Source organism: Schistocerca nitens, chromosome 6 (genome assembly GCF_023898315.1).
Source record: "Schistocerca nitens isolate TAMUIC-IGC-003100 chromosome 6, iqSchNite1.1, whole genome shotgun sequence".
Lineage (NCBI taxonomy): Eukaryota > Metazoa > Arthropoda > Insecta > Orthoptera > Acrididae > Schistocerca > Schistocerca nitens.
This window is the reverse complement of record NC_064619.1, coordinates 57,893,078-58,037,256: the sequence shown is the minus strand read 5'-3', so window position 1 is coordinate 58,037,256 and position 144,179 is coordinate 57,893,078.

Below are 144,179 nucleotides of genomic sequence, written 5' to 3'. Positions count from 1 at the left end.
TTCGCCTCTCGTGACGTATAAATGTCCGTACTAGAGACTCCACCCTCTCTTTCTCTCTATCTTTCTCATGCTCCCCTCTCTGTCTTAACCTGGGGATTCCCATCTGATTGTTATTGTCGTTACATAGGTGGAATGCAACTGCAAACATGCCTATCGCCGACACAATCGACTGCCCTATAGCCACTCTGTGTACATAGCCTAAAGTGTTATCGCGTTGTGAATTTAGCCGGCGGCTGGCTTCCTGCCTTAAATTTCTCTACTATGTATAGCATTTTTGATTTTCTTAAAATACTTTTCTTATTCTTTGAGGATACTACACAACGGTAGTTCACGTTTCACCACAACGACACTGTGTCCTCCATATCAACGTATATAAATATTGGAGTAGATTTTAACTTGATCATGGAACTACATTTTTAATCGATTTGGGCCACCTTAAACCACTTTTGACTGAACTTACGATTTTACAATAATTTTTCCTTCTATCATAATGCTGTTGTTTTTGAACTTCTTGTATTTTTCCATCAGCTTTCAGTTTGGCTTTCTCTCAAGATGCGAATCTAAAACCTTCTTTGTAAACCCTCATACACTTCAGTCTTCATGTCTCTCAAATAACTTTACATTTATTGGAGCCACTAGTTCCAGAGACTTTTATTTTCCTTTTCACAAGTTCAAAAATTCTCCTTTATAAACGGTGGTCAGACGCAGTCTGAAATGGTTCTAAGGATGATGTAGGGTAGGTTGTGCTGAGAAATATTTATAGAATAATAGTCCATTTTAGTTGCTAGTAATTTTATAAATTTATTCCACGACCGGTTTAGATGCTTGAAGCTTCATCTTCAAGTGCCACCACGCCCAACCCAACAAGAGGACGGGCTATTAAGGTACAAGTACTATGAGACTGACATAATATAATTAAAGTTACAGTTGTGGAAACTGCTGTAATCACATAATTATGAAGTCATAAATATGTGGCGGTCAGGCCAGTCAGTCATTGGTGTGTCACATCCACGTCAAACAAACAAATGAGACTGAACATAAACGCTAACTTTGGGGAGGGTTCCGGACAGAAGTCAACTGAACAATACCGTAAATTAATAAGTAACTGAGCTCAGCAGTAGGACCACCAATCACAACGCCCGCTTGGACAGCAAGACACAATATAGTGCAAAAGGCCCGGAAGCCAACAGACCGCGGCATCTGCTTTATCTTATTAGTAGGTCGGAACATAGATCTGATACCATGCCTTCCCAGTGCACTGCCTATGTAGCTAGATGTAGCGCCGCAGAAAGGAAGGAACGCAATCACTGGCTCAATATGTGAATGTCCAACATTTTCATGTTTCCTTCTCTTGGAGAACACTGGCTTTATATCACGCGACAGTCGTTATTTCGGAACACTAACTTAAGATGTAACAACGTTTTAATGGCAGTCTTGGCCTCAGGGTTCCTTGGTTTTACAACATTCCATATGAGTGCGGAAACAATTACAACGGTCACTCCATCCACATTGTTTCCGACAGCTATGCAGTACATCAATGGTATATTAAAAACTGAGAACTGGAGAAATGTGCAGTTGCTGGGCACAGCCTCACAAACAAACATAAAATACTGTTTGACGAAACAAAAGTTTTGTCCTAGGCTCCCATATACTTGGACTTTATAAATAAAGAGGCAGTAGAAATAAGAATGTGCGAGAAAACCTTCAACCGTGACGGCAGATATAATCTTAGTTGTGCCTGGATACTAGCTCTCGATGCATAGAAGAGCCAGAGATATTCGTCGCAATGTTTGCCCTACGGCGGAAGCGGTGGCGCCACGAGCGCAAACGTTGACACCTTCTGCGGCAACGTGATGTAACTACCGACCAATCAGAAGCTGTTTTTGGGCTATGTAAGGCCACCACAGCAGCAATTTTGTCAGTCAGTTCTTTCTGACGAAGACGATGGTGGAAATCGTCGAAAGATGGAGGTTTCATCCTGCACTAACGTGACAAGAAGTCCGAGAATATTCTGTACTACAAGTACTGTCCTTAGTGATATATGTAATGCACCAATCACACAGGGGATCTTACCGGACAGGTTAAAATAAGCAGTTGTTGAACCATTTCTTAAGGAAGGTGACGAGACAGACTTAAATAATTTCCGTCCAATTTACTTTAGTGACATCTTTCTGGAAAATATTGGAGAATGTAAGGTACTCATCAGTAGTTACATACTTAACTAGCAACAAATTACTAAGCATATCACAGTTTCGATTCCAGAAGGGTTACTCAACTGAGAGTGCTATTTATACATTGCCTCATCAAATAGTACAAACCTTAGATAATAACATACCGCCTGTTGGTATTTTTTGTGACTTTTCCAAGGTGTTTGAGTAGATCGTGCTACTCTCTTGCAAAAGCTCAAGTTTTATGGGATGGATGTCTTTTTCCCACCTGCTTCGAATCATACTTAACAAACGGAATGAAAGGATTGTGCTGAATGACTCAGACATCGTTGGAAAGGAAGAAAATTTTAGCGGCTGGGGGATAACTCACAAAGGGAGTCTCACAGGTCCCATTTTCGGTCCATACCTATTCCATATAAACGTGAATGACCTTCCACTTGACATTAAACAAGCAAAACTCGTACTGTTTTCAGGTGATACCAGCATTATAATAAATCCCTTTACGGGGAAGGCAACAGAAGGTCTGGTCAATGATATTTTTCGAAGAATTATTAAGTGGTTCACTGAAAATGGTCCCTCCCTAACTTTTGAAAAAACACACTACATTCGGTTCTGTACAACAAAGAGGGTCATATTGATAACTGACGTAGCGCATCAGCTTGAGTCAGAATGCTCCAAATTTTTTAGTGTACATATTGATGAAAACTTGAACTGGAAGAAGCATATTACTGAGCTTATCAAAGAACTGAGTTCAGCCAGATTTTCTCTTCGTATAATTGCTACTCTGGGAAACATACTGTATGTCCACCTCCGAACATATTTTGCTTGTTTCCATTGCATAATGTCTTACGGAATTACATTCTAGGGTAAGTCATTATTTAAAAACGAAATATTGACCGTAGGAAAGATAGGAGTAAGAATAATATGTAGTGTTGAGTCACGGACGTCATGTAGGTAGCTCTTCAAGTAACTAGGCATCTTGAATGCGCCGTCGCAACACATATTGGCTGATGAAATTCGTCATGTATTATCCATCACAATTTGAGAAGAACAGTGAAGTCGATACTTGAGCGACAAGGGAAAAACGACATTTATTACCTATTGTTACAGCAGTCATTGATTCAGAAAGGAGTTCAGTAAGAGGAAACAAAAATTTTTGATCATTTGCCAAATAACATAATACATTTGACAGTAACTCACACAGGAGAAATCAGATGTGCAAAGTTGGCATACATGCGAAGGCAGAACTAATGTTTGACATGAAAAGCAGTTTCTCGGACATTTTGAACACTCTGTTGCAAGTAAAAGCAAGTGATTGCGGAATCCTCGCCAAAGAAAAATGCTGATCTCATATAGAGGTCGTCAAACAAGCCAAAGCAAAGCAGAGAAAAAGAGACTTTTGGCTGTCGTTGGTTAATAAAATATGAAGTTATTGTACTTGATGGGAAAGAAGACTTATTCTTCCAGTAACAAGATACAACAGCTTTATTTTGTACTACATACGTAAAGAAGAATTGTTCGATATACTGCCTGATACTCTCTTGGAAATTCGACGTATAGGTCGCACACGGATGGAAAAATAACTACAAACTGATTGCAAAAATCTCACCAAGCATGTCATAGTAATCTCCTCTTACGTAAGCCTTGTCCGAGTAAGTTGTCTAATCTCAGAAAGGCTTAGTTTCCTATCGTCTGTTATTTAGAACATAAGTCAAGTCAAGATGGCAGGTACATGTGATTGACCTGCAAAGTATACGCGACAGTGAGTACAAGTTTGCACTCAATTACCAGTATCATTTGACCAAGCTATATTATCGGCACCCCTGCATAGTAAAAGAGGAGAAGTTGCTTATCAGATACTTGGTATCTTCATGACTGTACGAGGTGTGGCTAGAAAAAAACCGGACTAGTACTGGTGATACAATAAAACGAATGCAATAAGGCTGAAAGTCGCGTGGCCTGTCACGTGACTCTCGCTCCGCCTACTGCTCGAGTTTCATCTGCCTCCTGCACTCAGTCTGCCCGTGGCGTCTGTTTTAAGTAGTTGACGTTTTGTCTGTGCGTCGGAAAATGTTGAGTGTACAGAAAGAACAGCGTGTTAACATCAAATTTTGTTTCAAACTAGGAAAATCTGCAAGTGAAACGTTTGTAATGTTACAACAAGTGTACGGCGATGATAGTTTATCGCGAACACAAGTGTTTGAGTGGTTTAAACGATTTAAAGATGGCCGCGAAGACACCAGTGATGACACTCGCACTGGCAGACCATCGTCAGCAAAAACTGATGCAAACATTGAAAAAATCGGTAACCTTGTTCGACAAGATCGCCGTTTAACAATCAGAGCAGTGTCTGAGTTAACAGAAGTTGACAAGGGAAGTGTTACACGGATTCTTCATGAAAGTTTCAACATGAACAAAGTGTGTTCAAAAATGGTTCCAAAGTGTCTCACAATTGAACAGAAGGAACGCCGCAGAATGATTTGTTCTGACATCCTGGAAAACATTGAAAGTGATCCCACCTTCTTACAAAATGTTATTACTTGCGATGAATCGTGGTTTTTTACTTACGATCCCGAAACTAAACGCCAATCGATGCAATGGAAAACTCCTGGTTCTCCACGACAAAAAAAAGCACGAATGTCAAAATCGAAATTCAAGGCAATGATGATTGTTTTTTTTTACATCAAAGGGATTGTGCACATTGATTGGGTACCAGAGGGACAAACAGTGAATCAGCATTACTACATTAGCGTCCTGGCTACCCTACGTGAGCGAGTACGGAGAAAACGGAACGATTTGTGGAGAAAAAAGTCATGGATCCTTCACCAAGACAATGCCCCAGCTCACAGTGCGTTGTGAGTGAAGACGTTTTTGGCAAAACACAACATTCCCATCTTAGATCATCCACCCTACTCACCTGATTTGGCCCCCTGTGACTTTTTTTCTTTTCCCTAAAGTCAAGTCAGCTTTGAAAGGAACTAGATTTGAGACTGTTGAAGCAGTAAAAGAAAAAGCGACGGAAGTAATGTATGGACTTACCGAAAATGATCTGCAGCATTGCTATGAACATTGGAAAATTCGTATGGAGCGGTGTAGAGACCGAGGAGGAGAGTACATTGAAGGAGATAACATGAAATTGTAAATAATTGTAAATAAATGTTTTTTCCAGCATCAGTCCGGTTTTTTTCTAGCCGCACCTCGTAGGTCCTCCACGCGTCAGTTGGTCGGATAACTGGGAGAGAATCTTCGAACCAAATTATAAATGAACTAAAGAAAATGTGTCCAGAAGTGAAACTGGTACACAGAAAAACTAGACATAGCCAAAGCCAATGTTTCCTAGAAAGTGTCTACCCGAATGTTCAGGATATGACAAGACACGGATGCAAACGATGAAATCAACACATTGGGTTGACAGTCTCCGATTTATTGAGTTAATGAAAAACAGTTCTTTTCATCAAGGCATTCAGTAGTCGCCATATGAGGCAATGTTTGGCAGCAATGCAAAAGGTGGTACGAGTACCTCAAATCTGCTCAGAGCGGTTACGGGTAACATATCCAAAGGGGAAGAACTTGAGAATGTTTAACAAGAATTGGTGGAAGTTACGAACGGATGAACTCCACCCGATACTTAAATTCGTTCAGTGGTGGTCAAGCCATCAGAATCTACAGACCAGCTGTCTGAAAATAAAAATGCGAACATGTTGTATAGGCTGTATCAAACAGAGTGTAGCGTAGCCCACTGTTTTCTGTCCTGCGGCACATATATCCATGCTGGTTGTGGAATAAGTAACTAAGAGGACGAAGGGTATGAAGAAAAAGTTACTTGCCGACTCTGACAAAGTAAACAAGCGCTGTTGCACTTTTCATGAACGTCGAGGGTGGTTGCCGCAAGCTAGGAACTGAGACTGGTGTTCTAAGGCAGCTGTATTCCAGGAGTTAATTTTCCATTTCGCACAAGAAACTACTCACGGTGGAATCCGTGCTAACAGGATGAAAATCATTGCGACCTGGCCCTTGTTCACAATCATTGGCCGGCGGCATTATGCAATTGTTCTAAAAAATGTTCAAATGTGTCTGAGATCTTATGGCACTTAACTGCTAAAGTCATCAGTCCCTTAGTTTCGCCACGGTCGCAGGTTCTAATCCTGCCTCGGGCATGGATGTGTGTGATGTCCTTAGGTTAGTTAGGTTTAATTAGTTCTAAGTTCTAGGCGACTGATGACCTCAGAAGTTAAGTCGCATTGTGCTGAGAGCCATTTGAACCAACCCTAAGCTTACACTCTACTTAACCCAAATTATCCTAAGGACAAACACACTCACACCCATGCCCGAGGGAGCACTCGAACCTCCGCCGGGACCATCCGCACAGTCCATGACTGCAGCGCCTCAGACCGCTCGGGTAATCCCACGCGGCTGCAATTGTTCTACTAAATGCGCAACAGATCACTGCAAATGTAGGAATAAAAAACTGTGATATAATTCCAAATGCCATAAAAGCTTATACGAGGGCCGTTCAGAAAGTAACCTCCGGTTGATTTTAAAAAATACACCAAGTTAAATGAAAATATTTTAATATATACATCTTACAACTACATCTTTGACCTATTTTTCTACATAGTCTCCATAGCGATTGAGGCACTTATTGTATCTCTTCATGAGCTTTGAAATTCCTTCTGCATAAAAATCACCCGCTTGTGCATGGAGCCAGCCTGTGACCGCATCTTTGAGCTCTTCGTCGTCATCAAACCGCTGTGACCCGAGCCATTTCTTCAAATGCATGAAGAGGTGATAATCACTTGGCGCCAGGTCTGGGCTGTAAGGTGGATGGTTGATAACGTCCCACTTGAAGGACTCAAGAAGGGCCGTTGTTCTGCGAGCAGAGTGAGGACGGGCGTTATCGTGCAAAAAAACGATACCGGAAGTCAGCATACCACGGCGTTTGTTCTGTATAGCCCGTCGTAACTTTTTTATTGTTTCACAGTACACGTATTGATTAATGGTCGTACCACGTTCCATGAATTCAACCAACAACACCCCTTTGGCATCCCAAAACACCGTTGCCATCAGTTTTCTGGCAGAAAAATCTTGCGAGGCTTTTCTTGGTTTGGTAGGCGAATTTGAATGTGCCCACATCTTTGATTGTTCTTTTGTCTCAGGGTTCACGTACTTAATCCAGGTTTCGTCACCGGTCACGATTCTGTTTAACAATGGTTCTCCTTCGTCCTCATAACGTGACAGAAAGTCTAATGCAGAGGCCATTCTTTGAGTTTTGTGGTGGTCGGTAATAATTTTGGGCACCCATCGTGCACAGAACTTACGGTAACCCAATCTTGCTGTCACTATCTCGTACAAGAGAGTCTTAGAAATCTGTGGAAAACCAGTAGACAACTCCGACATTGAGAAACGTCGATTTTCACGAACTTTTGCATCAACTGTCTGAACGAGTTCGTCAGTCACCAATGATGGTCTACCACTCCTCTCTTCATCATGAACGTTTTCTCGTCCACTTTTAAATAAACGTACCCATTCACGGACAACTCCTTCACTCATAACTCTTGGTCCGTACACGGCACAAAGCTCACGATGAATAGCTGCTGCAGAATATCCTTTGGCTGTAAAAAACCTTATGACAGCACGCACTTCCCATTTGGCGGGGTTTTCTATTGCAGCACACATTTCAAACTGCCACAAAAACTAAACTAGCGCAGGTACGACGTTCACTCGAGCATGGCTTGATGCCGACTGACCTGTTGAGTGCGTGAACGCACAGATGGCGTCGCTACTCCCCCCACAACCCGCACTGTGACCAATCGGAGGTTATTTTCTGAACAGCCCTCGTATTATTGTTATAAGTGGTGGCTAATTGTAATAAATGAGATAAAAAAATTTCTATAAAAAACCTATAAGAAAATCTATTTAAAAAGTTTCTTTAAGAAAAAACTGAGTTAATGTGGCTGAATAGGAAAATCTAACCCCTTGATGCTGGAATACCTCCGTTAGTTCTATCCTGCTTGACACAGCCACGTCTTTTGGATGTCTGGGCGTAACGTTGCAAAGCGATATGAAATGGAACGAGCGTGTGGGGACTGTGTAGGGAAGGCGAGTGGCCGACTCCGGTTTTTCTTGGAGAGTTTTGGGAAAGTGTGGTTCATCCGTAAAGGAGACTACAAATGGGACGCTAGTGCGAACCTGTTCTTGGGTACTGCTTGAGTCTTTGGGTCCAAGAGGTCGGCTTAAAGGGAGATATCGAAGCAGCTCAGAAGCAGGCCGCAACATTTGTTACTGGTAGGTTCGAACAGCACGCAAGTACTACGAAGATGCTTCTGGAACTCGAATGGGTATCCTGCGAGTGTAGTAGGAATACTACGGAGAAAAGATAGACAACCGGTATTTGGAGCTGACTGCTGCAGTATTCTATTGCCGCCAATAGATATTTGGCCTACAGACCGCGAAGATAAGGTTAGGCAGTCGTTTTCCCCTAGCTCTACCTGAGAGAGGAACAGGAATGTAGCGGTTCGAGATAGCCTATGCCACCATCATATGGTGGCTTGAGGAGGATCTGTGGAGATATAGATGCAGAAATAGACTGATGAAGCGAATGGACTGTATATAGTTCGAAATCATATACGCATATCAAATATCGAAACAGTTGTACGATTTCAAATGTCATATACGTTCAGACTGCGGATTAAGCGATGCCATACTGTATTAATTGAGGCTGATAAAATGAAGAACCTGTATACGTTTGAAATTATACAGACTCTACAAATCAGCCAAATTGTTTCCTTCGCACTTTGGCCGGTGTGTCCACTCCATTTCGCGAATCGGCCCACCAAATTCCAAACTAAACTAAAGATCGGGCATTCGCCGATCAATTTATAGTGACACTGCCCATTTCCTGATTTGGCCGGCCTTTTCCCTCTTTGGCCGTAAAATATATGTTGTTTAATATGGGGTAGAAAGCTTTATTTGAGGCATAAACTGGTTACGATAGCCTGAGTTTTTCAGACGGACGGCCCTGAGCACTATGGGACTTAACATCTGTGGTCATCCGTCCCCTAGAACTTAGAACTATTTAAACCTAACTAACCTAAGGACATCACACACATCCATGCCCGAGGCAGGATTCGAACCTGCGACCGTAGCGGTTCCAGACTGAAGCGCCCTTAACCGCACGGCCACACCGGACGGCCCTGAGTTTTTCAGTACATTCTTACTTTAAATGTAATTTTTCTGATACTGGACTATCTGCACTATGTAAGCAACGTTTTTTTCGTATACAGAGAGGAGAGAAATTCACGCAGACGGACTTCGCAGCACGGTTCGTTACATACTAGCAGTAGAAGATTAACTACAACAAAACTTCTTCTTGTGAATCTTTTCGTTACGCCACTGATGTCAAGGACAAGTGTAAGGTGGCAACGGCCTTGCACCTTACATGAGTCCATTTAACGTGACACTTTAGGTTATGTTGGAGTAATAGTCTAAATTACGGTGTAGGAAATCTATGTGGAAACGCATCGGCAAACGAGAATTCCGCGGTTTGTAATTATAAGATTTTGCGGAAAGGCAGTACGCGAGACAGAGCTCGGCTACGTCCCCGCCTAGCCGCCGAAGGCCACAGCCTGACGGTATGAATGGTGAACTGGGGGATTTCTGCAATCCGTTTAGAGAGGCCTCAGCGGCTGACAACCTCTGAGGGACGCGCGGCTGCAGGTGACAAGTGTTTACCAAAACAGAGCAGTGGATAGCTGGACGGGCTTTCCTGTGCATGCTGTCGCTTATGTCCCACTAATTTTACGCCTTCGAATAACTCAAGTAGGGCAGGCCAGGAGTTGCGAATAACAAACTTTCAATGCAAGAATCAGTGTTCGCTACGACGGGGAATCTTGCCGGGAAAATCTCGAGTGGTCTCATGGGGGAAAACTTCCAGTAAACGTGTTATTGACCACAGCTGTGGATCTTCCCAGCCGGTGCGGGCGCAGTTTACTTGTGAAATTTTGTAGAAGTAAAATAAATGTGGAAAAGAGTTCTATTCATAGGCTGCACATTGGGGGGCACTGGCAAACTGGGTATTTTGAGAGCTTCTAGTGATGTGATTCAATCGGTGAAAGTTGAGGTGAGAGAACAAAGTTGAAGAGCGATCTTGCTGGACTCTCGGCAGAGGTCTTTCGTTCTGGGCTGTCGTACTGAGAGGACGTTAGCCAAGTCGTCTCCCATCTTGGTCTTTCGTTCTGAGAGGACGTTAGCCGTGCCAGCTCATTGCTGACTGAAACATTGTCGCAATTAGAGAAGTTTACGGACAGCAGTCTGGTGTTTGAATACTGTAGAATTGTACTTTCTGAGACGCCACACGCCGACCGATCGGCCGCGCCGTCGCCGTCGGAGACCGCAGCTATAACAGGAATATTACGGTGAGATCGCTCCCGCTTCGGCCTGTGTTAGGAGTAACGTTAAATAGTTCGATCAATTGCAATTTCTGTTTCCACAGAGCCGGCCGGAGTGGCCGAGCGGTTCTAGGCGCTGCAGTCTGGAACCGTGCGACCGCTACGGTCGCAGGTTCGAATTCTGCCTTGGGCATGGATGTGTGTGATGTCCTTAGGTTAGTTAGGTTTAAGTAGTTCTAAGTTCTAGAGGACTGATGACCTCAGAAGTTAAGTCCCATAGTGCTCAGACACATTTGAACCATTTGTTTCCACAGAGGTTTCACGGTACTTTGGAGTGTAGTGGTTCTTCGTATATATGTTATAAGAGATGGCGTTTTGGACCGATTTTAAGACCGTTACTGTCAATGCCAGTTAGGAGGATAATTTGTAAATTGCTCATTGTGTTTTATTCGGCATTGATCTGAAGGTTATAATAAAATTATCGTGATTCAGTAGAGCCTTTACTTGCAGTAGTTGATCCTGAATTCACCCTTTTGCTTTATTTTATTTTTGTGTATGTGTTTGATGTCATTGAACACCCTAAGTGTTCGTGATCGTTCATGTTTGGAAGTAAAAATAGGTGTGATTTATCGTCAACACTACCACCGCAGATTAATTAGGGTTGATAGGGCCACATTTACGAGCGCAGTTCAATAAGTAATGCAACACTTTTTTTTTCTCGGCCAATTTTGGTTGAAAAAACCGGAAATTTCTTGTGGACTATTTTCAAGCATTCCCGCTTCGTCTCGTATAGTTTCATTGACTTCCGACTGGTGGCAGCGCTGTACGGAGCTGTTAAAATGGCGTCTGTAACGGATGTGCGTTGCAAACAACGGGCAGTGATCGAGTTTCTTTTGGCGGAAAACCAGGGCATCTCAGATATTCATAGGCGCTTGCAGAATGTCTACGGTGATCTGGCAGTGGACAAAAGCACGGTGAGTCGTTGGGCAAAGCGTGTGTCATCATCATAGCCGCAAGGTCAAGCAAGACTGTCTGATCTCCCGCGTGCGGGCCGGCCGTGCACAGCTGTGACTCCTGCAATGGCGGAGCGTGCGAACACACTCGTTCGAGATGATCGACGGATCACCATCAAACAACTCAGTGCTCAACTTCACATCTCTGTTGGTAGTGCTGTCATAATTGTTCACCAGTTGGGATATTCAAAGGTTTGTTCCCGCTGGGTCCCTCGTTGTCTAACCGAACACCATAAAGAGCAAAGGAGAACCATCTGTGCGGAATTGCTTGCTCGTCATGTGGCTGAGGGTGACAATTTCTTGTCAAAGATTGTTAGAGGCGATGAAACATGTGTTCATCACTTCGAACCTGAAACAAAACGGCAATCAATGGAGTGGCCCCACACCCACTCCCCTACCAAGAAAAAGTTTAAAGCCATACACTCAGCCGGTAAAGTCAAGGTTACAGTCTTCTGGGACGCTGAAGGGGTTATTCTGTTCGATGTCCTTCGCCATGGTCAAACGATCAACTCTGAAGTGTATTGTGCTACTCTTCAGAAATTGAAGAAACGACTTCAGCGTGTTTGTAGGCACAAAAATCAGAACGAACTTCTCCTTCTTCATGACAACGCAAGACCTCACACAAGTCTTCGCACCTGAGAGGAGCTCACAAAACTTCAGTGGACTGTTCTTCCTCATGCACCCTACAGCCCCGATCTCGCACCGTCGGATTTCCATATGTTTGGCCCAATGAAGGACGCAATCCGTGGGACGCACTACGCGGATGATGAAGAAGTTATTCATGCAGTACGACGTTGGCTCCGACATCGACCAGTGGAATGGTACCGTGCAGGCATACAGGCCCTCATTTCAAGGTAGCGTAAGGCGGTAGCATTGAATGGAGATTTAGTTGAGAAATAGTGTTGTGTAGCTAAAAGATTGGGGAATAACCTGGTGTACTTCAATGCTGAATAAAACAACCACTGTTTCAGAAAAAAAATGTGTTGCATTACTTATTGAACTGCCCTCGTAAATCTAGCGTTATCCATTTTTGTGTACAGTTCCACTCTCAATTTCTCTGTAAGTTGTTTGTCAGGGGTGAACACACGCAAAAATCGGGCAAGCAACGGTTGGGGTGTTACACAAGATATGACAACACATTTGTTTCATGTACAAGTATCTACGACAAATGTGGTGGAGCAGCACTGACCATTTTGTGCGTCGATTAGAACGTTGGAATGCAGTGCTCAAGGCTGATGTTTCGATAGTACAAGTCGCCTTATTTGAATTTACTTCTATGTTACAGACTGAGTGCTATGGGACCTAGATTCTTCTTCATCATAATCATCATCAGCCAATTCAATCATTAGATTATGTGGCCTCTTCGAGTCGTGGATTCAGGTAGGCTTTCAACAGTCTTCTCCAAGTGGGACGGTCTTGGGCAGTTCTCTGCCAGGTGTTACCAGCGATCTTGTTGATGTCTTTGTCCCATCTGTCTGGTGGTCTTCCTCTAGGCCTGCGGTGCTCTCTCGGACTCCACTCCAGTACTAGCTTTGTCCATATGTTGTCTTTTCTTCTTGCGACATGGCCGTCCCACTGCCATTTCAAGGAAACTACTCTCTCTAAGATGTCATTAACCTTCGTCACAGACCGGATGTCATCTGGCCTTTTCCTGTCCTTGCTTGTATAGCCCAGCAATGATCTCTCCATGGCTCTCTGTGCTGTCCTAAGTTTCCCTTTTGTAAATGAGTTCAGTGTCCATGTCTCGCAGCCGTACGTCATCCCAGGAAGAATGCATTGGTCAAATACTGCTTTCTTCAGATTTACTGGCATTTTTGATCTGAATACTTTTGAATTCTTCCCAAATGCTTGCCAGCCAAGCTTGATGCGTCGATAGATTTCTGGCCTTATGTCTCCCTTCATATTTATACTCTGACCAAGATAGACATATTCACTGACCTCTTCTAGTAGACTGTCCTTGACTTTCACATCTCCAGCTGGGACCCATTTGTTGAATATTACTTTTGTTTTGGAAAGGTTCATGTTAAAGCTAACCAGCTGACATTCCGATGCAAGATCTGTAACTAAGTTTTGGAGCTCTGCGAAGTCTTTGGCCAGTAAGGCAATATCATCAGCAAATCTCAAGTTGGTAAGCCTTCTTCCATTAATTCTAATTTCCTTACCTTCCCAGCTCAGCTTTGACATAGCCATTTCCAATACAGCAGAGAACAGTTTTGGGGAGATGGAATCGCCTTACTTGACACCCCTCATGATGCGGAATTCTTCATCATTATACAGAAATTACAGCAGGTCCTGTACACAACAGAAGCAATTTGCCTAATACGCTTTGAGAATTCCGAGGACATTGTTTCCTACTATCACAGCTTTTAACCCACATTTTGTCTTGCTCGCTCAGCCTCTTCCCTTAACATGCATTCAATCCTCCATGGTCTCCCCGTCATAATCGGTATCGCCCCCCCCCTACTACACCCTTTCTTGATAAACCCATTCGAAAAAAAAACTGCGTATATACGGTGGGGCAAAGAAAAGTGACCCGGAGAACAGAGTTCCAGGGTACAAAGAAATACAGCAGAGAAAAAGGAAAGACAGTTTTTATATGACTAAAGCAGCTGTTGAAAGTGACCATCACTAATCTCTTGGCACTTCTGAATCCTTGTTAGCACTGCTGGAACTGCTGCAGTTTCATCCGCAATGTTCTGCAGCAGTTCTTGAAAACAAAGAGGGTCGTTGCGATACTGCCAGACCGGATGAGCTGGGTGGCTAGCTAGGGCCGCCATCAGACTTAACTCTTTCTGACAACTCTGTCAGATGTGGAGATGGTGTAAATGTGCTCGAAGATTCGGTCAGCTGTATCGGCAGTTGCCCCATCCTGTTGGAAGTAACTGGAGGTCTTTCCCTCCTCCGTTAATGTTGCTAAATATTCACGTCCAGTCGTACCCAGACATCTAGGCTGTTGTTATTTGCCTCACCCTCTACATCCCTTTTAATATACTACTTCATCTTTAGTCTCCAATGTTTATATTGGTAGGTACTCTTCATCCATACACCTCACACAAAAACAACACTTAGCATTATTATCTCGTACTTCTTGATTTGCCACACACTAATCCAGATGAGAGTACACTGCATGAACATATTTTCTGTAAATGTCACTGCAGTCTTGGAAAATTTCTGTTGTTTTACGTACATTTTCGGCAAAAATATGTAGAGAAAAAGTGTTCTTCCAGACGTTTTTGTGTTGCTAGTATGCAAGGAATTAGACATTTAGCTCCGAATGCACAAATTTACTTCAATTACACTTTTAATTTTCAAGTGCTAAACACATCGAATGATTATTCCCATTTCAACATCAATAATTATGACTCACTCCCAATTAAAGTAAATGACTAATAGCAAATTGGAGCACCATCGTTTCGAGGATTTTAATTGGTATGTAAGTGCTCATTTTTAGACCGATTATTTACCTACGTCCTCAATGTGGGATGACTAGAAAATTGAAACCCGCTCGTCCGTTACCCCTTTGCAGTATATAAAAATCATAGCCCTATAAATAATCTCGCAAAGTAGCTCAATAACCAACCTGATTAATTTCATACAGCTAACTTTCCAGTCATAATTTGCAAACAGACAAGTCATTAACGGGAGCAGCAGAGTCTAAAGTTAACACGAGGCAAGCAAATTGCGAATATTTGTTGATGTGGTGTGCGCTCATTACTGGATTAAAGCCGGCGCTAATAATTATCAGTCGCTTTCCAGATTGCAGTTAATGTGTGAGTAAATGTAATGGGCATTCCGCTGTTACAGTAGCCTGTAAAGTGCAAACAAAGCGCTGATAACGGAAGACTGGATGACTGTTTTCGAACTGAAATAGCCGTCAATATTGGAAAAATGCCGACAGTTATATCCCGAAAGGGGTCTCTGTTATTGAAATCACGCAACGTGTCTCCGTTGGCATTATCTCACTATGTTAAATGAGAACTTGAAATTTCTGTATTTGTGATGACGGAGACATTCTCGCTGGTAAAAAAGGGGGCAGTGGTAAGCTGTAACACCGGCAGGTGTTGCCAGAAGCTGCGGTGATAGTGACAATGGATAGATTAAGTTCCCTTCCAACAATTGTACCTCGCGCAAGAATATGAATGTTCACTGACCCGTGGCACAAACTTCGCCTTCATAATATCGTATATAAGAAGGGTTTTTAGAAAGTAAGGTTCGATCAATCGCGAAATGGAAACCACAGTGAAACTCAAAAATTTTTTATTCGCAACAGTTGGTCACACCTTCCCGCTCATCTCTAAATAGTCGTCGCTCCGACTTCGTCATTTGTCGTGGCGTTGTACAAGCTTTCCAGTACGCTCGTGACAGAAATCAGCCGCCTGTGCTTTCCACCAATTGTCTACGCTGGTCTGTCTTTCGCTGTTTATGCCAAAATGTTGTCTTCGTAGCCAACAGGTCATGTGAGCAGAGATGAACAACAGAGGGAACCAATTAGGGGCTGTATTGTGATTATCAGGAGCATCTTCATTGTCCCTGTAGAATGCGCCTGAAAATTGTCTTGAAGAAAGAATAGCATGATATTTATGTTACGTGAGCTGCATAGCTTCAGGCAAAATCTCTAACCAGATCCTCATACGGTACTTGCCGGGAGACACTGTTGTTTTAGGCATTTCTGCGTGATCACATTGCGCTTGAACCGTAAAATTACTACTGGTTCACCAAAGGTTATTAATCTCAATCAATACACAAAATGTAAAGTGGCAGTAGGTGCCAAGGAATAACTGGTGAAATTACACACAATTTTGAGTAACACTTTTTATTCAAATTTGGTGCAAGACCTTACGATATTTAAGAAAACCAACAGTCATTTAACAAATAAGTCACAATTTTCGATAGGAAAGGACTTTTAAATTATTTAATTATTATAAAAAAATTCACGCCAGTAAAAGGCAAGCAGCCGCTCGTCGTAAACTTCATTGCACGATATTTCGGCTGGACATCTGCCAGCCACCTTCAGGTCGGGACTGAGCCCTCGTTTGGCTCACCTGAAGATGGCTGGCAGATGTCCAGCCGAAATATCGTGCAATGAAGTTTACGAAGACCGGCTGCAAACTCGAAATCTTTTTGAACAGTTGATTCGCCGGGAAAAATTCAAATCTTACATACAGGCAAGCAATTTAACATATACGAGTACAACGCAACGCTGTATAATATTTCAAGCTCAGCCAAATTACAGGTGGATTTCACTCCATTCATTAAATGGAGCAGAATCTAACTTGTCTGCACCATATAAAGACAATCTTGTTTACAAAAGTTCTCAGAAAAACCCAAACGCATGAGTCATGCACATGGGGGGGGGGGGGACACACTCACTGTTAATAACGTTAACATTTCCAAAATATATAAAACAATAAATTTTACAAATTTCTGCCAGTTAGGTTACGGCAAACACACACGCTCGCCAGGTAGGACTTGAGCACTTTTGCAACATTCTCCTTTCAAGGCAACAATTTCTACCCGTAAGGAAATGGCGAACTTTTGCATGGCAAGTAAACACACTGGTGCACCGCTTTCATAGCAAATTAATGTAACGTTACACCATTCAAACACTTCTAAGTCCGCAATGAACTGACACCACTGATCCAAGATTTCTTTGCTTGTTTCAGCCACCGCAGTTTCTATACCATGAATAATTGCGTCAGTTTCTTGTAACTTTGTTATTAGATTACGGACGGTTTGAGGAAGAGAAAGTGAATTCCCTTTAGATGCCAAGTTATCTCGGAGACACTTAATTTCCTTTACAGACTCTATAACAAAAATGGTCCAAATGGCTCCAAGCACTACGAGACATAACATCTGAGGTCATCACACACATCCATGCCAGGGGCAGTGTAATACCCACGAGATAAATTTTAATTACAGTGTGACGAGAGGAAATTATGACTTTAACAGTTACAAACATTATCTGTCAGACATATGAAAAAAACAATAAAACAAAACGATGATAAATATTAATTATCTATATAATATTTTATGATGTAATTGGACATATCGATGTGTATCATGCAAAGACAATGATAATTGTAAATTCCTTTAATGATCTTCCTTCGTTTTTACCTTTTGTCGGTTGGCTTTTGTAGGTTGAGGACGCAAGACGCATATCAAACTCAGGTCTGTTAAGAAATTGTAATTATTAGTTAATTATTACTTGAGAATAGAGTTCATTATTATGACAAATATGAATGAATAATTATTTGTAACTTTACTTCCTCTCTCAGTAAGCATTATCTCTGTTAGTTATTTCTTTCCCCAGTAAAGAGCGCAGCCATTGATGATAGCGATTTTTATCGCGTTTTTATCTGTTTTCTTACAAAAATGTTAAAGGTTTGCTTGATGGAAGTTAGTCTAAATAGTGCACAATATGAAAGTAAAGTTTAATAATTATTTCAAATACCTGTCCTGTTAAATTTGTTCTAACAACAAAAAGTCTCTATCAATCGTCCTCCGCCATCTTAACAATTATCTCAGTGGCAAATTCAAATTACGCAACTCTGCAACATAAATGCCGAAGGTAATAAAAATGTGTAAAAATAAATGTGCACCGGTGGTCCCGAACTCATGTTAATGAAAATAATTCGAATCAGATAGGTTCCTTAAAAACAGTGCTCATAGCATGATCCATATAAAAACTTTTCTAAATGATGTATGGAGCCGAAATTAATTACGCACGTGTTGCGAAGAATATTGCTTCAGGTAACATACATCAGTGGTGTGTGCGGCTGATAATCGATGGTTTTAATGATCATTTTGTTGAAGATAACTGTTTCCATCACAATCAGTAGTTGTATAGAATCTGTTGTATGAATGAACTGTGACTTAGTGACACTGAAACAACTTACAGACAACACTTTAACACAACGTTAACTTGCAGTTCTTTAGCAACTTGACCAAATCTTTAGCCGGGAGAAATATTAAGTTTCTCACAGTAATAAAATAACATTATCATTTTCATTTACAAATTAGCTAAATACCAGACCACTGAATAATACAGCGAACGCCACAGCAGGATTCGAACTTGCGACTGTAGCTGAAGCACGGTTCCTGACTGAAGCGTCTGGAACCGCTCGGCCACAACAGGCGGGGATTCTATAACAGACACGCATTGTGCTTCAATTATTATTAACAACTTTCATCGAAAATCGCTGCCAGTGGATTCAAAAAGTATGACCATAATTGAGAGGTGGGATTTTAGAAAAATAATTTTAAAATATTTCAGGGTTTCTCGATGCTCAGAATATATCTTTTTAGGGACTGAAATATTTTTAAAGTTCTTTAAAGCGCCGGCAATAATACGAACCTGTTGGTTCTGCCGTAGCCCAGCAATTTCTGATACTTCATGCCACTGGAACAATAGAACTCTTTGAGGGCTTCTACAACCATACATTCGATGTCCACAAGGAAACAATCTGAAACTGTTCTGATGATGTTGTGCCACGCAGGATTAGCTGAGCAGCCTTAGTCGCTGCAGTCATGGCCTGTGCAGCTGGTTCCGGGCGTGGGCGTGTGTGTTTGTCCTTAAGATAATTTAGGTTAAGTAGTGCGTCAGCTTGGGGACTGATGCCCTTGCAGTTAAGGGGCTCCGGAAAGGCTCAAAATCATAAAAGTTCAATTTTTACTTTTTTGCGTTTTCTGAATCTGCAAACTATTACCTTTTAATAGATATATAATTTATTCAATTCCGAAGACTACAACTATTTTTAAATTTTTTTTGAAATGTGTTCTACATGGGCGTGACCCACTGTGGCGCTGTTAAACTGCTGTCAAATGGTGTTATTATTAACGTCCGTGTTCATCAGGTACATTTTAGTGATGTGAGATAAAGTATGTGTTGTGGCTAACCTGTGATGGTTCAATATATATCGCTGGTGTGATTGTCGATTGTTTCATGTTTATTTACTCTGTCGTTATCTCGAAAATATTCGTAATTAATTCTGTTTCTTGAGTCTCTGTTTTGTTGAAGTATAATAATGAGTAAAAGTAAAGTTATTAGAAATCCTCTGAAGGCTTTTAAGAAAAGGAGAAATGTTAGAAAGCCAAAGGTATGTGTTATTACTGTAAACAATAAAGACGATGAAAATCCCCAACATAGCTTGTGTCCCAAAGAAGAAGACAGTTGGTGTAAATATAAGAAAGGATTGCTAACTGGTGAAGTGTACACTCATAAGCATAGTCTGCCTCATGCAATAATGGAGGTGATAAAACCTATTTTCAGAGACTTAGCAGCACCTGAACTGTTGAAAAAGTGTATTCACGGAAAAACTCAAAACCCCAATGAAAGTGTAAATAGTGTTATATGGTCGAGAATCCCCAAGACTGTATTTGTTGGAATAGAAACACTTCTCTTTGGTGTGTATGATGCTGTTGCTACTTTCAATGATGGCAACATTGTAAGGTGCAAGGTATTTAGAAATATGGGAATAAAGATAGGTTCTAACATGGTACGAGCGATGCTTGCTTTAGACAAGGAACGCCTTCGGGCTGCAGACAGGGCTGTAAAGAGTCTAGAAATACAAGCAAGAGTAAACAGTAGGAGGAACAAGAGGAAGCTGGAGGAGGAGTTTGCAGAGGATGAAGATAATCCATCCTATGGACCTGGAATGCACTAAAAAGTTAATCCAATCTTTGTCGCTCGATTCCCAAAACTTTTATTTTTTCATACTAATTACATGTTTTCTAAGGATCTTCCAAGCATATTTGTTTCAAACTTTCAGTAAATGTTACACAGTACCTTCTGCATAATTTAACACAGCCTCTTTCCAAAAAAACTGTATATTTTTTAATATATAAATAAAAAATTGCAAAAAACTGTTGTGAATTTTCAATACAATTGAAAAAAATCATCTTTAATAACTGAACTAAAATTTTGTAAAATCCCTGTGTTAAGTTGTAGCCCATATTCCAATAAATAATCTGTAAAAAGTTCAACTTCCTACCTCAAATACTTTGTGAGGAAAGATGCAATTTATAAGCGTTATTTTAACATTGCAAGTATAGGGCGTTCCGGAGCCCCTTAAGTCCCATAAGATTTCACACACATTTGAAAATTTTTTTGATGACATTTGTAATGCCACAACGAAGCATAGCCAAGGCACAGCAGTTGAATAAGTGAACGCTCATGCCATCTGTTGGATAGTTGCACAAACAAAAGCACATGTGCTTCCGTCTGGCGACAGTCAAATGAAATAACGCTACAAGTAAGACAGTATCTGAATAGTGCTGCGTTCGGATAACGAAATAAAGAAGCATTAAACTAGGATAATATTATTACATATAGTAAGAGTATTAACTTAATAGTAGTTTTTACATATATATATATATATATATATATATATATATATATATATATATATATATATATAATAACTGTAATTGAATATGGTAATGTTATGGTATGTCCATTTGTAAATAAAGAACTTGGCATAATGTAAATTATTGTTTAAATGTGAGGGAAATCCCTGAGAATGCGGACAATGCAGGCTGGTGCGTAAATTTGGCAGTAGAGAGAGATGTGTTCTGGAACTCTTCAGATGCAGAACAGAGATTATGTTTTGGTTGGCAGGAGAGCCAACACCGTGTTACTAGAGGAGGCCGAAAGGCACGCGTTTTAGCTCACGCAGACTGGCGTGAGGTCTGGAACAGGACAAGGAAATTACAATTTAGAAAAAAGGACGTAGCTGGTGGAATACATAACTTCATCCATTAATGGTGAACGTCAGTCTGGACGGTACATGATTCACAATATCAATAGTAACTGATGATGGCGCCTTGCTAGGTCATAGCAAATGACGTAGCTGAAAGCTATGCTAAACTACCGTATCGGCAAATGAGAGCGTATTTTGTCAGTGAACCATCGCTAGCAAAGTCGGTTGTACAACTGGGGCGAGTGCTAGGAAGTCTCTCTAGACCTGCCGTGTGGCGGCGCTCGGTCTGCAATCACTGATAGTGGCGACACGCGGGTCCGACGTATACTAACGGACCGCGGCCGATTTAAAGGCTACCACCTAGCAAGTGTGGTGTCTGGCGGTGACACCACAGATTACACGACGCGAAAGTGACGGTTTAAGTACGGTACGGTAACGTTGCTTATACACAGTTAAAAGTGAGTTTACAACAAAAACGAACTGGATTTATGGTGTGTCAGCAAGTCAAATGGACAATAAGGCTTGCAGGATGCAACATTTCGACGGAGACAGCTTGTGAGCGATATAGTTTCTGTTCCCGCTTAAAAAACACATGGTACGCCTAGTGGAAGTTTGAGTAATTTACGACGGATTGCAGCGACCAGCAGCAAGGTATGAAGTGACCAGTGTCTGCAGCTAATGTTGCAATGTGATCTTACTACAATATGAGATCCATTGATGAGCTCACGCCAGCACAAGCAACGAACTAGTAGGTTTCGTACGACAGTGTTTTTATGAACAGTGCATTTTGTACCGCCGCCATCACAAGTACATTTATCCGTAGTGAACCAGTTTATGTATTTATGAAGTCAGGTTCTCTACAGTGTATTGTCTGAGTGAAATAATAAGTTTGGGATTCAAAGTGCATTCCACGAGTTTCATCAATTATTTACAGAAAATAGTTCATTAATATCCTAAATCCATCACTGTGTGTGCAGCAATACCAGTAAAAAGACTATATTACGTGAGTATTGGCGTATTAATGCAACAATAGGATATAATCGAAGTTAACGCCGAAAATTTCCAACACACGCCGGATTATACAGCTGACAGAAGACTCCAGGTACTGTGCCACATTAATTATAGTTCAGCTCGATGTGGTGGGTTTTCAGTACATTATCAACGTAAAAACTCATTCAGTTTCATTAGAACAAAATGGTTCTAAAGTAACGTTTTTAACATCTCTAGTAGCCATCAGTTGTACAGTGTTCATTGATTATTCAATTAAAGAATTTATTGCCACCATAATATTCAATGTACCTTCAATACAATGCAAATTCAGTAACATTAAAATCATTACTGACAGTTGGTGCAGATCAATCTAACTTACAGCAAGTTCAAGTGTCTATCACATGTGTGTGTATATTGTGTTACGTAAATTTTGTTCGCCTGCTAGGCGTGATTAACGTACACCAGTTAGTGCATTCTGTTCAGTCACTTCAAAGAGGTTATTTTTGTTAGTGTAATCAGAATTCATTTAACATTCGATTTCTTGTACGCAATCGCCAATATTTATTCAGTAATTCCGTGTAGTAGTCTGAACTACATAGCAAAGCTATTCACGCTTATTACACGCGATAACCGCTTTCCAGACGTCCGATGCCGCATGGTCTAAAAATACACTCCTGGAAATTGAAATAAGAACACCGTGAATTCATTGTCCCAGGAAGGGGAAACTTTATTGACACATTCCTGGGGTCAGATACATCACATGATCACACTGACAGAACCACAGGCACATAGACACAGGCAACAGAGCATGCACAATGTCGGCACTAGTGCAGTGTATATCCACCTTTCGCAGCAATGCAAGCTGCTATTCTCCCATGGAGACGATCGTAGAGATGCTGGATGTCGTCCTGTGGAACGGCTTGCCATGCCATTTCCACCTGGCGCCTCAGTTGGACCAGCGTTCGTGCTGGACGTGCAGACCGCGTGAGACGACGCTTCATCCAGTCCCAAACATGCTCAATGGGGGACAGATCCGGAGATCTTGCTGGCCAGGGTAGTTGACTTACACCTTCTAGAGCACGTTGGGTGGCACGGGATACATGCGGACGTGCATTGTCCTGTTGGAACAGCAAGTTCCCTTGCCGGTCTAGGAATGGTAGAACGATGGGTTCGATGACGGTTTGGATGTACCGTGCACTATTCAGTGTCCCCTCGACGATCACCAGTGGTGTACGGCCAGTGTAGGAGATCGCTCCCCACACCATGATGCCGGGTGTTGGCCCTGTGTGCCTCGGTCGTATGCAGTCCTGATTGTGGCGCTCACCTGCACGGCGCCAAACACGCATACGACCATCATTGGCACCAAGGCAGAAGCGACTCTCATCGCTGAAGACGACACGTCTCCATTCGTCCCTACATTCACGCCTGTCGCGACACCACTGGAGGCGGGCTGCACGATGTTGGGGCGTGAGCGGAAGACGGCCTAACGGTGTGCGGGACCGTAGCCCAGCTTCATGGAGACGGTTGCGAATGGTCCTCGCCGATACCCCAGGAGCAACAGTGTCCCTAATTTGCTGGGATGTGGCGGTGCGGTCCCCTACGGCACTGCGTAGGATCCTACGGTCTTGGCGTGCATCCGTGCGTCGCTGCGGTCCGGTCCCAGGTCGACGGGCACGTGCACCTTCCGCCGACCACTGGCGACGACATCGATGTACTGTGGAGACCTCACGCCCCACGTGTTGAGCAATTCGGCGGTACGTCCACCCGGCCTCCCGCATGCCCACTATACGCCCTCGCTCAAAGTCCGTCAACTGCACATACGGTTCACGTCCACGCTGTCGCGGCATGCTACCAGTGTTAAAGACTGCGATGGAGCTCCGTATGCCACGGCAAACTGGCTGACACTGACGGCGGCGGTGCACAAATGCTGCGCAGCTAGCGCCATTCGACGGCCAACACCGCGGTTCCTGGTGTGTCCGCTGTGCCGTGCGTGTGATCATTGCTTGTACAGCCCTCTCGCAGTGTCCGGAGCAAGTATGGTGGGTCTGACACACCGGTGTCAATGTGTTCTTTTTTCCATTTCCAGGAGTGTATTACCGTACATTCGGCTAGTGGCATCGCACGTTGTGAATTGTATAGACTCCACATCCCAACCCAGTGACTTATCTTCCGATTGATAGGTTCAATATTGCGTAAACATTACTACTCCTTTTTTTTATTCTTTCCTCCAAATTTGCAGTTAATACTTTCTCCGCAAACTTACACAGTTTTCTTGTTTAAATCATTGCAGGAGTAATACGTCCTTCAAATAATCGACAACATTATCCGATGTTTCACAATGATTCTCTCGAAATTCTAAAATCTTAATCTGCACACCTTCATAACATAAAAAATAAAATATCTAATGAAACGGAGTAACTTTACTAAGCCGTGAGTCGAAGCATCTGTTAATAAAGATAGGAAGTGGGCATCACAAAGATGCTCCTTTAATTCGTCCAATCACCATAAATGGCTGCACATTTACAACAGTACCCTGGAATTTTGTCCAAGCACATCTCAAATTTTTTCTCAAAACCTATTTGATTTATGTTAGATGCACATTCATTTGAACGAAAAATAAGGTTTTCTTTAGCCATATGATATGCTCATGTACGCTCAGCTTCAGCTCGATCCGAGTACTTCGAAGTCGGCAAACCGGTTGTTTTGAAAGAAGCAATCGCTGACGAGCTGTAAACAGCAGCTTGTTGGGAAACCGGTCTTTTCCCGCTTTCAAACGTTTCTCAGTATCGCTGGCACCACCATGACCATCAGTAAAATCAGTGCGACACTTTTCACACGTAACAAATGATGTACCACCCCTTTGTTTTACAAACGGATACTGATTTTGCAAAATAACATTATAGGTACACTTGCGTTTAGGCATTTGTATAAAGTTTCAAACATACAAACACGAAAACATGGAATGAGCTGTGCAACGTGCGCCCAAACATTCCAGTACAAACTTGTAGCAAACAAAGTCGCCACAGGTCAAGTTCGCACTGTCGCGGTGTCATTGTTGGCTGAGATGGGTTGGGCGGCAGCATCGCCGGCCGCGGTGGTCGTGCGGTTCTGGCGCTGCAGTCCGGAACCGCGAGGCTGCTACGGTCGCAGGTTCGAATCCTGCCTCGGGCATGGGTGTATGTGATGTCCTTAGGTTAGTTCGGTTTAAGTAGTTCTAAGTTCTAGGGGACTTATGAACTAAGATGTTGAGTCCCATAGTGCTCAGAGCCATTTGAACCATTTTTTTGCGGCAGCATCTGTGACACTGTCGCCCGTCGCTCGCTCTCCCTTCTCCACGCTGCCCGCACTGCCGCCTTCACTCAGGCGTTTCAAAGGTAATGAATACCGGCTGGCAGGGGGTACGTCTAATCAATTACCGTTTGATGTGTTTGCAGAAGCGGGACATTTTAGCTTAGGCTGGGGACAAGTGAGCAGATAGCATGAAAGCGGGACTGTCCAGCCCAAAGCGGGACGTATGGTCACGTTGGTCAAAGCAATCCAGTCGTGCCGTGGGTAAATAACAAAGTTAATAGTGAGGTATTCGTGTCTATATGGTAGCATCAGTCATGGCTTCTCAAGTTTCTCATACTAGGCGACCTCAAGAAGTGGGTCATACACGATAAAGAGAGGCCACATAACATTTTCTTGCCAAAGATCTTCCAGCAGTAGTAACACGGGCAGACCGAAGTTAAGCGCGATATTGCAGTGGCTGTGTTGTTCTGATGATGCACTGCGGCGTCCACAGCCGTTATGAAACACATCAGATCAATTCGCAATTCCGAATAATGACTACCATAATCTGTAGAATGGAATGACGACAATGCAAATTTGTGCAGGACCGGGACTCGAACCCGAAGTTTCCGCTTATCGCGAGCGCCTGACTTACCATTCGGCTGTCGGTGCACGACTCACAGCCAGACTGAAATTTCTATATGTCGTCAACCAAACGTTCACTATCTATACTCGCACATCCATTATGTGTTTTACCGTACAGATCTTTGTCGTCATTCCACTCTACAGCTGATGGTAGTCATTATTCGCAAATGCGAATTCATCTGATGTGTTTCATAACGGCTGTAGGCACCGCAGTGGATCGTCATCAGAATAACGCAGGCACAGCAGTATCGTATTTATCTGTCGATACCGCGCAGGCGACTTTCGAACACAACGTCTGATCTCTACGGGAATACACATAATGAACGTGCGAGTATAGATCGTAGAAGTTTTGTTGATGACATATGGACATCTGGGTCTGGGAGTGAGTCGTGCACGTATAGCGGTAAGCGACCGCTCGCGATAGGCTGGAAATCCGGGTTCGAGTACCGGTCTGGCACAAATTTTCATTGTCGTCATTCCATTCTGCCGCTGATGGTAGTCTCTGTTCGCAACTGCGAGGTCATCTGATGTGAAGTTACACGCTGTCGGGCTTGGCTAGGGCTTGGATGGGTCACAGTCCGGGGCTGCTCAATGCTGTTGAAAAGTCGGGTGCACCCAGCACTTGTGAGGCCAATTGCATAGTTACTTGATTAAGAGGTATCGGCAACAATCACGAAAACTGACATGGTCCAGGAGAGAGGTGTGCTGACCACATACCCTTCCATACCCGCACCCAGTGACGCCTAAGGGTGGAGGATGCAGCGGCTGCCAGTCGGTACCGCTGTGTCAAGGCCTCTTCAGAGGATGCTTTTTTGTGTAACATCTATTGAATTCTACACTAAATTTCGAAGCGACACGGATACGTGACAATACTTTTCAACTTAGTCACCAAGTTGCTGCAAAAAAATGGTCGGAACTTCTAAAAATCGTCCTATTCTTTGACGATTGGATTCCGCGTCTTGGGCACGAAGCTATTGGAGAATTGCTGTGTGAACGTCTTCATCTTTAGAACACCTCTTTCGTTTCAGATGTTCTTTCAGCTCGCCCAAAAGATTTTTGAACACTGTAACCTGTGGTCGATGTCGATGGCTTTTCTTCCAGATCGGTCTCACCCACCTCTGTGATGTGGTGATCAAATTATTGGCACCCTTTCGCCGCGGCTGCTGTACATACGACGCTAGAATTTCACTGTGAATATGTGTGCAAGTTAGACGTTTCCTCTCAAGAATTATACTACCACGCATACTCAGTTTTAGAATGCATTTCCTGTTGCCTTGTTACATAGCGAGAGGTTGGTGATCTAAATCGCGAAAATTATTATTCAGTGAAAATTACTTCTCCTGTATCACAGAGGAGAAAATAGCTCAGCTTCTGAAAGAGGTATCATTTAGGAAAGAATCACAACAACTGAACCACCTTAGTTCTTGACAATAGTACTTTAAACCATCTGCCAAACACTTAAATGAAAATTGCAGGGTAATAACGTAAATTTAGAATGTTCACCTACAGAAAAGTTCTGTATCGCCCTCTACGAGAATGTTAATAACTTACTTTTCGAAAGTGGAATGTTTAATGAAACGTGCCGGTATCAATAGCCCACTGAAAGGTAAAAGAAAATGAGACAGCTGACGACAATCATACTAACGAACCATTAAACTAGAACTAACTGATTTATTTATTAAGATGTGTCGGTGTTGCTGTAGTCTTCAGTCCTGAGACTGGTTTGATGCAGCCCTCCATGCTACCCTATCCTGTGCAAGCTTCTTCATCTCCCAGTACCTACTGCAACATATACCCTTCTGAATCTACTTAGTGTATTAATCTCTTGGTCTCCCTCCACGATTTTTACCCTCCACGATGCCCTCCAATGCTAAATTTGTGATCCCTTGATGCCTCAGAATATGTCCTACCAACCGGTCCCTTCTTCTTGTCAAGCTGTGCCACAAACTCCTCTTCTCCCCAATTCTATTCAGTACCTCCACATTAGTTATGTGATCTACCCATCGAATCTTCAGCATTCTTCTGTAGCACTACATTTCGAAAGCTTCTATTCTCTTCTTGTCTAAACTATTTATCGTCCATGTTTCACTTCCATACATGGCTACACTCCATACTAATACTTTCAGAAACGACTTCCTGACACTTAAATCTATACTCGATGTTAACAAATTTCACTTCTTCAGAAACGCTTTCCTTGCCATTGCCAGTCTACATTTTATATCCTCTCTACTTCAACCATCATCAGTTATTTTGCTCCCCAAATAGTAAAATTCCTTCACTACTTTCAGTGTCTCATTTCCTAATCTAAATCCCTCAGCATCACCCTACTTAATTTGACTACATTCCATAATTCTCGTTTTGCTTTTGTTGATGTTCATCTTATATCCTCCTTTCAAGACACTGTCCATTCCGTTCAACTGCTCTTCCAAAAGTCCTTTGCTGTCTCTGACAGAATTACAATGTCATCGGCGAACCTTAAGGTTTTTATTTCTTCTCCATGGATTTTAATACCTACTCCGAATTTTTCTTTTGTTTCCTTCACCTCTTGCTCAACATACAGATTGAATAACATCGGGGAGAGGCTACAGCCCTGTCTCACTCCCTTCCCAACCACTGCTTCTCTTTCATGTCCCTCGACTCTTATAATTGCCATCTGATTTCTGTACAAATTGTAAGTAGCCTCTCGGTTCCTGTATTTTACTCCTGCCACTTTTAGAATTTGAAAGAGAGTATTCCAGTCAACATTGTCAAAAGCTTTCTCTAAGTCTACAAATGCTAGAAACGTAGGTTTGCCTTTCTTCTAAGATAAGCCGTAAGGTGAGTATTGCCTCACGTGATCCAACATTTCTACGGAATCCAAACATATCTTCCCCGATGTCGGGTTCTACCAGTTTTTCCATTCGTCTGTAAAGAATTCGCGTTAGTATTTTGCAGCTGTGACTTATTAAACCGATAGTTCGGTAATATTAACATCGGTCAACACCCGCTTTCTTAGGGATTGGAATGTGTCTATTCTTCTTGAAGCCTGAGGGTATTTCCCCTGTCTCATACATCTTGCTCACCATATGGTAGAGTTTAGTCATGACTTGCTCTCCCAAGGCCGTCAGTAGTTCTAATGGAATGTTGTCTACTCCCGGGGCCTTGTTTCGACTCAGGTCTTTCAGTGCTCTGTCAAACTCTTCACGCAGTATCATATCTCCCATTTCATCTTCATCTATATCCTCTTCCAATTAGGATGTATATCATCACATTTTTCATATCAAAGAATTCACAATCAGACATGATGGACAATAATTTTGATCTGTCACCACTCAACAATCGCACACGAAGAGTGTGGGGCGGAAGAGTGACTGTGACCCAGTCATCTCTTTTGCTACCTAGTGTCTAGTAGAATTATGGTCAAGCAATCTCTCCAGCCGCAAGTTGTCAGTGGAGAATTCACCAAACGAGTGGCAATTCGTCAGCTTCCAGATAGTTGCTGAAGGTTGAAATGTAAATCTCACAATGTCATCGCTGTCAACATTCAAATAGCAACAGCAAACGGCTGATACTTAATCGACTGCTCTTGTCTAAATGCTTCTCCTTTCTATAAGCTCCAGTTCCATACTTTCGAATTTGGTTTTGATGTAATATATGCTCCACGTTCTGAAGACACATCTGAGTCACACAGTGAGGTGCACTACAGAGGGGTATTTTCCATTATGTCACTTACTGAGCTGTCTTTCCGTTCATTTCGCGGGATGAGTAGGAGCTTAAATGCTTGTGTGCGTGCTGTAATTAACCTTATTTTCACGGTGAGTTGCGGAGAGATTCATAGAGCTACTGTGATATATTACTAGGTTCGTCGTTTAATAGACCTACTTTGAAAGCAAGCTTTCGTGGACACGTTAGTATCCAGTTTTATGTGTCTGCCAATTAAGGTGTTACAGCATCTTCACTGCGTGCTTCCATGGATTCTGCCAAACCTGTGACCATCTGTGCAGTCCTTCTGTGCATACGGTTCAATATCCGTGTTAGATCTATTTTCAATGGGACCTACACATAGGTGCAATATGTTAGGTTGGCTAATACGAGTGTTATTTAAACAATCTCCTTAACGGACATACTTCACTTTCCCAATAACGTACTTGCTAATGAACTACTGCCTGTAACAGCAGTCATTAACTACGGCTGATCCAATGTAATCATTCCACTTCATAGCCCGAAAAATTGTTTCACTCCAAGATTTCCATGAGCGGACCGATTTCAATTGTGAGTATAGGATACTAAGTTCATTTTCGTATGATGTGCACAGTTCCACATTGAGACGACCTGCTAAACCCGCAGGACAGGACAGGTAGTTTAAGTTGTGGCAAGGGGCCAAAATAAGGGGCTGTCAGTTACAGTCGAACATAGAACATTTTATTTGATCAACCATAACAAGAGCCAAGAAATTTTTTTAAAAAAGAAACACAGCTTTAGTTTTGGAACTTCATTAGCGGCTGAAGGCGCCGTACGATTTCATGACTTAAGGACAAGTCCACTTTATTTTTAAAACTGCTGAAAGCCAATAACTTAAGGCTCAACCAAAATCATAAATTTAAAAGGCAAAGCCTTATCTTAAAACAGTTCCTGAATTAGGCTGAAGGCCCAAAGAATCTGACACTTCAGGACCAAACAACTTACATTCAAAATCGGCTGAAGGCCCAACACGGATGACTCAATAACATTAATTTTAAAAATGCCAAAGGCTTTAGTTAAAACAGTTCTTAAATTAGGCTGAAGGCCCAAACCACCTTACCTCTTAAGGGCAAAGCAACCTTAATCTAAACATCGGCTAGAAGCCATACAATTGCAAACAACAAGAACCAGCAAGAAAAGGCTGTACACCCAAGGGCGCTCAGAAGTTCTGAGGGTCGGCCAGGAATTGAAACACTAACGCTCGCTTAGGTGAGACAGGGAGTCGGCCCCAACCATTGTCGATCCGACGACAACCCAACCGACAGACAGTCAATGGACCCACCGACAAGATAACATCCGCTTCACCCGACCAGCACACAACAGGGAGTTCAATGGAACAACGTAGAAGGTATTGGCGCCCACAACCAATTATCCATTGAGCTGCCAAACTACACACCGTGCTGGACAGTGACAACACGATGAGGAAAATACACTGCTTGAATTCACGTCAGTGACCAGGGCAGATAACTGGAACATTAACGGCCACAAGGCAGAAGGTTCCGCTGGTGCACTTCAGTTCAAATAACCAAGTACACTGTAACTCCACCAGAGGGTGGCTAAAATTTGCCAACTTGAAAACACACGCTGTTGCTCGTGGGAATATCCCAACAGCCGACAACGGACTCCGAACGACACAATGTGAACAGTCGTGACCTTCTGGTAGATTAAATAAAAACTCAACTTTCATATCCAGGATCGGTGAGCCACGAACCTCGTAACAATCGGAACAGCACCACACACTCCGACACTGCATAGAGGCCGCCAGGGGGCCAGGCCAAACTTCGCGCTGTGGAGATTTCCTCGCTGCTCCATGCCAACCGACCAACTGCCTGTACACAGCATAGCCGGAAACTATAAGCGCCAAACGGACGAGAAGTGACTCATGCGACATGTCATCCACCAATTGTTACAGAAATACGTGAACAGGTCAAGGAGGCGTGGCACAACGAAACCCAGGACAGTATTCGTCGTCTGTACGATCGGCTAGATGCCAGAGTCAGCACCTGCATTGCCGCCATCGGAGACTACACCACGTACAAATATGGGTGTTTCAACATGGGCCGAAACAAGGTACCTCAGAACGACTTGTGCTATCGACCTGTAAATGTAATCATTTTATCCACTCCATATGCACTATTCCAACAATAAATCTTGAGTGAGCTGGGAACCTCTATAGAGCGCACTAATTTATTTCTGGCAGTGTCGTGCGTTTGTTGTTTTTTATGCGTCTTACAGAAGTATCGCATGTTTCCTTTTTGCTATTTTTGTGACGTCTTGCACCTGCAATGGTACGTGCCTTAAAACCACATAAGGGCATTTATACAAAGGGCATTTATACAAATCTTTGCCTCTTTGCGTAGGTCATAAATCTAATCTTAAAGTGACACCATTTGAGCGGAAATGGAATGCAGTTGCATCGATGAATTATTAAGATAAACGGTATTTTAACCTCCTTCCCCCATATATTTTACTCCTGCTGCATTTCAACGGCTTAGTTTCCGGTGACCGATCATGAGTAAGGGATGTTTAACGGAGAGATTTGGTTTTGTTGGGAAATATAACATGTTGCCCAAACTAAAACCGATCTTTCCGCATTACAACATTAAGGTCTCCGAAATTTAGGTGGAAATATATTGCATTTGAAGGATTACAGTACGTACTGTTACTAAACGTACTGTAACGAAAAATAATTTTGTACCATGACTAGCCATAAAGATTTTACGTGATTCTGATGATGTATGTGGCCGAAAAACATTAAGGTACATATTTTTCAAAAGTAAAAATATACACTAGTGATCCTCCTACTCAATAGCCAAAAACCACTAAATATATCCGATAATACTGGGTATATGAACCCTACAATCCTCAAAATCCACATCAAGAGAATCATATTTTTCGTCGGATCAAAATTCTTAAGCCGTAAACCACTGGTCTAAATACTTCGCCACTAGTTCGTAGGAACATCATCATTATGCTAAAGACACATTAACTTTTTCCCAAATGATCTTTCTACAAAGGAACCACAGCAAGGAAATTATACTTTCCGGTTCTCTATATCTACAGCAGCCTTGTCTGGGCCATCATGTCCCCTCTCCTTCCCTCACAAATGTAGTTTGGATCTCGCGCCGTTTTGACCATTCCTTGTAAATCGTAAGGCACCATTCATTCTCCCACGCCTTCTGCGTCCGTAGTTCTCTTTCGCGCTTCCTCTGTTACGAGATAAAATTCCCACTCTCTTCAAATGCCTCATCACCTCTGCAAATACTATACATACCGCAAACTAACCCTGTTACCTCCTCAGTCCTGCTCTTCCTTAATCAATCGCCACACCCTACTTAACCTATACCAGGGGCAATTCAGGAGACACCCTACTCCTGACCCTCAAATTTCTCCTGACATTCACCCATGTTGCTGGCTATAGTCTTAGCTTCTAGCGTTTGTAGCTAGCGGTACAGCGCGATGATAAGGCACTGGACTCATAGTCGGGAGGAGAGCAGGGAAAGCAGATTAAATCCCTGTCTGACAGTCCTGATTTTGGTGCTCCATGATTTCTCCAAATCGCTTAAGCCGAATACCGGGGTAGTTCCTTCGAAAAAGCAAACCAATTTCCTTTCACATACTTATATAGTCCTATCTTGCACTTCATCTAAAACGACTTCATCATCGACGGGACATTAAATTGTAGTACTTTTATTTACCATATTCTTGCCTTAAATCAAGGCTGTAGTACCCCTCCAAACATCGCTACCTCAATAGAGACCTTGCGCCGTCTTATTCGCCATCTCCACTCAATCCCACTTATCTATCACATTGTACAGCGTAACTACACACCTCCCCATCGTTCTCAGCTCTCTGATGTACATAGTAACTAGTATCGCCCCATATGCCTGTATTGCCCTTCTTACTCTCGCACCTCTTGCTGCAGGCTGTGCTTCAAGTACTTCCCAGAAACCGTCGTCATTGACCCCATGTTGCTGGCCATACCATAACCACCTGTCCATCTTATAATAAACAATCAAAAGAAATTCCTTTCATTATTTTCATTATATTATAAATTTTGTTTTAAAAGAAAAATGTAATTAACTTTCTTTCATATTATTTGCTGAAGAGCAGCAATATGGTATCTTCCAGACCTATCTTCCCTGTCCCATTCCTTCGTGATGCTTGACTAGAACAGTAAAAAAAAACTGTAGAAATGCAGTATGTTGTTGTAGTAAACTGCTACTCAATTGACATACGATCTGTTCAATTTCCTTGACAACTGGCGCAATGTAAATTAGTTTTGAACATGAATAAACGAATGACACATACGTCGGAAACTGGAGTCTCTGTCTTAAACTGACATGATCATGTGTACACACACAGAGCATCTGAAAATAAACTACTATGTCTTCTATCATAAAATGCCCCTTAGGTTACGCCAGTCGCTGTAACTCTGCCAATAGTATTCACAGGTCATAGGTCACAGACTGTAGTAGAAGTGTTCGAAATGTTTGATTCAGTCTAATAGACCAATGTTTTACGACCACTGAAAAATGTTAGCAGTCGTGCAAACAGGGGTCAGGTGCGTTCAAGTACTGCAGGTCGTAAACGTCAAATGTATATCAGTCTTAGCGTTGTTAGTTCGTTTCATTTCGACGAGTACGACGAATGTGGTTTTGTGAGTGTCGTAAATAGATCAATAGAAGGGCAAATTGTATTGATGTACTCAGAAGGGTAAGTACTGTTTTTATTTTGTTTTCCACTGTTACGTTGACTGGTTTGTGGCCCTGAGACTTGTTACGGGCATGAGATAAAACTCCGTAGGAGCGAAGTATTATTTACTTCGTTGTCCGCGTTCGTAAAACTGGACATCTTTACGATGTATGTTCATTGTGCGGTAAAATCTTTCTGATACGAGAGAGCTTCCTCGGTGAATGGAAGTGCGGTGTGAGAAAGACTACTTGTCAGGCTATCGACTGGATAAAATATTACATTGTGTGTTTCAAATATTTTTGTCAAAGTGTCGTTTCCACGGTGGCCGAGCGGTTCTAGGCGTTTCAGTCTGGAACCGTGCGACTGCTACGGTCGCAGGTTCGAATTCTGCCTCTGGTGTGGATGTGTGTGATGTCCTTAGTTTAATTAACTTTAACTAGTTCTAAGTTCTAGGGGACTGATGATCCCAGATGTTAAGTCCCATAGTGCTCAGAGCCATTTGAACCATTTTTTGTAGTTTCCAACATGTTTTGACCAAAAGCTTAATGTAACAAAATGAACACTGTCAGTTTTAATACGTGCAGAAAAATTCAGAAGCACATAAATATCTCTAAAAATAGTGAAAAACGTGAATTTGTTTTACAATACAGTGAAACAACATCATGTACACCAAAAGGAAACAACTGTCGTTCATCTGATACATCAACTCTAAAGGTTTTAAATGTACAGCAGAGTTAACCGAAACTGACTGTAACGGCTTAGTTATGTAAGAAGTAACTTATTTACAGAAGATCAGGTTCAGACAAATTTCTTTAAATTAGATAACTCAATTAATCAGATTCCCTCGACACATGTAATGCAACGCTATTTGCTCATGCAAAGAGCCACTACATACAATACCTGATCAGAAGGGTCCGGACGCTTATTAGTGGATATTAATATGGGACGTATTCACCGTTCGCCTTAATGACGGCTTTAATCCTGCTGGGGACACAATCCATCAAGTGTTTGGATGATCAGCAGCCCATTCTTCCTCAAGAGCCGATGCTAGATCGTAATGTTGCAGGATAGATTATGGAGCTAAGTCGACATTCTAACCTAACCCAGAGGTGTTCCATTGGGCTCAGGATGGGACTCGGGACAGACAAATCCAATTCAGAACTTGCCATTTACAAACAATCTCGTCCCACATGCTGCTTTATATACAGTTTGCTTTATGACGTTGATGCATACAATCGTAGTCTCCGAACGTTCCTATACGGTATTTAGTACACAACGCTCTAAAAACGTGATGATACCCTTCCACATTTAGCGTTTTCCTACGCACAATAAGGTGACTGCTCCTTAACCAGGAAGAATTCGCCGTACTGTAACACGACCTCATCTGTACTTCACGATTGGCACTAAACGTGATGGCCCATGATGCTCCCCAGGCATTTGTCAAACCCAAACCCTTTCATCGGACTGCCACAGGACACAGAATGTTCATCAGTTCACTCGTTTCCAGTCTCCACTGTCCAGCGCCATCGTTCTTTACACCACCGCACCAGTCGCTTAGAATTCACTGCAGAGATCTATTGATTATGAGGAAATGCTCCACTACTATGCCCCACTGTTTTAGCACCCTTTGCACATTGAGCTAGTTGGACTGCTAGTAGTATGTTGGAATTCACTGCTGATTCCTTCAGCTGATTTCGTGTTTTTTACATCGACGCTTTGCACTACTGTACAGTCCCTATCTGTTTTTAGCCTACATGAGGTCAGTCCGGTTTTTTTATATGGCGTGGCTATTCCCTCTCGTTTGCACTTCACAACCACATCACCAACGGCTGTCTTGGGCAGCTTTTTAAGAGCTGAAAGACCCCTGGTCGATTTGTTATTTGGTGACACACAGTGACGAGTCCACCTTTGAAGTCACTGACCTCTAGTAACTAACCCTTTCTCCTGTTATTGCTTCCCTGCTAACAAAAAATTAATCCCACATCCTCTTACACTAGCAGGTCCGTTTCTCGTTACATCTCCTGTTCTGTTCCACTTTACATAATGGTATGCAGATAGTTTTGATCAGATGGCCCAATTAAGAGACAGCTGATACGATAAGAAGACAGCAGTAGATGGGCAGTCTATGTTAGGGCCCAAAAGTAGCTGGCATCAGCATTGCTGACATTGATGACATCAGCATAGGCTTTCTGTGAATCAGTGAGAACAACATCTGGCACTGGGGCAATGACTTTATTCCCTGGATTCGCTCCTCCTCCTTTCTCCTCTAGCCAATAACGTAACTCGTTTTCGCTGGTTATTGACGTGCAGACACGTCCCCCACCCCTCCCTCCCCAAAAAAATGGTTCAAATGGCTCTGAGCACTATGGGACTTCACATCTTAGGTCATCAGTCCCCTAGAACTTAGAACTACTTAAACCTAACTAACCTAAGGACATCATACACATCCATGCCCGAGGCAGGATTCGAACCTGCGACCGTAGCAGACACGCGGTTCCGGACTGCAGTGCCTAGAACCGCTCGGCCACCACGGCCGGCCCTCCCTCCCCCTACAATCTGTTTTTACTTTTTATTTTTCACTTAAAAGAGCACCGTCATTTACCGTCTGTGCGTCCTTTCAGCATGAAGCGCCGCCAGGAGCGGTAGCTGCGATCAGTTGAGGAGATGAATGTTGGTAGGTACTTTGTGCATTCATCAATAATTATTATTTTTATTAAGGGTTTTTCATTATGCACAGTACTCTCAAGTTTTTTTCTGTTCGTCTTACAGGGTACTATGCACTTCTGGACTAGTACAACGAGTACGTGTGTTCGTTAGGGGTGTGGAATGTCAAAAGTTTGAATGTGGTAGGGAAGCTAGAAAATCTGAAAAGGGAAATGCAAAGGCGCAATCGAGATATAACAGGGGTCATTGAAGTGAAATGGAAAGAAGACAAGGATTTCTGGACAGGTGAGTGTAGGCTAATATCAACATCAGCAGAAAATGGCATACGGGAGTTGTTCAACTTGCAAGCTGAAGATGAAGAGATACAAAAAGTCTATGAGGATATTGAAAGGTTAATGCAGTGTGTAAAAGGAGATGAAAATCTAATAGCCATGGGGGACTGGAGTGCTATTGTAGGGGAAGGAGAAGAAGAAACTGTTACACGATAATATGGGCTTGGGACTAGGAATGAGACAGGAGAAAGACTAATTGAATTCCGTAATAAATTTCAGATAGTAATGGCGAATATTCTGTTCAAGAAAAGAGAAGGAGGTATACTTGGAAAAGGTAGGGTGATACGGGTACGGGAAGATTTCAGTTAGATTACGTTACGGTCAGACAGAGATTTCTAAATCAGATACTGGATCGCATGGCGCACCCAGGACCAGACACAGGTCATAATATAGTAGTGATGAAGAGCAGACTGAAGTTTAAGATGTCGTTCAGCAAGAATCAATTCGTACTAAGGAATGACGGTAGAAATAACTATGTAAGCAGTACAGATCAAGATGAATGTACATCCCTAAAAGGGCAATCACATAAGTTGCAAAGGAAAACATAGGTATAAAGGAGGTAACTGCGAAGAAACTATGGATAACAGAAGAAATACTTCAGTTGATCGATGAAAGAAGAAAGTACAAAAATGTTCAGAGAAATTTAGGAATGCAGAAATACAATTCCCTGAGAAAGGAAATAAATACGAAATACAGGAAAGCTAAGATGTAATGTCTGCATGGAAAATATGAAGAAATCGAAAGTGAAATGACTGTCGTAAGGACTTACTCAGGAGACAGGAAAGCCAAAACAACCTTCGGTGAAATTAAAAGTGCTACGGGAATTCCACTGTTAATGCAGAGGAGAGAGCGAATAGGTGGAAAGAGTACAGTGAAGGCCTCTATGAGGGGGAAGATTTGTCTAATGTGATACAGGAAGAAATAGGAGTCGATTTTGAATATGTAGGGGATCCAATTTTATAATTACAATTTAAGTGATCTTTGGAGAACTTAAGATCAAATAAGGCACAAGGGATAGATAACAAACCATCAGAATTTCTAAAATCATTGGGGTAAGTGCCAACAAAACGATTTTCTACGTTGGTGTGCAGAATGAATGAGTCTCGTGACATACCATTTGACTGTCGAAAAATTGTTCACATAATTCCCAAGACTGTAGGAGCTGACAAGTGCGAGAATTACCGCACAATCAGCTTAACAGCTCACGCTACTTACAAGAATAATATACAGAAGTACGGAAAAGAAAATTGAGAGTATGTTAGATGACGATCAGTTTGGCTTTAGGAAAGGTAAATTCACCAGAGAAATAATTTTGACGTTGCGGATGATAACGGAAGCAAGACAATAGAAAATTCAAGATACGTCCATAGGATTTGTAGACCTGGAGTTACAGGAGCTGCTGAAGCAATGAACAGTCTAATGAGTAAAGAACATGGATTGAGAGTAACGCTAAGAAAGATGAAAGTAATGAGAAGTAGTAGAAAAGAGAAGAGAGAGAAATTTATCATCGGGTTTGATGGTCACGTAGTAGATGAAGTTAAGGAATTCTACTACCTAGCCAGCAAAATAACCAATAACAGACGGATCAAAGAGAACACCAAACGCAGAGTAGTACTGGCGAAAAGGGCATTCCTAGCCAAGAGAAGTAAACTACACTCCTGGAAATTGAAATAAGAACACCGTGAATTCATTGTCCCAGGAAGGGGAAACTTTATTGACACATTCCTGGGGTCAGATACATCACATGATCACACTGACAGAACCACAGGCACATAGACACAGGCAACAGAGCATGCACAATGTCGGCACTAGTACAGTGTATATCCACCTTTCGCAGCAATGCAGGCTGCTATTCTCCCATGGAGACGATCGTAGAGATGCTGGATGTAGTCCTGTGGAACGGCTTGCCATGCCATTTCCACCTGGCGCCTCAGGTGGACCAGCGTTCGTGCTGGACGTGCAGACCGCGTGAGACGACGCTTCATCCAGTCCTAAACATGCTCAATGGGGGACAGATCCGGAGATCTTGCTGGCCAGGGTAGTTGACTTACACCTTCTAGAGCACGTTGGGTGGCACGGGATACATGCGGACGTGCATTGTCCTGTTGGAACAGCAAGTTCCCTTGCCGGTCTAGGAATGGTAGAACGATGGGTTCGATGACGGTTTGGATGTACCGTGCACTATTCAGTGTCCCCTCGACGATCACCAGTGGTGTACGGCCAGTGTAGGAGATCGCTCCCCACACCATGATGCCGGGTGTTGGCCCTGTGTGCCTCGGTCGTATGCAGTCCTGATTGTGGCGCTCACCTGCACGGCGCCAAACACGCATACGACCATCATTGGCACCAAGGCAGAAGCGATTCTCATCGCTGAAGACGACACGTCTCCATTCGTCCCTCCATTCACGCCTGTCGCGACACCACTGGCGGCGTGCTGCACGATGTTGGGGCGTGAGCGGAAGACGGCCTAACGGTGTGCGGGACCGTAGCCCAGCTTCATGGAGACGGTTGCGAATGGTCCTCGCCGATACCCCAGGAGCAACAGTGTCCCTCATTTGCTGGGAAGTGGCGGTGCGGTCCCCTACGGCACCGTGTAGGATCCTACGGTCTTGGCGTGCATCCGTGCGTCGCTGCGGTCCGGTCCCAGGTCGACGGGCACGTGCACCTTCCGCCGACCACTGGCGACAACATCGATGTACTGTGGAGACCTCACGCCCCACGTGTTGAGCAATTCGGCGGTACGTCCACCCGGCCTCCCGCATGCCCACTATACGCCCTCGCTCAAAGTCCGTCAACTGCACATACGGTTGACGTCCACGCTGTCGCGGCATGCTACCAGTGTTAAAGACTGCGATGGAGCTCCGTATGCCACGGCAAACTGGCTGACACTGACGGCGGCGGTGCACAAATGCTGCGCAGCTAGCGCCATTCGACGGCCAACACCGCGGTTCCTGGTGTGTCCGCTGTGCCGTGCGTGTGATCATTGCTTGTACAGCCCTCTCGCAGTGTCCGGAGCAAGTATGGTGGGTCTGACACACCGGTGTCAATGTGTTCTTTTTTCCGTTTCCAGGAGTGTATTTTCAAATATCGGCCTTAATTTGAAGAAGGAATTACTGAGAATGTACGTCTGGAGTACAGCATTGTATCGTAGTGAAACAAGGACGGTGGGGAAACCGGAACAGAAGAGAATCGAAGCATTTGAGATGTGGTGCTACAGACGAATGTTGAAAATTAGGTGGACTGATATTGTAAGGAAAGAGGAGATTTTGCGCAGAATCGGAGAGGAAAGGAATATGTGTAAAACACTGATTAGGAGGAGGGACAGGATGATAGGACAACTGTTAAGACATGAGGGAATGACTTCCATGGTACTAGAGGGAGCTGTAGAGGGCAAAAACTGTAGAGGAACACAGATATTGAAATACATCCAAGAAGGAATTGAGGATGTAGGTTTCAAGTGCTACTCTGTCATGAAGAGACTGGCACAGGAGAGAAATTCGATGCGGGTCGCATCTAACCAATCAGAAGACTGATGACACAGTAAAATGGTTGTCAGGAAGAACTATCCTAGACATACCTATGTTTGACACGGTAAAGTACTCTTTAGGTAGGTATGTGGAGTTGACGTAAGCGACAGCAGCTAAGGTGGGGCAGCATACATAGAAACCCAACAGTTCAGCTAGTCATCAGTGCAATCATGCTGATTACGACAATAATTTATTTGAATGACTGCTGTTTTCAGCATGTCAATGTCGGCATCTCACCTGACACTGCGTTGTGGCAGTCAGTGGTTGAAATAGAGGATGTGGTACGTTCTAGAAAGGCCTAACTTGCACAAGTATAAGAGTATTTCTTGTGCAATAGACTACAGTCACTCATAGCCAGTTAACCAATGAGGTCAGGCCAGACAAGGTCAAAAATTGACTTCAGTGTCTTCAAAAGCTGTGAGCGTCTTCGTGCCTCAGTAGTAAGTGTTTTCACTCTTTTGTAGAGTATGACAACGTATTGTGTATTATTTAAAACAAAAAAAAAGTGTTGCAAACATCTGAGTGCTATGTGAACCTATGTCCATTAAGTGATGATGTGAAGAACGTGTTTGAAGCTATTGTTTGTGGTATTATGCAGCGTCACCTGTTTGTTGGTTCTAACTTGAGCGATTTCATGCCAGCCCATGGTCGGATTGTATGCTTAATGAATTTAGTGCTGTTTAGTAAATATTGTAACGTGTTACGTAGTTGTTTTGACAGCGGAGAAAATATTATCATGTAATAAAGTAAGTCTAAAACATGAAATATAAATTATTTTAAAGAGTTTCAATACTTATATAAATTTATCCAGTAAAAATGAACATTTTTAAAAGTAATTGACTCTTGTAAATAAGGAATGGTTTATCGCAGCTTAACTATGAGGACTTTGGTCTAGATGTATATGTACATGACTTGAAGTTGTAATAAATCAGTATTTGCTTCTCCAAGTTTAATATGTGTGTTTAATTCCCATATACACATTATTATGTTTCCCTGGAAACAGATAGATTTTGTTTTCGGGAATATGTGTGATAAACTACTGGAGATGCCTACAAAAATGCTTCTACTGTAGCTCAGTCTCATCTCTGGCACACAACACTCACTCAACCACACTACATTATATACTATGAAGACTCAAGGTTAAAACACATTCAGTCACGTTACCTTGACGTCAAATGCACTTGTCGACGGAATAAAAGTACATGGCACTATATTATCACCATTAACATAGTTAACCATATCTTCACCTGATTTTCCAATATCTGTAATCATTTTAGAACCCCCAGTATACAATGAGCCGGCTGGAACATCAGCATCGAAAGCATCTATTGTACGAACACGTCCCATCGCTTTTTCACATTACTTCAGCTATCAACTTATGACTTCAAAACATTCTCCGCAAGCTCACCATTGTATGACCATCTTCCATTGGTATAAATTTTAAACGAATACCGCAATAGCATCTCTGACACAGGTTAACTAGATGATGCATTACAGAAATGCGATCTGCCAAGTGATGAGATTCTCCACTGCAGTGCTTGATACTGAAATGGTCTTTGATGTGTGCCTGACCTGTCACCATTCGATTATGTCGTAGCAGAGCCACATCTGTTGGCAGCCTCAAGAACACATAATCGAATGCTGGACAAGGACACAGAGTTAGTCCATCAGCCACAGCAGCAAACTTCTACACGGAGTTTGTTTGGACTGTCAGGCAATCAAGAGTGATACAGAATGACAACGAGTGGCTAATACCGTAACAGCCGGTAGTAAATTGATGCTATATGTATATAAAACAGTCCAGCATTACAGTCTTAAGTGATCCCACATATAAAATATAGAACGAACTACGAACTACAGGACCATGTTACCGAAGCAGGTAATTTTAAAAATTATTGCAACGTGTAGGTTTTACTAGAGTATCAGCTCAAATGAAACATGTTATATTCTTGCCTTTATTTTTCTCTTTTTTGTTTTTTTGAGCCATCAGTCATGTTACTAGTTTGATGCATCCTGCAGCGAATTTCTCTCCTGTGCCACCCGTTTCATCTTAGAGCAGCACCTGCCACCTACGTCCTCAATTATATGCTGAATGTATTAAAATCACTCTCTCCCTCTACTGTTTTTTACCATCTACAACTCCCTCCAGTATCACGATCGAAGTTATGCCTTGATGTCGTCGCAGATGTTCTATCATCCTGTCGTTTTGGCTTCTCAGTGTTTTCCATGCCGATCCTCCACAGAAACTCATCATTCCACCCCTTATCAGTCCACTTAATTTTCAATACTCTGTATGTCCATCTTTTCAGAGGTGGTTACGGGACTGTGCTATTCGCTGCAAGACGTCAAATCAAACAGCTTACAGCCGTCTAATTTCCAGTCTGCAGATGATGTTGAAGTGATCGCTGTAGCAAGCAGAAATCTACAGATACAGGTATCTGAATGTTGGCCCCTATTTTGACCGGAACCGAGGTGGAATCTTCCTACAAGTCGGTCAGCGCCTTGAAGATGGCGTAGTAAATCGCTGCAACTGATAGCAAACGAAAATAAGTTTGGAAATTCTTCGGTAAGACGATATCGCAATTGCTTCTATTCTCTTCCTTTGTGGTTTTTCCACAGTCCACGTGTCACTACCGTACTATGGTATGATCCAAAGAAATTAGACGGCTGAAAGGTTTTTAATTTGCTCTCCTGTAGCTTTGAAATTTCTTCCACAAATTAGGGATCACGTGTCATGCTAGTAGACATTTCTTGACCAGGAATGCCCTTTTTGCCAGTGTTAGTCAGCTTTTTATGTCCTTCCTCCGACCGTCGTGGGTTATGTTGTTGCCTAGTAAACAGACTCCCTTAACTTCATCTGCTTCATGATCATCAGTCCGATGTTAAGTTTTATGCTGTTATCATATCTGCTACTTATTATTACTTCCGCCTTTCTTCGTTTTACACACAGTCCACATTATGCACTCATTAGGATGTTTACGCCATTTAGCAGATCCTGTAATTCTTTTTCCGTTTCACTGAGGATAGCGACGTTAACAACGAATCTTATCATTGATACCCTTTCCATTTGAATTTTAATTCTACTCTTGAAGCTTCCTTTTTTTCGTAACTGCTTCTTCGATGTGTATATTGAATAGTTGCTAACACTCCTTTCATCCCCCCTTGGTTTTTGTACATATAGTGTATTACCCATTTTTCCCTATAGTTTACCCCTATTCTTTCTCAGAATTTCTAACATATTAAACCATTATAAGTGTCGCTTTTTCCAGGTCGACATATCCTATGAACGTATCTTCATTTTCCTTCAGTCTTGCTTCCATTACCAGTCGCGAAGTCAGAACTGCCTTTACCTTTCTTAACGATAAACTTTTCCTCACCTAACACACCTTCAGTTTTCTTTTCCATCAACCTGTATACTATTTTTTTCAGCAACTTGGATACATGAGCTCTTAAGCCGATCGTGGGATAATTCTCGCACTTGTCGGCTCTTGGAATCTTCGGAATCGTGTGGTTGATGTTTTTCGGAAAATGAGATAGTATATCGACAAACTGATACATTCTACAAACCTACGTGAATAGTCACTTTTTTGCTACTTCCCCAATGATTTTAGGAATTCTGATGGAATATTTCTATCCGTTTTGCCTTATTCAGTCGTAAGTCTTCCAAGGCCCTTATAAATTATGATTCTAACACTAGATGCCTTATCTCTTCTATATAGACTCCCGTTTCCTCTCCTTCCACGTCGTCAGACGGGTCTTTCCCTTCACAGAGGTCTCCATTGTATTCTTTCCTCTCTATCCGTTCTGTCCTTTGAATTTAACATTGGAATTTCCATTGAACTCTTAATGTTACCATCCTTCTATTAAAATTGACAGAAGGATGCTTTGACTTTTCTTAATGCTGAGTCAGTTATTCCGACGGCCATTCACTTTCCGATTTCTTCACATTGTCCAGGCATCCATTTCGTCTTAGCTTCCCTGCACTTCGTGTTTATTTGATTCATAAGTGACTTGCATTTCTGTATTCCTGAACATCACTGAACATTCTTGTACTTCCTTCTTTCTTCGATTAACTGGAATACTTCTACTGTTACCCATGGTTTCTTAGCGATTATCTTCTTAGCTCCTATTTTCTTCTTCTTTTTCCCCTAGAACTGCATTCCAGTACCCTATGAATATTAGATTTTTATCTGCCTTTACTGAATTACCCGTTCAGGGTCGTCATATTCTTTCTCTATCTCTTCATCTTCAGCTTATGACATGGTATGTACACCTGAACTATCGTTGTCGGTGTTGGTTTGCTGTCGATTTTGGTAGGAAAAACCCTATGACTCAACTGTTCACAGTAACTCACTCGCTGGCCTACCTTCTTATTCATAACGAACCCTACTCCTATTATACCATTTTCTACCGCTGTTGATATTAGCCGTTACTCGTCTGTTAAATGGGTACCGTTGCAAGTACCCAACTCCATTAAGTAGCGAATCGATGTCATTCATTTGCGTGTGTTAACAACGCGGTAGAGTCCAACCACAGAATTAAAAGATACGTAGAAATGCTCTGAATCTACAGGAATGCCCGCTCCGTCCCCCCCCCCCCCTTCCCTCCCACCAATTGCCTGCTTTCAAACACAATAAGGAAAAACGAAACGACAAACCAATGACCAATTATTCGAATGGGACGGAAATCGGTAGGTGTTTTGTAGATGTGCAGACGAACAAATGAGCACTATTTCCTAAAAGTTGTATCATTTATGCAAGAGAAAGAACTTCACAACTTCAAGTCAATAACACGTTGGTAATAAGTGTATTCTGCATCTAAATTTCGATGATGCGCCTGTCTGCATATAGTAAAATGCCAATCTGTGTATGGTATTCTTCAGTTTCACTGCCGCAGTAGTACGCCTCTTAAAGTACGGTTTATACGTTGTGTACACGAAAAACTAGAACAATTGATTGTGTACTTCTGCAAGCCCAAGCTTGTAGAACGAGCGTTCCGTCTACTGATTGAATAGGTGTTTTGTGTAAATCAGCGCATATGTCACTATGCAGGTGTTTTATTAAGTCAGCAGGAGAAACTAATTTTTCCGCATTGTAATATCATGATTCTTAGTAGATTTCTGCCCTATTCTTATCGTTAACAAAGAAAATTGCTGGGAAAACTTTGATTTAGCCAGCGGTAATAACTGCAAGTAGCCGTGCGTTGCAGTACTGACCGAAAAATGTTGGAAGAGACGATGTTAACTGCATTAAGGGATATACTATAGCAACAAAGCATCAGGAGAAAGCTAGTTTGTTTTCGCCGCAGTACCGCTAACCAATGAGTAAGTAGGCTGTTTAGGTTTTTATATTGGTAACGCCACGTAGCGCTCTGTATGAAAATCACTGGCTGTGCTGTCTGCAGTCTGTGGCAGGTTTGCATTGTTGCAATAGTCGCTATTGTAGTGTGGGCAGTTGTCTGTTAACAGCGCGTAGCGCTGCGCAGTTCGAGGTGAGCCGCCAGCAGTGGTGGATGTGGGGAGAGAGATGGCGGAATTGTGAGACGGACGACCTGGACGTGTGTCCATCAGAAAGAGTAAATCTGTAATATTGGATATCATGGACTGATATATACACTCCTGGAAATTGAAATAAGAACACCGTGAATTCATTGTCCCAGGAAGGGGAAACTTTATTGACACATTCCTGGGGTCAGATACATCACATGATCACACTGACAGAACCACAGGCACATAGTCACAGGCAACAGAGCATGCACAATGTCGGCACTAGTACAGTGTATATCCACCTTTCGCAGCAATGCAGGCTGCTATTCTCCCATGGAGACGATCGTAGAGATGCTGGATGTAGTCCTGTGGAACGGCTTGCCATGCCATTTCCACCTGGCGCCTCAGTTGGACCAGCGTTCCTGCTGGACGTGCAGACCGCGAGAGACGACGCTTCATCCAGTCCCAAACATGCTCAATGGGGGACAGATCCGGAGATCTTGCTGGCCAGGGTAGTTGACTTACACCTTCTAGAGCACGTTGGGTGGCACGGGATACATGCGGACGTGCATTGTCCTGTTGCAACAGCAAGTTCCCTTGCCGGTCTAGGAATGGTAGAACGATGGGTTCGATGACGGTTTGGATGAACCGTGCACTATTCAGTGTCCCCTCGACGATCACCAGTGGTGTACGGCCAGTGTAGGAGATCGCTCCCCACACCATGATGCCGGGTGTTGGCCCTGTGTGCCTCGGTCGTATGCAGTCGTGATTGTGGCGCTCACCTGCACGGCGCCAAACACGCATACGACCATCATTGGCACCAAGGCAGAAGCGACTCTCATCGCTGAAGACGACACGTCTCCATTCGTCCCTCCATTCACGCCTGTCGCGACACCACTGGAGGCGGGCTGCACGATGTTGGGGCGTGAGCGGAAGACGGCCTAACGGTGTGCGGGACCGTAGCCCAGCTTCATGGAGACGGTTACGAATGGTCCTCGCCGATACCCCAGGAGCAACAGTGTCCCTTATTTGCTGGGAAGTGGCGGTGCGGTCCCCTACGGCACTGCGTAGGATCCTACGGTCTTGGCGTGCATCCTTGCGTCGCTGCGGTCCGGTCCCAGGTCGACGGGCACGTGCACCTTCCGCCGACCACTGGCGACAACATCGATGTACTGTGGAGATCTCACGCCCCACGTGTTGAGCAATTCGGCGGTACGTCCACCCGGCCTCCCGCATGCCCACTATACGCCCTCGCTCAAAGTCCGTCAACTGCACATACGGTTCACGTCCACGCTGTCGCGGCATGCTACCAGTGTTAAAGACTGCGATGGAGCTCCGTATGCCACGGCAAACTGGCTGACACTGACGGCGGCGGTGCACAAATGCTGCGCAGCTAGCGCCATTCGACGGCCAACACCGCGGGTCCTGGTGTGTCCGCTGTGCCGTGCGTGTGATCATTGCTTGTACAGCTCTCTCGCAGTGTCCGGAGCAAGTATGGTGGGTCTGACACACCGGTGTCAATGTGTTCTTTTTTCCATTTCCAGGAGTGTATATTATGACTTTTGAACACTATTAAGGTAAATACATTTTTTGTTCTCTATCAAAATCTTTCATTTGCTAACTATGCCGATTAGTAGTTAGTGCCTTAAGTAGTTTGAATCTTTTATTTAGCTGGCAGTATTGGCGCTCGCTGTATTGCAGTAGTTTGAGTAACGAAGATTTTTGTGAGGGAAGTGATTTGTGAAAGGTATAGATTATTGTCAGTCAGGGCCATTCTTTTGTAGGGATTTTTGAAAGTCAGATTGCGTTGCGCTAAAAATATTGTGTGTCAGTTTAAGAACAGTCATGTATAATTTTTCTACGGGGACGTTTCAAATGTTATTTCGTATGTCTTAAGAGAAAGAAAGAATCAGCGTACCAAACGCAAAGTGTCCTCTAACTCTATATAGTTGTGGGATGGTTCTAACACCGGTCCTGTGCGGGGCATATCCCGCGTGATGTGTTTAAGGCGAACGCTGAGGAGCAGCTGGATCGCATACTGCTTATTTCATCACCTCGACATATTCGTGGTACGAAGGCAGCCAGTCTGCAAATGCATAATTTCAAGAACTCTGATCACACCAACAGTGTAATCCTTTAGTCAGCTTGCGGATGCCCCAAGCTCTGTTGCAACACTATGGGATCAAAAGTATCCGGACACCCCCAAGAACATACGTTTTTCATAACAGGTGCATCGTGCTGCCACCTACTCCCAAGTACTCCATGTCATATATTCTGGAAACATCACCCAGGCTGTGGCTAAGCCATGTCTCCGCAATATCCTTTCTTCCAGGAGTGCTAGTTCTGCAAGGTCCACAGAAGAGCTTCTGCGAAGTTTGGAAGGTAGGAGACGAGGTACTGGCGGAATTAAAGCCGTGAGTACGGGTCGTGAGTCGTTTTTGGGTATCTCAGTTGGTAGAGCACTTGCCCGCGAAAGGCAAACATCCCGAGTTCCAGTCTCGATCCGGCATACAGTTTTAATCTGCCAGGAAGTTTCACATCAGCGCACACTCTGTTGCAGAGTGAAAATCTCATTCGCCATCTATCTAAACCATCACACAGGAGTTCCAAACGGTTCAAATGGCTCTGAGCACTATGGGACTCAACTGCTGAGGTCATTAGTCCCCTTGAACTTAGAACTAGTTAAACCTAACTAACCTAAGGACATCACACACATCCATGCCCGAGGCAGGATTCGAACCTGCGACCGTAGCGGTCTCGCGGTTCCAGACTGCAGCGCCAGAACCGCGCGGCCACTTCGGCCGGCAGTTCCAAACGGCACCAGGATCGATTTCAAGTACAATGAGAGCTAGGTGGGAGGTGAGAAAACTTGGATTTCATGGTCGAGCGGCTGCTCAGAAGCCACCCATCACGCCAGTAAATGCGAAACGACGGCTCGCTTGGTGTAAGGAGCGTAAACATTGGACGCTTGAACAATGGAAAGACGTTGTGTGGAGTGACGAATCACGGCACACAATGTGGCTATCCGATGGCAGGGTGTGGGTATGGAGAACGCGCGGTGAACGTCGTCTGCCACTGTGTGTAGTGCCAACAGCAGAATTTGGAGGCGGTGGGTTTATAGTGTGGACGTGTTTTTCAAATGGTTCAAATGGCTCTGAGCACTATGGGACTCAACTGCTGAGGTCATTAGTCCCCTAGAACTTAGAACTAGTCAAACCTAACTAACCTAAGGACATCACAAACATCCATGCCCGAGGCAGGATTCGAACCTGAGACCGTAGCGGTCCTGCGGTTCCAGACTGCAGCGCCTTTAACCACACGGCCACTTCGGCCGGCGGACGTGTTTTTCATGGATGGGGTTTACACCCCTTGTTGTTTTGCGTGGTACTATCACAGCACATGCCTACATTGATGTTTTAAGCAACTTCTTGCTTCCCACTGATGAAGAGCAATTCGGGGATGGCGATTGCATCTTACAATACCATCGAGCACCTGTTCATAATGCACGGCCTGTAGCGGAGTGGTTCTACGACATTAACATCCCTGTAATGGACTGGCCTGCACAGAGTCCTGACCTGAACCCTATAGAACATCTTTGGTATATTTTGGAGCAGCGACTTGTTGTCAGGCCTCACCGACCGACATCGTTACCTCTACTCAGTGCACACTCCGTGAAGAATGGGCTGCCATTCCCAAAGAAACCTTCCAGCACCTCATTGAGCGTATACCTGCAAGTGTGGAAGTTGTGATCATGGCTAATTGTGGGCCAATACCATACTGAGTTCTAGCATTACCGATGGCGGGCGCCACGAACCTGTAAGTCATTTTCAGGCAGGTGTCCGGATACTTTTGATCATATAGCGCACGTGTGCGCTTACGTGTGATTTCGGGAAGTCGATTGCAGCACCCGCACATGGAATCACGGCTCAAGCGATTAATCGTGGCATGACAGCCATGACTACAGTTGGCCACCAACGATCACGTCGCACGCACTAGTGCTCCACCTAGTCATCGCAGAGCATGGAGAAAAGTGTTCATTTAAATATACAGTAGTGGTATTTACACACTGATTTTTATAACAACGACTAGTCGACCTCGCTTATACGGTGCTGTATCTCAGCTTTACGGAGGATGTTCAGGGAACGGAATTAAGGTACTACGCTGTTTGTACTTCTCTTCCCACCTCAGCCAGCAATCTGAATCGGTAGAATAACATCGCTTTCCCAAGATGTGGTTAACATACGGTAAATGACTAGCGAATTTTGTCTTTATAGGGTTCTGAGTTTTCTTCTCGAGATTCACGCACGGAATTCACAGCTGTGACAGCGCAGATGGCGCAGTGATCAGCACACTCGACTGCCATTTGCGGGGATGAGGGTTCGGATCCGTGTCTGTTCCTTAGAGGAAGGAATACATTCCATACGTCTTAAGGTCTACGCTAAACCAAGGAAGGCGGTACAGAAGTCGTGTAAACTGTTGAAAAGCGCCATCTGAAATTTTTATAACAGATCTACGTAGTTACTGAGCAGTTTACGCACCAGACAAAAGAGCGCCATGCAATCCATTCAACCATCTACTGCATCATTCTATGCGTAATGCGAGCTTTTTGTCATGACAAAAGAGAAAAGCACAGCACTCCCAGAAGCAGCTCCACAATTTACTTTCTATGTGTCGCTTTCTTCGAGATATTTCGTAATGTTGTAATACTGTATATGTCCCGAATTCTGCAGATTTGTTTGAGTGATCCAAGTGTACTGAACAACTCCCCAGTCTTTAGCTGTAGATGTTCCATAGAACGAGTGCCTCTATATGAGTATTAAACCTGAAGGTATTTCATCACTGTACCAGAAAAAAGTCTAACAATGGAAAATCCAGGATGGAATGTTACAATATTATGAAATGGAAATTAGCACACTTACCATACAGCGGACAAGTTGAGTCGGTGATAGGCACAGCAAAAAGACTGTCGCAAAGTGTTCTTTCGGTCAACAAGGCCTTTGTCTGAAGTAGACCACACACACAGAGACATACACGCACACACACACACAAACACACACACACTCTCACTCACACACACACACACACACACACACAGACACACACTCCAGCGTAACTCACACACACATGACCACAGTTTTTGGCACTGAAGACAGACTATTTCGACAAAGGCCTTGTTGGCAGAAAGCTCGCTTTGCAACAGTCTTTTTGTTGTGTCTATCTGTGACTCAAAAGCTCTCTATGTGACATGCGACCTTGACTGGAAAAATTGCTACAACCACAATCACTTCGTTGTTTGTATGGACTTACTGTTAAGAGACCAACTTCTAACGAAGTGTAGGGCACTGTGAGAAATTTATGCTAGCCAACCCTTTGGGTTGCGCCCTGGCTGTTCAATATGTCGCAAGTGTGGCTGGGTTTAAAGAGGCTTTCCCACTGGTTTACACATCTGGGGATTTAACTCAATAGTTTATTTGCGTTCCAATCTTGATTTGTGCGATGTGCTTGCAGAGAAAATTTCAAATACTTTGCTGTTACGTACGAAAAATATTTGTGATATTAATATTAGCAACCATTTCTTCACTTAGAGGAGCAGGCTCACTAGCATTTAAATTATACGTGTAACGGGCAGGTATCAACTAATGCGAGGGCCGCAATGCCGCTGGTTTGCACACGGCAGTAGAGAAATGTGCACCCTGAAAAGCTGTGGCTTAGTCAATACTGTTAGCTTCTTTTCGTATACATACTAAATTAACCTGCCTAGAGGCTCAAATATAATATTTATCACCATCTACCTGAATATGCTATGACATCACACACACACAGACACACACACACACACACACACACACACACACACACACACACACACACACACATGATCTACCATATATAAGCTGCTCAAAAAGTACGTACTCCTACAAAATAGATAATTTCTGGAAACTCTGTATTTACATATAGATGTTTAGCGTCTGTGCTGCAGTGGGTATTGAGTGTGTGTGGCTGTGTTTGTGTGTGTGTGTGAGTGAGTGTGTGTAATGTTAATGGCTGATAATGCTGAATAAAATTTTTAAAAATATTATTTAAATGTGTAAACACAGATGTTATTACAGAAGTTTATTGACCCAGATCGCATGTGAGCACAGCTATTCTCTTACTGTATGGTGAGGGATAGTGCTATGGAATGTTGTTTCTTTAAGTTGTGACCGATCAGTCCGCACAGTCCATAAAGCGGATTGGCCCCAGAAAAGAATTTTTTCTGTGCAGATATTCTGAAGATTGAGATTTTATTTTACTGAAACTAGTAATCATTCTGAATTTTTATGCAATCTGGGTGAATAAACTTCTGTAATAAGCAGAACAACCATGTTTAGATTATGAGATCGCCTCCAATAGAGCTGACAGTGTCAGGTAATCAACGTAATTTACATATAGATTTCGTCAGATTACAACCAACAATTACAGTAATAGCCACCAGTTGTCTTGCTACATTCCTGCTGATTGCTTGACAGTAAAAATAAACTCAATGCAGAAGGCTTCTACTGTTGTTAATGGAACAGTCTGTGTGCTCGACCACCAATGGACTGTGGGGTCTTTGGGCTGTTGTGGCTGTGGCTGTGATATAAAAGTCAGACAAGAACAGCTCAGGCACACATCCATGTCTTCATCTGTAACAAACGCTTCAGTGGGAAAGCTCGCCACTTAGCACATCTGCCCAGTAATAGCCTCTGTGTGTCTCAAAGACAAAACGTCAAGCAAAGAGCTCACATCATGAGGTATGTATGGTGCATACGCTGGCATGATACTCTACAGCATGAGCGAAGATATGACAGCAAACAGGCAGCGAATTATTTACATTACATGCATCTTTTTCTGCATTTAAACAGTTGGTAGATACACACACTGTAAGGTCGCTATAATTTCGCACCTTACCAGCATTTATCTGCATACTTTGCCATGATTTACAACCGGAATTAGGTATTATTTGATAGGTTGTACATCGTATATATAAATATTTAAAGAAAACTGACATTGTCACGTACACCTTACAAACAGTTGTTAACGCATATTGCACGAAAGGTGACGAAGTGTCTTTATCATCAAAACGGCGTAATGAATGACTGCCTATTTATTAGAGGTTGGAACGCCAGTGGAAATGAAATGGAAGGCATAACTCAAGCCCTGGGTGGAAAATCCTGCACAGGTGTGTTGGCCCTGTTTAAGATAGGAAGTACCCAAGACGGACGGTCGGGGTACCTGGGCGCTGAAGCGGCGGCCGGCCGGCCGGTTTGTAGCGGGCCCAGAAGGATAACCGGATAATAATTTGGAAAAACTGAAAATCTTGGACGCAGCAGAGAGGAACGATGAAGCGTTACCTCGGAAATCACGCAAGCTGGGTCAGTTCCAAGGATTTCTACTCTGAGGAGCGTACCATTGTATGTATATACGTAATTAACGAGGATACGTATTTCCTGGCAAACTTTAAGCTGTGGACAACAAAGGACTAAAATGTGTTTGGTCGAAGAATCTATAGATAGGGAGAATATTCGGTGGTTTCGAGGATATTATTTCCTTTCTGCATTTATGAGGGAGGGGAGCCAAGCTTTGCTGCGAAGCCAGCAGTGGAGAGAAAGTAGTGTTTCGTTTAGAGCACCCGTGTTTGGCGGTCGCTCAGTATCAACATTTGTTGGTGCAGACGTACTTGCTGTCTTTGCTCTCAGGAGATTTTATAGTTATAACGGTTAGGCACCGTACTGTTGTGAACTTATACGATTCTGGACTTCGCCTCCTGGTAGGGAGTCGTTGAGTACGCAGCGTTCAGTGATTGAGAGCACTTCTTTTGTCTATACTCATGTAGAGACGTTACCTGAATTTTGTCCTTTTGGCTGGGAGTTCGCATTTCTCGTCTGTAGAACACAGAGAGGAGAAGACAGTATTAGAGCATAGCAGTCAGAGGACAGCGTTCTGTCGTCCTAGTGTTTGAAAGAGTTTATTTTGCAGCTGGAGTTCCTCCATCGTCGCAGACGTGTACGAGACCTATCCCTCCGACGTACCAGGCGCAGTACATATGGGGATATTGCTAATTGCTTCGGCTTATTAGGGCTATAATGCTAAACAGCTGTGATTATGTAAGTTTTATTTTCACTGAGGTTTCTCACCACTGTAGATGATCTTTGAAAGTAGTGTCTTTTAGTGTTTGATACGTAGATGTCGTTAGTCATATCACGTTATTTATATTAGACCACATAGCCATAAAAAGGGGCAAATTTTGGCAATTGATCAGTAATATAAGTTAGGAAATATAAACATTTGTAATATAAAGGCTTTTTAAGCTACAATAAATGTATAAGCAGGAACAGCATTTATAATTTGTAGTTACCAGTTCCCTTAATTATTCATTTATGTTGTTATATCTCCATTAAGAGGTTCCTAGGTCTTATTCAGTCAGACAGGGCCAAATCTTCATTTTCGCTTTCACTATTTTCTATCGAACACATTCATTTTACACCCACCTGGACTAGCATCTTGCAACACATCCACATCAAGTCCTCAGTTTGTTTGGCTGGTACATCTCCTTCTTGCTGTATCCTATCAATTTTACCAATTTCCATATTCGAAGGCCTGTAAATTTTTCTGTTGTACAGCAAATACTACCAATTTCCGTTTCTGGTGCCATTCTACTACCATTTTGCCATCCATCTTATGACATCATTACTTTATAATCTCAAATATAACCAAGAGGTTATGCAGGTGTGTGTCAAAGGTGAGACATCGTCACAGCACAACTTCACGCACGCGTAAGGCCATCGTGACACCAACCGCGAAACCAGATGCCGAATGGACGCCAGCACTATGCCTCCGTGACGCCATCGCATCACTCAAGTGATGGCAGTCCGGCGTGTGCGCGACACCACTGTGACGTCAATGCGAGGCCATTGTGACGCCGCTATGAAGCCTTCATGACACCAATGTGATGCCATCACGATGCTAACACAAAGCCATTCGCCAATCAGGTGGCAATGTGATGCCAGTGTGACGCCCACGCGATGCCAGGTAGACATCGTGAACCTGGGTGACGCTGTACAGAAGGCTCACCAATTTCAGATAGCTGATAGTACAACTTTTGAATTCATGATCTCAAGAGAACACGATAGGTGTCTAGATCATAAATTTAGACAATATTGTCCGTGGAGCACAGCGACGTGCTGCTACCCTTTTGTTATAAACAATAGTAGGGATCTAAATAATATTTGTTTATTATGACCAGTTTCGTCTTATGTTAAAGACATCCTCAGATTTTTTGTACCCGCTATGGGTTGATGCCACGATTGTACATAGTGTACATTCATGGTGTCTCGTGAAAAACCGAGCATCCGGCAGCACCAGCCATAGGGGCACAAATAAATCTGAGGAGGTCTTTAACTTAAGCCGAAACCCGTCATAGTAAACAACTGTTATTGCGATCTCGACGTTTGTTTTAAACCAAAAAATGTCTAAATGATGGAATTCCTCCCAGTTCTAGTGCATATCAGTCTGATTCTTTAAACATATATTCTGAAGTGACTTCTGCGCTATTAATTTGAACACTCTACCACCAAATACATAGACTGTTGATGTGCTGCTGATTTCGTACATGTATGTCTTAGGTCTGCTCCATAAAACTATGGGCAGGTGATAAGTAGGGGAGCAAAGTAATTCATCCTCAATTCGAATGTCTGACCACCCTTCAACACGCACAGTAGAGAAAATTCCGTGGTGTTGGGTTCGATGTAGAACATTGTCTACAAGAAGCTGATAGTAAATTCTACTGGAACCTGAATCTAAATAGCATTACACTGTTATCAGAGACGTTAACTGCAGTAAAAATTTATTACAGCAAACACTGGAGTAGGTCAAAGTTATTGCAGAGTGTGTAATACCGCAGCCACTTTCGCCAAGTCACCGCGAGCGGCCGTGGAGGGGGAAGGGGCTGAACTCCCTGGGGCTAGCCCTCGAGAAGGACACTGCCGTCATTCTGCAAGTATATAGTGGTATGCCGGGGCGACGTTCTCACATGGCTCAAGAAAGGACACGATGCGAAGGGCCCATCTGACAACGAGAAGCATCCCGAGAGTTAATTGACACCTGCAGCCATTAGGACGGAGAGCCAAGAACGTAAGTGCGAAAGCATCTTAGTTCTTCTGAGTGGCGGCAGTCATTTTACCTGCCATAGAGAGCAGGGATGTGCCGACAATTCCAGCACCCCACGGGCACAGGGAGCAGCGTGCAAAAAGCGCGGGGACTTGACGCAGAAGGTGTGTGAAAGAATCCAGCATTCTAAACAAGTTGTTTTGCTCGAGAGTGAGGACATTCCTTGTAAACGACGGACGCCAGCAGATTTGGAGACGGAGCCCAAACATGAGTCGGTCACGGGCTCACGCAGAAAGAGCGGTTATAAAGAATTCTTGTGTAGCTGCTCTCCCAGCAGCCTCGGAATGCAGGAAAACATCTTAAGAATGTGAAATCGTGATAAAGATGCCAGTTCACGAGGCACACGCCAGCCCACGCCAGGTAGGAAATTTCCACCGCCCACGGAGAGGCGTGGCGATGAAATGGCGATCTGTCATTGGGCTGCGTTGAATATTTCGACCGCCAATGACAACGCCGAAAGGAAGAGGAGTTGAGCTGGGAGATGGATGAGAAGCGAGAAAAGGGGGAGTCTTGGAGACACTGCGGAAGCGAGGGAACATGGGCGATCCTCCACCCATCGCCAACATCCGCCGTCCGACACCGTGACAGCACAGCTTCGGCCACGCAACCGACAACGAGCAGACAACGTGGAGATCGTACTTGAGCCCCGCGTCATAGCCGCGATTGCTGATGAGGGCAGCCAACTCGCGCCGCACAGATCCTAGGCGACGCGCCGTACCGACGCTGCGCCTGCCGCCGCCAGCAGTATACGAAGAACGATAATGAAGAATGAGACGCGATGGGCACAATAAAAAAGATTCTCACAGTTACAGCATTCGGCCATTAATGCCTTTGTCAGCAATAGACACACAAACAGACACACACACTCACGCAAAAGCACCTTGCACACACATCTGCAGTCTCAGGTAACTGAAACCACACTCTTTCAGTTATCTGAGACTGCAGACCTGTGTGCAAGTTGCGCGCACGTGCTTGCGTGTGTGTGTGTGTGTGTGTGTGTGACCGGCCGGTGTGACCTTGCGGTTCCAGGCGCTTCAGTCTGGAACCGCGTGACCGGTGCGGTCGCAGGTTCGAATCCTGCCTCGGGCATGGATGTGTGTGTTGTCATTAGGTTAGTTAGGTTTAAGTAGTTCGAAGTTTCTAGGGGACTGATGACCACAGATGTTAAGTCCCATAGTGCTCAGAGCCATTTGAACCATTCTGCTGTTTGTGTGTCTATTGCTGACAAAGCTCTTAGTGGCCGAAAGCTATAATTGTGTGAATCTTTTTGTTGTGCCTGTCGCGACTCAGCATCTCCGCTTTATGTTGAGTAGCAACTTTCCTTCTCTAATATATAGTAAGATGATATCTGTTCTTTCGGACATTTAGTGCGGGACAATACGTTGAGAATGTGGATTTCGCGGGAGGAGTGCCAGAGATAAATCCCTGCAGTCGTGCTATTCTTTGTGTCCTCGGTGGCTCAGATGGACAAGCCGGCACGGTAGCTCAGCGTGTTCGGTCAGAGGGTTAGCTGCCCTCTGTAATATAAAAAAAACTGAGTTAATGGATCAATAACGAACAAAAACGGATGTCTTACGACGTCCGCACCGAGCAGATGCAACGAACAAAAGCGAACAAAATGAGATGTGGATAGAGCGTCTGCGATGTAAGCAGGAGACCACGGGTTCGAGTCCCGGTCGGGGCACTCATTTTCGTCTGTCGCCGTTGACGTATGTCAACGCCTGTAAGCACCTAAGGGTGTTCATTTCATTGTAATTTCCTTCTCTAAATTGTTACATTCCATCCTGGATTTTCCATTGTTTGAGAATGAAGAATGATGAGACAATTCGTTCACTCCTCCTTCCCCTTAATAACTGAGTAATGTCTATGCCCAGTGAAATTCGTCCTGAGATTTATAATCTTGTTTTGGTTTGTGTAAACAACACGAACATAAATATATTTTTTTTCATGTTTTGACCATATATGCAATATCCACATTGTACATTAACCCCTTAATTTTGTTACATTCCATCCTGGATTTTCCATTGTTTGAGAATGAAGAATGATGAGACAATTCGTTCACTCCTCCTTCCCCTTAATAACTGAGTAATGTCTATGCCCAGTGAAATTCGTCATTTCATTGAATTGTTGATATAAATTAATTGTTGGCCCTAACTTGGACCAATCGCATCAGTAATCTACTCGTCATTCCACATTCGACAGCAGCGAAAAGAATTAGACGATTGGTAACTGATGTCATAAAAGAATTTCACCAGTTCACTACAGTTTTGGCACCCAACGTGGGGCGACCTCATGGGTAACGTTCATGGTATCTGACGTCACAAAATAATTTCTCGAGATCACTATAAGGAGAAGCAAATTAAAAAATACTTTGTGGAATATTTCCTGTACTTACACATAAATATTCCCATTCGTACCATGAATACTTTACTCTTGCAAAAACTTTCAAATGTGTGTGAAATCTTATGGGACTTAACTGCTAAGGTCATCATTCCCTAAGCTTACACACTACTTAACCTAAACTATCCTAAGGACAAACACACACACCCATAGCCGAGGGAGGACTCGAACCTCCGCCTGGACCAGCCGCACAGTCCATGAGTGCAGCGCGTGAGACCGCTCGGCTAATCCCGCGCGGCTTACTCTTGGACCAACATGCTCAACATGCTCTATCTCAACCACATCGTCAGTAACACTGTGAGGTGCTGGCCCTACATTTACTCACTTAGATCCAAATGTTGTCATATTATAAGTGTTGCTGAACGGTGGTATTCAGCTGGCTCTTAGCTGAGGTTCAAGTTCTTCGGGTAACTCCTGCTTCCGCTGCTTCCAAGGCTGTGCTATGACATAGCCGAATGACAGCAGGTCTGCAGATATCCTGTGGACAGGGACTACTGCTACCGCTGTTGTCGTTCAGATAAGAACTTCTATGTGTCTTCGTCTGAACGATAACAACAAAACCCTGAGTATAAATGTTATTAATTTACGACACAGCGTCTGAAAAAAAAATGCATGGAATATAAATAACGTCAGAGCCACATTGGAGTGCTGTGATGGGCACACACAAAATAACCATATTATTAAAGCAATAAAGGAATTCACAAAAACCTACTGGTAGGCTTTTTTTTTCAGCTGACCGCTGCTGTTGCTGCCGTTGCTTCATGCTGGATGGACGTACAGATGGTAAATCATTACTTCCCCTTACAGAGTTGGACACTGTTTTCTAGGTCAATAAACAATGAAGATGTCTCGATTATTCTTAAGTCTTGTTCCTACTGTAGAGTGCAATCTCACATCACTTTCTCCGGTGCTTTTGCCGTTCCTATAGCCAGTTTGACTGTCTCCCACGGATCCAGAATATTTTCATCCCTATTCTTCTACACATTAATATTTTCAGCATATTGTATGCATGAGTTGTTAAGCTTACTCTGTAATGTGTTACGTATTTATTTACTTTTGATATCATCAGGCCTTACGCATAAATATCCTACCTTAAATCCGATGGTATGGCTCTAGTCACATAGATTCCACATGCTAAACTAAGTAATTAGTCTGTTTCTATTCTTGCATATAATTTTAGAAATTTCGAAGGAATACTATGTATGGCTCTTTTCACGTTTGATCACAAGGGCTCCATAGGTATTGCAAACTGTAATACGATCTCCTTCATTGAAATCAACATCTATTTTTCTCTCTTATATCACACAGTTCCCCGTTATTGCAGAGCACCTCATGCTGAAGAGGTTGGGTGATTCAAGGGGTTACACCAAGAACAGCCAGAATTATTTTTTAACGCTATATATTACAAAATTGTTTACAAAACAACGGTATACCCCTCAAAATACTCTCCATTACAACCAATACGTTTGTCCCATCGGTGCTTCCACTGTTCGAAACATTTTTTTGTAGTGACCTTTATCAATGACTGACTGCTCCTCGCTCGTTTTTTCCTTGACTTCTTCAATGTTGCCAAATCGGTGTCCTTTTATGTCCTTTTTCATGAATGGAAATAATTAAAAGTGGCACGGAACCAGGTCAGGGGATTAAGGCGCGTGGGGCACTGGGGCACGCACTGGAACCTTGCCACTTTTAGCCAAAAACTAACTAAGATGGCTGCGTGTACAGGTGCGTAGTCGTGGTGAAACAACCAGTCTCCTATTTGCCCCAAATCGGGTCTCTTTTGACGAATACTTGCCCACTTTTGCTCAATGTTCTTAAATCTTCTTAAAATGCTCTGTGAGAGCAAGCTCTCGATTATTTTAAATATTTTCGTCGATTCGGTCAGTCGTCAATCGGCATGTCACTGTTTCTAAATCGAGCAAACCACTTGCAGAATTGAGTTTTTACCATAGCGTCATCTCAGTAAGCCGTTTTAAACATTAAAACAATTTCACTAGCATATTTACCGACTAGAAAACAAAATTTCACACCGGCACGTTGTTCACTTACACTTGCCATCATGAAAAACTAAACTAGAACAAAACAGCCCTAGCAAAACAATGACTGCAGATGAACAGAATGAGCGGGTCGACAACGCAGGTGGCACAGAACTGGCAATGAGTTGCACTATACACGCCTAGCGGCAGAAATGCGTATTACACAAGCTCGGCCCACGGAAATGTTATTCTGGTTTCTTTTTGGGTTACCCCTCGTGTTTTGTGCTGGTAGCTATCACTCCTCACCAGGTGACCATGTCTGGTGTTACAGAAGCCTTCTGGCCGTTTTGATGCCCTCCTTTCTCCAACCAACATCTCTTTGTTTCTCTCTCTCTTTCTCATCCATACCCCCACACACGCAGAACTGTAATATGCTGTACCTGTAGTACACTCAAGGTCGCTGGATTCCCTTCCCTTTTTTTCTCAATGATTTTTAAGGGCGCAGCGCGACGTGCGTATAGGTAAAGGTGGATAAATGGGCCCCCCACTTTGTTTTTTTTATATAACACCTTTTATTTTTAGTATAATCACCTGAAATTAACAGAAATCATTTCTCTAGTATGTCCTGCAAATAGTTACGACATGTTTTGGTTCAACTTTTTAATATGTAAAACAAAATTTTATTTTTCCTAATAGTCTGCATTTTGATGCGCCAAGAATTTGTGCTGGTAATATGGGCCCCAAGGTAGTTTGAAATAAAAAGAAACAAAAATTTGAAAAAATAACTTTATTTAATTTTTGTGTATTATGAAAGAAAGATTCACGCTGAACATTGTTAATTAGTCTACTAGTGGGATGATTTTCACAGCCTATGCCTAGTCTATTCACAATAGTCACACACATAAGCATCTTTTTACACGTTACAAGTGATCCCCTTTCAGCTGCAGATAATGAGCCAACTTGCCTTTTTCCCCTCAGGCCGATGGCACGAGAAATTTTTCTTTGAACGACACTAAGACCTGAATCGTCTGCCAGCTGGGGTGGTCGAGCGGTTCTAGGCGCTACAGTCTGGAACCGCGCGACGGCTACGGTCGCACGTTCGAATCCTGCCTCGGGCATGGATGTGTGTGATGTCCTTAGGTTAGTTAGGTTTAAGTAGTTCTGAGTTCTGGGGGACTGATGACCTCAGCAGTTAAGTCCCATAGTGCTCAGAGTCATTTTTTGACTCGTCTACATTAAAAACTCTGGCCGCAGGATATTTGTAGTTACTGAACGCAGCTTCAAGTAAACTGAAGAAATTGTCGACAGCTTGTTTAGTAAACCCATTAGCACATGAAATCGAAGTTGCGGATGGCTTCCAAATAGGCAGAATATTTTTGTGCCGTGACATAAAATGGTCAAACCAAGTTCGACCAGAAACTTCGCCCTTTACAAATGGATGAGGGATTTTATTTCTTGTACAAAGCGGGTAGGCTATGCGCCTGACGTCATTTCTGGTAAGGCTGTAGAATTTGGATTCCATAATAAGAAGATATTTAACCAGTTCATCCTCAAGTCCCTGTGGTAAAATCGATGGACGGTCCAGTTTAATATTAACAATTTCTTCGACCGGTTTATCGATTCGTGAAAGCCTTTAGAGTGTAGAACGAGGGACAGAGTACACTTTAACCGCTTTTTTCAACCCCATTTTTTTCTCTATAATAGCTACAATAGCATTTGACATATTTGCATTGTCCCACGATTGCCGTTTCGATTTTTTTGGTGGTACAAGATGTCTTCGAGGCATCTGAAACATAAAGAGTAGCAATATTTGTAAATGGTCCCATAAAATTTGATTGATTTTACGGGGCCCATAATACCAGCAGCAAAAGGGGCCCATATATCCACCCTCGACATCTTGGGAAAAATGATTTTGCCTACGGTTAGTTTAGTTCGCAACCGACGTTAATTAATGTAAAACGGCATCCCAACAACAAGCCAAATACGTACCTTACCTTAGTTTTAGTAATAAGATGTTAGAAATTTGAGTTTTATTCAAATAAACACTAACCTTTCAAACTTTTGATGACAGCGAAAAAATTCACAGCACAACTACTCACAAACCATGACAGTTACTACGTCTGCACACACTACAGTGAAGTTTGGCAAATATTTCTAGTAGTTCATGTGATTTCCGCTAGAATTCGTTTCCTGTACTTCCAAATATGTAGGGGGCCCATAATACCAGCAGGGGCCCATTTTCCACCTTTGCCTCTACCTGCTAACTGCGGAACGTTCGGCAGTGGTGTGGAGTTGGAGTCGTGGGCGGCCTGTCGGTGTGAGACATGGCAGACAAGCCGGAGAGCGGCGAACACTGCATTAGTGGGTTGCGGTGGAGAGTGGCGGGGTGGAGGGGGGAGGCGGGGCGCTGGACTGGCGGCTGCCACCGCGCGTCACCGCCACGCCACTGAAATTAGCGCAGCAGGTACACTGCGGGCACAAGGCACAGGTGCCGCCTGACAGCCAGAGGTGTATACGCGGCCGTCCGATCAAGAAGGACCTGTCTCAGAACTTCATTGTCCCGACAATGATTCGGGTTCCCCGTCCAGTCCCAGTGTAACGACATGCAGGACAGAACAGACGTACTGGGCAAAGGGTACTACATTAGTAGAGTACGCATAAGTTGAGAGTTGGGTCTGAAGGGAGGCGTGCGATGTCAGTCAGCACAGCTGCTGCGACCACTGTCCGAATGGCCCAGAGGTCCGAACAGCTGCCTAGTAAGCAGGATACCCGGGTTCGAATACCTGTCCGGCACAAATTTTCAACTTTCCTCATTGATTTCCATCAATGCCTGCTCGCAGCCAATGTCTGTAATCCCTTTGTGTCTTAATTCATTCCTTCGCCCTGAACTTTTAATTCCTACTACACAATTTACTTTGGTTGCCTTTACTGTTGACTCTGTGTACAGACTGAATACCATGGGGGTTAGCTAGAACCCACTCTCACTCCCTTCTCAATCACTGCTTCCCTTTCATGCCTTTCGACTCTAATAACTGCCGTCTTGTTTCTGTATAGTTTATAAACAGCGTTCCGCTCACTGTATTATGCCCCTGCTACTTTCAGAGTTGCATAGAGGAGAATATTACAGTCAACAGTGCCAGAAGCCTTCTCTTAAGTCCACAAATGCTATAAACGTAGGTTTACCTTTACTTAACCTAACTTCTAACATAAGTCGGTGGGTCAGAGTTGCCTCGCACGTTCTTAGATATCGCCAGAACCCAAACCGATCTTCCCTGAGGTCGGCTTCTACCAGTTTTTACATTCTTCAGTAACGACTTCCTGTTAGTATTTTGTAACCCCGAACTACGAAAGTGATAATTCGGTAATATCCATACCTGCCAAAACCTGCTATTTTCGGAACTGTAATTATTATATTCTTTTTTTAGTCTGAGGGTATTCCCCTTGTCTCTTATGCTAGCAAGGTAGAGACTGATGAGTTTCCTTACCAGAGTGGACGCACCACCAACTCACAAGGGATGCATAACTACATGCAAAGGGTGACCTATCATGCTCATCTTTCGCACGAGTGCAGCACATACCACACTGAACTAAAACCAGGTCATACCGTCTTCGAAAGTGTACGGTATATTTGCAATACTGAGCATAAATAATGCGATAAATAAATGTACTTCTCACAGAGATTCCTTGTTACACGTTCATTATATATCGCCAAGAATACAACACCATATTATTGTCATATTATTGTTGCTTCTTTCAGAAGACAAACGCCTGAAGACGATGGTTCAGCTCCTCGTCCGACCTTGCAGATTTAGGTTCTCCTAGCGGTTCTCAAATCGCTTCAGGCAAATGCTAGGACGACTGTTGTCGAAGTGCAAGGCCAATTTCGTTCCCCCAGAGTTTGTGTTCTGTCTCTAATAGTCTCGATGTCAACGGCATTTTAAACACTAATTTTCCTTCCATCTTTTGTTTCAGAATAGACAACTTATTAGTAATGATACAACATTAGTAATTAATTAATTAATGATACAACATTAGTAATGGTACAACTCTGCAACCTTAGCCGGTCGTTCTAACGCCGCGTGTCAGCGGATAGTGCCCCCTATGTTGTTAAACAGGTCACAAAAACTTTGAACTTCGGTATCTGGGAAACGCTTGAGAAGCCCATCGCCCTATAGCAGTGTTTTATGTGGAAGCATGTACAACAACATTGTGACAGATGAAACAGTTTTTGGCTCTGATCACTATGGGACTTAACATCTGAGGTCATCAGTCCCCTACACTTAAAACTACTTTAAGGGGCTCCGGAACGCCCTATACTTGCAATGTTAAAATAACGCTTATAAATTACATCTTTCCTCACAAAGTATTTGAGGTAGGAAGTTGAACTTTTTACAGATTATTTATTGGAATATGGGCTACAACTTAACACAGGGATTTTACAAAATTTTAGTTCAGTTATTAAAGATGATTTTTTTTCAATTGTAATGAAAATTCACAACATTTTTTTGCAATTTTTTATTTATATATTCAAAAATATACAGTTTTTTGGGAAAAGGCTGTTAAATTATGCAGAAGGTACTGTGTAACATTTACTGAAAGTTTGAAACAAATATGTTTGGAAGGTCGTTAGAAAACATGTAATTAGTATGAGAAAATAAAAGTTTTGGGAATCGAGCGACAAAGATTGGTTTAACTTTTTAGTGCATTCCAGGTCCATAGGATGGATTATCTTCATCCTCTGCAAACTCCTCCTCCAGCTTCCTCTTGTTCCTCCTCCTGTTTACTCTTGCTTGTATTTCTAGACACTTTACAGCCCTGTCTGCAGCCCGAAAGCGTTCCTTGTCTAAAGCAAGCATCGCTCGTACCATGTTAGAACCTATCTTCATTCCCATATTTCTAAATACCTTGCACCTTACAATGTTGCCATCATTGAAAGTCGCAACAGCATCATACACACCAAAGTGAAGTGTTTCTATTCCAACAAATACAGTCTTGGGGATTCTCGACCATACAACACTAGTTACACTTTCATTGGGGTTTTGAGTTTTTCCGTGAATACACTTTTTCAACAGTTCAGGTGCTGCTAAGTCTCTGAAAATAGGTTTTATCACCTCCATTATTGCATGAGGCAGACTATGCTTATCAGTGTACACTTCACCAGTTAGCAATCCTTTGTTATATTTACACCAACTGTCTTCTTCTTTGGGACACAAGCTATGTTGGGGATTTTCATCGTCTTTATTGTTTACAGTAATAACACATACCTTTGGCTTTCCAACATTTCTCCTTTTCTTAAAAGCCTTCAGAGGAATTCTAATAACTTTACTTTTACTCATTATTATACTTCAACAAAACAGAGACTCAAGAAACAGAATTAATTACGAATATTTTCGAGATAACGACAGAGTAAATAAACATGAAACAATCGACAATCACACCAGCGATATATATTGAACCATCACAGGTTAACCACAACACATACTTTATCTCACATCACTAAAATGTACCTGATGAACACGGACGTTAATAATAACACCATTTGACAGCAGTTTAACAGCGCCACAGTGGGTCACGCCCATGTAGAACACATTTCAAAAAAAAATTAAAAATAGTTGTAGTCTTCGGAATTGAATAAATTATATATCTATTAAAAGGTAATAGTCTGCGGATTCAGAAAACGCAAAAAAGTTAAAATTTAACTTTTCATGATTTTGAGCCTTTCCGGAGCCCCTTAACCTAACAAACCTAAGGACATCACACACATCCATCCCCGAGGCAGGATTCGAAACTGCGACCATAGCAGCAGCGCGGTTCAGGACTGAATCGCCTAGAACCGCTCGACCAGAACTGCCGTCTGTGACAGATGAACTATACCGGTAACACTTTGGGTCTGTACATTCTCTGTCATGCAGACGTGACAGGATCGCTATGTCTTGGCTCTTCTGTGTAAATATGGTTTCATCTTCTTTTAATAATAAGATGAGTCAGTGTATAATACAAGTAGTTACTAGGACGAAGAACACCGAGTGTACAAATGACAACGATAGAAAATTGCTCGGAATGTGTAAACAGAGTAGAGAAGTCAAACTTACTAACTGTAGTTCTTCCACAAAATGCGTGGTCAATGCTATTGCGTTCTCGGTACTCAATGTCATGTCCCTAAACTTGCATTTCCTCCATTTATTTGAGGTACTATTGTGTGGTAAGCAGAGTGCATGTAAGTATCTTTTTGAATCAGCATATCATCTTTATAACGCAAGAAAATATTTTGATTTCAAAATTAGTAGGCGCTTCAGTCTGGAACCGCGCGACCGCTACGGTCGCAGGTTCGAATCCTGCCTCGGGCATGGATGTGTGTGATGTACTTAGGTTAGTTAGGTATAAGTAGTTCTAAGTTCTAGGTGACTGATGACCTCAGAAGTTAAGTCCCATGGTGCTCAGAGCCATTTGAACCAAAATTAGTAAGAAAATTGGAAAAAAAGGCAAACAACTCATTTGTTCCGCAAAATTTGAGCTAGATTTTTGAGTCAATTAAACCTGTGTACCCTTCAATGTGTTTGAAACGCGTAGAAGTTTTTTTTTTAATCGACAGCTGCTGCTGAAGCAGTGTTGCCAACGCAGGCGTGTACTAGCTCCAGATGTAGAATGACCAAATTATCTCATACTCATCCCTCTCAAATAGCTGTTACAGAATGTTACTCTGAAAGGCAAGAATGGGGAATTGTCAATGTATTCAAAAGTATTAACACTATAGCTTTTGGCCTCCATAGCTGAGTGGTCAGCGTAGCAGAATGCCATGCCGGGTTCGATTCCAGGGGGGTCGGAGTTTTTCTTTGGCATCATTTCATCCTCATCGACACGCAAGTCGCCCAAGTGGCGTCAAATAAGAAGAGCTGCACCAGCAGACCGTTCTAAGCGACGGGCGGCCCTCTCCACATGACATTCCGTTTTCGCACCATGGCTCATGTACGACGTGCTGTACTTCATCTGGAAGACCGCCATGTTAACCAGCCGCATATCAGAAATGCCTCTTGATGCCATTTCCTCTTCAACTGCACAGGGGATTCTACAGTAAACTTTGCATCTCGTAGCAAGAACGTTGTCATGTAAGGAACAGCACTCAGTATTGACAATTTTTTCCAAATTTAATTTTACTATTCTCTTGTAAGAAATTCGAAAGATGTGAGAATTAGTTTTTTGTTGCCACAGTTCTGCGAGTTAAAATATTACTGGTGTATATCTGTAATTGCATTATCGGAAATAAAACGCAGTGTCTCATTACTTACGGCACTTCAAGCAAAAACTTTCTTTTAGGCAGCTACAATGTTCTTAATAAATTATTTATTTTCCAAACTGTCTCACTTTTTTTGCAGTGATGAGATGAACAACATAACTATATGGCATCAGAAAAAATTCTCAATTTATTCAATACAAATAAGTTATATACAAAACGGCATATACTGGTTTTTGAATCTGCTGACAAGCGTGACATTTGGAACGTGGAACGTTTGATATTTCCACCCTTCAAATGTTACACATCAAGTTGTTTGACGATTTACGTGAGAGCGACTCAGTTTATGGTTTTTAAATGACCTCATACGTTCTAAACTCAAATGTTAACACAACTAAAAAAGAATATTAATGAAGTAGTAAAATTAAATAAAATTTCTGATCCTTCTGCCAACACAAAGTCGGAATTCCACAAACAATAAGTTAACATGCGTAAAGTATGAGCAACGACAGTAGCCAATGACTTTTAATGAACTGAAATTAAAAGTACTTGCTAACATTCGTCTTTGGCATGTGACGTTATCATAGCTTTATATCTGCCCTCCGATCTAACACAGAACACTATGATAATTTTATGTAGTTGATGATTTCGTAGTGAGGGCTGTATCCTTCTTCCACTGTTTGTTAATCATTAGTTGCGTTATATAGAGTTATTAAATCCTATTCTCTACAAAATAGCATCTGTATACGGATAAGTAAAACACAAAAACGAAGATAGTAGCTGTTTGTAGATGTGGACGCTTGACTTGTCTATATAGCAGGTCTATTGCAGAATGTACTGAAAACTGTCGATACACAACTGTGATTAATGTGAGAGGTTCATCAACAAGATGTTTTCGTTGTTGACGTCCCTTACTCCGCACGAGCGCAACAGATAATTTGATGGTCCTCTTCAGTTGTCGGTGATGGTAATCATTGTGGATTACATTTAGAACAGCACCACTGTTCGCTGATGCATTGGACATCAATCCCATCAGTGTTGATTACGCATATCTCCTCGTAATGCACTGCCAAGTGTAATGTAGGCAAATGTTTCGCGCTGTAATGAAGGACGAAAGCAGTAATGTGCGACTGATCAGTGCTGCAGATACTGTGCTCACAACACGGCTACTTCTCGTACTCTCTTAGCCATCTGCACGTCACATGGCCTCTCAGTATATGACACAGTGTTTTGGCGACTTGAGTATAATCACATAATTAGTATTTGAAGACACTAATAAATCCATCTACAGACAACTGAGAACAGATGACGAACTTAATCATCTCACATTTTTAAACTCAGCGCTCATGTTTGAACACTTGGACGTTCATGTATTTATGAGGGTGTGTGTGTGTGTGTTTGGAGGTTGGGGGGCGGACGTGGTTGTAACTGGAAGGGGATGCATGTGTGGTGTATGTGTGCGTGTGTGTGTGTGTGTGTGTGAGAGAGAGAGAGAGAGAGAGAGAGAGATGTTTCATATTTAACGTAGTGCGTTGAATAGTCTCCTATTGCAAAGTGTTGATTGGTCACAAACGAGATTTTTTCCCTGCGAAAGAGCATTCTGGATGTGGTACTTCTCTTCAGTTGTCAAAAACTTTTAATGGTAAATGCTGTGTCTTAGGACTTCAAGGTCTATTCGTATGTCATTAATGAGATTGGTTGGTTGGTTTTGGAGAAGGAGACCAGACAGCGTGGTCATCGGTCTCATCGGATTACGGAAGGATGGGGAAGGAAGTCGGCCGTGCCCTTTCAGAGGAACCATCCCGGCATTTGCCTGGAGTGATTTAGGGAAATCACGGAAAACCTAAATCAGGATGGCCGGACGCGGGATTGAACCGTCGTCCTCCCGAATGCGAGTCCAGTGTCGTCATTAATGAGATTCACTTCTAGTGTGAAGTGTGTACTACTAATTTTTAATGGTCTTACATGTTGTATTTTATTCTTAAATCTACATCTACATCTACATTTATACTCCGCAAGCCACGCAACGGTGTGTGGCGGAGGGCACTTTACGTGCCACTGTCATTACCTCCCTTTCCTGTTCCAGTCGCGTATGGTTCGCGGGAAGAACGACTGTCTGAAAGCCTCCGTGCGCGCTCTGATCTCTCTAATTTTACATTCGTGATCTCCTCGAGAGGTATAAGTAGGGGGAAGCAATATATTCGATACCTCATCCAGAAACGCACCCTCTCGAAACCTGGCGAGCAAGCTACACCTTGATGCAGAGCGCCTCTCTTGCAGAGTCTGTCACTTGAGTTTATTAAACATCTCCGTAACGCTATCACAGTTACCAAATAACCCTGTGACGAAACGCGCCGCTCTTCTTTGGATCTTCTCTATCTCCTCCGTCAACCCGATCTGGTACGGATCCCACACTGATGAGCAATACTCAAGTATAGGTCCAACGAGTGTTTTGTAAGCCACCTCCTTTGTTGATGGACTACATTTTCTAAGCACTCTCCCAATGAATCTTAACCTGGTACCCGCCTTACCAAAAATTAATTTTATATGATCATTCCACTTCAAATCGTTCCGCACGCATACTCCCAGATGTTTTACAGAACTAACTGCTACCAGTGTTTGTTCCGCTATCATATAATCATACAATAAAGGATCCTTCTTTCTATGTATTCGCAATACATTACATTTGTCTATGTTAAGGGACAGTTGTCACTCCCTGCACCAAGTGCCTATCCGCTACAGATCTTCCTGCATTTCGCTACAATTTTCTAATGCTGCAACTTCTCTGTATACTACAGCATCATCCGCGAAAAGCCGCATGGAACTTCCGACACTATCTACTAGGTCATTTATATTTATTGTGAAAAGCAATGGTCCCATAACACTCCCCTGTGGCACGCCAGAGGTTACTCTGTAAGTCTGTCTCAATAAAACAATTTACAGTGACTGCAAGTCAACAGATTAATGCTTCCCGAACTTACCTGAGTCTTTCTGAATGCCTTTCATCATTCTGTAGTGTATCCCCAAGTTCCATATGTTGTTCTTGTCTTGTGTTTCCATTTGAAATTTACCACTCCGTTGGTTAGTATGTTGTTAATTGTGAACTGTTTGCTGTCTTTCCCTGCTATTTAACTAGAAATGTGTAGTGATTTTTGGGTCACATTCTGTATGTCTGCGAGAGTACGTCAATACACTGAAATTGTACGGCCAAAAATAGCAGTCGAAATGCTGACACGAAGAAGTATCTCTGGCACGAGTCACAACGCAGTTCAGTGCCCTTGAAATCTTGCCAATGAAGAAACAGCGAGGATGGAAAGGCGAGCGAAAGGCGCAATAACAAGCTATATAGCAAATAAATACCGTATATTATTACAATAAACCTGGTTTTCAAGGATGGAGAGATAACGAACTGAATGACACCTGCAAAACGTTAATAACCCCAAAGATAAAAAGAGGTTACTGCTACCCTGATGAACCATCTTAGAAGGATAAAGTAGAAAAAAAATGGTCGTAGTTGGTCCAGTCAGTTCTTATTTTTACCAGGAAGGTTATAGAGTAGTTTGTATTTTTTTTCATTTCTATATGTTTCTTGGGGTGCTGATTCCGAATGTGAGGATTTCCAACCAAATTTAGTGGCACAAAATTGAAAAAAAATTCGAACACAGTAAAAATTACAATTTTTTACGCGCTGATAACTGCGGCACTATAATCTTTTCGTAAATAACCTCCCCATTCGAAATGAAGGTACGTGAGAGTTCCTAAAAATTTCGTTATTGAGGTATTTGTCTCACATGAATCGTTGAGCTTCAAGCGCCGATGGAAAACTGGCGTATTTCTCAGCAAAACCACTTCCTTTCCACTCAAAAAACTGATACATTTGTACAGGCCGTTGCTGAATTTCTCCAAGATCTCTGAACGTACTTTATTTAGATCGCATATATAAACGTTGAATAATGTTGAAGTTGTTTAATGAAGTTCTAAATTGTTCAGATTGCAGAAATTAGGTTACAAAAAAGTTCAAACACCAACGAAATTTCTTGAAAATTTATTACATTTTATTTTATCGTATTACATATGATTCCGTCTTACATTGTTAAATGGTTAGGAGCTAAATGTGCCATTTTCGTTTAGAGGGTCCCGGCTGAGGTTCTTCGAAGTCGTTGGTTTCTCACACAGGTTCAGGTTGTTCGTCAGCGTCGGGAAAATGAAAGAGATGGTGAAAAAACCACAACTTGTTACTCGTATCTTATCTCAAGGACAAATGAGTGATTACGAAATAAATTATGAAATTAGATATACATTTCGCACCGTGTAAGCATCTTTCTTCAGTCCGTTCTTGGTCATTTCTTTATCTGTGTCAATGCTGTCTTTAGCGGGCTTAAAGTTTTCACACAGCCCTTCACACGATGTGCATCGGGGAGCGATGAAATCTTGCCTCCCTACATCCACAATTGCGTTGACAGCCATTGTACATTTACAAGGAGTATACCGGAGTATCGAGCCCGGTGCAGGGTTCAAAGTGGTTGACAATGGTGCGAGAATGCTCCTTGTTGCTTTCTACCCCAACCCGTTGGGGCCTCTTTGATGATCATCGAGTGTGGTTTGATCGGATAACCACTGCTGCACATAAAAGTAGACTCCCAGTGAATGCCCTCGTGAAACAGCTTCTCTGGTGGATAGTGAGGCTATATGCATTTTACTTTTGTACGACAAAGGTACGTATCGCATGTAACTCAAATCGTCCAACTAATTGCATTTTTCTTTTTTTCTTATATAACTTCCTTGAATTTCAAAAATCGAACCTGGCACACAGTATTGCGTGGCAACGGCCTTGCCGCAGTGGATACACCGGTTCCCGTCAGATCACCGAAGTTAAGCGCTGTCGGGCGTGGCCGGCACTTGGATGTGTGACCATCCGGACCGCCATGCGTGGTTGCTATTTTTCGGGGTGCACTCAGCTTCCTGATTCCAACTGAGGAGCTATTCGACCGACTAGTAGCGGCTCCGGTCAAAGAAATCATCGTAACGACCGGGAGAGCGGTGTGCTGACCACATGCCCCTCCTATCTGCATCCTCACTGAGGATGACACGGCGGTCGGATGGTTCCGATGTGCCACTTGTGGCCTAATGACGAAGTGCTAGTGTACACAGTATTGCGGCTGGCATTTTTTTCTTACCTGTTCTATAAACTCAGGCGTTGTGATGAGGTCTCAAATAAAGCTATGTATTTTTTGTGTAGTGGTGACCACAGCATGAACACGTCGTAATATGACATTTTGAACTGAATCTTCCAAATTATCTGCTAATAGTTTTATTATATTTCGTACGGTAGGCCAATTTAGGTGGTGTTGCCATTGGCAAGTACACATCTAGCTGGGCGAGACGTATGTATTGCATCAGTGATGAAACCTGTTGTCAGCTATCGCTGTTTTTATGAACATGAAATGAGGGATTCATCAATGATGCAATATATACGTATCGCACAGCTAGACATATACTGGACAATGGCAATACAGCCGAAATAGGCAATCTCTACCAAATGTAATTAAACTATTAGTAACTAACTTGGAAGTTTCATTATAAAATAAAGCAACGACTTTTGTAACTGAAAGGTGCCTTAGTAGAACGTCTTTTGACTTGCTCCCTACCATAATCCACGTTCATGAAACGAGTGGGAATCATTCTTTCATTACTGTAGCTTGTACGACATCGCTGATCAGCCTCAATTGGTGATTTTTTACTTAGCTCCACATGCTCACCACCTTGTTTCTTCCTGCTGGACGTGATAAACGGTTTCAGACCTCTTTTCCCATACATCATTATCCAGCACTTCATCACAAATAAAACATACGGTTGATTCCATTCTTAAGATGACGTGTAAACGTAACTTACTGAATTTTGTTGTCATTCGATTCTAAGACCGAAATACAATCTTTGCACTTCCACTGTCAACGAGCAGAAAGTTGCCCCTTTTTCTCTTTCTTTTTGAGGGGGTTTGGGGGAGGGGGGGTTGGGAGGGGGAGTGAGGGTAGCAGGGATGGAAAGCTCGTAGGACCTAGAGACTGGGAACCCAGGTACCTGATGACGTACTTGACCCAGACTCCTCTGAAGGGTCTGAATAAATAAAATGGAAAGACGTGAAAGACAGAGTTACATTTCCACAAAATTTAAATACAACGTGGTTTGGAAATTTAACTTAGTTCTGTAGCTGTTATAACGGATGAAATCAGTTTACATTGTATTGAGCTTAAAATTATGGGGAATTCATTAATTTACAGTCTTTAATAATAAAGTTTTGGAGCGAAAAAAGTGTTTTTTTTTTCGGAGACAGCCATAATACGTAAATATTCGCCCAGCTCTTGAGTTCCAATCGTTAATTCGGAGAAAAATATCTAAATACTGATGTCTGTAGGAAATTTACCTACTTTCATTTACGTGTTGTCTTCATTGTACTTTGGGCTCTTTTTTCCATACTTGCACATACACTAGTTGTATAGGTTAACTGCTGAATTTAGCTACTATAATAAAAGTCTGATTAAGACAAGACGCTTTTCACTTCATTTTATAGCATCTTCAGGGATCACTGTAACAATATGGGTTTCTGTCTTACAATATCGTTTGTTATGATCATTAACAGTTCGCATACTTTCCTTATTACTACAAACAGTTTTTACTATGTTCTACTCACTGATTTATTGTTGCTTATTACATTCTCCATCGTCTAACACGTATATGCTCTAAGTATTTGCACATAACACTTCCACTACACCTAACATATTTATACTTCTAAGCTGGGAAGTATCATTGTCCTCTCGCCAAATTGCGTGTTTTGTTTCCCTACGTAATGCGTTCATCATTTGTATGTTTCGATAGTGGCGGAGACGTAAGTGTTTACATTTTTTGACTAAAAAGAGAAAAGGAGAGAAAGATAGAGACTGCGTGTGTGTGTAAGATTCATTTCTAGATTTTTAAATTTTTATAATTACTTTTATTTATTCGTTCGTTATTTTATTTTAATTGGTGGTATTCACCTTTGCTCGTGTTTGTGTGTGTAAGAAAGAGAGAGGGGGAGAGAGAGAGAGAGAGAGAGAGAGAGAGAGAGAGAGACAGAGAGAGAGGGAAGATGTCTGTTTTGTAAAGTACTTATTTTTCATTTTATTAAGGGTAATTGTCTTCTTTGTCTGTTTGTTTGTTTGTGTGTGTGTGTGTGTGTGTGTGTGTGTGTGTGTGTGTTTGTGTATGTGTGTCTGTGTGTATGTGTGTTTGTGTGTATCTGAATGGAGCTTACATGTCCTGGTTACAGAATGTGAAATTTATTGCTTTACTATGACATAGTGGTGGATGATCTATGGTGAGGAAATTATTTTGTGCTGTCTAGGGAGGTTGTTCTTTCTCAGCATTATGTTTCATTAGTTTCAATAAAGTCTGGTTGCTGACGCTTGTCTGTTCATTTATTGTGGGTCTCTTCTCCATTATTGCTTTTTGTATTTGGCAGTTTTCTTGCAGATGTAGAAGGTGTTTCCTGTTGCTGAATCTGACCATTTCCTCGTAGTTACAAGTTCAGCGACGTGTAGTAAACGTCCACAAATAGTTTTAGGTTATGCAAGTCTGAAAATTTTTCCCATATGGGAATATGTAACAAGTACAGATAACATATACAAGTGAGCGTATATCTTTTAGCTTTACCTAAATACAGATAAATAGATGGAAACATGTTACATACAGATTTTTACATAGGTACAAAAACATACAAACATATTACATATTGGCATTACATAAACATAGATACATATTTTCCTTCCTTCACACAAGCATGATGGGTCACGTAGAAATATTTTTATGATAGCTTTACATAAGTTTACAATATACACAGTATTTACAATAATTACAAGTTAAGATCTATGTTTTGCTTTTGCAAATGCTGTCACCTGAAACAGAGAAGCATTAGACACGTCATCCCACACCAGTAATAAGACCAAGAGCATAACTACAAATAAGCAAATAACAAAAGCAACCACAAAAATTACTCTCGACACGACTGCACGTGTACAGTGTAAGCTTGACCTTAGCTACTCATGAATGTGTGTGTTCAATGGTGAGATGTGTAACAGTCACTTTCAACGTGAAAGGGTAAAGATGTAGACTGATTAAGTATTCACTTCAATCAGTAGTTAGTAGTTGAGGACTGACTCTGCAGATGGTCTGTCTCGTAGGCTGAAAATGTATCTTCTTCACACCTGTATAAAAGTAAATATAAAATTTGCTTTGAAATTTAAAGTGACTACTGTAAGTATTCGCAGAGACGAATCACTTCTTTCTCCTTCTGCTGCTGACACGAACAGCTGAAATAAAACTCTTTTACTACGGAGCTTCTCTGTAGATATACTGTGATATACGTGTATTTGATGTGTATAACTTAAGCATGACCCATAGATGTGTTTACTGTTGAGCATGGTATACTCTAAAATAACGGTGAGCATATAGTCCAGTAATCCCCTTTGTATTAGGATGCTGTAGCAGATATGCATCAGGATGCGGAATGCCGACAATAACATAAGGACCGTCGTACAACAGACGCCACTTCGCGTTGCGCCGCTGAAGAGCAGACGACTTAGGGTGAGTAAGCAAAAGCTCTAACATTCCAACTTTAAATTCCTGCTTCCTCTTGACAGTGCGCGCATACGTTTTTTTCCTGATTTTGGCTTCCGCAGACAGCGTTGCACTGACTTCCATTAACTTTTCGTCGTGTGTTGTATATTGAAATGAAAGTTTTGGTAACGGCGTTGTCCAATCGTTGACCTCTTTGCGATCAAACATGAGCTCATTGGGAGTGCACGGAGTTTCATAAACATTGAGGTTGTTGTGTACTTTTTCAAATACAGACAAATATGTTACTCAGTTGGTACGTTTGGTAGAAATGTAGGTTCTCATAAACCTGTTAATTTCACGGAACACACGATCAGTTGGATTAATCTGCAGACTATAACTTGAGATAAAAATACTCTTAATACTAATGCGTTTGCGACATTTACGCCTCTTGTACCCAATATCGCCGGTCGGGTAGGCCGAGCGGTCGGGTAGGCCGAGCGGTGCTAGGCGCTACAGTCTGGAACCGCGCGACCGCTACGGTTGCAGGTTCGAATCCTGCTTCGGGCATGGGTGTGTGTGATGTCCTTAGGTTAGTTAGGTTTAAGCAGTTCTACGTTCTAGGGGACTGATGACCTGAGAAGTTAAGTCCCATAGTGCTCAGAGCCATTTGAACCATATTTACCCAGTATCGTATGCAGCATTGTCGGATAAATAGCTTTTGGTTTTCCCACGTTAGGAATGTAGTCACATGGAAAACGACGAATGAAGGCAGTGGCAGTAGAATATCTTATAGCATGCTGTTTAAAATGCTTGGAGAATAAATCGTAAAATGCAAGAATATATTTCACATCACCGCTGCTTCTGGGATGTGGACCACTTATGTCAGAATTTACAATTTCTAAAGGTTTACTTGGTAGAACAGAATGCAAGACGGTCTTCGTAGACAAGTTCAGCGGTTTAGATTTTTGACAAATCGCACATGTGTACTATGGATCTTGCGTCTCATATTGCTGTAGTAACTGTAGGTATTAAGCTTTGCTAGGCACTCCTTGGTACCATAATGACCCCAAACTGAATGTGTGTTCCAAATTAGCTTGTGTTCAGAATCCTTAGGAATTCAAACACACCAAGTAGTGGCTTCAGGATGATGGAGATAAAATAACACGTCATTAAGTCTTAAATATCGGTTAGACAGAGGACGTTCAGGTTGATTTGTGCTGTGTCTAGACAAGACAGTATAGACACAAGGGAGGTAGCCGAAAGGGCACGCGTCAACTCAAGCCGTCTTGCGTTAAGTCTGAAACAGGATACGTGATGAAAGCTATAAAGAAAAGAACGGAGCTTCTCGTATACTTAACTTTAATTCTTTGTGGTACATTTCTCTTGATAATACAAGTGAGACTCTCTACAGATATGGTTAATGGCGCCTTGCTAGGTCGTAGCCATGGACTTAGCTGAAGGCTATTCTAACTGTCTCTCGGCAAATGAGAGAAAGGCTTCGTACTTGTAGTCGCTAGCAATGTCGTCCGTACAACTGGGCCGAGTGCTCGTACGTCTCTCGAGACCTGCCTTGTGGTGGCGCTCGGTCTGCGATCTTGACAGTGGCGACACGCGGGTCCGACATGTACTAATGGACCGCGGCCGATTTAAGCTACCACCTAGCAAGTGTGGTGTCTGGCGGTGACACCACAATTTGTGAATAAAACTCTTACCTTATTGCAGTGAGGTTCAGATTTCTGCAACGTTTACATATTTCTGTATAAAACGATATAATAATGGTGATATAGCTTATCCTGCATAAGAAGTATTCGGTAATAATTCACGTTATCCAGGTCAAAGTTACACTCATTCAATACTCGAGGCAGACGAGTCAAAGCGTAGGCAATGATGTTGTCTTTACCCTCAATGTATACGATATCAGAGGAATAGTTTTGCAAAGATAAAGCGCTGGGTGATAATCTGGGATGTGGTGCGGCCCAGAGCTGGTGTCATCGCTGCGAGTCAGCGAGGGCTCAGGTAAGGTCGCTGATATCACCAAGCTCAGCCAGCCTGTGTTACGCAGGCAACATTGTACTCTGCAGGAATAAAGGTGTTATGAATTAATAATGTTTTTTTCTGCCGTTTCTGACGCGTCCACAGTCTTTTCCTAGCATCCTGACAATTGGAGAGGTCACCGCTCCGGCCTCCAGTCCACCGTAGGCGACCAGGACCACCGGGGTGCTTAGAGATTTCGTGTCACAAGTTCTCGTGCCCACCGCCTACGGATTTGGTATCAGAAGTATTCGAACCGCCGACTACAGCACTGGCCTGCAGATCTGGTGTCTGGAGTCGTCGACACCGCCACTGCAGGACTGAGACCACAGAGTTGAGGTAAGAACTGTCGACTCTACGCAGCCTTGTGGTAAGTGCACGAGGCGATTTTTGTTAATAACTGTGGATGCACGTTCTTTGTTGGGAGTGCACTTTGTGAGACCTGCGGAAACAGTTGGGAAACGTACTTGGTACCAGTCAGATTTACAGTGTGTAATTTAACGGAGCATGGGGAGCCATGCACGAAGTTTGTACCAGTAGAATGTTCAATTTGTAGACGGTTTGGTCACGCAGCGCACAATTGTAGAGAGTGTCGTTGGGCAATAACAAGGCAGAAGGATTAATTGTTATTAGTTGTGCATTGGTAGTCTTGTTTGTCTTCTTGTGTGTAGTGCTCAACTGTGGCAAAGGAGTTGAGTAGCTAGTGTAGTTATTGTTCTGAGGAGTAAATTCAGTATAGAGTAAGTTGTTGGTAATTTGCACAAATCATGCCGGAAACAAGATCCGTTAGTACTGAAGTGAGCATAGCTGCTCTGACGGAGCAAGTCTCAAAATTGTTACAACAGAATGCGCAGCGTAAGTTACGTCATGTAGAATTAATGACGCAAATGGAGACCTTGCGTTCGGCGCAAGAGTCGCAAACGGCTTCAAGTGAGTGCAAGTCAGTAGCAATGTCCAACCTTGCAATAGATCCTTCAGTTGCTAACCTGATCAGACCTTCATCTGGTCAAACAACAGAGGATCTCACAGCGTTCATTAATGATGTTTTGGCAACAGCTGCAATGAGCAACTTGTCGGACGTAACTACGTTACATATGGCAAATTTGTGACTTTCAGGGGAAGCCAAGACGTTCGTGATGTACCATGAGACGCTTAGTAAGGCGAGCACGTTTGAAGAATTGGCAGATGGGTTACGAGGAAGATATCGTAAGCAGAATAGTGCAAGATTTTATAGGGAGAAGTTAGCTAATTTGACACAGAAGGTCAGTGAGACAGTGGAGTCTTTTTCAGATAGGATACGGAAAATTAATTCGCAGACCTATGAATTATCGGGTAATCCTGATGCGGATCGTGTGTTACTACGAGAGGCGGAAAACACAGTCCTCGATGTATTCCTTAGGGGAATTCCTGCAGAATTTTCTCGTAGGGTTAGGATGGAGAATCCTGGGGATTTAGCTGCAGCACTGCGTATTGCAACGCATCTGCAGGAGATAGACATTGCAACAAGGGTTGGCAATGATAAACGCATCTTTGCGTCGGAGAGGAATTGTTACCGTTTTGGGAGGAAAGGTCCCGTGAAGGCTCAATGCAGACAGCCGCAGTGCTATGCTTGTAGTGGCTACGGTCACAAGGCGAATGAGTGTCGTAGTAAGCAGAATGGTAACGGGAATAAACAGGAAAAAGCGTTATACGGGAACGGGAGTGTTTCATCCATCGGAAGACATTCCCTGTAAGCAGAAGTACGGTGAAAAGTAGTACAGAGACGGATTGTTGCTTGATGGGTATTGTAAGGAATAACAGATATAACTTTTGATTGATACACGGGCACATGTATCTGTTGCTAGTCTAGAACTCGTGGGTAGGAGAAGACTAGGTACTCCTAGGTATAGATTACGTGGAGTAGGGAATAATGAGTTGCAATCATTGGGTACAACACAGCTCGTTTTTAAGATTGGAACTTTAGAGTTCAGAGAGCAAGTGGATGTTTTGCCAACTGTGGGACAAGGGTATTCTGTGGTTCTCGGACTGGACTTCCTCGATAAACACCATGCCAAAATTAGTCTTTCACAGCGTGCAGTTGAACTTAGTGGAAACTTGTTTTCAATGGGTACAACAGCTGTAAATGTTTGTACATCGCGAGGTGCATCCATTGCTAAGATGTCACCAATTGAACCGCGTACAAGGGCATTAAAGATGATTACGCATGTCAAAGTGCCTTCGGGTACAGGGAGGTTAGTTTGGTTGTCAGTAGGTACCGATGTACCACAGCAGAGATTATGTGTGGTGGAGCCGCTGCGCGTAGGAGGCTCCGGGTTGGAGTCTCGGCGCTGACGGCATGAGAGGCGTTCTCGTAGTGCGGAGTATACTCTATCCCACCCCGTCTTCTTCCCTGCTCCTCCTGGTGGCTCGCCCGCGGTGGACGGGCGGAATGGTCTTTGCAGCCCCCAGCGTCGTCGGCTCACCCAGATGTGACGGCGGATGCACAGGGCCTAGGCCCCGCACGATCTCGACGATGGCTCACTGATGTGGTCAGCATTGGTGGCGAGCGAGTCTGCCGCGATGTCTGCTAATCCAGGGTTGATGATCGACAGCGGCAGCAGAGAGGGCCAGAGCTGGTACTGTCCCGTCACGTCTGCTGCTGGATGGGCCGCCCTTACTGCAACACCTCCTTAATAAAGATTAACATGTCGATCACCGAGCTGAGCGCTACGCAGCGGCCCAGTACACATCTAACTGCAAATCTAACTGCGAGTGCCTTGTTGCTATCAAAGCTGGCGTATTTAAGGAAAGCACGAGCGACGTCCTGACGTCATGCTCATTTGTAATGAACGCATTCGTTCCACTTATACTGCTGATTCATCTGTCGTATTCGCCCCTTAGGTTTTCTTGTGACAGAATTACGTGTTGTTACGGCAGACTTACGCGAAGTTGTGAAATGCAGTATAGCTGACTGTATACCTCTGTCTTACACTCTACGAAAGTCTCCGTCTAACACAAACCCGCGTGCTAAGCAATTCTTTCTCGCCTGTTGTGTGTAACCAGGCCATTGCCCCTGAGTGACGACACATTCCATACATGTGCAATCATTTTACCTCTTGGCTAACCTATTGCCTCTGGCTCTCGGCATAGGCAACGAAACCTTGACAATATTCCACGTTTCGAACTCGACTATTCCGCGACACTACATATGTACAAGCTTCCAAGTTAACAAAAAAGTGAGAGTTTGGTGGTCAGTATAAATTTTAGTCTGCTTACTATACAAATAATAATCTAATTTCTTAAAGGCTCACACAATAGAGAGTGTTTCAAGTTCTGTGGTAGGGTACGTGCGTTCGCATTCACTAAGTGTGCGGCTCGCAAAATTAATAATTTTCACGTATTCCTGTTCACCATTCTTTACAACCTAAAACAAACAGGCCGGCAAGAGTGGACGAGCGGATCTAGGTGCTACAGTCTGGAACGGCGCTACCGCTACGGTCGCAGGTTCGAATCCTGCCTCGGGCATGGATGTGTGTGATGTCCTTAGGTTAGTTAGGTTTAAGTAGTTCTATGTTCTAGGAGACTGAGGACCTCAGAAGTTAAGTCCCATAGTGCACAGAGCCATTTTACCCATTTGAAACATACAACAGTCTGAGGTGTAGTATGAGGCCTCACAAGCGATATAAAAATCTAAATTAAAAGCAGGGTGACCCAAAATGTTTGCGTTAACCAAACCATGCTTAATACCATCAAATTCTTTCTGACACTGGTCGGACCATATCCATATCTGATTCTTTTTGAGTAGTTTCCATAGATGTATGCTGTTTAAAAGTTGGTGTCCTAAAAATCGTCGAAAGGAAGAACAAAGTCCAAGGAATTATTTCAAATTTATTTCAAATGCTTTCTAGTCCGTGGACTAGGAAAATTCCTGATTGCGTCTAACTTACCTGGGTCAGGTCTTATATCTTGAGGATTAATAATATGTCAAAGATACTTTATTCCACTGCAAACAAATTTCGAAGTTTTGGGATTAGCTGTCACTCCAGCTTCTGCGAATTTATGTACAATCTTTTGCAAATTATCAATGTGTTCAGACCAGGTTCAAATGTTCAAATGTGTGTGAATTCATAACGGACGAAACTGCTTAGGTCATCGGTCCCTAGACTTACACTCTACTTATACTAACTTAAATTAACCTATGTTAAGAATAACACACACAGCCATGGCGAGGGGGTACTCGAACCTCCGGCGAGAGGGGCCGCGCAGTCCGTGACATGACTCCCTAAACCGTGCGGCCACTCTGCACGGCTCAGACCAAGACTTAATAGCTGTGAGCAGGTCTTCAGTGTAGTGAGTAACTGATTAACCAATTCATCACGAAGTACAGTATCCAATGTGGTGATAAACACGCCTGAACTGACTTTGAGACAGAAGAGAAGGACACAAATTGATATGTTCGCCCTCAAAAAAAAAAAAAAATATATATATATATATATATATATATATATATATATATATATATATATAATATACTTTCTAGAATCTGGCGTGATTGCGACTTGCCAGAACGAACAGGTCAGATCTATCGTAGAAAAATACTTAGAATCTAAAAATTTCTGCAGTTGCTTCTTTAAATCCTCAGGTTTAGTGCGAACATGTAAAATAATCTCATTAATTGCAAGAGCATCCAAAACAACTCTGATATTCCCTCTGGGTTTCTTTGCAACAAGAAAGAGGCTGCAGTAAGGTAAGGTGGAAGATTCGATGATTTTCCATTTTAACATTTGTTTTAACTCGTGCCACACACCAGGTCGTTGAGATAGTGGCACATTATAGGTTTTGTGGAAGAAAATCTGGTGAGGCTTAACTTCTATTTTCTACACGCATGTGTTGATCACAGCTGGTCGTTTGCTAAATTCTTGTATATACTTGGACAAAACATCATAAAGTTCATTACTTTCATCATGTTTGAGAGTAGTGGTTTCTGATAACTTGTTATTAATTAAAGTTTTGAAGTTCTCAAACTCGGCATCAGGTGCGTGTGTCTGTGTGTCAACATCATCAGTGTCCTGTATTAACTGAATCTTGTACCCTCTACAAGATTTATAGTGCTTCGGAGTCCTTGTATCCAGGTCAATTGTAATTCCAGTGCCCTTATCTCTAAGTATGCATTTACGTTCGGAGAAGTCAAAATTGCTGTCCTTCTCGCAAAATATGTCTAAACCTAAAATACATTTAGTGACCAGGTTTTGGACGACGAGGAATGGCCATTGAACGACTCCTTGACTGTCACAAATACCTGTTTCATGATTCTAGAAGACGGATTTCCTACGGCAGTTAAAATTTTACAGCTCTGGACTCGGAACTCTGGTACGGGTTCTAACTCACACATTTTCTTGTAAAAATCATAGGACAGGACACTAAAAGCTGCTTCTGTGTCCAGAATATTAATAGTGGGAATGTCACCCACAACACCAATAGGTAAGGCAGGAAGAATTTCATTGGATAATGAACGACATTGTGTGTTCTGTTGCAACAGTTCATCAGACAAGTTTTCGTCATTATTATACATTATGAGTAGTAATGATTGCTGTATACAACTGTCAGGTACATGACCATTGTGCTGTTGCAAAGTGGGTGTGTCAAACAATAAATTTAAATTGAAGTCGCCACCCAAGTCTTCCACAGACACGACCTGGGACACGGTAGTGACTGTTTTTATTTTGGCTTTGTAACATTTGTAGTGGATGCAGGGATAGACAGAGGGGGAGTATCACTAGTTACTTCGATAATATTTACATTAGGGTATTGTTTATTCCAGTCTCCAAACTGGGGCGGTCGTTGCGTTTGCATGTTTTGACTCATCTGCGAGCTTGTAGATGCATTCCAGTTTTGCGTTTGCATTCGCGGTGGCGGCAATTGCCACTGGCGTGCGTTATTGTTTTGCTGCGGTGGTGTCGCAGTGTTTTGATACTGAACGGCGTAGTTGTTAATCCCGCTCTGTTGCTGGTTTGGTGGAGACTAACAGCTATTCTTCTTTCTCTTAGAAGTTTTCTAACCATTCTGATTATTATTATAACCATTGTAGTTGTTATTGTGCCGTCTCTTATTTGTATTGCCGCCAGTAGAATAAGAAGTGTTATAATAGATGTTTTTGCTGTATTGAGCGTGTTGGTTCTGTTGTGTATATACATTTGCCATGTAAAGCGGTTGATTCTTTTAGCTTGCGTGTCCGAAAGCAGCCGGCGCACCCGAGTGGGGTTGACTATCATGCGTATTTTGCATGGCGCTGGTGTAAAACATTGTACCAATTGTTTTGCCATACGGAACGCTGGTCCTCGTACAGTACATCGACAGAATCGAGCACTGTGAGAAAATACCCTGCGTCGTCGTCTGGGATGTGCAGAAGATGTTCTTTGATATTAAACGGCAGTCTTGCCTTCAATGCTTGGAGGATGTCGTGCCTTGCAACCGGCTCGTCAAGGAAATGTCCCATACTTAAATATTTCTCAAAACACCGGGGCAAATTGCCGTGCTTAGGATTGAATGTTTCAGGTTCCACAATCTGTGTATGAAGTCGTTCCTGTACAGATTGTGAATTTAGATAAAAAGGCTCTATCAAATTGTTCGTACATGACGCATTTGTTGGCTTCATTATACCCCCATACACAGCTGCGTCGCCTTGGATATAACCGGCAACATAAGATATCCTCTTACGCTTACTCCACTCACGAGGAAATGCATTTATTAAGGGTCCTTTCAGATATAAATGGCTGAAAATGTGTTTGTTTTATGAGACTGTCCCCTTCCTTGTCTTTAGAGTAATGTTTAGTTTCAGAATGATTACTGTAAGGTTCAACTGGCGAATGGCAAGGAAAATGTTGTTGATAATTATAACGACTGCAATGCAGTGTGTCATGTCGAGTTCCGTACTGCTGTTGTCGTGAGTACGTATTGTGCGGTGTGTATGCGTCATGAATTTTGTTGTATACACTGCCAAACTGTGTGTTTTGGTTCCTGTTACCGGCATTGCACACTGGTTGTACGTAATTGTCAAACCTGATTACGTGTTTGTTGTTATTTATAAATTCCACGATAGTGTCGTGGACAACAGCAGGCAATTTTTCTTGTAAGCACTCGTCCAAATATTTGTCTTTTTGCTCTATCCAACTGTGAAAATCTCTATTGAGACATGAGAAATGGTTGTCAGTGCGTAGTTTTACTCTATCAGAAAGCTGTTTGTCGAGTATGTCATCCTTGTTTTCGACATCGGCAATATGCGTTTTTATATCATCATGCACTGCGGATAAGATTTAATCTGAGTAACTACTAGGTAGCATGTTGTACTGAGATTGTGTACTTGTGCTTGAATATCTGTCACATCTTTATTTGTGTTTTCTTGTTTTAATATCAACTCTGAAACATTCTGTTTGAGGTCGTACACTTGTCGCGTCTGTCTATTATTTATCTCCTCGACATGGCTACGCAAAGTGTCGTTTGGTGTTTTAAGTGCAGCTCAATCTGATTTAATTTCATCATGCCGTGTTTTCATCTCGTCATGAGCTGTTTTCAAAGTGGCGCGTATAGACATCATCTCTTGGTCGTTATGTTTATGATGTATCATTTGATTCTGAATGGATTCCATCTGAATTTTCTTATCAGTCATCATGTGTTTTTGTTCGTTCATCTGTTTTATAATAGCATCGAAAGTGTTGTCAATACTAGTGATGTGCAACTATTCCGCCCCCGCCACGTCGTTTGACGTGACGTCAGACGTCAAAATGGGTTCGGAACTAGATTGAGGCGTATTACTGGTGGATAGTCTATTTTCTAAATTTACGTCACCATAATAGTCAATAATATGTCACTCGTTAGTATTCGAGACAACCGTAACGTCACTTTCGTTATTTAATGGCATGTCAGAGTCCGATGGCGTCTGTGTTTGCAGACTCTGGTTCTCAATCTTTGCTAATTGTTTTTTGGTCAATGCTATGCCACCTGTAATGTATGACACAATAAAAATTTAAACTCGTATGTGTGATCAGAATAAATGCAAAAATTAACCTCTCTGTGCGACAATGCCTGAACAAGAAAATAATTGTCGTAAGTATTGTAGGAATTTTCAACACTAATGGGTGCACGCCATATCACGTCGCACAGAACTTCAGTTGGCCACACTGTGAACTGATAAGACTGTATTGTTGCACAGTATGAATAACGAAAATAATATTGGAAGCTGTGATGTAGCTTAAAATGAGCGCTACAGAAACGGAAAATAGTGGTAGATCAACTAATAAAGCTACAGTAATACAAAGCGCTTGGGCAAGATAGATGACATAAAGCTGTGGTACCTTACCTTGTATCCGCGACTGCAGCGTAATTTCAGGTTTCGACATACAATACAGTAAAGAGTCTTACTTCTATGTATTCCAGTGGTCAATAATAGAGTCTCGTATCCAGTTTTCAATATCCAATAAACATGTAAAAAGATGAAGATGATATGGTACATACAACAATTCGTCCTGTCACGGTCGCCAATTTATTTATTTATTTTTTTTTTGCTCTTTTGCAATCTCGATCGAGACAATACAATGAATTATAGTAATAAATATTAAATACATATCAATTAAGCTTAGGGATTGTTAAAATATGTTTCATACAAAATCTCAGGGCTTCAGCATGGCTTTTTTTTGTTGAAGGCCTGTTCATGTATTTTTAATCATGTTTGTTCTCTCTGTGTTTTCACTAAAATCGGACTTCATAATAAGACAGCACCCCAATAAGACGGTGGATCGAGCTGGTCGACTTTTTGCTTGGAAGTACGGAACCTTTTTGCCATTCCAAGTTACCCAACAATCTTACAATGACTAAAGATACAAAATAAAACACAGGTTAGTAATAACAGTATATTATGAAATAAAACACAAATAAATTACGGCACTTACATTGAAACTTGCATTAGGCAGATGCGAGTGCCGTTTGGTCGCAACTCATGAATGTATTAATAAAATATTGTAGTACTAATGGTGGTGTGCCAAAACACATCCGATCTGAACAAGATCTGGAAAACAGAAAAGGCGCCTCTTATTCCACCAATAATCCCACGATCAAAAATCTTCGAATGTATCATGCGGTTGCGTACAGTATTTAAACAGCCGTGGAATATATCTATGGCTCAAACTATATCTTTATTTCATTACTTATAGTTACGTTTTCTGCCAATAAGAGCCCAGCAAGCAAATATGCCTTTAAATATTTTCTCTTTAAATGGGAGGAGGAAATCTTCTAAACTAGAAATTTGTACTTGTCTTTCTGCGCTGTACGACATTGTATGTCCTCAATTCCGTAATTTCCGCAAGTATCTTTTGCACTTATCTCTTCAAACCGCGAAAGAATGAATCGCTTGCGTGCCACTATCAACTAGAAGCTATGCTGAATGGACAAAATATAGTCACCTCTGCAAAGACGATACTGGTTGGTTTGAAATGCTGTAAGGGATGCTGAACTGTATCTGGAATTCATGTGACCCAAGAGCACGGATGTAAGTCATAACAGCGAAGTGGTGTGTTTTTGGCAGTGTACTTTCTGGAATTAACGCAGTAAGATGATGTGACAAAAAAAAAAAAAAATGGTTCAAATGGCTCTGAGCACCATGGGACTCAACATCTGAGGCCATCAGTCCCCTAGAACGTAGAACTACTTAAACCTAACTAACCTAAGGAAATCACACACATCTATGCCCGAGGCAGGATTCGAACCTGCGACCATAGTGGTCGCGTGGTTCCAGACTGAAGCGCCTAGAACCGCTCGGCAACTCCTGCCGGCGATGATGTGACAGAACGGAAGAAAAAGCTATTGTGGTCAGACAGGAACATGATCCCATCGTTAATATACACTGAGGAGACAAAAGTCATGTCATAGCAATATGCACTTATATAGATGGCGGCAGTTTCGTGTAGACAAGGTATAAAAGGGGAGTGTATTGGCGGAGCTGTCATTTTTACTCAGGTGATTCAGGTGCAAAGGTTTCCGACGTGATTACCGCCCAACGACTGGAATTAACAGACTCTGAATGTGGAAGGGTAGTTGGAGCCAGACGCATGGGACATTCAATTTCGAACATCGTTAAGGTATTCAATATCCCGAAATCCACTGTGTCAAGAGAGTTCCGAGAACACCCGTTCTCAGTTAAGGACGGTAAAACTCAATATTTCTGCAGGGGACTTCCAACGACTTGTTGAGTCTACGTCACTTCTAGTTCCTGCAATACGCCAGGCAAACAGAGGTCCGACATGATATTAGCAGGTATCCCATGTTTTTTTCACCTCAAGTATAGTTGCCCGATTCATCGATGTATCAAGGTGGACTGTCTAGCGTGTCAGCAAATAATGGTGAACCATTCGGTGCTTTGTCGCACGGCGTAAGGACAGTTCTCATGAGAAGATGCTGACCAGCAGAGACGGGTGTAACATCTTTTGAATGACAATCGATTTCAGATTGGACCTATTGCTCGCGGTGAATTCAGGCCTATTTCAACCAGTTTCCGAGTGAACATTACCAAGGATCTGCACGCAGTGTAGATTTGGAGTCGAGTACCTCCCAAAACTCGGCTGTTCACAGCGACACGTATGGATGCACATCTTTAATGGGCCAAACATCACATAAAAAGGACAGTACCTGATGCAGTGTGTGTGGTGTAGTCTGACGAGACGCGATTTTACTTGCACCTACCACCCAATGGGGAATTTAACACCAGTGTGTGGAGGCGTTGTTCTCGCCCGAAGGGTATACTACTGTCAACCGGGTATGCTTTGACCTATCTTAATATTCAAATGAGGTTATCATGACTGTTTGTGGAATATGTGATATATATGTTAGTGAACATGGGTGCTTGTATGAAAGGGGTTGATACTAATTAATACAATACGTATTCTAAAATGCAGAGGAAGTAATGGAAAAAATCTAGAAGGCCAAATTTATCATGGATCTGCGGATGCACTGACCGGCCTTTACTTCCGCCACAACTAACAGCTACCAGACCATTTGTTGTCAGCATCTGAAAGATACAATAAGACTTGGAACAACCAGAAATAAATAACTTCATTTAAAGTTTTCTTAAGTGCCTTATTAAGCCTCATAAAAGAAGAAAAATTTAATACGGTACATTAATAAAGCAGTGTACTCCATCATCAAAATTTTAAAATAATCAAAGGTATGGAGATGGAGTACCACACAGATAGCTCCTCATTTGGTTGAGCGTAATACCTTCTATTTCATCCACTTAGACCTAAATTCCCGTTTCACAACATCCATTGTTAGAATTAAGGTTATGTCGTCTTCGTATATTGGGACAGTATCTGACATTTGTGGCCAAACAAATATCATTGCTTGTTTTCGGAGATATTTGACATTACATGTTGTACCTGAATCACTGCCTGAATAATGAAGCTCGCGACTTGAGCGACGTATGGCGGGCATTTATTTTTGTTGGTTGTAGGCACATTAACTATTACGAATGACCGTTCTTCTGTACACAACTGGTTAACGTATGTGTTCCTTAGTTCCACACTGTCATTGGCATCAACAGTGTTTAGTAATCTGTTTCTGTGTAATCCTACGCGTAAAAATGGCCAGTGCTCAGAGTAACCCCGAACAGAGAAATGATGCATGTGACCTCAGACACTGTATTAAAGTGGTAGATATACACACGTGAAAGAAAACCTAATCAGTCCGGTGTTTCAAGAATTAATCGAGTAACATACATGACATAGTTTAAAACACTAATGACGTTTTAGTTACATGATATAGGCGAATCTGCAAAGTAGGTTTTAACATACCTTTTCGTATACAAATATAAATCACAACAGATTCGCCAACTGTTGACCAAGGCTAATGGCTGTACATGACACCATTTAGTGTATGTTGAGAGAATTTTACCACCAAACAGTATACACTGAACACCCTACTGAGAACCAGCAGAGATCTGAAAAACGTATGGTGTATGAGTGGTGAAAGTAACCATGATGGTCAAAGTATACCCGGTTTACGGTACCATGAACATGAATCTAGAATACGAAAATTCGTAACAGATTAGATCTCTGTGCCGGACTGGTACTCAAACTTGTGACCTTTGCCTTCAACAGGCAAGCACTCTGCCGACAGAGCTGTCCAGGCTCGAAAGTCGAGCCTCACAGTTTTGATCAGTCAGTACCTCTTTACAGCATTCCCTGCTTCATAGGAGCTCTCCATACCTTCCAGGACTTGCACTCCAGGAGCGGAGAGGATGTACACCTCTAAGGGAGGCTCACGAGTAGTGTCTGAGCTAAAACTCTGTCCGTAGAGCACTTGGTGACGTAACAGGACCGCCTCGGATGTTAATTTAATTAGAAACGGCCTAGTTAATCTACGGAAACTGGAGGACGCATTATATGTGTCCCCATGATTCCTCAAGCACGTTCCCTGATTCCTCACGTACGTAAGTTTTGAAGTAAATGTAGCCAATATTGTTTAGGTTCTCCCTGGGTTAGTGCAATATTACGGACATACATGCAAGAAAGGTTCTTAAAACTGCAAAATGAGTAATGGAATATCTGTCAAAATCAAAAATGTTTCCCCCTAACACCAAACAACTGCGCAATACACAATAATCCACATGAGAATTGGCGAAAAACCAAAGGAAAATGCAAATAAAAAATAACTCCAGCAAAAAACAGAAATAAATATCAGTAAGAAATAAAAAAGCAAATAAAAAATAAAGACTGAAGAATTCTTGTGTCACTAATTAACCCAGTAGATATTTGGAATAACGACGACAGTGTACGAAGTTAAAGGGTTTGCAGACTCATATCATATATATATATTTTGATTAAAATTCAGTCTTGATCACGTTATGTCTGTTTTAATGAGTAACTGGTTTCGGTTTTTTCTATAAAACCATCATCAGACCCATTGGCTCCCTTGGGTTGGTAGGTGGATCTCTCCTTGCTGCTGTGCAGCAAAAAAATTGATGTATGAACACAACAAGTTTTAATTATTATCCCGAATGTTACAAAGAAACGCAGCTCATTGTGGTACTTTGCAATTACATAAAATCAGTGACAATGAGAAACTACCACTGCTTCTCCAGAAAGCCTTTATAGCATTATTTAGAGAAACTGCTCGGTACAGGTAAGCTTTAATTATTTTCTAAATCAATCCCCACTTAGCTGGTAGCTTCGGCGAGTCGTCGGAGTCCGCGCCATTGATCCATAATCCTCGAGCGCACGGTGGAATAATTGCCGTCGTCTTGCTGTTTCTCATGATCGTAGCCGCCCGTTGAAAACGTATTAGGAACGAGCAATGTTTGTAGGCTTATCTTAATTAGCACATCTACATGCAGCGACGAAAGTAAGTCACGTTCCAGTCAACTAAAGCGTCACATATACCGACGTCATAATATTCGTTAACCGTTAATAGTCACAGTTTCAGACATTTGGGTTTCCGTTTGATCGCGGCGCGGTAAATTTCATAGTACAACTGTCCGCAATACTAAAGTGTATTAACATATTTGTTGTTAGAATTAACATCCCGCGGTATGCATCAAACAATCAGAGACATGCACAGCAGTCAGCATAGTTAGGCCAATTCTGCGGCGATCGGCAACCCATACATTCTCAATGAAAGTGCGTTATATCAGTTTACGTAAAGGAAATGCGTTACCAATATTTCTATTCGCGGTTTGAAGTAAACAGTCTTTGCTGTCTGCAATCAAAACAGTGCACTTACAGCGTTCAGGCAGTCTAGCGGTCAGAACAACATGGAATTTATCATCAATGTGCCAAGTAGCAATTCCGACTAGTAACCAACAAGACAGTTTTGATTATTAATTCCTTGTCCGCAGTACACACCGAAATTACAAAATATATCACCATCCTGACATCCATTTTACATCGGTCACGGACGCAATAAACTGTAATGCTCCCTTGAAACGACAGTCACATTCTTCTTGCGCCCCAGACTCTTTGTTTGGTGGTCTTCTCTATCGAATTATTGATATGTTTCTATTTAGCTCAATACATCTCCTTACATATTACACTTTCGAAAATTGCAATTACCTCGATTTATAGTTACTACAAAATTACGTCATCACATTACTCTGCTCGTGGAAAATGATATTAAACAACATGTTAATGAAAGTGAGAATATCAACATCATAACAACTGAAAATAGTAACTTCACTTATGAGAACTGCGTGACAACATAAATATAGTTATACAAAAAAAAAATTAATTCACGAAGATCATGCTCAACTGATTATCTAAATGCGTTACAAAAATAAAACAGAAAACAAGCTAAAAGAAACTACAGGAAAAAGGAAACTCTCTGTACTGTTCTGTAGTGCTACCTTCACATGTATTCCCCATTTTATTACGGAATGTTGCCTTGAACCTGACAAAATGATCCAAACAAAAACCAGGTACTCTGTTTGTGTAATGCTAGTACACTCCTGGAAATTGAAATAAGAACACCGTGAATTCATTGTCCCAGGAAGGGGAAACTTTATTGACACATTCCTGGGGTCAGATACATCACATGATCACACTGACAGAACCACAGGCACATAGACACAGGCAACAGAGCATGCACAATTTCGGCACCAGTACAGTGTATATCCACCTTTCGCAGCAATGCAGGCTGCTTTTCTCCCATGGAGACGATCGTACAGATGCTGGATGTAGTCCTGTGGAACGGCTTGCCATGCCATTTCCACCTGGCGCCTCAGTTGGACCAGCGTTCGTGCTGGACGTGCAGACCGCGTGAGACGACGCTTCATCCAGTCCCAAACATGCTCAATGGGGGACAGATCCGGAGATCTTGCTGGCCAGGGTAGTTGACTTACACCTTCTAGAGCACGTTGGGTGGCACGGGATACATGCGGACGTGCATTGTCCTGTTGGAACAGCAAGTTCCCTTGCCGGTCTAGGAATGGTAGAACGATGGGTTCGATGACGGTTTGGATGTACCGTGCACTATTCAGTGTCCCCTCGACGATCACCAGTGGTGTACGGCCAGTGTAGGAGATCGCTCCCCACACCGTGATGCCGGGTTTTGGCCCTGTGTGCCTCGGTCGTATGCAGTCCTGATTGTGGCGCTCACCTGCACGGCGCCAAACACGCATACGACCATCATTGGCACCAAGGCAGAAGCGACTCTCATCGCTGAAGACGACACGTCTCCATTCGTCCCTCCATTCACGCCTGTCGCGACACCACTGGAGGCGGGATGCACGATGCTGGGGCGTGAGCGGAAGACGGCCTAACGGTGTGCGGGACCGTAGCCCAGCGTCATGGAGACGGTTGCGAATGGTCCTCGCCGATACCCGAGGAGCAACAGTGTCCCTAATTTGCTGGGAAGTGGCGGTGCGGTCCCCTACGGCACTGCGTAGGATCCTACGCGGTCTTGGCGTGCATCCGTGCGTCGCTGCGGTCCGGTCCCAGGTCGACGGGCACGTGCACCTTCCGCCGACCACTGGCGACAACATCGATGTACTGTGGAGACCTCACGCCCCACGTGTTGAGCAATTCGGCGGTACGTCCTCCCGGCCTCCCGCATGCCCACTATACGCCCTCGCTCAAAGTCCGTCAACTGCACACACGGTTCACGTCCACGCTGTCGCGGCATGCTACCAGTGTTAAAGACTGCGATGGAGCTCCGTATGCCACGGCAAACTGGCTGACACTGACGGCGGCGGTGCACAAATGCTGCGCAGCTAGCGCCATTCGACGGCCAACACCGCGGTTCCTGGTGTGTCCGCTGTGCCGTGCGTGTGATCATTGCTTGTACAGCCCTCTCGCAGTGTCCGGAGCAAGTATGGTGGATCTGACACACCGGTGTCAATGTGTTCTTTTTTCCATTTCCAGGAGTGTATTTATGTAATGAAACACCGCACAAGATTCGAAATTTATTTTTTGAGAACATACAAAATTAAATACAAGCTGTCATTACTATAAACAAACGCAAGAATGACCCTCTCATTTCTCCGAAATTCTTGAATTATGTCACCAATAATAAAAATAATTTGAAACATCCTGTGAGAGAACAAATTTCGTCTATTCTACATTGGCATACAACAAAACATAATACAACTGACATTTTACATGGGGGCCAAATAATCACTGCCATATAATCAGGAGGTCCCGCGTTCGAGTCACGGTGGGGCACACATTTTCAACTGCCCCCGTTGATATTTATCAACGCCTGTAAGCAGCTAATGGTCTGGATTCCCATTGAAATTTCACTCTTCGATAACTGCAAGTTCACCAATGGTATCTGTCCGGAAGAACAGATGCCATATTCAAATCCCTTTTTAGTTCTTACTGTTTTCGGTGCTTTAGCTACAAGTGGTATGAAATTTATGCTTTTTGTTTCATTTTGTGGTACAAGTGGCCTGTCAGCCTATTCATTATCACTGACCTACACAAACTTCAAAATTACAGATATCTACGAAGTCTAATTTTATTTGCAACATGGCGTATCTGTTATCTGTTGCTGTCTTACCCAGTGTTGTTCCCTCATCTGCATGTTTTGGACCAAGTAAGGAAAGGAACTAAACTTCTAACAAATTTACACTCATTGCGCTATGTAACATGCTCTACCTTCAATGAGTTTGCAAACTATAAAAAATGCATACGTAACTTCTCAGCTTATATTTAGAACAAAATTACACAGTCTCCACACCTCATTTCACTTCCCCTCCTACATCCCAAGCTTCACACTGACAATTCATTCGACATATTACATTCACAGTTAACGTTGCTTGGTGTTGCTTCAAATCTACCACATTGTTAACGGCAAATTTCTTCTTTGGTTTAGGGTAAACGAGACAGAGAGCGTTCGGGTGAGGTGTACTGGAGGCTTCCAATGGGCGTTTGCACACATAAAAAATACTTAGATATTTCATTGTTTATATATTTCAAATTCTTGTAAATCTTTACTAGAACCTGATCGCTGACCTTAATAACAACACATTTCATTTTATAATCTGGGTCTTTGTTCCTCTTTATCAATTTCTTCTCTACCAATTCTGTCACTCTCTTTTTCTTTTCCCAACTTAGCTCCTTTCTTGGAGGGAAAAATATTTTGTTCTCCAAATTTGAAAGTGCCTCACCTCTCATAATTTGATAAATAGTAGAGTTAACCCTGCTACATCAGGAACAACACTACTCATTACTTCCTCAGTGTCCTCCAGAACATCTCCCAATGAGATATTGCAGTACGTGCAGCATTTCGTGGCAGTTTCCTCATGTAACTTTCTACTGAATCTCCTGTGGGTGATAAGTTGAAGTGCGTATAAGTGTCACTCCTTGGTTGGTAAGACCTTCTGAGCCGTGGCAGTTTGCTTATTCCAAACTCCCGCCGTGTGCACCAGGGAACTAGCCAATCCTCTCCAAAGAAAGAGCTTCACAACTGGAGGGGGGGGGGCGGCAGTGACCCCGCGAGCGAGACCGGCGGCAGAGTTGTTTGCGGCCTGAAGTCGCATTCGTTTCGGCTGGGAGTGATGTGTTGTGTGGGGCCCGAGTTTGGACAGGTTGGCCGTCTCTCTGACGTTAATCCCGAGGGAGCATTATTTTTAGCGATCATGGCCCTTGAGAACCAAAATTATTTCATTTGTACCTTCAAGCCTTTCTTCTCTCATTTGGGGATGCACTTTGCATGAACTAATGTACGGAGAGTCTGGTGTTTTGTAGACTCTGATTCATTAGTTTCTTGGGCTTTGTATTACGGGATTACCGTGCTATCTCTGGCCCCTGTGAGCTTGGAGCTGGTTAAGCACATTAGACAGGCTAAGTCGCGAGAAGGCGGTATTGGTAGTATCTGGGTTTATTTCCTGACCCAGTTTCTTGTCTCCCGGTGCTGGGCAGAATCAAATCACTACAGCGCTTTACACGTGGTTCAAAAATATCGTGTTGTTGGTTCTTGGGATCAGCAGTAGAGCTGACAGGGCAAAACTATTTAAAACTGTATAAACGATTTGTGACTCCTTGTGAGGGGAGTTGTCAACTTTTACGGAGCAGGTGCCTGCTATGGGAATCCTTTCCTGACAGAACATCCGGTTACGGTAGTTCGTGAAAGGAACCAGTGGTGCCGTAGCTTCTGCGCTCCCTTAGTTTGTTCAAGCCTTACGGTTGTTGCGACACCCGCAGAGGACGTCGAACCTGCTGACTATAGTTATCTTGTGTACCGCCCTCCTGTGTGCATCGGATGCCGACATCGTCTTCCGCTCGCCTGCCGCCTCCTGCATCACCTCCGCCGAAGAGAACCTTCCGCGCATAGAAATAGGTTACGTACCCCTGTTACGGACTTCTACCGCAATAATTGTAATATTTTTGTACTTTTTTCCTTTTTTAAAAGACATATTACCCTATTTCATGTTTGAATTAATGAGAGTGCAAGAGTTTCACTCTGTTGGGTTAGTGTTTTGCAGGGCACAGACGGCTACTGTCCAGTTTGTTCATTTTCCTTAAGTTTTATTATCTGGCCCTGACTTGAATTAAATTTTTGAAGACCCCTGATAGTCCGTTTCTTAATTTTTAATATTTTTTTAGGGTTTTATTATTTGGCAGTGGCCAAGTCTTCATAATTAAAGGGGTTTTTAGATGGACAAGCAATACATTAATGGGACGCATTTATAAGTAGTTGTCCTTACTGCCCACCATATTCTTGCTTTCATATTAGTCGGGATAAAGTTTAAGTTTCTAGAAGGCTAGCTAATCCTCTGCATCAGAATAATTGGGCCCGATGTTGGCAATGAGACATTTTCCGCTTCCTCCTAAATGAGTAAACTGGAAAGTAGAGTAAATTACATTACTTATTGCTCAAGTTTTATTTAACGATCTCATGGGCTTGTTCTTAAATTGCTAAAGATTTTTTTTGATTCAGTCTACTTTAATTTTATTGAGCGGCAATAGCCGATGGGTATATTTAGAATGTCTGCCCATTATAGAACTGGATGTTTACACTTTGTAATCTTTTATAATAAATATTTTGCAAATGGTGAAAGATGTGTGGCAGAACGCCGGTCCAGTCCTTCCACTTAATTTATCCTGAGCTTCTGGGCACCGCTAAACCTTCTTTCTGTTTCTTACATGTAAATTGTGATCCTGTAACCTCCCCCTCACTTATCGACCTTAATGACAGTGAAAAATTAAACCGCGTGCACCTAATGGAAATTTGGGAAAAGCAATCGTCACCGAAGTTAATTCGTCGGTAAAGATGGAGGAAAGGGTTACATCTAAATGAAAGGAAAAATGCAAATGAAATTGGTGGAAACTAATTTTGAGAAAAGGGTAAAATTAATAAAGAAAGTAAATGTGCGGTCGTTACGTTAACAATTAATTGGCGTTAATTAGATATTTGAGATTTGGGGAAAATTACGGTCGCCAATACAACTATTATAATAACTGAAAATTAAACATTAATGCACATATAATTTGCACTAAAAGCGTGGCAACTGACGGTTGACACGTGTTGTGTGTAAACTGAATGTTTGTCAGAAGTAATAAATTTCGCTGCACTCTGACTTAATTTACCAAAAGAATTAATAAACCTACAATATTGAAAGTTGATTTAGTGACTGAAATTAATAGTGAACTTTGTTTCGAAGCACTACGAAATTCAATAAAATAAGGTTAGTCTTGGGCTACGTCAACAATCATTTCAAAAGCTACTTGAATCTACGCAATTTAGAAATAAGAGATTTAACTCTGAATTTGAATTTAATGATTCTAAACAATTAACAATAGTAAAATTTAGTATGTACCAAGCTGAACTGCAGTCACAGGTAAGCTAAAATATGGTAACAAAACTCGCTCTCTTAATTTGTCCTTGTGTAATCTAAATATTGTAGCCAGCTATGAATACTTTAACTGAACTTTGAAATTAAAGCAGTGACATGGAATGATATTACTTTAATGCTGGCGTTTGAATCTCAACGACACTCGGGTTCATTTCGGAAAAGGAGGGGACCCTGCTGCTTGGTAATGCAATTGGGACAATGAGCAACAAAGGTTCATGCTAAGTTGCTGTAATTTTGTGAGGTAAATTGAACAGTTTGAAAAGCTGAGACCTGCCATACAGTTTTCGATCGAGGAGTGGTGACAGTCACTGTCAGCCGTCGCTGTTGCATAAGCTGGATGTTGGCGCGATTTCCTATCGACACGGTCACCAGGCGAAACGGGCTCTTGATGTGCGACAGATAATGCTTCCCGTCCGCGACACCGTGTCAGAAACTATCATAGCAAGTCGAGCGCAATTACATGCTGCCAAACCCTGAAAGCGCGGCAACTCGCGGGAGCGTCACACAACACACCTGCTCCACCGTCCTACTCCAGCCAAACTCTCTCTGCCCGCGCTCCATACGGCAGAGTTAACACTACCAACGATCCTAAACACTTTGGTTCTCCACACGACCTATCGATGTAATCGTTCGATAGCATAGATTTCCCTAGGCCAGACACAGCGTAAAAATGCAAATAATATTTACAAAACTTCCCAATAATATATATATATATATATATATATATATATATATATATATATATATATATATACACAAATAGTAAAACAATTACAATATATAAAGACACAGAAGTGTCATATCTTCAGGTAACAAAATAAGGAAAAATGTTTATAGTACAATAGATGGAAATAGGAGGATATGCATTTCCAGCGTTACAATCCGTTATTGAAAAGTATGGCTTTATGTTGTCCAAACATCACAAAATAGCTCTACAATTTTATGGAATATCGCCAACACTAAAAAAAAATGTGGTTAGAGTGATTATTCATCGTAACTGTCTCCTGTAACCTGTGGATGTACACGTTCAGCTGCATAACGTAAACATAAATGAAGTTGTACAAAGAAACTAATTTACAAAGCTCATACTGTAATAAAACTTTCAGTGTATCACAGAAATACGGCAGAAAACAAGGAAAAAGAAAGTACAGGAAAAAGGAAGTAAAATACATTCCACTGAAAAATTTGATTTTCTCATGTAGATTATTAAAATAATTTCGAATGTCTGAGATGTCTTTGGTATCCCCTTTCACTAACATAATGTGTCATCTACATCTCTCCTACAAAATTCTATTTTCTTTAGGCAAGGTTCTTGCCTGCCATATAATTTTTGTTTTAAGTAATGTATGTATATGCCAGCTATGGTACCACTTGACATCATCAACCTTTACTGAGACGTACCCATACAAGAAGCTCTAACAGTAATACAAAAGAACCTTGTGCAACACAAGAAACTTTCATATATAGAGACTGTCGAATTAATGGAACTCCTTCAGCTAACGCTAAGTACAACTACTTCACCTTTAATGACAACATTTATAAACAAAAAGATGGCCTAGCAATTGGATCATGTATATCTGGTATCGTGATTAATGTGAAGTGGTACCGGACGATATTCTCGAACTGAGCAAGTTAGTGACCTTCAAAACATTTTCGAGGGAAGTAAGTAAAATGACAGTCACCTAACAGGCGCTGCAATGTGCACCGTTCGAGTAAACAACTTATCTAAAAAAATAACCCATACATTTTGAAGGCTGATCAATTTTAACTTTGAAGAGCGTCAACAGATATTGGATGGTCACTTTTAATTGATGTTGATATGTGGATGCAATGTACCCAAATAAATTTCTGCAGATCATGTGAACAGATATTTTGTTTTGGACAGAGCTAAAACAGTGACAGTTAGAAGCGATTTCATTCGCCTTTCTGTACTGGATCACAATTACCCTAGTGCGTATGTTATAATTATTTCGTTTACTGAACTTTCAAACTGTGGCATGCTGCAGTTTGTCGGACAGGACATCCAGGGTGAAAAGCAAGTAAAGCGGAACACCGCAGATAGGGGACAAGGACATCTGGGAACTGGCAGGTAGCCGACAGAGGTAAAAGTGGCTCAGGTCGTAGGCACTGTGTCCGTGGAAGCTGAGGACTGGGAGCACGTCCAGCGGCGCCCTCAAGGCATGAGCCAAAGAAAGGCGAGGTACAGCTGGGAAATGGTGCTGCCCCGTTACAGAAAGATACCCTGCAGGCTTTAGTCCCGCGACGAGTAGTTCGGCGAAGCAGACAGCAGCAGTCAGATCGGTGTCAAAGAAACGTCTTGCGAGATAGATATCTCTTAGCTGTCTTAATACACGGAAATGGGACTCTACAAGAAATTGTAGCTTACAGGTGGCCGGCAAGCTGTTGCCAGGGAACGAAGCTACTGTTTTCCTCTTAATTCTTTTTCTGCGGCTAGAGGACAGCGATCTAGCAGAAAATGAGATCACCGATTGGTAGCTGTAGTGGAGCATCGGTACTATGAGTTGTTCGAGTTGATTTTTCCGAGAACAGAGAGTCAGTGAGCTAAATTACTGGATTTGACGATTTTGCCAGTTTCTCGTTGGAGATTTTTAACGAGAAAACGATGTCGCTATTAGTGGAGGAAATCCTGGATTTGTTTGTAAATAACGCTTCTGCTACCAGTCACGACTTACTTTTATTCATATACCACCCGACTCGCTTCGGGAAATGATTCCCGTTTTTATGTGTGTATTTCTGTGTACTACGCCGTTTTTATATAATAATTTCGAGGAGTGCCGTTCTGCTTTGTTTTGTTGATTTTTAGTTTTCTTATGACCCATTTGTGCAGAGTCTCACACATGTGAAACATCACTCGTAACTTTCAGCGCACAGTTCACATCGAGGTTTATAATAGACAAAATCAGAAGGCGCAGAAAATGTAACATCTTACGGTTTGGTAGACGAAATTTTCTATGCGTGAAACGCAAACAATCTGCATTGTAGCTACTGACGAACGGGTCTCGGGCTTGGGATGTGGAACGAAGCGGGGAACCATTTCTTCTGAGGTGGTGCGAGACGGTTAGCTTTGCTTTCAACTGAGAAGGCATACTTCGGAGTCATCTCTCCCCTGCAACAGAGACTGACGAAGTCCAATGTAAAATGGTTGCCAGCCAGCCTGCTCACGTCACATCAACGACTATATTGAATGTAACTTGCAGCACGGGTACCTTACGACGAACTAAACTTAGGCATTCACCTGCGGCTTCGATTTAGCCTTCCCATATTCGACAATACAGTCACAGTTGCATCGATAACTTGTTGTCTTTTCGAGCCACACAGTCACAGTTATTAACGAGGAAAATTAAGGTAAATTCATTAGGACAGGGAGATCGTGTACAGCTGTAACACCTATTTTCGATCTACTTTGCATTTGTATCCATATTTCTGTGTCATTTTGTAGTGTTGCTTGTATAAAATGTTGTACCAGTCCTTCTTTGAGTATGTATACATGTGTCAGTTATGTGAAACTTTTGAATGATGTTGTTGAAAATTATGCTTCCGGATTTAAAACAGTCGGCCGAGGTGGCCGAGCGGTTCTAGGCGCTACAGTCTGGAACCGCGCGACTGCTACGGTCGCAGGTTCGAATCCTGCCTCGGGCATGGATGTGTGTGATGTCCTTAGGTTAGTTAGGTTTAAGTAGTTCTAAGTTCTAGCGGACTGATGACCTCACAAGTTAAGTCCCATAGTGCTCAGAGCCATTTGAACCATTTTTTTTATTTAAAACTACACTAGAAACATCTATAGAAAGGCGGGAATTTGAAGATAATGAAAATATAAACGATTATCTACGTGTTCGTGGAGCCCGCAAAGATGATACGAAGTATTAAGTAACTGTGGACGTTATTAGAACTGATGAGAATGAAAGCTCATCAGAAGAAAATCGAGAGCCTAAGTTAAGATGTGATGAGAAATCAAAAAACGAACTTAGTGCCTGTCTTAGAAGAGCTTTGATGTTAGATCCCAAAAGCGAAATATAATGGTCGGATTCGGACGACTGCTCGGGTGACGAAAATTTCGGTGTACCTGAAACCAATGAAGGTGCAACTAACTGCTATGTTGTACCAACTAATGACGGTATTTCCAAACAAAATCCATTACTGTACAGAAAAAGAAAGAACCACCGGATGATACAGTACCATTTCAACGAAGGGTTCAAGTAAATAAAATCTTTGAATTCAAGGAACTGAAAAAGCTACCTGATATAGGTGATCTGCAAGGGAAATAGGAAGATTATGTATGACTTATTTCTACCGTAACTATCGAGCACGAGACAGATTAGTATCTACGTTTGAGAGTGTAATGACTACCTTGCCTCGTAAATCTACGGGTTAACACCTGAGGAAATCCTGCTCAATAATAAGAGCAAATGTATAACTGAGGAAAAACTAGAGTTCCCACTGTGTACAGATTTGGGATTAACCCAGAAGAAAGAATTGGTAAAAGAAAAAACAAAGCAGAAAGCAGAAGCGAGATCTAAAAGGCGAAATAGGAACCTGAAGTTTGCCAGGTTCAAGATCGGGGACTACGTTCTTCTAAAGACTCAAGAAAATTCAAGTGAACTTAACCGTGAAATCTGAAAATATATAATAGGCCATTCATAGTACGAGATATACTTGATAACAACGCGTACTATTTAATCTATCCAAAGACCAGAAGTCCTTTGTTGTCCGTAACATAGTGGATCTCAAACCATATGTCCCTAGGAATGAGTAACGAAGTATATTGAAACATGATACCGGAACAAAAATGTATATTATACTGTAATAGAAATATACCTATCTTATGAAGTTACTGTAACCTATTTAACTGTAATTTATGCATTTAGAAAAAGCTTGTTACGTACAGAAAATTTTTTGCCAAATTGAAAAGAAATGTGGAGAGCCTTAAATACAGAGTGGGTGCATAAAAGACTTGATAAAGTGCGGCAAGGACATATATTTGAAACCGACAGTTAGCAGGTAATTGACAAATTATATATATATATATATATATATATATATATATATATATATATATATATATATATATATAATTGTCGGTTTTGGTAGTCTATTTCAAATATATGTCCTTGCCCCACTTTATCAAGTCTTTTATGCACCCACTCTGTATTTAATGTCGTGTTGTTATTTGCACAGCCAACTATAATTCTGAGTAGGTCAATAGGCTGCTTATGAAAGCACATTTGTTATTTGAAGCGTTATAAGTTGTTGTGCTTTACTGAACTAATAATTAATGATAAGAATACTGACCATTTTTCATACGTACTGCTATAGATTTGCTTAAGGAGCGTGGTTCTTCAAACCCAGAAAGCAAAGGTTCCTCATGAACTAAGATAGTTAATTTATGAATCAATGCAACGGCTTCTTCAGAGCCAGTGTAGTTAGATTTGCATTCTGGTCAGTTGCTTCAAACCCAGTTTAAGAATGAACTATTTACTATGTTATCTATTTTAATATACGTTTTTTAATGCTCAGGCATAGATACCCTGTATTTTGCAATGAAGGTACAGACTATGATCATTAGCATATCCCCTGGTTTAAATTCACGATCATTTCAAGCTTTTCCCTGTTCAGCATTGCTACTAGTTTCATGTGTGTCGGTAACCGGTTTTATAAACTGTTGCATCTAGTTCACTTAAGATGCGTTTTGTTGAGAGGCATATGTTGCTGTTTACTATCTCATTGGCTATTAGCTTATCTGACTTTGACTTACTAGTTAGTAGCACATTTATCTGCAAGGTTAGGCTACTGTAATGTAGTATGAACAGATATAATGAAAGAGTTTGGTGTGTGTGTCAAGCAAGGTCAGGTTAACCTTACCACTGCCTTCTGTTTTAACAGTTTGCTTGACACAATGGTGCCTAATTAGGCTGGTGGCGAATTTTAATATGTAATGTTAAACCATGCTTTTGTGCTGGGAGAACGAATGTTCCCGACCCACCTGTTTTCTGTTAGTTATACTCGGCTGGAGTGTTTCGGAAACGAATCCCAGTTTGATAGTTCTTTTTCCATTAGGTTACCCCACGGTCAAGTTTTTCAAAGATTACTTTCAGATGTATAACGTTAGCATTAGTTGCCGTTTAAGGTGGCCGGTGATAGCGTTACATAGCGAATTGCAAATCCCTAGCAATTAACTTAGCCAACTGTTATTCGAATAATCTCAGTTTCACCATAATCAACGTTTAACTGTGCACCAAGTAATTTCATATTACATCTTCATTTTTTCGTGTATATAAATTTTTGGTAATAAATTCAGACACGAAAATCTTGCTTTTGAAGAATTTAGATAGTATACCGCCTATAAGGATATAAGTTTCTGACTAAAGAATTGTCAGTACCCAAGCTCACGTTTCACAGCGAGGGCCAAATCCCCTAAAGTCCTAAAGTCCGTTATGGACATTTAACGCAGTACTGTTTCTAAGTGCAGATCTGTCTCACAGTTAATTCTGACAAGGATTGTTTTCCACAGCACTAGGATTTCATAACTTGTGAGAGCATAATATACAACTATCGCCGTATCAGTGCAACGGAACATTCCCCTTTTTAAACTGAAAGTTACCTATATGTGAACAACAACGCATTCTGAATACCTTTCACCTTATTCGCTGCAGTGTTCAGGAATTTCCTCGTAAAACATTAATGTGCTGTGATTTTAAAAGATACAGGATGACAATTATTGAACTATACCGGAAAAAACGTTAATTTATTACATCTATGCGTGCACACACTTTATCCTACACGTAAACGTCACTACAGATATTCGGATTTAGGTTAAGACATGTTCGATATGCCTGCCATCGTTGGTTAAGATGTGGCGCAGAGAATAGCGAAATTCTGCATGACCCGCTGAAGTGTCGGAATATCGATGCTGTCGATGACCTCCTGAACGGCTGTTTTCAACTCAGTAATGGTTTTGGAGTTACTGTTGTCCACATTGTCTTTAATATAGTCAAACAAAATGGAATCGCAGGTGTTCAGATCCGGAGAATATGGCGCCAGTCGAGGCCCATGTCAATGGCCTGTAGGTACACCAGAGCCAGAGTGCGTTTTCCAAAGTGCTCCTCCAGGACATCAAACACTCTCCTGCTTCGGCTGAGTCGAGCTCCGTCTTGCATGAACATCATCTTGTCGAAATCAGGGTCACTTTGGATAATTGGAATGAAATCATCTTCCAAAATCATCACATACCTTCCGTTTGTCACGGTGCCTTCAAGGGATATCGCACCGATCATTCTTGAGTGGACATAGCACACTACACAGTCACCCGTTCATGATGAAGAGACTTCTCGGTGGCGAAATGAGAATTCTCAGTCACCCGAATGCACCAGTTCTGCTTGTTGACAAACCCAGCCAAATCAAAGTGTTCTTCGTCGCTAAACCAAACCACGCATGCGCATAATGATTCCAATCATGCCCCGCGGCCAAGCGTGCAGTCTGAACATCCTAACTTGAACCGTTCAGAAGTTATGACGATTTTATTTCATATAGTTCAATAATTGTCACCCTGTACTGTTCGCCACAAATTGGTTGTGCCACTGCTTGCCATGTGTGAGAGTGGCATGCTACGGGTTTATTGACTATTTGAGCAAAAATAGTGTTACTTTGTACCAAGTGTAGTGGCGTACAAGTGCCCGTGTGCAGTATGTACCGAAGTGCGTAAGTGGAGAACGAGCGAATTAAATGCAGTAAAGTTATGTTGAGAGCGTTACGAGAATGGTAGCAATATCACAAAAGTAAATAGCCATCAAAGATATAGGAAAGTAATTGAATATTGTTTTCACAATACACGAAAGTTTCAACACCTCACCCTAGATGACACCTTCCACTCTCTCAGGCATACGTTCCATTAGGTACTGCAAAATTTCTTGGGGAATGACAGCCCATTCGTCACGGCATGCTGCACTGAGGAGGGGCATCGATGTCAGTCGGTGAATCCTAGTACGAAGACGGCGTTCGAAAACATCCCAAAGATTTTCTATAGGATTGAGGTGAGGACTCTGTGCATGTCACTCCCTTACATGGATGTTATTGTCGTGTAACCACTCCGCCACAGGCAGTGCATTATGAACAGGTGCTCGACTGTGTTGACAGATGCAATCGCAATCCCTGAACTACTCTTCAACAGTGGGAAGCAAGAAGGTGCTTAAAACATCAATGTAGGCCTCTGCTGTAATAGTGCCACGCAAAACAAAAAGGTGTGTAAGCCCCGTCCTTGAAAAACACCACAGCATACACTACCGCCTCCGAATTCTACTGCTTGCACTACACATACTGGCAGATGACGTTCACCGGGCTTTCGCCATACGCACATCCAGCCATGAGATCGCCTCTTTGTGTACCGTGATTCGTTACTCCACACACTGTTTTTCCACTGTACAATCCTCCCATGTTTACGCTCCTTACACCAAGCGAGGCGTCGTTTGGCATTTACCGGCGTGACGTGTGGTTTGTGAGCATCCGCTCGACCATGAAATCGAAGTTTTCTCCCCTCCCGCCTAACTGTCATAGTACTTGCAGTGGACCCTGATGCAGTTTGGAATTCCACTTCACTATCAGATCTGAAACAGTCGACCTAGGGATGTTTAGGAGTGTTGAAACCTCGCGTACAGACGTATGGCACAGGTGACACCAAATCACCTGACCACGTTTGAAGTCCGTGACTTCCATGGAACGCCCCATTCTGTTCTCTCACGATATCTAATGACTACTGAGGTCACTGATATGGACAACGTGGCAGTAGGTGGCAGCACAATGCACCTAATATGAAAAAAGTATGTTTTTGGGGGTGTCCGGGTACGTTGATCACATAGCGTATAAAGTCCCTACAAACGTCAAAGTATGTTACGCACCGTTCACCACCCAGAATCTCATATACGTCCGAATCTCGCAAGACTTTGTCGCACCGAGACTAGAACTCGGGACCTATGTCTTTCGCCGGCAAGTGCTCTACCAGTACAGTTTGAATCTGCCACGAACTTTCATATCAGCGCACACTCTACCGCAGAGTGAAAATCTCATCAGATGGCTGTGGATAAGCCATGTATCCGCAATATCCTTTCTTCCAGGAGTGCTAGTTCTTCAAGGTTCGCAGGAGAACTTCTGTGAAGTTTGGATGGTAGGAGATGAGTTGCTGGCAGAAGTGAAACTGTGAGGACCGCGAGTGTGTCGTACTTGGGTAGCTCAGTTGGTAGAACACTTGTCCGTGAAAGGCAAAGGTCCGGTTTCGAGTCTCGGAACGGTACACAGTTTTAATCTGCCAGGAAGTTTCATATCAGCGCTGAGTGGAAATCTCATTCTGTATTCATATTTTCATCAGTATTTGATATGAGTTACCCTCTAAACAAAACGATCTGCAACTTGCCCATCATTAAGAGTGTCTGACACTCCGCCATTTCCTGGAGCACATTATGCACAAAGGCAATGCGAGCCTCATCCGTCCTAATTCCCAGCTCTGGGACTTACCCGTTTGCGACGACGCGCTCTCAGCGCGTGAGCTCACCTGGGGCAGAAACGTTCAACTAACCAGACTGGCTGCGGCGCTTTCTGTGCCTTGGGCCAGCTAACGTTCATCCGTGCAACAAATTCATCTCTCCCCAATACCAGGCGTAGGCGGACGAATAATTCTCCTATATGTAACGTCACAAAGTCTTAGTCATTTTGACATACTTGGTAAGCTGACATGGAAAAATCTGCGGTGATTTCTATGGGACAAAACTGCTGACGTAATCGGTCCCTAGGTTTACACACTACTTAATCTAACTTGAGCTAACTTACCCGCCATGAGCCCTCCCACATCCACTGTCATCTACGCCCCCCCCCTCCTCCATATCCACAATCACTTCCTGGAGTGCCGCCCCTGGCCGGCCCTTTACACCTCACCTCCCATCTCCCTACGCACCCACTCCCCCACCTCTTCCCCTGCTCTCTACCCCCACCTCTATTCCCTCCCCCAGCCTCCCTACCCACAATAGCTCCCACTCCTAGCCCCACCCTCACATATGCCTCAGTTGTTGCCTCCGCTGCAACCCCACAGGTGGTCAGCTTACTCCTCTCACACCCCTGTCACTTGAATGTCTGCCTCCCCAACTGCATCACATTACACCGGTCCAAAACTGCCGCCATGGAACCAACCGCATCTTCCAGCACCTCCACCACGCCTGCAGGATCTGCCACCCATCAGCTCCCTCTCTGCCCCATCCCTCTCCCATCCTCCCAGGCTACCCTCACCAAGGATCCCCAGAAATTCATCAATGCTGACTCTGCTGCCGCCACTTCAAACAAAAATCACCCATCCTCCTCCATCGATACAATCTCTCCTGTACACTGATCCTCCACATGTTTGTCCTGTCAAGCCCAGACCCCTACTTCCTCAATGCCCGTACCCTCACATAGGAAAGTATCTCGCAGGTGCTCCCACATACAAATTGATTCCCTGCAGGGACTCAGTCCTCATCAAGTTCCTCTCCACCTCCCTTCATACAGACCTCCTCCATATACACCTACGTATCATGTTTGGACCCCCACACATCCCTGACACCCTTCCTCTCTTCTTCCTCTCCTCGACAGGCCCAGCCTCCTCATCACCCCCAACCTGCACTGCCGTGATCACCAATCTCAGCCTGGTGATCACAGAGGTTGTAGTGCTTTTCTCAACTTAACTCTTACCCTGTCCTTGAAATTTGCTTTGTCCTCCATATCCACAATGCCTCAGGTCCCACTTACCTCATGCAGGTCTTTTCAGAGTTGGCTCCATCCATCAAACACCTCCTCACCCAGGGTGCCCTGATTTTTCACCGCCACCACCCAGTGGAATCCTCCAAACCCCTCCCCAAAACTACTGCTGCCAGTGCTGCTTAATGTATAATGACCACCTGAACCCCAACCGTAAACGCCCCCCCCATCTGTCCCCAATGCCAGGCCTCCCATTTTCTCAAAAACTATCCCAACACACCACCTCTCCTTCCCGTAACACCTGCTATGGACTGCATCCCACCTACTCCCACAAATGTAAGGTTAAAGCACCTCCTTCCACACCCAAGCTTACCGTCCATGTCATTCCCATCGATGCCTCATCCATACCAACAATTCCCTCTATCTGCTTCCCAGGACTGAGGACAACATCTGTTTCTTAACCATAGTCCTCAAAACATCCACCCTTTCCAACGCCCCCACCACTTCCAAAAGATCTCCCTCACCACCTGCTCTGTCTTTGACATTTACTCACACAGCCAAGCCCACTTCATCTTCACCTGCCTTGACACCCTAGTTTGTCCCTCCTCTCTACTCCCCTCACTTTCTCTCTCTTAACGTTATGGTGCAGCATGAGTGTCGCATCCTCTTCCAGAACATCTGCTCCTTCTGCACCTCCTCAAGAATACCCTCCACCAACACCAAGTCGACACTTTCCTACTGAAACAAACCTTTCTCCAGCCCCACCATATTGTTCACACCTCTCCCTATATTCTCCACCGAAATGATGCTGCTGGTCCCCTAGTGCAGGGTGGAGTCACCCATTGGCCACCTTAAGTGCATTCTCATCTGTCCATAACCCCTTCTCAATGACCCCACCAAACATCTCATCCTCAGTGTCTCTTTTTCCCCATCCTCACCCTGATCAGCGCCACCATCTATGTCTGCTCCACTACTCCTACTCCCTATGACTTCATGTTGATTGCACCTTCTCCACCTATGTTATAGCCACCAACATAAGTATCCACAGCCACTCCCCTGCCACCCTTTGGCAGTGGCATCAGCTTCTCTCCACAGTCCAAGGTGGCCTTGTACCTCTTCGTCAGCACTCTCATCCCAAAAGCGAAACCAAACCTCCTTGGCCATATCACCATATACATCCTTGACACCACAGAGAGCGACCACCTACTTGTCTTTCTCACCGTGACATCTTCTCATTACACCCCTCCCGAGGTAGTCCATGACTACCATCATGCCAACTGGGATGCCTATCGGGAATACATCGCCACCCAGGTCGAAAATCACTCTCTTACCTATCAGCATCCCAACGACCTCACCCACTCCTGGTCATTCCTTCAGGAAGCCGTTACTAATGCTGTGGAGGCCCATGTTCCTACTAAAACCATCCATCCCCACTGTCCCACTCTTCTTCCACAGGCTGTCCTCCTCACGCGAGAATCCTGCCGCCTCTAACCCTCCTTCCTGTGCACTCAGGACAGGGATACGGTCTACCACCACTGGCAACTGCAGCAACATGTTCAGAACCTGATTACAGCAGAAATGCTGGCGTTGGAGCCAGACATGTGCACTACTCAATGTCATCCTCCCTGTATACTCCTTCAAGTACTGGTTGGCCTTCCATCTCCTTCGTGGTTTCCATTCCACACTCCATTACCCCTTTCTCCATAATGACTGCCGCCTTCCCGAGGACGTCAGTAAGGCCAGTCTCTTTGCTTCCTGTCTTTCCGAGATCTTCTCCATCTCCACCACTTTGATTATTCCCTTTTCCCTACCATGATGGAATGTGCTGACACCTCAGTAGCTTCATTCACTCCCATCTCCAATTCTTGGGACTGTTACCCCTCCAACATCAATACTCCACTCACAGTACAAGACATTACACTTATCCTCCAGTCAAAATCCCACACGGCTCCTAATCACGAATATGTCACCTACTGCCACCTCAGAGAATTCCCCTTCTCCTTCCTGACTACCCTTGCCAATTTATATATCATCCTCTCCACCAGCTTCTACTCTGACATGTAGAAGACTTTCCACATGCTCTTGTTCCTCAAACCCAACAAACCCCCTTCTGCCCCCTCTTTGTATTGTCCCTTCTGCCTCACATCTGTCTTCAGTAAGGTCTTTGAATCCACCCTCTCTGTCATATCCACCACCACCTTAATTAACACCACTCCCCTTACCCATTGTGGCTTCCAGCCTTCCTTCTTCACCAAAGACCAACTCCTTCACCTTGTCTACCTACTGCCCCTCCAACTTAGCTCCCATAGCTCCATCATTTTTGTTTCCCTCGACGTTCAACATACTTATGACTGTGTATGTCATCCTGTAGGACCTTATCCCTTTCCCCTACCTCCTCCTTTTCCTCAACATACCTGCATCCTTTATACTGTCCACAAGCTTATTCGCCACCCCCCCACCTCATGTCCTCATTCCTCTCCAACCCTCCACCCATGGCCAGACCTCTATCGCTGTATCCCTCCCTCTCTCCACCTCCACACGCTCCATATCTTTCATTAGGACTATTTCCAGCACCTACCCCTCTTGGATGATGAACTTCACCGTGTCGTTACCCTTCCTACCAACAGTAGCGTGGTCTTGTTCCACCCTCCACAGGACCCTCCTTTCCACTCCCCACATCCCCCAGAGCGATATTTCCTCTTTCCCCCTCTGAGTCTCTGCACTCCATCCTCAGCTTTTTCCCTCTCCCATCCTTCCCTCCCTGGTCCAATTCGGCGCGTCCCCACCCTGTCCCCCCTTCTCCCCCCTGCAGCACCGCCGCTTCCCCCCTTTCTTCCCTTCTCCCTAAAATCCCTAACCCTGGAAAATCCTCCCAGTTTCATCTTCGTAATCAGTGTGCTGCATCGGTGTTGTGTTCCATGCCATTCTACAGTGACATCAAGTGCTGTTATTTGAATTGTGTGCTTGACTTGTATATAGTTTTGCTGTCCATGATCGTTCTGTGCTACGCCGCCCATCACGTGGCTGTTTTAATCATTCTGCAACTTTTATGCTCTTGCCATACTTTGCCTTGTGTTCTTTTAATCCTTATAGTGTGTTGTTTTTGTGTAAAATACTTTTTTAGATTTTTATCTCCATTTCTACAGCCACCCTATTTTGTACTGTCTCATCCATTGTGTTCCCCCTTTTTTATCCATGTTCCTCCAGATTTTCTCCCTTATATTGTTTTACATGACTCTCTGTTATATACTTAATGTCTCTCGGCTGAAGAGCAGTGCCCATGTTATCTTCTGCCAAGATATCAAACTAAATGGGAGCAGGCAGTCCGCAACAGTTTCATGTAGCCCACAACCGTCATGTAGCCTTCGATTACTGCCACACGTCTCTTGGAATCCATGGAGAATGTAGCTCGTAACGTAATATTGCTCTCACGGGCCTGCGCCCATCGCGTCAGGCATATTTCGAGTAACTGTTCACATGATTAACCAGAGATATTATTTATCAAACGAGGCAACACACTGAGATAAATCCACAGTCCTATATCTGTGATCATATATATCCAATGAAACCGTAACTGACAATATGTTAAGTCGATATGCGAACACATGAAGTCTGCTGTGGAGCCTAGGTCTGCTATGTGGAGTACACCAGCATCGTTCTCTGACGTCGTATTTGCAACAGGTCGCCGTCTATTCTACTTTAAACAGTGAGAAAACACGTGACCTCCATACTCTGTTGTATGTGACGAGGCTTGGCAGACCACCACCTTGTCGTCTACGCGTTATTTCACCGCCCTTCAACCACTTTCCATTCACCTTCACAACTGCAGTACGTGAACAGCTCCCAAGCTTCGCTGTTTCCGAGGAGCTCTTTCCGAGGCGTTCTTTAAGCTGATCTTTGTAAAAGCGGCTTATGTCAGTGCATATCTGTACTTGCCAGTGTCTCGCTAGAATGATTCCACATTCGTCTCTGTTAGTTACACACTGTCTTTAGCGCGTAACATATCCGCTACGCCAACAGATGGCACGAAGTCTCTCGCTGGGCAGTGCTTAGAATCTTTTTAGCCATCACTGTCGAACAACTGTACTTTTATCATCTTCTTAACGTGTCATTTGCTGGCATTTTGTGAGCAAACCACACTCCTGGGAGTCTAATGAGACTTAAAAGGTGCCGCGCGGCTTCAGGCGCCATGTCACGGAATGCGCGGCCCCTCCCGCCGGAGGTTCGGGTCCTCCCTCGGGCATGGGTGTGTGTGTTGAACTTAACAAAAGTTAGCTTAAGTAGTGTTTAAGTCTAGGGACCGATGATCGCAGCAGTCTGGCCCCTGATTAATTCACACACATTTGAACTTGAAAGCTACTAGCAACTCCTCCACCACCTCTAAAGTCTTCACAGCAGATCTGTTTCAACCCCGTAGGGTCCACCCTCATCCCTATCCCACCACCCAACTCTACTTCAGTTAGGACAGGGTCGGCCACGGCGTGAGGAACGATATGTGGGCCTGCTATGCGAGCTGCTTGAGGGCTAGAGCTCGGCTTGTCTCAGCGTTGCTCGGTCATTCCAGGAAGATACATTGCGACATTTCATTGAGTAATGTGGTGTATGCGCTTTTCGGTCATCACAATTCTCTTCAGTTTGGCAGAATCATGGTGTCGGTGCTGTTTACCCTTCGCTATTTGTGCCGGATATGAAGGACGTTCACAGATCCGGTGGATGTTGGCACCAAAAGAAGCAACGAAGCAGTCTAGAGTCACAGCCCCTTAAAAATGATTCCAAAGACATGAAAGAGGGATGAGAATTCTCGACACATTCCTCTTATTACGTATTCGCATAAGATACAAGTACTGCAGATTTGCTATGAAACGATATTAGAATACCATGCTGAAATAATTGAAAAATTTAGAGCGCAATGAAAGGGTAGAACATTACAACGATCGACTGAAGGAATTCAGTGTTGTCTACTTCATGAAGCACATTGGCCTAAATTTTCAGCTATACAGCACTGGAAGAAACTGATGGTGTGAATAATAAAGTTTCTAAATTCACATACATTATTCCACTGTCAGTGGCAGTAGCTCTAGATGGAACTGAACGGAGAGCATGTAGCCGTTATATATTGCTGCAAAGTACATTGGTTATGTCAAGAGTCATGTCTGGAATGATTTTTTCGATTTAAAACTCGTTATTGTTGAATTTATTAAGGAAAAAAGAATGGTGGAACGAAAATGCTAACTTGGCCGCAACATTCCCACACTAAGACTTTTCAAGATGAGAAACCACTTCATTCTGGTTTCAAGAATTCTTTATGGCCTTCAAGGGTGGTTCCCTAAACGTTTTGGGGACACTGCAAATCTTACACCTATTTTCGAGCTGTTTACGAAACCATTTACCGTTTCATCTGAGAGCGTCCCTATGCACGTGCAGAGATAACTGGTCGACCTGCAGAGTGATTCCTATTTTAATGACAAATCGTTTTAAATTAAAACTGTCCAAGATATCAACATTGTCTTCCTCAGGTAGAGTTTCCACGCAATAATAAACTAACATCATTATTCCATCTTAAATGAACTCCCAGCCTGCTCTTGCCACAACCATTTAGAACCCTAGGATTTCGAGGAGGGTAGATCGTGAGGAGTATTAATTTCAGATGCCCTGAAGAATTTCCTCTGAAAAAGATGCTTCGGACCTTGACAGCCTTAAATCCTGGTCCTGTATATTCCTCAATAGAAATGAACCTGCTGGTAGGGACCGTCTCCAAAACCGGTCCGTTTCAACAAGGTTGGAAAACCTGCTTCCAGTATAGCTTTTTCTGCCAGAATTCCTTTCAAGCTCTTCGTAAATTTCTCAGCTCCACCGTTGTCCGCCGTAGGTTCCCGTCCTGTTATTTTAATGTTGTGGAAGCCAAAACGATGCTTGAAGCGATGAAACCCACCTGAGATAGACGAGAAATGTACTGGATCGTGCTCTTCTTTTCTTAAATCTGCGAGCAAGCTTTTCTTGGCTTTAGCGTGTGTAGTAGTTCCAGAGAGAGCAATGTGCTGTTGGTTGTGGTGCTTACTCAAAGGCTTAGCAATTTTTTCAGTCTTCGCATCGCCTCCTAGCGAGATTAAGTCACTCTAATGACGTTTAGGATCAATTGAACAATGAGCAGTTTTTCGAATTGGTTCTGAGTATCATGAACAGTTCCCATAATTGATTGACTATGTCCAAAAGCACGCTGAACTTCCACATCGCGCTTATCTTACTTATAGCGACAAAAACCTTCTCTCTTTAATTGTAAAGAAGTGGACTTTCGTACATACTTCTTTCCCTCTACAAGCGCACTTCCTTTCCTTTTACCCGACATTTTAGTAGATGCTCTCAAGTGCAGCTTCACAGCTCTACTGCTACTTACTATTAAAAGATATCGGCACTGGTCTTAGGGGACCACACCCTGCCTATCTAACCCATGTAATTCAGGCAAGTATTTGACCCATTTCTGAAAGAAACTGTTTGATGCAGGACCTTAATATTTTTAATGTATGTTGTTTGTTTGTTGTTGTGGTCTTCAGTCCTGAGACTGGTTTGATGCAGCTCTCCATGCTACTCTATCCTGTGCAATCCTCTTCATCTCCCAGTACCTACTGCAGCCTACATCCTTCTAAATCTGCCTAGTGTATTCATCTCTTGGTCTCTCTCTACGATTTTTACCCTCCACGCTGCCCTCCAATGCTAAATTTGTGATCCGTTGATGCCTCAAAACATGTCCTACCAACCGATCCCTTCTTCTAGTCAAGTTGTGCCACAAACTTCTCTTCTCCCCAATCCTATTCAATACCTCCTCATTAGTTACGTGATCTACCCACCTTATCTTCAGCATTCTTCTGTAGCACCACATTTCGAAAGCTTCTATTCTCTTCTTGTCCAAACTAGTTATCGTCCATGTTTCACTTCCATACATGGCTACACTCCATACAAATACTTTCAGATACGACTTCCTGACACTTAAATCTATACTCGATGTTAACAAATTTCTCTTCTTCACAAACGATTTCCTTGCCATTGCCTGTCTACATTTTATATCCTCTCTACTTCGACCAACATCAGTTATTTTACTCCGTAAATAGCAAAACTCCTTTACTACTTTAAGTGTCTCATTTCCTAATATAATTCCCTCAGCATCACCCGATTTAATTTGACTACGTACCATTATCCTCGTTTTGCTTTTGTTGATGTTCATCTTATATCCTCCTTTCAAGACACTGTCCAATCCGTTCAGCTGCTCTTCCACGTCCTTTTCTGTCTCTGACAGAATTACAATGTCATCGGCAAACCTCAGAGTTTTTACTTCTTCTCCATGAATTTTAATACCTACTCCGAATATTTCTTTTGTTTCCTTTACTGCTTGCTCGATATACAGATTGAATAACATCGGGGAGAGGCTACAACCCTGTCTCACTCCTTTCCCAACCACTGCTTCCCTTTCATGCCCTTCGACTCTTATAACTGCCATCGGGTTTCTGTACAAATTGTAAATAGCCTTTCGCTCCCTGTATTTTACCCCTGCCACCTTCAGAATTTGAAAGAGAGTATTCCAGTTAACATTGTCAAAAGCTTTCTCTAAGTCTACAAATGCTAGAAACGTAGGTTTGCCTTTTCCTAATCTTTCTTCTAAGATAAGTCGTAAGGTTAGTATTGCCTCACGTGTTCCAACATTTCTACGGAATCCAAACTGATCTTCCCCGAGGTCCGCTTCTACCAGTTTTTCCATTCGTCTGTAAAGAATTCGCGGTAGTATTTTGCAGCTGTGACTTATTAAACTGATAGTTCGGTAATTTTCACATCTGTCAACACCTGCTTTCTTTGGTATTGGAATTATTATATTCTTCTTGAAGTCTGAGGGTATTTCGCCTGTCTCATACATCTTGCTCACTACATGGTAGAGTTTTGTCATGACTGGCTCTCCCAAGCCCATCAGTAGTTGTCTACTCTCGGGGGCTTGTTTCGACTCAGGTCTTTCAGTGCTCTGTCAAACTCTTCACGCAGTATCTTATCTCCCATTTCGTCTTCGTCTACATCCTCTTCCATTTCCATAATATTGTGCTCAAGTACATCGCCCTTGTATAAACCCTCTATATACTCCTTCCACCTTTCTGCCTTCCCTTCTTTGCTTTGAACTGGGTTGCCATCTGAGCTCTTGATATTCATACAAGTGGTTCTCTTCTCTCCAAAGGTCTCTTTAATTTTCCTGTAGGCAGTATCTATCTTACCCCTAGTGAGACAAGCCTCTATATTCCCACCTTTGTCCTCTAGCCATCCCTGCTTAGCCATTTTGCACTTCCTGTCGATCTCATTTTTGAGACGTTTGTATTCCTTTTTGCCTGCTTCATTCACTGCATTTTTATATTTTCTCCTTTCATCAATTAAATTCAATATTTCTTCTGTTACCCAAGGATTTCTATTAGCCCTCGTCTTTTTACCTACTTGATCGTCTGCTGCCGTCACTACTTCATCCCTCAGAGCTACCCATTCTTCTTCTACTGTATTTCTTTCCCCCATTCCTGTCAATTGTTCCCTTATGCTCTCCCTGAAACTCTCTACAACCTCTGGTTCTTTCAGTTTATCCAGGTCCCATCTCCTTAAATTCCCACCTTTTTGCAGTTTCTTCAGTTTCAATCTGCAGTTCATAAGCAATAGATTGAGGTCAGAATCCACATCTGCCCCTGGAAATGTCTTACAATTTAAAACCTGATACCTTTTAGTATCTCCAGGATTCTTCCAGGTATACAACCTTCTTTTATGTATATTACATAATGCTAATAGAGTCAACTGTACTAGAATCTACTTTATCCATTTTATAGTTTTTAAGGAATACTTTTTTTTAATTTATTAACGAAAATTATTAAGTTTTTTCTGCAAAAAATATTTTTTTGTAAACTTCCTAATGGGGGATATTAATGAGTGTAGTACCTGAGGTGGCTATTTGTGTGATGGAGAGTCTCTGAAAATTTCATTCATTTATCGATGATAGTTTCAGATATAATGGGTCATATGTATTGAAAATTTAAGTTTGCGGGAAATTGACTTTAAGGAAAAATCTTTTGATATTTGTTACTTACAGTTCATTAAAACTGTCCTGCTGCATATGATGCTCCTTCTTTGGCCTCTATCATGCCTTCCAGCTTCTTTTTCACCTTCCTGGATGTTTGTCTTGGTTTCAAATGGTGCCAATGGCTCTGAGCACTATGGGACTTAACTTCTGAGGTAGTCTGTCTCCTATAACATAGACCTACTTAAACCTAACTAACCTAAGGACATCACGACATCCATGCCCGAGGCACGATTCGAACTGCGACGGTAGCGGTCGCCCGGTTCCAGACTGAAGCGCCTAGAACCTCACAGCCACTCCGAACGGCTGTCTTGGTTTCTTGGACATATTAGATGCAGACCTGTCTGCATCGGCTGTCCCCATTTTTTCGCAATATTGCAGCCCAGTGATCATATTTTCACCAGGATTAATTCCCAGCTTTTTCTGTACCCAACCCTTTCCAATATTACCACAATTGAATGTAATAACAGCATCATGAACTCCTTGTTTCATTGTATGCATACCTACAAATACAGTTTTAGGAAGGCGGTTCCAAATTATGCTGTTGAAACATTCATTTTGGTTCTGTGTCTGCCCATGCACACAGTTCCTCAGAAGGTCAGAATGAGCCAAGCCTCTGAAAATAGGTTTAATTGCTGTAGTAACAGCAGCAGGAAGATAATGCTGGTGAGAATACGATTCTCTATTTGCCTGAGCACTTTTGCATTTTCACCACGAAGACACAGTCCATGACATGGATTATCATCAGTAGAGGACTTATGGAAGAATATGGCCCAAACATCTCTCTTCATTGCCTCCAGATTTTCTTTATTTCTCCTAATTGCCTGCCCATAGTATACATGCAAGTTTTTTATTTCACAATTCACTTGACCAAAACTAACCGTGTGTTTGAAAGCGTGTTGTTTACAAACAGCAGAAACAAAAGAACACCGACCGTTGTATTTCACGGCTAGCCAACATACTCGGGAGGAAAAAAAAAAGAATCCCAACGTGCAATGTAGGAGATTTAAAGATCTAAAATATATTAAGAAAAGTGGGTGGCAGAAAAATGGGTGTGGCACATAAACACACGCGGAAGGAAAATGCTGTTGAAATGCTCGAAAAAAAAATTTTTCAGCAAAATCCTTTCCAGAGTACTTTAATTAAACCTTAATCTATCGAAATATGATGAAAACCGAAAATCGGTGTGGTCCCCTTAAAACTAAAATCGCATATATGCGAAACCGCCGATAACGAATGTATGTATTACGGGATCCACATGTAACTGCCACCACTGTCCAATTACTACAGTTGTTCGAAGGGAATACGATTCACTCAAACTGAATTTTTCATTAGTATGAAGAGATGCTGGAGAAAAAATTATGCCTTTATTTGTAGGAAGGGGAAGAGACCTGTTGGCGTACGGCTTCGTTCAACAGGTAGCGGCGGCAGGCGCTAGCTCTGAGAGATGCGACGGGCTTACTGAACGCTGTGTGGGGACCGCGTCTAGTCTAGACAAACGGCCGGCCGAGATCTCATCGCTTTCTGCACGCGGTGCACCTATCTTCACTCCGGATCCTCTTACTACCTTCCCAGTGATTTGTTATTCTCTAAGTGTACCGCAGTGAGCAGTAAAGTTATTCACTACCATATTTGTTTTCATTGGCTGTTGTTGTATAGCAACGTAACTTAAGAGAAGAAAGACACTAGCAAATAAACCAGCAACACTCTTACAAAGGCGGGTAATTTCAAAATACCTCACTTCCCTCTTTTATAAAGAGATCCTCTGAGGATTAGTTCATATGTCGAAGCCATTCCTGAGACCACTGGTGGGATGTGATGCTGAAATATAAGTAAAAATCCCGACAGTGATGATTAACTTTTTCAGAGCTCCTAGAGACAAAGCTTGGACAAAAAGGTGGAAACACAGAGACAAATGCATGCCTGAATATAAATGTAGATGCTTGACAGATTTTCAAGTGGGGCTGTTGTATTTGACCACGAACACTGCCTGTAGTCTACAATGCCCTCAATACTTTACAAGCGTCATTCGCAGTTAGAGCAGTATTCTGTGCAGTTATCAGAGCTAAGAGAATTCGAACGAGAACAAATTGTTGGTCCTGCTACGATGGGTGCTTCAGTAACGAAGGGTCATGGATTGTTTGGTGTTTCAAAAAGCACCCTATCCAACATTTACGAATGGTATTCGGAAACTGTGTTCAGACTGGCAACAAACTGGAAACCACTAAGGAAATGAAAAATATTTTACTTGCAACAGTTAGCTACAACTTCCTGCAAGTTATCGACACAGTAGCTGCTCCGACATAGACATCTGTCGTAACGTTGTACCAACTTTCTAATATGCAGCCGCCAGTGCTTTCCGTCAATTCTCTACAAGAGTCTACAGTTCGTTGTCTGTACGAAAGTGTTGCCTTCATAGCCAGCGGTTCATGTGAGCAGAGATGGAACTCAAAGGGGGCCAATTACGGACTGCATGGTGGGTGATCAAACATTTCCCATCGTGAACGCTGTAAGAACACCTTCATAGCCCCTCCAGAATGCGGCTGAGTTCTGTCTTGAAGACTGAAACGCATGACAGTTACGTGATGTGGGCTGCATAGCTTTAGGAGAAATGTCTCACCAGGCCCTCGTGCCTGGCTGGAAACACTTTTTTCTAGGCATTATTACGAGCTCACCGTGCAATCACAGCTGAAAAGAGCTACGTGACGCGATCGATGGGCATACTAGAGGCACTGCCCAACACATCTGTGCAAGCTGCATCAGATTTTCACAGTGGTTTCCATTTCGCGACCGATTGGAACTTACTTTCTGAATAGCCCTCGTATATAGCATGCAGGGAAGGTGCTAAGTCACAACCTGGAAAAATGTGTATGTTGAGTGATCGTGACAGAGAATTGTAACGAGAAATAAAGGAACGACAGCTGCAAAAATCAGTGTAGAACTGAATATCGCACACTTGAACCCTGTCAGCACCAGAACAACACGAAGGGTGCTCCATAACCACAAAATTGCAGAGCGAGCTGGGATTGCAAAACCAGTCATCGTCACGCAAACGCCTGTGATACGAAAACGTGGCACCGAGCTTAAATCCTGGACTATGGAAGAAAGTCATTTGTTTGGATATTCATGTTTCCAAATTCTGGACGAGTTTTCGTCCCGAGAGTGAAACATGGTGGGGGTTCAGTGATGCTTATAGCTGGCATATCTTAATATTCCATGTGCCCCATGGTTACTTTGCAGGGTCGCTTTACTACCACTGGTTGTGTGATCATTTTGGCTGATCAGGCCCAACCCAATGATACATCCTCTATTCCTCAATGGTGACACAGTGTCCACAGACGACAGGGACTCTGTTCACACAGATCGCTTCGTCCAGGACTGGTATCATGAATGCGGAAATGAAATGTCACCTCTGCCCTTGACACCACATTCACGACCTCAATAGTACTGAGCCTTAGTGGTCTACTTTGCAGAGAAGGGTGCGTGGTCACTATCCATGTGCCCCTATTTTTCAGCAAGAATGTTATAAGATTCCCTTGAAAACCATACGCGGCCCGTATTTATCCTTTCAGAGATGACTGCAATCTTCTTAGAAAGCCAACGCGTTGCCTACACCGTATTAGGCATAGAATTTTCCTCTGTACCTTCGTCCACTCCCTGTATTAATTATGAGTGACATACAGAGGGAGAAACCACCTCCACCGTAGGTTCTCAGCAATATTTTCTGAGTAAATTGCTATTAGGGACCCGTATTCTCCAGTAACTAATGGCAAAGCAATACTGTCCGCAGCTCTTGGTGTAGTGGCTAGTGTTGCTGCCTCTGGGTAACAGGGTCCTAGGTTCGATTCCCGGCAGGCTTGGGATTTTCTCTGCCTGGGAATGGGTTATTGTATTGTCCTCATCATTCCACTATTGTCATCATTATTCGTTACAGTGGCTAGACTGGAATGTGTAAAAAAATTGGACTGTGTTAAAATTGGGCCTTTATATGCGTGCTAATGACCACGCAGTTGAGCGCCCCACAAACCAAACATCAAACAGAGCAATACCGTAATTAAAGTTTATTTTATTTGTTAGCGCCGGCCGTTGGTGGCCGAGCGGTTCTGGCGCTACAGTCTGGAACCGCGCGAACGCTACGGTCGCAGGTTCGAATCCTGCCTCGGGCATGGATGTGTGTGTTGTCCTTAGGTTAGTCAGGTTTAAGTAGTTCTAAGTTCTAGGGGAATTATGACCTCAGCAGTTGAGTCCCATAGTGCTCAGAGCCATTTTTTATTTGTTACCTCAACTACCTTCGTTTTTGTGAAAATACTTTCACAACAGTGCAAGAGTCGGCAGTATACTGTCACCGAAACACAGCACACAAAACACCTAGTCATGCAAGAACCCTCACATCTACACTGATGTGCATCATACTTAACGTTCAACTAACAATTCTGGCGAAAGAACTATGACAGAAGTGAGCAATATTGAAAGCAGTTCTGAGTGCGAATTGTGAAGAGAAAATTTTGTCGAGAGCAAGTACTGGGAGTGAATACGAGAACAAGTTTGTATGTTAACAAATCGCATTGACTGCACTGTCGTCATTAGTAATGCTGTGCAAATATTTCCTATTTCATAAAGGAATAAAAATTAGTGGAAATAAGAAATACAAGAAATTCCAATTGCTCTGTAAGAAGCTGTCGGGTACCACACGTCAACCCGCAAATTTTTCTCTCTGGCATTGGGCTCACCCTGCGTAGGTCAAGTTGGATTGTTATACGTTTCCTAAGACTTGTTCTGACTACACCCAAGAACAGTAGAATTAGAGGCACCAGTAGACGTGGGGAACCGCATTGATCCATAGCTGATGTAACGCTGCCAACCTGTTACTTGGATTAGCTGTTCTGAATGTTGGAATCTTTTAGTTTGCTGTATTTTTCGATACCTTCGGCGTATTGATTTGTTTTACGGCCTTGTCGGGTAGCCTTACTTCAGAGGTACTCGTGCCACAATAACCAAGTTCTTAACCTTGTGCCTACGTGACACATTCCTATCACACTTGTATTCCACTTCCGGATCATACCTAATTCAGTAGTAACTGTCACAGTAGGTTTACTCATCCGTAGGTCTCTTTTTACAAGGATATAGGACATGTCAAAGTATTTACAAGTTTACACCAATTTAAAATAAGCTAATTCGTATACACATAAATTTACAGACATCTAGTTAGAGACAATTATTAAATTTACTCCTGGTATACAATACATCTTTACAAATAACATATTATATAATGCAGAGTCATACTTTTCATTCGTATCTCACTGTCAATCACTCTACACAGTCTACACACGTTGTTTCATAACACTTCACTCACTACATACACAAACTGTTGACTCTGGTCCATATTCTATACAAAAATTTCCCATTTGCTATTCTGAAAAACTGAGTGATCATCCCTCTATAATGAGTGAGATGTTGAGCTCAGAAAGAGGAAGAGGTTTTAGTATTGTGCTATGCATATCATGGGGGAAGTTTTCCTAGGAAAGGAGAAAAGAAGGAAAAAATATAGTGTGAAGGTGTTATGCGGAATGTTGGATGTTTTACAATCATTATTATTATTTATTTATATCACTTTTCTTGCCAAACCCCTACTCTATTTTATCTATGTAATTCTTCAATCTGTAAAATGTATTGCATAACAGGTACTTTCTAGATGCCTTTTTAGGTAAGAGTATTTTTGAAATTTCTTTAATCCCTTTTGGTAATTTATTGTACAGTTTTATTCCTTGGTAGAAAATGCTGTTTTGAGTTTCATATTAATTTTTTTCTTAGTAACGGTGAGTTGAGTCTAGCACTTGTTCCATGGTCATTAACAGAGCTGTTTGTGCCGTAAATACGAATGTTATTTTTGATGTGAGAGCTCCACTATTATTTTTGGTTATTATTCATATGGGTATTTTCTGGAGTTTAAAAACTGTGTTCACATTTTGTGCACTTGTTACGCAAAATAGAATGACACAGTTAAGAATTGAGTTTACATATGAATAGCATGTTACACACTGATTACAATATTCTAATGGCATAACATGCTGATGACATTCCGTGTCTGACAGACATGTCCTCAGTCAGAAACTAACATATCACACTTTGAGTGATAAACAATATATAAGATGATGGTGTTACGTAATAAGTACATAATTAACTTCTTTTATATCAGTTTGTGACTATTACAGCGCCATCTATCTCAAAGCGAAAAAAGATGTCCAACTAAAACATTCATATTCATTTACGTACTACAGGAATATGTAATAAAAAATAAGGGTTCCTATTTAAAAAAAACGCAGTTGATATCCGTTTGACCTATGGCAGCGTCATCTAGCGGGTCAATCATAGCGCCATCTGGTTTCCCCCCTCAAGCTAGACGAGTTTCGTTCTTTGTAGTTTTCTCATTTGATGCTTATTTCGTGAAATATTTGGCCCAGTCACTATCAATGGACCAACCTGTATATTCCGGACGCCTACCATACACTAAATGTAGAAGCCGCCTTCCGGACTTTAAGGGCTCATTAATTGACACATTGCCCATCTAAGCATAAGGGGCGTAGTGAAATCATTTTTCGTCAGACAGTGTTTGTAGTAAGCCCTGACTAATCGATTTTTCATCTATAGCAATTTCACTCCATACTTGTATTGTCGCATTCCCTTATGAAATTTAGCGCAGCTACTGAAGAATGTTATAAGAAAGCAAGAAACTGTCTATAATAGGCGTAACAGTGTTGTATGTGACGCTCACATTTCACTATTGAGAGTCTCATTGTAAAGTCCACGCAGGATACGGTGGCCGACTTACAGTAACCAATTTTCGCTTAACGCGTCGGGCGACAACATTCGTCTGTTTTCGAAGGGGAGGCCGACTGGCTCTGTCACCTTTTGGACGGTCGGCAATGACAGAACTGAGGCTCACACCCTGCAGTTTTTTTCAACCGATTTTGTGGAAGATATTTGATAAAAAATTGCATTTTTGTGCTACTTATAGCTATATATGTAAGGTTCACACCGATGTGACCACCATTTCTTTAATGGTCATAGTTATTGTAATATTTGCATGGAATTGAGACACTGCGAGAAACTGGAAAAAGTTTGCAATGAAAGCAGGGGTCCATATAATTTTGTATTCCATGCACATTACGTAACCTGTTGTTGCGTATGAAATTAAGCCAACACACCTAAGTTTTCTTTAAACTAGGGTGGAGGTCTCAACCTGTCACCAATCTCTAGAAAACTGAACTGATGTAGCACACTCATTAGCCGTAGTGCCGCGCTAACGATAAAACCAGTGTGAAATATGAACAACATTCCTCACATGTCATAAACGATTTCAGGTATCGAAAAGACATTTTGGAAAATTATAGCACACAAAGAGGAGAGTATGTTTATCAGTTGTTTCTTATGCAAAACGTCATTACGGTATCTACTGCGTTATTCCACTAACTTCCGTAATGAAAGAATTTAATTTTTAAAGGTCATGGACAGCTTGAGAAAGAGAAATGCTATGGATTTGGGAACAAGACAATCTACGAAGGTATTTTGTACAGAGGCTGTGCTTTTTGATAAGTTACTGATCTTCCTTCTCCTTTGTTCCTCACTTAATAAACCACTGTTTCTGAAGTCTCTTGTGACTGTGCCTGCACACCGCGTTAGTGAGGTGACATTTTGTAAACTGCGCTGTGTTTTGGCATAAGAAGCCAATTTTAACGTGGAAAGAAGTGAAACTTGTAGGTTTTACTCAAAGTTCGCCTTTCATAACGCTTCTCTGAAAGTTAACAAACCATGCGAAAATAAATTCAGCGGAATTCTTATTAGATGCTAACCGAAGCAGAGGTGACAGTAGATATTTTTGAGTGGTTAACCTAAAAGTGTGGATGTTGGGAGGACGCTTATGTTTAGTATGGCACTTCCACTGCAGCACTGGACATTTTCCTTACATCGTATGCCCGTAATACCCATTACGTCCATATGCAGCAGGATTTCGGAACATACGTTGTGTTCAAACATTATGAATTACCTCGAACAGAACGGTCTATTGACACACAGTCAACAGCAATTTAGATAACATCGTTCTTGTGAAACACGACTAGCTCTTTACTCCAAAGAAGTGTCGAGTGCTGTTGACAAGGGATTTCCAATTGAAATTGATTCTGTTACTTCTGGATTTCCGGAAGGCTTTTGCGCCTGTACCACACAAGCGGCTTGTAGTGAAATTGCGTGCTTATGGAATATCGTCTCAGTAATATGACTGGATTCCTGATTTCCTGTCACAGGGGTCACAGTTCGTAGTTATTGATGGGAAGTCGTTGAGTAAAACAGAAGTGATTTCTAGTGTTCCCCAAGGTAGTGTTATAGGCCCTTTGCTGTTCCTTATCTATATAAACGATCTGGGAGACAATCTGAGCAGCCCTCTTTGCTTGTTTGCAGATGATGCTGTCGTTTATCGACTAGTAAAGTCATCAGAAGATCAAAACAAATTGCGGAACGATTTAGAAAAGATATCTGTATGGTGAGAAAATTGGCTGTTGTCCCAAAACGAGAAAAAGTGTGAGGTCATCCTCATGAGTGCTAAAAGAATCTGTTAAACTTCGGTTATACGATAAATCAGTGAAATCTAAAGGCCCTAAATTGAACTAAATACGTAGGAATTACAATTACGAACAACAGAAATTGGAAGGAACACACAGGAAATGTTGTGGGGAAGGCTAACCAAAGACTACGTTTTATTGGCAGGACACTTAGAAAATGTAACAGATCGACTAAGGAGACTGTCTACACTACACTTGTCCGTCCTCTTTTAGAATACTGCTGCGCGGTGTGGGACGCTTAGGAGATAGGACTGACGGAGTGCATCGTAAAAGTTCAAAGAAGGACAGCACTTTTTGTAATACCACGAAATAGGGGAGAGTGTCACAGAAATGATACAGGATTTGGGATGGACATCATTAAACCAAAGGCGCTTTTCGTTGCGGAGGAATCATGTAACGAAATTCCAATCACCAAATTTCTCCTCCGAATACGAAAATATTTTGTTGGTGCCGACCTACATAGCAAGATACGATCACCATAATAAAATAAGTTAAATCAGAGCTTGTATGGAATGATATAGGTGTTCGTTCTTCCCGCACGCTATAAGGGATTGGAATAATAGAGAATGGTAAAGTTGGTTCGGTGAACTCTCTGCCAGGCACATGAATGTGATTTGCAGAGTACCCATGTAGATGTAGATGTAGATGTACCACCGCTTTCCCCACGCGCGCCCTGCCGACTGCACATTTACCAGCCATAATATATTTCACGGATTCTAGGTTCTCTTCAAACCGACATGGGTGAACCCTTGGTGGGCAGCAGAATGAGGAAGAGACTCTTACATCTTTGCAAACACTGTGCGTAGGAGCCTTTTGTGATAGTATATTGAGAAAGCTGGCCGTGAAACTAGCAACTTTACTATCAAATCACTCAGTTTTTCTTTTCCCAAAAAATTTCGAGTAATTGTGAACAAATTGAGCATTATATTTCATTACACAAAGTTAAGAAATGCATGATAAAGTGTGCAGCGCCATAATTTTACACTCCAAAGCATGTAGCTTACATTTCTGCGGTTTACAAAATGAATCACAGTGATTTTAATAAGTAGTTTGTTATCATAAAAAAATTTTAACTTTCCAAATGTATTACCTACCTGAAGTATAAATAAAAAATGTTTCGCAATACAGAACATCTGTGTCAATCGTGTAGTTTTTAGGGTTCTGCTGTACCTGATTTCGACGTATAGTCAGTGTTGTAACTGAAGTGTATACTTGCGTACAATCTTAATTTAAAAAGGTGTGCCGGTAGTGTTGTTCGTCTGAACGGAAGAATTGGTCCGTCTATCCCCAACAATTGTAAAATTTGGGGCAGTTGGCCCTCTTAAAACGACCTGGGATAGTCGGACCCCATCTCCTAGTAGGGATTTACTTTCTGTATAAATGAAACAACACTTATAAAAAATAATTTAAATATAAAGGCGCAACCTGAGAAGTTAGGGCTCATTTTTCTCTTACAGAAAATTGTTTACTTTTGTAAAAGAAGAGGCACGTCCGGGAGAGTCGGGTGGTCTGAAGACAGTTTCATTAATGAATTACAAGCTTTTCAGAATAATGAAAAGGGAGTTTACAGTGTATAAAACGAATTTGGCATACCGAAAATCACCTTAATAAGGCTCCTTAAGTCACAGACTTTGAATAGGGATTCCATGGGGAAAAACTGATCGTTAGGAAGTGAAAAAGAAAAAAAAAGTCAATGGCCATATTAAAAAATTACGGCAAATTGGGTTTAGTCCAACTACAGTTTCAGTACATCCTATGGCTTATTATTTAACGGAATGACTACAATTAAAACCTAATCTAATCACGAAACCAAACAAGCAGGCTTTGTCTCGCTTTCTTTTTTTCTTCTAAACAGTCCTCAACTTTCCATCCGGAGCTCTGAAGGGATCTCAACTGCAAGAGCGAAGGGCCTGAATATAATCCAAAGTATCCGGACACCGAGCAGAAAATTACTTACAAGTCCGTGGCGCCATACGTCGGTAATGCTGGAGTTCAGAATGGTGTTGGCCAACCCTTAGCCTTCATGACAGCTTCCACTCTCGCAGGCATACGTTCCATCATGTGCTGCAAAATTTCTTGGGGAATGACAGCCCATTCTTCACGGCGTGCTGCACAGAGGAAAGGTACCGATGTCGGTCGGTAAGGCCTGGCACGAAGTCGGTGCTCCTAAACATCCCAAAGGTTTTCTGTAGGATTCAGGTCAGGACTCTGTGCAGGCCAGTCCATTACAGGGATGTTATTGTCGTGGAACCACTCCGCCATAGGCAGTGCATTATGAATACTCGCTAGATCGTGTTGAAAGATGCAATCGTCATCTTCGAATTTCTCTTTAACAGTGGAAGGTGCTTAAAACATCAATGTAGGACTCTGCTGTAATAGTGCCACGCAAAACAACAAGGGGTGCAAGCCCCCTCCATTAAAAACACGACCACTCCATAACACCACCTCTTCCGAATTTTACTGTTGGCACTACACATGCTGGCAGATGACGTTAACCGGGCATTCGCCATACCCACACCCTGCCATCGGATCGTCACATTGTGTGATTTGTCACTCTACTCAACTTTTTTCCACTATTCAGTTGTCCACTGTCTACGCTCCTTACATCAAACGAGGCATTGTTTGGCATTTACCGGCGTGATGTGTAGGTTATGTGCAGCCGCTTGACCATGAAATCCAAGTTTTCTCACCTCCCGCCTAACTGTCATAGTACTTGCAGTGGATCCTGATGCAGTTTGGAATTCCTGTATGATGGTCTGGGTAGATGTCTCCCTATTACACATTACGACCCTCTTCAACTGTCGGCGGTCTCTTGTCAATCAAAAGACGAGGTCGGCCTGTACACTTTTGTGCTGTACGTTTCCCTTTACGTTTCCACTTCAATATCACACCGAAAACAGTGGACCCATCGATGTTCAGGAAATCCCGAGTACAGACGAATGACACAAGTGACACCCAATTACCTGACCACGTTGGAAGTCCGTGAGTCCCGCGGAGTGCCCATTTTGCTCTCTCACAAGGTGTAATGACTACTGAGGTCGCTGGTATGGAGTACCTAGCAGAAAGTGACAACGCAGTGCACCTAATATGATAAACGTATGTTCGGATACTTTTGATCACATAATGTACCTGTCAATGAGTACTTTCACCTCTTAAAATGTTTTGGAAGAAAATGATTTTATAGATAAACTTGCAAGCATATTCAGTGTGGATGAAACAGAATTGCCAATGAATAACAAAGCTGGAAAAGTAGTGGCTTTGAAAGGTTCTTCTAAGAATGTGGCTTCAGTTGCTTTAGGAGAAACAGGTCAAATTGTCTCAGTGTTGACATACGTAAATGGAGAGGGCACATTCTTGCCTTCTTTTTGTATAATGCAAGGGAAGAATCTAAAGCGGAGTTTTATGACGGTTTGTCAACTGGTACTGACGTAAAAAAGCCTCCAAAGTTTGTCTATGTAAATTATGAGTTATTTTTTGATTGGATGAAAACCCATTTTACTCCAGAAAAACCAGCAGGAAAGGTACTCCTCCTACTGGATGGAGACACATCGCAGACTATCTGCGTTGAAATTCTGGAGTTCGCAGTAATAAATGAAATAATTTTGATGAGTATTCCTCAACACACCAGCCATAATTCGTGCTTTCTTTCAGTCCTCAAAAATGAAGTACTTTTGTGCTTGCTTCAACTACATCAACAATAATCCCTAAAGGGAGATTACCAGGCTGCACTTTGGTACGATTCTTGGTTTAGCCTGGGGAGAGTCACCAAACATATATAATGGAATTAGTGATTTTCGAACCTGTGGAATCATTTCTTTTGAATACGATGCGATAACAGAATATGATTTTCGGTCAGAATCTATGACTCCAAGCTGTTGCTGGTTCTAGTAATTCAAGAAATGATGTCTCTGTTGCTGACTTAATATTCCAAGAAATGATGGTAAAGCTGATACTGGAAGAACCTATGTAGATGTTCCTGTATATGAATGATCTGAACTTTGCGAGGATATATATGAGAATTAACACCCTCGAATTTGTTGAACACAGTACATCCAACGCCTTACGTCAATAAAGTTCAAACTCAGAAATGAAAGGTTCAAACTATATTAACCGTTTTAAGCTGTCCGGAAAATACAATTGCCCTGAAAAAAAGGAAAAAGAATTATATTATATTATACAAGAAGAAAAGAAGAAAGAAAGGGAAGATGAGAAGAACGACAGGGAGGAAAAGAGGAAACCGAGGAAGAGAAAAAAAGGGAGGGAGAAAAGAAGTTAATGAAAAGAAGTCAGAATAAGGAGTAAAGAACGATTAACAAAAGGAAAAGTACGCAAGAAAAGAAAGAACTTACGTCCCTATCAGAATCTCAAGGTAGTGACGCTAATAGAATTTGCAACGATAATTTTTATGACAGCGGCAAGAATGAAGATTATTGTGCATGGTGTAAAGAGACCCACAGTGAAACTAAATGAAATGACTATTGGATTAAGTGGTGGCATATTCTCGCTCGACAGGTGAAGGCACGCGGTTACTGTGGAAAGTCAGATTCTCAGGAAGATAAAATGTTCTGAACCATTTGAAAATAAATTAGATTACCTATATTTTCTAAGTATATTGATTATCTAACTTATTTAAATTTTTTGAGATAGTTTATAACTTTATACTTACCATTGTTCAAGCAGTTTATAACTCCATACTTATATATCCTGTTTTATGTCCTAATTTAGTAGCATATACCACAGGTCTGTCAACCCCTAGGAGGTGGTCTGTCTAACCTGAGTACCCTCTGGATAAATGGACCACCGAGTAAAGAAAAGAAAAAATTATAACTTTAAGCGTAATCACTGTAGCAGCTGAAAAATTTCATACAACTGACCAATACAATATATATACGAAACACCAGACATTGCAAAGTTTTCGATAAAATGACTTTAAAGAAACCTAGTCAAAATATCCCTAACATTCGCCTTCAAGGTGAAATTTATGTTACACCGCACTTGGCGGTGTAAGATACAACTATTTACGTCGCGAACTCACAAAACCTCTAGAAAAATTCCAGTACGTCTGGAATCACGAAATTCAACAAGAAGCAAGGTTCCACAGTAAAACTAAAGCAAAAAGTTCGAAAGTTGTTAATTTGTAATTATACCACAGGCTAACAGTTTTTTTTTCATTTGTTGTCCGACTGTCTGTCGGTCCGGCAGTCTGTTAAGACCTCTTTTTCGCAGAAACGGTCTGATTTATCAACATGGAATTTGTGTCACATACTAAACTTCAAAGTCCGTGCAGTCAAAAGACATAGCCATTTATGTTACATATTTTGATACTCACATCAAAACCTACAAGTTACTCCCAGTTGACCTGGAATCATGAAATTTGGCGACAAGCAAGGTTTCACAGTACAACTAAAGGAAAAAACATTAAACATGCTAATTGGTAAATGTTGTTTTTGTGGTTTTCAGTAGAAAGACTGATTTTATGCAGCTCTCCATGGTACTCTATCCTGTGCAATTAGTATTTATGATACACAATTTTTGCTTTCGTTTTTATCATTTGTTATTCGTCGTTAAACTGAAAGTTAAAACATTCTCGAAAATAATGGAATTCCACTTACTGATATCCTGCCAGAATCGGTGTCGATAAGAGGCAAAAATCTTGGAGATTGTCGATTTGCGGGATTGATGAACTGTCTGTATACATTACTAAATTTGAACGAAACCCCGCCTCCCCTCCCTCCCCCACCACCGCCCCCTCTGTCCCCGAGTGCAAGTCGTACTCGCACCTGGTCAATTTTTTACGCTTTGCTATGATTCCTTTCACAGTTGTTTTGGATAACATTAAAACGTATTTTGATTTCATCGTCGTCTGCAAAAGCACAATTCATTGCCTTCAGTTTTTAGGAACTGAGCGGATCGTGATCCATGACTTGAACGCAACAAAGATAATAGAGAAATTTGTTACATCTGTATTGAACTGTGTACGCGCAAATTGGAAGTCACTTCCGACAGGCAGGTCATCAATTAGAAAAGATTTTGGATAAAAAATGGATTTTGAAATGGGGCCGGAGTCGATAGGGAGTCATGATCAGGTTCTTCTCTTATTAATTACACCCAAACTTTATAAAACGTTGAAACTACCAATGTCGTTCAATCGATATCGTCATTTCAGTTGGAAAAAATGATGGATAATCGAAGCACGATACTCAGAATATTGGGCACATTGAAGACACTGACGAGACAGGATCTCCCGATACTAGGATCCAAAACGAAGGAAATTCCAACTGTATGGCGTTTTCAAAGGCTCGAGTAGAAGATGAAAATCCTGGAAGACATAGAAACTGCCAAATATTTTTCAGTTTTATTCGATGAAACCTGTGACGTCTCCAAACGGAGCAAGTGTTTGTTTCGCTCTAAGTTTTTCTGAAGATCTGACAGTGAATGATAATTTTTTAATTTTATTCAACGGATAGTACTTTGGCAGAAATGTTGCTTGAAATCGTCAAAGACGTTTCAATCTCGTACAAGTTACCAATCTCAAAACTCAGAGGCCGGTAATACTACGAAGCACAAAATTTGTCCGGCAAAGTCTGAAGACTGCAGTCACGATACCGTTTTTTGCATTGTAATTCTCGTAATCTTAACCTAATTGTACAGGACTGAATGGACAACGTTTCACCAGCAGTAAAATATGTTGGAATAGTGAAAGGATTAATAAATTTTGTATGGGATTCGCGGAAGTACTGCGCTAAGTTCATAGAGCTACTGATTGTAGTTCAGAAAGAAACTGAAAAATGTTTACTTTCTATACCAGCTTACTATTCAGCAAGGTATATAATGTGATTACAAATCTTGCTGAGTTGTTGGTGCTTCATGGTGGTATTTATACTATATAGCACGTTTATTTTAAAGATGGGTGGTACGGATAAATTTTCTGAATGCTGCAAGGGCAGATTACAAACACCTGATGCTGTTTTATTTGACCGTTCTCTTGACAAAGGAGTTAACAATGAGGTATCAGCCAAAGCATTAGGATTCTACGATTAGTGACAAAGATCTGAGTGCTATTTTAACAGTTCTTGTTAAAATTACTCATCGAATATAAATTTTAAACATAGTCTTTCAGAAGTGTAATCTAAGCGTCATCGAATCGTACGAGAAGATAGAAGCAGTTAGTGGTGGTGTAAGCACTTCCCATTATTTTAAATTTGAGAAAGCTTGGGGTCAAAATATTAAAGCTGTTCTTGATCATGTTCTTGAAGAAGCTAAACTCCTGCGTAAGCACTAAACTTGAAAATAATCTCTGTCAAGGTTACAACGAAAACGTCAAATTCAAAACACCTCAAACATTTTTCTGAAAGTCGTATTTTCAAGTTTTCTACCAGCAGATCGTGTCGTCAAGCGCCTATTTGACAATAATCCCGCGAAATGTTTTAAGTAGCTGAAAAAATTTACTCTTGGGCAGCCTATAGACGTCGAAGACATTGTACAATTTTACAAAAACAATTTTGATGTAGTAAGTTTGGTAAGCGATGGAGACTTGTCCTTCCAGCTTTTGAGTAGGCAAAATGAGCAAAAATTTTCGGAGTTGTAGCGTTTTTTTAAAAAAAGATATGAATGCATTCGAGGACTAATTCCAAATTTTACGCACTTTGATTGCTTTCTTTTTGCAATTCGTGGATCACTCTGTTAAATGAAGGAGGTTTTCTTTTTTATGTAGTTTCTAAACTTATTTAAGGTCAACAATGTTGCAATATCGACTTAATGATGTCGTTGTTTTTTATTTTCACTGCAATATTACTGCATACTAGATTTGGACGATTTTCTGAATTGTGACACACGAAGTGGAGCACAATTTTTGCAAAGTGCAAGGGAGTCTTTTTGTACTGATCAGCATTTTATTACACGAAAAATATTTTAAGAATGATTTTGTATTTCACTGTAGTTTTTATTCACAGAAAGTGCCATTTTTGTAAATTATTTTCTATTCTCGGTCTCAAAGAGGAGGAGGGGGAGGACCATTAGGTTGGAACACTTCCTTGGAAAACTACCCATTAAGACGAAATATGAACTGTTGGGCCTCATTGTGAAATTAGTTGGTCTATCACTTTCTTATATCCACTTGTTAGAATATTTGTTGTGGTATGTTCCGAAATATATTATCAATAGAAGGCGATTTTGAAAACAGAAGTAAATTAAACAAAATGCGACAAAAGAAATCTTTTCTCAACGCCAGATTCAGGATACTGAAATCAACTGCAATGAACCACCTAGTATTATAAAGCTTGCTAAGGGTATCATCCTCTGTTCATAATATCGTTTCATTTCACCCATTTTCATTACACTTTTCCACTATTATGCTGGAAAAAGAAGTAAACGGTGAATGGGAAAGGGTGCCGCACAGGAAAAACGAAACTCTGGGAAAGTATGACCTACTCGTAATTCATGAATGACTAAAACTCATAATTTCGTGTCTCACAAATGATTGTAGCAGACATGTGAGTATAACTAATACTAGCTCTAATCTTCACATGTGCGTGACAGCGATAGAGGAGACAACTAAGTTATAAGTAACTTCAAGAACAGATAATGTGTCAATATTTTACCATACGAATACACAGAAGTGGCATATAAAATTGTAGAGGAATGAGCATTGTGAGAACATATGATTGATGACAAAGAATTTGTGTTTTTTTTATGTCAAAAGTACTGTGAAATGGAAAAGTAAAGTCATTCATGTAATAAGTGTTCTTACTGTTTTTCAGTTGACTGAATAAAGAATCAAATTTGCTACTTCTCGTAAAAACCATTAGTGTATTTAAGCTAAAATGGTACACCGCCTGTTTAAATGTAACAAACGCTAGCTTACTAATGAAGCTAAGTCCCACAGAAGCTAACTGTGACAGGGAAATAAACAACTGCTCGAAGTATAAGGAACAGTATGACAATACGTATTAAAGCGCCAAAACTGACAATAGTAGTACTTGAAGTTCAGTATCAGCGAAATATACTTGATTGAAGTATATATTACTCCCTTCCCATCGCGTATCTGGTAGAGCAATTATAGATAATATTTAGAAAAAATAACAGTCTCGGTTGTATGGGAAACAATGCTTTTATTGACACGTTTCGTCCTTCTGGGGCATCATCAGATAAATTTTTGCATACTGCACTACAAACTTTTCATCCGCAACTTCGGTCTGTTTAAGGTGCACAGAATGGTCTGCACAGACGTGACGAATGCAATTTTTTCTGTATATTACCGGAATTTTGCTTCAATCAGTAGCGAGCCAGGATTAGCATTGAAAACGTCTTCCGCAGAAGGGGACGAAACGTTCGGTTTGAATGGGAAATCCATTCGACGACGGCATAACAGACAGGAACATTTCATTAGTTATATTAAGAGTATTGTCAGACCAATGTATGTGTGGTGTCTAGTAGGATATACTCAGTTGTAGTCTCAATAATAAGGGTTACGAATGTTACACTACAAGTGGTGGTAGAGATAGACAATGCAGGTAATTTTTTTATTTGTAATAATGTCTGTTTTTAATGTTAATTTACTGTCGTCCATCCTGCAAAGACACGCCTGTCCTAGCAGGGCAAGGACTGGGTGTGTGCGTATGTGTGTGTGGGGGGGGGGGGGAGGGGGCTGGTGAGGGGGTGGAGGGAGGCGAACGAGTGCGTTTGCGAGCGGCCTCTCCAGCGACTAGGAATGCAAGATACGACGCGACTGTGAGAGAGATACGCCGTGCGTGGACCTCATCTGGGAGGCGCAGCGTAGATAGCATCAGGTCCGGAACTGCGCTGCCAACTTATAGAGCCGATCTTATCTAACACGAAAGTACCATCACGACTGCTGCAGCCGTAACCAGCTCCACTAAGAGCGTCCCCACTCTTACGAAGCTGGCGCAGACTTCCAAAAGCAAATTACACCAGCTCCCCCTTACTCGGATTTGTTTTGGTGCACAGTCGAACTGCGACGATTGTGCACGTCACATACAAAGAAATAATTTGCAGTCAAGAGTGTGGAAAAATACCAAGCGATCTGCGACATCTACGCCAATTGCAGCATCTGCCTTTTCCTTTTCCGCAGCAAGGTTAACTTTTCAATTACCTGTAGCACCACTGAAAAAAAATGTTGAAACCAAATGAGCTTTCATGTTTATTACTTTTGTATCGACATTCTGACACGTATTTCTCTTTTTCACTGTGTTCATAAGAGCCCGTATCTCTATATCTGAACTGCACAGAGAATTCCGCCATTGTCGCTGTACATGAGTCAAGCTCACAGCTACGTATTAGGAAAATGAACAATGTTTAAGTGCTTCATTTAAGATCGTATATTAATTTAAGCACTAGCGACGCGATCTATGCTATTCTGCCTTTCATTTCTTCTTTATTTTACGCGCCTTATTTCCAAACTGGACCAAACTGAGGAGCAAATCTCGAAGGCCATGGAACTGGTCAGTACATTAAATTACAACATAAGAGTAATAACAGATAAAATATTTACGAACCCAAAGAAAGACAAGCCATAATTTTATGTAAACGCAGTCAACGACGTACCTCAGGAATCAGCTTAATTTTCCAAGGAACTCCTCGACAGAACACAAGGAATGACCCACGAAGAAACCCTTCAGTTTCGATTTGAAAGCACGTGGATTACTGCCAAGATTTTTAAATTCTTGTGGTAGCTTCTTGAAAATGGATGCAGCAATGTACTCCACACATTTATGCACAAGAGTCACGGAAGTGCGATCCAGATGCAAATTGAATTTCTGCCTATTATTAACTAAGTGAAAACTACTAATTTCAAAACAAGCTGATATGACATGGATGATGTCGTCCTAGATACCGAGCAGCATAAATAGCACACATTCGTTGGGCATTTTGATCACAATAGCCATACACCAACACGATATCGACCTTTTACGCAACTGGTAAACGGTCCATTTTAACACGGGTAATGTATCACGAAGCAAATACCGTCCGCACTGGCGGAATGTTACGTGATACCACGTACTTATACGTTTGTGACTATTTCAGCGCCATCTATCACAAAGCGAAAATAGTGGTCGAACTAAAACATTCATATTTCTTTACGTACTACACGAATGTGTAATAAAATATCGGGGTTCCTATTTAAAAAAACGCAGTTGCTATCGGTTTGACCTATCTAGCGGGCCAACCATAGCGCCATCTGGTTTCGCCCTTCAACCTAGACATGTTTCGTTCTCTGTGGTTTTATTCTTCAACGCTTATTTCGTGAGATATTTGGCCCGGTCACGATCAATGGACCACCCTGTATATATTGAGAGGCCAATGTCAGAATACGCAGACTAGTGAACACGGGCCGACAAAAAGTTCGCGAAATTACGCCACTTATTGCCCAAAGCGGCAGCTTCTGACCCAAAAATATCCTTTGACTATGGGAGGAGGTACCCCAAAACATAATACCGTATGTCATCAGCGAATGAGAATAAGCAAAGCAGACTATTTTTCGATTGGGGATATCACTTACTTCCGATATAGTTCGAATAGTAAAAATGGCAGCATTGAATCTTTGAACATGATCCTGAACGTGGGCTTTCCACGACAGTTTACTATCCGTCTGAACTGTTAGGAATTTGAACTGTTCAGTTTTACTAATCATATGCCCATTCTGTGAAATTAAAGCATTGGGTTTTGTTGAATTGTGGGTTATAAACTGTAACAACAGGCTCTTACTGTGATTTAGCGTTAATCTATTTTGTACTAGCCATTAACTTATGTCATCAACTGCACTATTTGAAACAGTGCCAGTGTTGCATACAACGTCCTTTACTACCAAGATAGTGTCATCAGCACACAGAAATATTTTAGAATCACCTGCAGTACTAGAGGGCTTATGTAAATATGGAACGGGAGTGGCCCCAGCACTGATCCCTGGAGCACCCCCTATGTGACTGTTCCACACTCAGACCCCACATCATAACCATTCTCAACCCTTTTCGCTTTCTGCTGTTAAAGTAAGATGCCAACCGCAACTTCCGGATCAATATTTTGTGATAAACACAGTCCAACGCCTTACTTAAATGGAGAAAGATGCCAAGCGTTCGAAATATTTTGTTTAATCCATTCAGGACCTCACAGAGAAACGAGAATATAGCATTTTTTGTTGATAAACCACTTCTAAAATCAAACTGTACGTTTAAAAGCAAATTACGTGAAGTAAAATGATAATTTATCCTTACGTACACAGCCTTTTCAATAACTTTAGCGAACACTGATGGAATAAAAATAGATCTAAAATAGCCTACGTTATCCCGTTCTCCTCTTTTACAAAGTGGTTTTACTACTGAGTACTTTAACCGTTCAGGAAACTGACCATTCTTAAAAGAAAAATTACAAATGTGGCTAAGTACAGGGCTAACAGATGCGGCACAGTACTTCAACAGTCTGCTAGGTACTCCATCATACCCATGAGATCCTTAGTTTTCACTGATTTAATTACTGACTCAATCTCTCCCTTGTTGGTTTCACACAGGAGTATTCCAGACACCAGTCTCGGAAAGGCTTTAGCCAAGAGATATTTTTATTCCCTGTAGAAATTAAGTTTTATTTAATTCACCAGCAACGCTCGGAAAATGATTATTAAATACTGAACGTCTATCTGGCTTATCAGTAACAGAAATATTTTTACTACGAACTGACTTTATGTCGTCGACCTTGCGCTGCTGACCACACACATCCTTCACGACTGACCACATGGCTTCAATATCATCCTATGTATTCGCTATCTGGAGAGTGATTCTCGACGGATTCCCATCTGAAGATAACGTGGAAGACGACTTCGGGACTCACACACTGATGAAAGAGACTAATATGGAGAGGATCCCTATTAGCGAGGGCAGTGATTATGTTTACCACTCGAACACCCTCTTTATGTAATTGTAGTGGTATATCCCATGGTTTCTTCGCAGCTACCTTCTTTGTACCTATGTTTTCCTTCCCAACTTCTGTGATGGCCCTTTTTAGAGATGTCCATTCCTCTTCAACTGTACTGCCTACTGCGCTATTCCTTATTGCTGTATCTATAGCGTTAGAGAACTTCAAACGTATCTCGTCATTCCTTAGTACTTCCGTATCACACTTCTCTGCGTATTGATTTTTCCAGACTAATGTCTTGAACTTCAGCCTACTCTTCATCACTACTATATTGTGATCTGAGTCTATATCTGCTCCTGGGTACGCCTTACAATCCAGTATCAATTAGTCTTTGTCCTCTTTCATTCCTCGTCCCAAGCCCATATTCTCCTGTAACCTTTTCTTCTACTCCTTCCCCTACAACTGCATTCCAGTCGCCCATAATGAAATAAATAGGAAGTGCAGGGAAGTTATGACGAAATGGCTGCAGGAAAAATGTGAAGACATCGAAAAAGATATGATTGTCGGAAGGACAGACTCAGCATACAGGAAAGTCAAAACAACCTTTGGTGACATTAAAAGCAAAGGTGGTAACATTAAGAGTGCAACGGGAATTCCACTGTTAAGTGCAGAGGAGAGAGCAGATAGGTGGAAAGAATACATTGAAAGCCTCTATGAGAGTGAAGATTTGTCTGATGTGATAGAAGAAGAAACAGGAGTCGACTTAGAAGAGAAAGGGGATCCAGTATTAGAATCGGAATTTAAAAGAGCTTTGGAGCACTTACGGTCAAATAAGGCAGAAGAGATAGATAACATTCCATCAGAATTTCTAAAATCATTGGGGGAAGTGGCAACAAAACGACTATTCACGTTGGTGTGTAGAATATATGAGTCTGGCGACATACCATCTGACTTTCGGAAAAGCATCATCCACACAATTCCGAAGACGGCAAGAGCTGACAAGTGCGAGAATTATCGCACAATCAGCTTAACAGCTCATGAATCGAAGCTGCTTACAAGAATAATATACAGAAGAATGGAAAAGAAAATTGAGAATGCGCTAGGTGACGATCAGTTTGGCTTTAGGAAAAGTAAAGGGACGAGAGAGGCAATTCTGACGTTACGGCTAATAATGGAAGCAAGGCTAAAGAAAACCCAAGACACTTTCATAGGATTTGTCGACCTGGAAAAAGCGTTCGACAATATAAAATGGTGCAAGCTGTTCGAGATTCTGAAAAAAGTTGGGGTAAGCTATAGGGAGAGACGGGTCATATACAATATGTACAACAACGAAGAGGGAATAATAAGAGTGGACGATCAAGAACGAAGTGCTCGTATTAAGAAGGGTGTAAGACAAGGCTGTAGCCTTTCGCCCCTACTCTTCAATCTGTACATCGAGGAAGCAATGATGGAAATAAAAGAAAGGTTCACGAGTGGAATTAAAATACAAGGTGAAAGGATATCAATGACACGATTCGCTGATGACATTGCAATCCTGAGTGAAAGTGAAGAAGAATTAAATGATCTGCTGAACGGAATGAACAGTCTAATGAGTACACAGTTTGGTTTGAGGGTAAATCGGAGAAAGACGAAGGTAATGAGAAGTAGTAGAAACGAGAACAGCGAGAAACTTAACATCAGGATTGATGGTCACGAAGTCAATGAAGTTAAGGAATTCTGCTACCTAGGCAGTAAAATAACCAATGACGGACGGAGCAAGGAGGACATCAAAAGCAGACTCGCTATGGCAAAAAAGGCATTCCTGGCCAAGAGAAGTCTACTAATATCAAATACCGGCCTTAGTCTGAGGAAGAAATTTCTGAGGATGTACGTCTGGAGTACAGCATTGTATGGTAGTGAAACATGGACTGCGGGAAAATTGGAACAGAAGAGAATCGAAGCATTTGTGATGTGGTGCTATAGACGAATGTTGAAAATTAGGTGGATTGATAAGGTAAGGAATGAGGAGGTTCTACGCAGAATCGGAGAGGAAAGGAATATGTGGAAAACACTGATAAGGGGAAGGGACAGGATGATAGGACATATGCTAAAACATGAGGGAATGACTTCCATAGTACTAGAGGGAGCTGTAGAGGGCAAAAACTGTAGAGGAAGACAGAGATTGGAATACGTAAAGCATATAACTGAGGACGTAGGTTGCAAGTGCTACTCTGAGATGAAGAGGTTAGCACAGGAAAGGAACTCGTGGCGGGCCGCATCAAACCAGTCAGTAGACTGATGACCAAAAAAAAAAAATAAATAAAAGTGGTATATCAGCAAGGTTTAACTGCTATCAGGTATCGTAATGAGATCTTGGGACCTCATATGCGGCTGTTGCGAGGTGCTGTGGGTCCAGACCTCGCATTGATGGACGATAATGCTCGACTTCATAGAGCACGGGTGGCTGATGATGTCTTGGAAACAGAGGCATAGCGAGGCCTGCTCGCTCTCCCGATTTGAATCCCATAGAGCATGTGTGGGATGCACTTGGGAGACAAATTGCGTCGCACCAGCATCCACCAACCATTCTCCAACACTTACGTGCAGCTCTGCAGGAAGAATAGGTGATACTGCCTCAGATTGATGACATTATTTACAGCATGTCCTGTCATCCTCAGGCCTGTACTGCTGCGAGAAGTGGTTACACCCCATTCCGAGCACATTAACCAGTTGTTGGCATCTGGGTGCAAATCCGTTAAGCTGCAATAAACGAACAACATTTTTGTGAAACTTCCTGGCAGATTAAAACTGTGTGCCGGACCGAGACTCGAACTCGGGACCTTGGCCTTTCGCGGGCAAGTGCTCTACCAACTAAGCTACCCAAGTACGACTCATGCCCCGTCCTCACAGCTTTACTTCTGCCAATACCTCGTCTCCTACCTTCCAAACTTTACAGAAGCTCTCCTGCGAACCATGCAGAACTAGCACTCCTGAAAAGAAAGGATATTGCGGAGACATGGCTTAGCCACAGCCTGGGGGATGTTTCCCGAATAATATTTTCACTCTGCAGCGGAGTGTGCGCTGATATGAAACTTCCTGGCAGATTAAAACTGTGTGCCGGACCGAGCACTTGCCCTCGAAAGGCAAAGGTCCCGAGTTCGAGTCTCGGTCCGGCACACAGTTTTAATCTGCCAGGAAGTTTCAAATCAGCGCACTCTCCGCCGCAGAGTGAAAATTTCATTCTGGAAACATCCCCCAGGCTGTGGCTAAGCCATGTCTCCGCAATATCCTTTCTTTCAGGCGTGCTAGTTCTGCATGGTTCGCAGGAGAGCTTCTGTAAAGTTTGGAGGGTAGGAAACGAGGTACTAGTAGAAGTAAAGATGTGAGGACGCGCCGTGAGTCGTGCTTGGGTAGCTGAGTTGGCGTCCGCTGCTCGTGGTCTCGCGGTAGCGTTCTCGCTTCGCAAGAATGGAGGCGCGGGTTCGATTCCCAGCGGGGTCAGGAATTTTTGCCGGCACGGTAGCTCAGCGTGTTCGGTCAGAGGGCTGCGTGCTCTCTGTAATAAAAAAAATGAGTCAAGGAATCAACGATCAACTTGAACGGACGTCTTGTGACGTCCGCAACGACCAAACACGACGATCAACAACGAACAAAATGAAAAAAAAAAAGTAGGTAGAGCACTTGTCCGCGAAAGGCAAAGGTCCCGAGTTCGAGTCTCGGTCCGGCACACAGTTTTAATCTTCCAGGAAGTTTCATATCAGCACACACTCCGCTGCAGAGTGAAAATCTCATTCTGGAAACATATTTGTCACCGTTTTGGTCGTTGCCTTTGTTTTTGTTCTGTATTCTTTACGTTGTTTCTACTTTACTATCAACTGTTTGTATTGTGTTGTGGCAAAATAAAGGCAACCTTGACAAGTCTCCGTTTGTTGCTCTATATTTGGACATCAGTGTGGTTAGGTAGTGTCTATTATTTTAGAAAATATATAAAAGTGTTCTACCCAACAGTTGGATCTACCTATTTATATGTGTTAGAAATCCTTTGTTCTAAATGGCTCTGAGCACTATGCGACTTAACTT